This window comes from Panthera uncia, chromosome D1 (genome assembly GCF_023721935.1).
Source record: "Panthera uncia isolate 11264 chromosome D1, Puncia_PCG_1.0, whole genome shotgun sequence".
NCBI classification, from domain to species: Eukaryota; Metazoa; Chordata; class Mammalia; order Carnivora; family Felidae; genus Panthera; species Panthera uncia.
The window spans coordinates 90,738,705-90,882,883 of NC_064808.1; the positions used below are offsets into that span (position 1 = coordinate 90,738,705).

At 39.9% G+C, this 144,179-nt stretch overlaps 7 protein-coding genes across 11 annotated transcripts; 2 read left to right on the plus strand and 5 right to left on the minus strand.

Moving 5' to 3' along the window:
• Positions 1 to 12,604: 12,604 nt before the first annotated feature.
• Positions 12,605 to 13,527, minus strand: LOC125908685 (putative olfactory receptor 10D3). The gene is given in 2 exon segments (XM_049611399.1): positions 12,605 to 13,020; positions 13,023 to 13,527. Coding segments are annotated over 2 exon segments (921 nt in total).
• A 15,823-nt stretch (positions 13,528 to 29,350) lies between these two features.
• Positions 29,351 to 30,368, minus strand: LOC125908674 (olfactory receptor 149-like). The gene has a single exon (XM_049611373.1). The coding sequence runs from the start codon at positions 30,342 to 30,344 to the stop codon at positions 29,391 to 29,393; it is 954 nt and encodes a 317-aa protein (XP_049467330.1). The 5' UTR covers positions 30,345 to 30,368; the 3' UTR covers positions 29,351 to 29,390.
• Positions 30,369 to 40,044: 9,676 nt separating this feature from the next.
• Positions 40,045 to 75,441, minus strand: VWA5A (von Willebrand factor A domain containing 5A). 5 transcript variants are annotated; one of them, XM_049611446.1, is made up of 20 exons: positions 75,352 to 75,441; positions 74,318 to 74,362; positions 72,087 to 72,144; positions 71,765 to 71,967; positions 71,239 to 71,461; positions 70,941 to 71,116; positions 70,547 to 70,661; positions 66,810 to 66,979; positions 66,469 to 66,557; positions 66,120 to 66,264; positions 65,578 to 65,657; positions 60,161 to 60,275; positions 59,307 to 59,471; positions 58,928 to 59,028; positions 58,405 to 58,658; positions 55,507 to 55,647; positions 47,168 to 47,323; positions 45,724 to 45,854; positions 42,115 to 42,241; positions 40,045 to 41,573 (listed from the first exon to the last, which is right to left on the minus strand). In XM_049611446.1, exons 3-20 carry the CDS (start codon positions 72,127 to 72,129, stop codon positions 41,494 to 41,496), a joined length of 2,514 nt encoding a protein of 837 aa, XP_049467403.1. In that variant the 5' UTR covers positions 72,130 to 72,144; positions 74,318 to 74,362; positions 75,352 to 75,441; the 3' UTR covers positions 40,045 to 41,493. The 5 variants fall into 5 exon arrangements, with proteins under 5 accessions (XP_049467403.1, XP_049467413.1, XP_049467394.1 ...); XM_049611456.1 differs by lacking the exon at positions 75,352 to 75,441 and adding an exon at positions 74,522 to 75,029; XM_049611437.1 differs by lacking the exon at positions 75,352 to 75,441 and having other exon boundaries at positions 74,318 to 74,506.
• A 5,307-nt stretch (positions 75,442 to 80,748) lies between these two features.
• Positions 80,749 to 81,687, plus strand: LOC125928734 (putative olfactory receptor 10D4). Its single transcript, XM_049639412.1, has one exon. The coding sequence runs from the start codon at positions 80,752 to 80,754 to the stop codon at positions 81,685 to 81,687; it is 936 nt and encodes a 311-aa protein (XP_049495369.1). The 5' UTR covers positions 80,749 to 80,751.
• Positions 81,688 to 105,396: 23,709 nt separating this feature from the next.
• LOC125928745 (putative olfactory receptor 10D3) lies at positions 105,397 to 106,499 on the minus strand. Its single transcript, XM_049639421.1, has one exon. It carries the CDS (start codon positions 106,497 to 106,499, stop codon positions 105,558 to 105,560), a length of 942 nt encoding a protein of 313 aa, XP_049495378.1. The 3' UTR covers positions 105,397 to 105,557.
• A 13,414-nt stretch (positions 106,500 to 119,913) lies between these two features.
• Positions 119,914 to 121,982, plus strand: LOC125929607 (olfactory receptor 10G9-like). Its single transcript, XM_049640944.1, has 2 exons — positions 119,914 to 120,848; positions 121,934 to 121,982. The coding sequence occupies exons 1-2, from the start codon at positions 119,914 to 119,916 to the stop codon at positions 121,980 to 121,982; spliced, it is 984 nt and encodes a 327-aa protein (XP_049496901.1).
• A 12,592-nt stretch (positions 121,983 to 134,574) lies between these two features.
• LOC125928756 (olfactory receptor 10G9) lies at positions 134,575 to 135,662 on the minus strand. Its single transcript, XM_049639430.1, has one exon. The coding sequence runs from the start codon at positions 135,616 to 135,618 to the stop codon at positions 134,698 to 134,700; it is 921 nt and encodes a 306-aa protein (XP_049495387.1). The 5' UTR covers positions 135,619 to 135,662; the 3' UTR covers positions 134,575 to 134,697.
• Positions 135,663 to 144,179: the final 8,517 nt, after the last annotated feature.

A 144,179-nucleotide genomic window follows, 5' to 3' on the forward strand; every position in this document is an offset into this window, starting at 1 on the left:
CGTTTATTTATTTTTGAGACAGAGAGAGACAGAGCATGAACGGGGGAGGGGCAGAGAGAGAGGGAGACACAGAATCGGAAACAGGCTCCAGGCTCTGAGCCATCTGCCCAGAGCCTGACGCGGGGCTCGAACTCACGGACCACGAGATCGTGACCTGAGCTGAAGTCGGACGCTTAACCGACTGAGCCACCCAGGCGCCCCAGGAATTGCAATTTTGGACACACAAGCTATGACAAACCATAGGCAAGTCTGGAGATCAAAGGATAGGAAAGTTAGTTTATAGAGAAAAGGATGACGTTGGGAGGGGCTGCTTTGAATCAAAGTCCATTGGAGGAAAGCTAGAGATCAAGGGGGTGAGGGTTTCTCATGAAATGTGACAGTGGAGTTGTGGTATTTTCTGATTGGCTAAGCTTATTGCCAGGCGAGGAGAAATTCTCTCTTCCTCCTGCTGGAGTAGTATAGTAGGCTTCTTCCAGTTGGAATGCAAGGTCTGTTTCTTCCTGGGGGAGTCTGCAATTAATGAGGAGTGGTACAGAGTGAGAGCTCCCCTTTCTGGCCTCCCCCGACTCCATGCTAAATGAGATTTCCTTTATTTATTTCATAGAAGCACTGAAAGATGAACTGAAAATACACAAATGAAAGCATGATTGAATAATGTAAACAATTGCTAACTCTTTTCAGAAAAACACATTGGATAAAAGTGGCTTAAAAGTTAAAAATGTTGAAATTTCTTGATTGAAGAACAAAGTTGACTACCTTTAATCTGACTTAATTACTTAAGGGGGGAAAAATGGAATAGAATCCTGACTGGTAAGGCCCTTCTGTAATCTTGAATTATACTCAAAAGAGAACTTATCTCAGTGAATTAGGTATGTATAAAGACTTCTTCCTCTGAGAATGTCTATCTCTGTATACATAGAGAGGCATATATGTCATAAATATTTATGATAGTCATTATATACAGATACATATATGTGTATATGTGTATACAGTGGCTAAAAACTATACATATATGTTCATCTTTATCTTTAATAAAGTTATATCTTTAATTTACATATATATATTTTATTCAATTATCCAAAAAATATTGGTTTTCAGAAGAGTCATTAGATTGGAAGTTTTTAGATATTTCATCTCTCAAAAGGAATGGTAAATAATGTGATATAATCAAATCTTAAAGCTATATATTTTAATAACCTATGTTATGAAGAAAGTATCTTAGGATGGTGTGAGGCCAGCAGTAGCAAGCTTCCTTAGGAAATGAAATGTAATTCCTCCTTTTCAATTTTCTATAATTATAATCATGTCATCAAAAAAAAAAAAAAAAACGATGGATTTTGATTTTTCACCTAAGTACTTTCAAGAGTTGAGTTTTTGCTACCCTACTTGAATGGCATCCCAGTTTTCTTTAATAAGAGGATCATTCTCAAGATTATTTCTATAGTGATGGGGCTTCTGGGTGGCTCAGTCAGTTAAGCGTCAGACTTCGGTTCGGGTCATGATCTCGCGGTTCGTCAGTTCAAGCCCCGCGTCGGGCTCTGTGCTGATAGCTCGGAGCCTGGAGCCTGTTTCAGATTCTGTGTCTCCCTCTCTCTCTCTGACCCTCCCCCATTCGTGCTCTGTCTCTCTCTGTCTCAAAAATAAATAAACGTTAAAAATAAAAATAAAAATAAAAAAAAGATTATTTCTGTAGTGAATACTCAATGCCTAGGTCACAGCACATACATTTATAAGAAGTGCACTTAGAACCGATAGTGACACTTGCAACACAATCTGAGAGGTTAGAGGAGAATTTGTGATTTAAAGAAAGAACTTTCTATGTGCCTGTGTCTGAGAGGGACCAGTCTACCTGATACTGTGGTTTCCTGGGCCTTCATTTGTGTTCTCTATTCTCAATGCAACACTGAAGTTAATTTTTGCTACTATAGTTATTAATGGGTCTACAGTGGAAATGTGTTGGACTTCTTTCTTATTTGGAGTCATTTCCTCCATCTTGAATTTAATGAACAAAGGCAGTTTGAGACAGAAATGCATTCCAAGCGTTCCACAGACTTAAGTAAATTTTGTTCTCCAAAAATAGGAACAAAGTAATACAATTTTATTACTATGTTACATAGTTTTAAACAGTACCTACACCATTAAGGGGTCAAAACTCTCAATCACGGGGCGCCTGGGTGGCTCAGTCGGTTGGGCGTCTGACTTCAGCTGGGGTCACGATCTCCCGGTCTGTGAGTTCGAGCCCGCGTGGGGCTCTGGGCTGATGGCTCAGAGCCTGGAGCCTGCTTCCGATTCTGTGTCTCCCTCTGTCTCTGCCCCTCCCCCGTTCATGCTCTGTCTCTCTCTGTCTCAAAAATAAATAAAAAACGTTAAAAAGAAATTAAAAAAAAAAACTCTCAATCAGGAAAGCTCTCAGAATGGGTAAGTGGGGTGAGTGGGGTCAGCTGCTCTCTGCTATATTCATTAGTGGCCAGAAATAAAATAAAGTGGTTAGAAATTAAAATGTGTTGATGGAGTTCTTGGACCGCATTCTGAATATCTTTGTTAAAAGAAATTTGGAACTAAGCCTGAAGTATTCAAAACTTACCACAGAACAAAATTACTCTATTTTCCCCAAATAAAGGCAAGGCAGATGGTATTTTGTGTTATGTATTTATATAACTGTAAACTGTGTTAATCCTAGAGGTGGTACAAATTTCCAGTCATGGATATTTCCACAATGAAATGTGTAGGATATTTAAGTATTGGGAATGTTGATGGTTTGGGTGAATTTGGCAACACATGGTAATTGGTTCCTTTTTACAGTGGGTTTTTTGAAAGTTTCCTTTTCTTCTTTAACAGATGAGTAAAGATGTACAGATGAATTTTCTTCATCAGATTATGGGATTTTGTTTCCCTTTTACTGTTTAAGTCTTCCTCCATCTGATATTCATTTGGATACATATTGTAATTTTTTTAATGTTTCTTTATTTTTGAGAAAGAGAGAGTGGCAGAGAGAGAGGGACACACAGAATCTGAAACAGGCTGCAGGCTCTGATCTGTCTGCACAGAGTACGACGTGGGGCTCGAACTTGTGAACCGCAAGATCATGACCTGAGCCAAAGTCGGACGCTTAACTGACTGAGCCACCCAGGCGCACCCATTTGGGTACATATTGTGAGTTTAGATGTTTTCCTCCCAAAATCAATTTTCCACATTTTAAAAATAATAAGCCTTTCTTTTTCATTGTTTTTTGTTTGTTTTTTGAGAGAGAGAGAGAGAGAGAGAGCAGGGGAGGAGCAGGGAGAGGGGGAAGCAAGGATCTGAAGGGCACTTGCACTGACAGCAGAGAGCCCAATGTGGGGCTGATGTGGGGCTCGAACTCACTAACCCCGGAACCCTGAGATCATGACCTAAACTGAAGTCAGATGCTTAACCGACTGGGCCACCCAGTGCATTGTTTTAAGGCAAGCACTCCTTTAAATATTAAGTTCTAACACATGTTTGTTCTTTGTTTTTTGTTTTTCTTTTTAATCGCTCTGAATCCTTTTTAAGGGATTGGTGTGCTGATTTCCAATCAGTAAATAACTACCCCTGGTTTTAACGAATGATGCTGGAAATCTTCTGGGTCATGTGGAGGGTGCGATCATTCATTGTTAAATTTTTTTTCTTCATATTCTCTGAGAGCCAGGACCTCTAGCACTGAAACTACACTCGTCTTGTAAGGCTGAGGGACATCTGCTCAAGACCAACATACAATTGCAAGGCTTGGGTTTACCCAAGGTAAGGATTTACCCCAATGTCTTTCTAGGACCTGTCCCACTGAGTAGCTAGGGGTTTTGTCCTCCTGTGCGCTTCTAGTCTGACATGCCAATATTCTCTGCAAGGCAGACAGATTCACAAGAGCTTATCTGTCCGTACAGCCCTCGGAACAGCCTGTAAGAAATTACCACGAATGTAATGGCATAAAACCATGCCAATTTATTGTCTTAGAGCTTTGGAGGTTAAAGGTCCAAAATGAGTCTCCCTGTGCTAAAATCAAGGTGTTGACAGGGCTGGGCTCCTCCTCAGCCACCATTTCTCCATTTCCCTCTCCTACCTCCCTCTTGCACTCGTAAGAACATTTGTAATTACATTGCACTTACTGCCATCATCTAGGAGAATCTCCTAATCTAAACGTCAGCTAATTAGCGGGGTGCCTGGGTGGCTCAGTCAGATAAGCGTCTGACTTCGGCTCAGGTCGATCTCACGGTTCATGAGTCTGAGCCCCTGCGTCAGGCTCTCTGCTGACAGCTCGGAGCCTGGAGCCTGCTTCAGATTTTGTGTCTCCCTCTCTCTCTCTGACCCTCCCCTGCTCACATTCTGTCTCTCCTTCAAAAATAAATAATATTTAAAAAAAATTTTTTTAAAGTCAGCTAATTAGCAACCTTAACTCTATCTACATCCTTGATTCCCCTTTGCCACTAACCTAACATATGCACAGGATCTGGGGATTAGAACATGGATATCTTCGGGAAGCATTAATCTGCCTACCAGACCAGCTGATAGGTTTCTCCCCTGCTGAGCATTCTGATTCCATCATTAGTCAATTCTTCCTGGACAGGAATGTTAAACATGCTCCTAAGGATCATCAGGAACATTCAGTCTACCCAAGCAGGGTTTCTGGATTTCATAAGTAAATCCACCTGTCCTTCTATGTCCATCAAGAGTAGGTTGCCAAAAATGTCACCTTGAATGCTCATTCACAAATTGAGGGATCTGAAAGCCAATAAATTTCGTTAGCTGCTTAAAAATATTGGACAAGTCTTTCAGATTACTCCATTTTGTTTCAAAAATTGATAGTTGAGTTGTTGCCAGAGGTGAAGTAGAGAACCTGAGAGTTTAAGTCTGGCTCTCTTGCTTGTTTTGAATCAGACAAGCATTTGTGTTTTACAGGTAATTGAAATTGACGCCTGAGCCTGTTGCCATGACAATTTGTGCCTGTTGCTATAACAACAGACATCTTCCCAGAAAATGGATTTGGTAAAAGCAAAGAAACAAAACAAACAAAAATGTTCACTCAACTAATCAAAGTCTACAAATTATCTTGACTACCTAGTCTTTGGCCCTGCACAAGGCCGTGGGGTTAGACTGATTTTAGAAAGACAGCTAAATGGGGATAGACTGATTTTAGAAAGACAGCTAAATTGTTCCTGCTTTTATGCAGCTTTGAGCCTGGCAGAGAACCTGATGTACTTCTGCGTTAAGCATTTTGCTCAAGAGAGCAAAAAGCAATAGTCTCCAGTAAGACAAGTATGAGTTAAGTCTTTGGAGTGAGTCTAAAAGTCAGAGAGAGCAACAAGCAAAAAAAATTAATTCGAAGGGAATTTAAGTTTCGGTAAACAGAAAAACAGTCAAAAGGCTGGAGCCAGGCGATGGTAGGAACCGAATGGGAGCATTGGTATAGCAAGTAGAAATGGATCAAGGATGTGTGCCTGCTGTTTGACTACTTGTTGTTCTGAACCCAGTTTCCAAAAGGAGGTGGGGAGAGAATGATGTCCTCACACATCCAAGCAATTCTCTGACATTAGCCGGGTGTCCTACAAAATCTAGCTCAGTTCTGACACTATCTACCTGGAGATAACATCAGATCCCACAAGATAAGCTCTCCCACACACACATTTTGGAGGCCAATTGCAAGTCTGGGTTGTTACCTGGGCTTCTGACCAGCTGGCTACAGGTTGGAGGTTCCCATGGTCCCCCCCTTTTGGGGGTTCAATTCATTTATTAGAGCAGCTCACAGAACTCAGGGAAATATCTTACTTACTGGATGACCAGTTTGTTATAAAAGGACAGAACTCAGGAACATCCAGATGGAAAAGCTGCATAGGGCAAGGTGTGGGGATAGTGCACAGAGTGCCCATACCCTCTCCAGACATGCCACTTTCCTTGCAACTACAGGCGTTCAACAACCTGGAAGCTTTCCAAACCCCGTCCTTCTGGGGTTTTATGGAGGCTTCATCACTGAGCCACGATTGATGAAATCCTTGGCCAGTGCTGACTCACTCCACCTCTAAGTTCTCTTCTCTCTGTAGAAATCAGAGTGTAAGACTAAAAGTTGCAACCTTTTATTCATTGTTGGCTCCCTTGGCAACCAGCCCCCATCGTTAGGTGCTTTCCAAAAGTCAGCTCATTAACAGATATGGTGTGTGGAAAGGGGTTTGTTAGAAGTAACGAGACACCCATTTCACCTCTATGCTCTGAAGTGATCTCAGGAACTGTGGATGAGGGACCAAATATAACAAATGATGCCCCCATTGCTCTTATCTCTCAGGAAATTCCAAGAGTTTGGGGACCTGTGAGCCAGGAACTGGGGACAAAGTTCCTGATCATTCAGGAATATATTTGGTCATTCACATAAATTCACAGAAATCACATCAGAACTTGCTAAGTCATTTCGTAGGCAAGTCACAGGGCAAATGAGGGTATATTCAGATACATTTATTCAATGGAAATCTGTATAAACATTAAAAAGGCAAAAGTATTATTCAATAAGAAATTCGAAAACTGTGTCGAGATACAGAAAATGCATATAGTGTTACGTTAAGGGAAAAATAGGATTTCGTAGCTCATCGATTATGAAACAATTCACATTAAAAGGATATGGGGGAAAATTGGAACCCTCGTGCTCTGTTGGTGGTAATGAATGTAAAATGGTACAGCCGTTGTGGAAAATGGTATGGAGAGTTCTTGAAAAATTAAAACCAGGACTAACCTATGACCCAGCAATTCCACTTCTGGGTACATATCCAAAAGAATTGAAAGCAGGGTCTCAAAGAGATAGTTGTACACCCATGTCTATAGTAGCATTATTCACAATAGTTACAATGTGGAAACAGTGTGTGTCCATCCATAGATCAACGACTGGCATATGCATACAATTGGATATTACACAGCCTTAAAAAGAAAGTAAATTCTCAGTATGCTACAACACGGGCAGAAGGTCATGATGCTAAATGAATTAAGTTAGCCACAAAGAGACAAATACTACCTGATTCCACTTTACGTGAGGAAGTCAAAGTCATAAAGACAGAAAATGTAATAGTAGTTGCCAGGGTCTGAGGGGAGGAGTGAGTGGGGGTTATTTTTTAATAGGTGAGGAGTTTCATTTTACACGATAAAAAGAGTTGTGGGGTAGAGAGTGACAGCTGCACAATGTGAACGTATTTAATACTCCTGAACTGCACACTTAAAAAAAGAAAGGATACATGAAAGTTTTATTGGAGTGGGGGAGAGGAGGAAGAGGTTTTTCCTTCTCTTTTTCTTTCTTTCTTTCTTTTTTTTTTTTTTTTTTTAATGTTTATTTTTGAGAGAGGCAGACAGAGTGAGAGCCGGGGAGGGGCAGAGAGAGGGAGACACAGAATCTGAAACAGGCTCCAGGCTCTGAGCTGTCAGCACACAGTACAATGCGGGGCTTGAATCCACAAACTGCGCGATCACGACCTGAGCCAAAGTCAAGATGCTTAACCGACTGAGCCACTCAGGCAGCCCTTCTCTTCTTCTCTTTCTCCAGTAATAGAATTATAAGCATTTCCATTTTCTCCAAAACTGATTTTGTGTTTAAATAGCAACTTTTATTGTCTTCTTATGATTATGAAACTAATGCATGAAATAGGAAAATATAGAAAAATGCAAAGAAGAAAGCATTTTTTTCTGGTAATATCACATAAGCCATAATTAGTTTCAATAGTGTGTTTAGTGTTCTTTGTTTTGCAAATATGTGTATATATATCCTTTTTTTTTTTTTTCTTTTTTTTTTCATAACATTCAGAACTCATTCCAGGATATGAGCCAGAAAAACTTGCTCGGGACCAGTGGGTGAGAAGGGGATAGATCATGGGGAGTACGGTGCAGGACAAAACTTTTAACCATTTAAGTCCAGACTGGAGGTCCTGAATACTAGGTGAAGATAAGGAAGTGAGTAGGAGTATGCATGTAGAAAGAGAGAGAGAAAGAAAAGGAAAGAAGAAAAAGCGAATTTCTTTTAAAATGAACACATTTGGGGTGCCTGGGTGGCTCAGCTGGTTGAGCACCCAACTCTTGATTTTGGCTCAGGTCATGATCTCAGAGTCGTGGGATCGAGCCCTGCACTGGGCTCCATGCTGGGTGTGGAGCCTACTTGGGATTCTCTCTCTCCCTCTCCCTCTGCTCTCCCCTGCTCATGCTCACTCTCTCTTTCTCAAAAACTAAAATAATTAATTAATTAATTAATTAATTAAAATTAAAATAAATAAAGTGCACAGTGACCACATTGAGAGGAAGGTAGAGCCCTGCCTTTCAAACTGATGTGGACAAGGATTAATCCAAGGTGAGCTTGGGTTCTTGATGCAACAGAATTAATAGGGTTTATCTTTATGAAGTAGGAATGACTGGGAATTTTGAGGATGAAAAATAGAAATGATGTTACTATGGAAGAGAATAAAATATTCATTAATCAAACTTTTAAGTGAAATTAACATAAAATGGAAGCTTAGAAAATCTCTAAGATTAATGCAGATAATTTCAAGTTAACCATCTTCCCTCCTCATCCCATTCTACAGAATTTTTTCTTCCCACCCATTAGAATTGCTTCTATGTCTAAATGTCTAAACAGACATTTAACAAATACCGACTGAATTACTTCTCCAGGGTGTCTTGAGGGAGAGAGAGATTTGAGGGTATTGGGCTGATCTTCAGTCAAATCAAAATCTAGAGAACTGTTTCTATGTATCTTCTCATCTGCCTTTTTGTTTCTCTTTCCCTCAACCATAAACAGACACCTCTCATCTCCTTTCTGTTACTTCAGGGGGAAATTTGCATTTAAAAAGCGAATATAGAATTTGGGAAGAAATTCATTTTTTAATGGCAGAATTTCTGGCATGAAAAAGATGAAATACTTTGGAACAGGTGTTCTGACCAGCATGATTGAGACTATACTTTTACGGAGACTTTAAAGGTGGCTCAGTGTACACATTTTGTGTTCACCTTCCTTGTTTTATTATACTAGGAAGCATGTTAACGGGAGGGGGGAGCATGGGTGGCTCAGTTGGTTGAGTGTCAGACTCTTGATTTAGCTCCAGTCATGATCTCATGGTTTGTGAGTTCAAGCCCCACGACAGGGATCTGTGCTGACAGCACAGAGCCTGCTTAGGCTTCTCTGTCTCCCTCTCTCTGGCCCTCCCCTCACCGCCACACACCCTAGCTTTCTCTCTTTCAAAATAAATAAACATTAAAACAAATTTTTAATGAGTTCACAGGATCTGAATCCTCTTTAAGGAACATTAGTAGGCTGTATTTTATTGCTTCCATCATAGACTGGCAGGCGGCAGGTGTCCTGCCTCCCACTATCTCCTAATTGGGCATTCAGAGCTCAATACGTGAGTAGGCTCAATAAATGTATCTTGTAAATATTTTGTTAACATGAATTTCAGTATCCCTAAAGTAAAAGTTGTTTTTACTTTAAAACCTTTCAGTTTGCTCCAGGGTATTGCGGGAGGGAACGGAAAAGATCTCTGGGAGTTGTGAGGTCTGGCTCTTCTTCCTGAAACTAATTATTGAATAAAGGGAACAGCTCAACTGAAAAGAGAGCCAAAGTGCTGGTTGACTCAGAAAAATTTGCTTCTAATTAACAAATAAAGAGGAAGGAGGAGTTAAAGCCTAGAGTGCCACTCACTCTGCCTTTGCTCCAGCAAAAGGGAACAACCAGGAACACAGAGGAGCTTTTCTGTTGTGATGGTGAACAGTCTCAGACAGATTTGTACAGGAAGCCTAGCTTTAGGGAATGTTGCAAGAAATGCGTGAATTAAATGTTTAAACAATAGTACTACCAAGCTACGAATTCATAATTCGCTAATAAGAAACTTTTAAAATCCCAAAGGCTTCTCCCATTAAAAATGGGGTCAAAATTAATTTACATAAGCTGTGAGTAAAATCAGATTTGGTTAAGCAGTAACAGATAGCAAAAGAGAGGGGTGCCTGGGTGGCGCAGTTGGTCAAGCAGCAGACTCTTGATCTTGGCTCAGGGCATGATCTCACAGTCATGAGTTTGAGCCCCCAGTTGGATTCTGCATTGATGGCGCGAAGCCTCCTTGAGATTCTGTCCCTCCTTCTCTCTGCCCCTCCCCTGCACGTGCTCTCTCTCTCTCTCTCAAAATAAATAAATTTTTAAAATTAAAAAAAAAAAGAAGAAAAAAGCAAAAGAGTTATTGTGATGGGGCACCTGGGTGGTTCAGTCGGATAAGCTGCCGACTTCAGCTCAGGTCATGATCTCACAGTTTGTGGGTTGGAGCCCCACATCAGGCTCTGTGCTGACAGCTCAGTCAGTCATATGCGCTCTCTCTCTCCCTCTCTCTCTAAAAAATAAATGAAATGAAATGAAATGAAATGAAATGAAATAAGTAAAATAAAATAGATAAAATAAAAATAAATTAAATAAAAAAATTTTTAAAAAGGGATATTGTGATGATGGCTTAGCATGCCTTTAAAAATGGATGCAGCATTTGTCTTCACTTTTAAATCATATACATATACTTATACATATACATATACATATACATATGTATACATATGTGTACATATACACTCAAAGATTCCAGTTCTTTCATTTATAGTCCTGTACTCTTTTATTCTGGAAAAAGATATGGAGAAAGATGTGAGACTTCTTATTGCTGTGTGGCCCTTCTTTCTTGCTTTTCTGTTGCTGTGTCCCAGCTGGTTCCTAGATGGTATGTCCCATCATATCTCACTATGGGACCAGAGCCCTCTGCCATGTATGTTGGTGTGCTAAACACAGCACTGACGGCCCTGGTTACTATTTCTTTCATTAAGGGTGAGAAAAAATGTCCTTTTCCAGGATATTTTATTTTCATGGGTTGGCATTAATAAAAGTAAGTGCTCTTACTTAGTACCTGTCTGTTCTTAACTGGAAGATTCCTAAGCATCTGAAAAGCAGTTTCTTAATATTTAACAACAAAAGCCTCAGCCTCATAACCTGGCCCCATCATGTTCCAGTTGTGAAATCTTGAATGAGAAACATGTTTTTTCTTCTAAGCCTTAGGAATTCATCAATAAAATGGGAATGATAACACAAAAAGCACAAGATTGTTTTGAGTATTAAATGGGATCATTTTGTATAGCATTTAGCATAGTATCTGACAAATAGTAAGGGCTATATAAATAATAATCTTCATACTATTGACCCAAAGACGGAAACTGGAGGAACAATCGGTAAAGAGGCTATTTAAAGCAATTATATACTTGGTATTTCCAAGGATTCAGAAAATTCTGGAAGGAAACATTGCTATTAGGAGTTATGTCTAGGGTTTCTTGGGAGGGGATTGTGGAGGTTAACTTGTGTAATATACCAATGAATCAAGACATTTTCGAGTATAGTGTTTAAGTCAGAGGTGCAAAGGGTCGAGGTGAAATTATGTGTACTTTAGGCAGTTAATATGACAGATCCAGAAAAATCCACCTTCGCCTTCTATAACACTTCAGATACAATCACCATGCTTCCGTGCAGCCATCTGTGAACCAAAGTAGGTATCTTTGATGTATATCAAATAAGGAAGATATCACATAAGACCAAGTATAATAATAAATATTTCATTTATAATTGTTTTTATTGAAAAAGCAGAATTGTTTGGCAGACTACGGAATGAACCTTGGAATTTTAACAAGTGTAGTAAGTCCAAGGGAATGTTGAAGAGAATCCACATCACGGTTTTTAGCTTCAGAAGGAACCATGCAGCTCACATACTCCAAAGGCTGTCAGACTTTTTCCAATGGAATTTTGCCCAGATATCTAATAGATAAAGTACGTAAAAGGGAAGTCCTCACTTTACTTAACTTGGAAGACTTAAAATAAATTCGCTGGAGACCTGGGGCTCTTTGAGTCTTCCTTGGAAAACCACTGGTTCAGTCTAATAACTTGCCTTATAAACCCACTGTTTTATCACACTTTTAATCACACTATGAGCTATGAGGTCGTGAAATGGAAACGTCTACTCTGGGACACTAGTCGCAAAGCTTTCACTTTCCTTGCATAGGTGGGAGCTAATCACATTTGCCTAAGTAGCTACGAGTGGAGAAAATGGGAATGAGGACAATCATGGGATGGAGAGAAAAACATCTTTGTTGATAAATTCTAAGTTATTCCGCTTTTATACAGTTGAGAAAGAAAGAGAAAACATTTAGTCTGCTAACGCTGAAGGAGGCAAGATCCTATTATGGTCCCTCAATCAGTCACTTAAAATCCCGTTCTTCTATTTATTGTCTTTCCTCATAAGCTTCATCTGACACATAGTTTAGAGGGACATGACCTGGAAAAGGTAGACAAAATGCTGCAGTGGCAAAGACCAACTGTCTTCCTTGTAGTGGCAGAAGGTTCTCCACCGAAAAAAGGCAAAACCACAGCAACACAGACCAGGGAGACGGGACTTAGGTAATACAAGAAAATCAAATAGACAAAGCAATGAAGTATTGTGATAGAGTGAGCCATGCCATTCAGCATGTGCTGAAATTTCAGCAATCCATGTGAGGATTCCAGAAAAGTATTTCGCATGTTAGGCCAGGAAGAATTCCATATCGTCAACCCATCCATCCACTCTTACTATCTCTCAGAAACGTGGTTTGTCCTGTGCAAAATTGTTTTCAGGGCTGTTTTAACCTCCTTATTCCTCAAGGTATAGATTAAAAGGTTCAGCATTGGTCCTACGAGATTCATCAGAATTTGAACCTCAGTTCCCAGCATGGGGTTGGGTGTGGGCCGCAGGTAGACAGTGATGATGGGCCCATAGGCACAAAGGATGGCAATGAGGTGGGCACTGCAAGTGGAGAAGGCCCGGCGGCGGCCCTTGGTTGAACGAATATGCAAGATGGAGATGGTGACGCGGGATAGAAGGATTAGAAAAAAGCAGAGGAGAGATACCAAGCCAACATTGGTGAAACTCGCCCTCTGGGCTAAGGATGTATCAGCACAGGCCAATGGCAGGAGTGCTGGAATATCACAGAAGAAGTGGTCCACTTATTGGGACCACAGCATGGCAAAGTGAAGGTGAGCAAAGTCAAAATGCTGGAATGGATATACCCCAACACCCATGTGCCCACAGCCGGGGCCCCACAGAGTCTACGGTTCATGATGGCTGCGGACCACAGAGGGTAACAGACAGCAGCAAAGTGGCCATAGGCCATCACAGTATACAAGAAGCATTCGATGCTGCCAAGGAAATGGAAGAAGGAGACCTGGGAGACACAGTTCTTATACAAAATGAGGGGGCCAGTAAGGTACGGTGGCATTTTAGGACAGGTCACAGAAGAGAAACTCATGTCAAAAACAGACAAGTTCCCCAGGAAAAAATACATGGGTGCATGAAGGCGAGTGGAAGAAAGAACAGCCATGAGGATAGACACATTTCCCAGCAGGGTGCAGGCATAGAAGGGCAAGAACAAGACAAAAACTGTAGTCTCCAACCCCTCTGTGTGTGGAATTCCCAACAGGATGAATTCGGTCACCACCGAGCAATTCTTCTCCATGAGAGCCGGTTCTAGGGGAGTTTTTGAAAAGGAAGCAGAGGACATGATGTCAGCAAACATACTGGGGAAATGAAATAAGTAATTGAAATGATGGCATTTTGGTTCCAAATTAAGGGAAAATTGCTTATGGTCCATACTACAAGGCATTTTAACTAGAACATAGTTCCCATAGAAAACTTAATAGTTTCTGTACCAAAAATTTTTATTATGCTGATTCTAAATGTAAAGATCCCTTATTAAAACAATATATTTTTTTTTTTATTTTCAACGTTTTTTTATTTTTTATTTTTGGGACAGAGAGAGACAGAGCATGAACGGCGGAGGGGCAGAGAGAGAGGGAGACACAGAATCGGAAACAGGCTCCAGGCTCCGAGCCGTCAGCCCAGAGCCCGACGCGGGGCTCGAACTCACGGACCGCGAGATCGTGACCTGGCTGAAGTCGGACGCTTAACCGACTGCGCCACCCAGGCGCCCCAATTAAAACAATATTTAAAACACAAGCATCTTAGGAGTGCCTGGATGGCTCAGTTGGTTAAGCATCCAAACGTGGCTCAGGTCATGATTTCACAGTTTGTGGGTTCAAGCTCCATGTCGGGCTCTGTGTAGGCAGTGTGGAACCTGGAACCTGCTCAAATTCTGTGTGTTCCTCTCTCTCTGCCCCTCTCCCACTTGCTCTCTCTCTCTCTCTCTCTCTCTCTCAAAAATGAATAAAGATTAATTAAAAAAGCATCTTAGAGCAAAGATTTTCAAAGGGAAGGACAGGGCCCACACAGACGTGTGCTCCCTCAGAGATGTAAGAACCCTCAGAATCAACCAGGGGCATTTCGTATCTCGCGATATAAACTACAACTTGAGACTCGCTGTATTTATTGTCACTACTATAGGCAACATTATATTTTCACTCCCTCTCTCTTTTTTTTTTTTTTTTTTTTGAGAGCCGTAAGGGTGGAACAATCACGGCTTTACAGCTGGAAATGCTGACACACCATGATCTCAGTTCATTGAACCCTCACTTTAAGTTTTTGACATGAATCTATAGAAAAGAAAACATCTGACCATAAACACCTCTTCTAAATTGAGGTTGTTAGAAATGGCAGAACTCGGGATCTAAATGTGTTTTTTCTCCTGACACCATCAGTCTTTCCACCAGATGCATCTGTGGTGGACTGTGACATCACTGGTCTTGTCAAATTTTGTCCCAGGGTTATTCACAGTTTTCCTGTGGATGTCACCAGGCTCTGAAAAAATGTTCCTGATCCTCCTTAGAAAGCAATGGAAAGCCAACCTGTCTCCCCGTCTTGCAACACCAACACCACCACCTAGGCACTAAGATACAAAGTCTGGGGAGTAAACACTTCTTGATGTGCACTGCTGTATCCTCAGTGCAGAAAACCATGCCTAGCACAGAGTAGGTTCTTAATAAACGCTTGATGAATGAAGCAGTGAACTGACTCACTCAATGATTGGTAAAATTGGATAACATTCAGTTATTTTGTCTTGTCTAAGGACTTACATGAAACCATCAGATATCAGTGCCCATACAACCTTGTAAAGAAGCACAATCATAGGGGCATCTGGGTGGCTCAGTCGGTTGAGTGTCCGACTTCAGCTCAGGTCATGATCTCACGGTTCATGAGTTCAAGCCCCACATCAGGCTCCGTGCTGACAGCTCAGAGCCTGGATCCCACTTTGGATTCTGTGTCTCCCTCTCTCTGCCCCTTTCCCACTCACACTCCGTCTCTCTCTCAAAAATAAATAAACATTAAAAAAATTTCTTTTAATAAAAAAAAGAAGCATGCTCATATACTTGTTCCTGCTTGGCCCTATTCTTCTGAATATTTAGAATTTCTCTGTTGACCTTCATGGCATCTGTACCCAGGAAGAAGTTCTGCACTGTACTCTAATAGGTGACCAGACCCGAGATAAGAGCTGCACATAATCTATACTACCTCCCCCAAAGTCCTGGATGTTTTGTCAAGAGGAGTCATATATTACAGTGACTCCTCTTGACTGAAGGTGTCCAGGTCTAGGCTCATTTAGAATATCTAATCTTTTATAATCATTTTGAATCAAGTCCAAATCATTGGTTATAAAGGCAATAACAAGGGTGGAGTTTTTGAGTTGGTGGGCCAACATGATGAGTTGAAAGACAAACCAAGCAAATAATGTCCTATTTTTGTGCTTAATAGCTCCATGTTCCTATTCATCCTGAACTCTGAGACCATTTGTAAAGCAAGGACTCCAAGTTCTTCTCTCCCCTGGACATATGAGAAAGTAAAGAGGAGTAGAAAGAATAAGATGAAGATAGCACTTATTAACGTTACTGACAAGGAGGAGATTTGATCCTTTCACCATCTGTCTCTCCAGGATCTTCTGCCCAAATTTGCCTTTGATGTCACATGGTAAACCTGGGTCAGGGATCTCCTCCCATTATCTGAGAATCCCTTTCTTCTTAGTGAAATAAACTCAGGTTAAATGACATAAAGCTGAAATGTACCTCTGTCTTCTTCAAAGATTTATTCCAAGACACTAGTAGCTACATTGTTTTCTCTTACGTGGAAATATAAATGCCCTTGGAGGCCCTTGGGATCCTATTTCCTGAGTGAATTCTGATTCAAGGGGGTTGTTGAATAAAAGGAGTAATTAGAAGTAAATAAATGACCTAGTTGAAACAGAATATGCTCATGTTGCCCCTTGTGAGATTACTGCAAGGTGAACAAGATAGAATCTTATCTGTACTTTCTATTTCTGTGGTTGACCTAAGGAAGTGAGAGAAAAGCAGAGGGGTACAGCTCAATATTAGGACAAATGTAGAAAGCATTTTCCCAGTTTCAGGGTATAGTAGTAGAATTAGAAGTAACAACTATATTATAGCTCAGGCTTTTAAATATCCAGTTTCAAGTACTTTCTCTTGAATTGTTCTCCATAGCTCTTCTCCTAACTTTCAGGTGTTGTTTTCTAGTATTTTGATTTAGAAATATAATGTCCATGATCAGACTCTCCAACAAGCAGCTCTGTCAATTGGCAAAGCTGGCTTCCGTCAACTAGGACTTGTTCTCCACATGGGTTTTCTGGAATGGTATTAACATATTAAACAACAAATATTTATTAAGAATTTTTACCACTATGCCCAAGACACGTTTGCAGAATCTGGAATTTCTCTTCTAGGAGGGGTAATCAAGAAACTTGCCACTTGAGACCAGATGCTTGAAATGTGAGAATTGTTCACCTTTCATGTACAAGAGCGTTATAGTTTTCAAAGAACCAAAAAAAATAAAATAAAATAATAAAATCAAATAAGCATAAATTGTAGAAGGAGAGAAAGCAAAAGGAAAAGGGATCAACAATGCTAAAATCTGGCTCTCTGAAAAGACTAAGAGAAGAGATATACATCTGTAAAGATGATTACTGGAAAAAACAGAGAAGGCACATATAAACTTTATTTTGGGGGCACCTGGGTGGCTCAGTGGGTTGAACGGTCAACTTTGGCTCAGGTCATGATCTCACGGTTTGGGGGTTGAGCCCCGTGGCGGGCTCTGTGCTGACAGCTCCGAGCCTGGAGCTTGCTTTGGATTCTGTGTCTCCCTCTCTCCCTTTGCCCCTTCCCTGCTCATGTTCTGTGTGTGTCTCTCTCTCAAAAACAAATAAATATTTAAAAATAAAAAATACATTAAATTAACCTTTAAAATTATCAGTAGATTATGTTTACTAGTTAATTAATGAAATTTTAAAGTAACTATAATGATTAAATTTTGAAGAAAAGTCATCAATTCAAAGCAGTCTCTGTATTGGATGTCAATGTGGAAGCTGCTGAGGAACAAGATCAGAAAGCCCCCCACTGTCCCTTGCAAGATGACCAGCCACTGGGGGTCTGTGCTGGTACACTGCATCCCTGCCCCTAGAGGCACTGGCATTGTCTCAGCCCCTGTGCCCAAGAAGCTACTGATGATGGCCGGTATTGACGACTGCCACAGCTTGGCCAGGGGATGCACTGCCATCCTGGGCAGCTTCACCAAGGTCACTTCCGATTCCATTTTCAAGACATACAGCTGTCTCACCCCTCACCTCTGGAAAGAGACTGTATTCACCAAGTCTCCTTATCAGGAATTCACTGACCATCTTGTAAAGACCCACACCAGAGTCTCCGCATAGAGGACCCAGGCTCCAGCTGTGGCCACAACATAGTTTTATACAAGAAAAATAAAGTAAAGCCTGTTTAAAAAAAAAAAAAATCATAAGAAGAATGGATCAATCCTAGTAGTTGTGGAGACAGATATAGATGACAACCACAGGGCATTGTGCATATCAAAGGAGACCAAGAGAAGGGGTATCAAAGTGGAGGAGTGGACCTTCCTCCCCACCAATGCTATAGTGTTAAGTAAGTCCCTTCCCGCCCCACCAAAAAAAAAAAAAACAAAAAAAAAAAAAAAAAAAAAAGTCCCAAAGTTTAGAATCAATTCTGAGAAAATGAAGGATGAGGGCAGAAAGTTTAAAATAGACTGGGTTTGGGGCACCTGGGTGGCTCAGTCAGTTGAGCGTCTGACTCTTGGTCAGACTTCAGCTGGGGTCATGATCCTAGGGCGGTGGGATTGAGCCCCGCATTGGGATCTGGGCTGAGTGTGGAGCCTGTTTAAGATCCTCTCTCTCTCTCTCTCTCTCTCCCTCTGCCCATCTCTCCGCTCACACGCTCTCTCTCTCTCTAAAAAAATTAATTTAAATAATAAATAGACTGGGTTTGTAACTTGAATATAACAACTACGCAACTTGAATATAACAAATGCGACTTGAATGTCACTGGCTTGAATGTAACTAGAATATTTTTTCTAGCATTTGGTAGAAATGGAGGTTCAAGATAAAAATAAGCTTAGTTAAAGGAAAGTAAAGGAAGTGACATTTTGCACATTGTATACAGAATAGCAAAAAAGGAAGGAAGGAAGGAAGGAAGGGAGGGAGGGAGGAAGTTAGTTTGTAGCATAAACTACAGTTTATCCTCCATATAGCCTCTTAGTATGTTTGAAATCACCTTAAACTGTGGCTCCCCAAGAGAGAGTGACATCAGTTATATGTGTATACCTAGTGATTCAAAGACCTGAGAACACGATGGCTGGGAGTAGAATTACAAGGGAAGATAATAGATCTAATTAAGTTTAATAAACTTTGAAAATTGTCTGACCAGTGTGTTATTTTACTTGCAACATTTTCACTGACCTAAAAGCTTATACCTCATTTCACAGGCTTGGGCAAACCAGCTTGGGTCTGTTGCTGACTCACTGGGTCCTCTCTAGATGGTCTCCATGGAAACCAAGGGTAGAAAAGAGCACACAGAGAGATAGCCTAGCAATTAATTTTAAACCTGCTGTTTCTTTTTCCTTAGATTCTTACAACAGACCTAATGCTTTTAGCATATGGCTTCTGCCAAGTGAATATAAATATGTTACATAACACTATGCCATAAACATTTTAAATACTATAAAAATACCACACTATGTTTAGTATAAAATAAAAATAATGTATAATATTATTATATATGTATACATACATTGTATATACATACAATATGATATATAAGAATAATTCACATTATTTTGTAATAAGATACTTATTATAAATATATAATACAGTGTTAAATGTTATATATTACTGATTTTTTTAGCTAAAGAAAAAAAAGAATAGCATTTTTCTCATTTTCTTGACATTTCTATGCCTTACTTAGCCTCTCCTAAATTTTCCTCTAATGGTTACTCCATGCCCAAATTTTCAAATCCTATTAGCCAGTAAGACTCAGTTTATATGTTGTCCCCTCCTTCAGGCTCACCCTGATATTCCCACATCAAATTAACCTCTCTCATTTGAACCTACTTAATATTTAAACTTTATTTTTCTTGACAGGTAATATATAATTTGTTTTATAGTTAATATATAAAATACATAAAGACCTCTGTCACTTTCATTTTTTATTCTCCATCGCATCTGGTAAAGTACTTAACAGAGTCTCAAAGAATGTTTGCTAAATTAATACCTAATTGAATTAAAATAGGAGAAAATCTACTTAGGCTTCAGATCCCTGGATGGAGAACAAAATTCCCAATTTAGTACACTCATTTCCATGTACTCATTTATCTACCTAGGTCTCTTTCCTCATTTTTGGGAGAAGTATTTATATAAGGATGCCTGAGTTCCCTTCCAGCTCAAAAGTTCGATTTAATAATTATGATATACAACTAAGATATAATTGTGATGCATTTAGACCACCTTTTCTTGTGTGGTCCAGTCTAAATTTTTCCCCATTAATTCTATTTGCCATTGGTTTCCAAGTAGATACACTTAACTCTGTAGACAATGAAATTGGCAGAGGACTGAGGCCCAGGCTACATAGGGATATCATTAACATGGGGATATCCAATTCAATATTACCAATAGTGATCGTCTTTCCGCTGTGCTCAGGCCTGAGCTGAACCACTGCATGGGACCAGAGGTATAAGACATAGGAGGCATACAGAGCCTGTTCTCCGGTCATCAGCAATCTATGGGGTGGATGAGACAAATACAGAGATCATTGTAAAAAATCATTCTAAGGCAGACAAGATCAGTGGAAGATTTAAATCCTAAATCCATTAAATCCTATATCCCAATCCATTCCTTTGAGTGAAGCAACTCTAAATAGCAGAGCCCCTCACTTTGTTCTCACTGGTTGGTCCCGTGTTGTTTTATGTATGTCGTTTGGCCTCTCTGGGTCCTACTGTTTCATCATACATAAAATAACATAATTACCTTATGTGATACTTAAGGTCTCATCCATCTCTAGCCTCTTAAAGGGACGTTAAGACCATCGCTTTATCTTGCTAGTGATAGTTTGTTTATTGGATTTTTATGATACTTAGTTAAAACTAACAGATTTCAGGGGTGCCTGGGTGGCTCAGTCGGTAAAGCATCTGACTCTTGAATTCAGCTCAGGTCATGATCTCAAGGTTTGTGAGTTTGAGCCCTGAGTGGGGCTCTGTGCTGATAGCACACGGGGCCTGCTTGGGATTCTGTCTCTCACTCTCTGTCCCTCCCCCCGCCTCCTCTCTATCTCTCTCTTTCAAAATGAACAAAAATAAACTTAAAAAAAAAAGACAGATTTTGGGGTGCCTGGGTGGCTCAGTCAATTGAGTGCCCGACTCTTGGTTTCAGCTCAGGTCATGGTCTCAAGGTTCGGGAGATTGAGCCCCGCATCAGACTCTGTGCTGACCGCACGAAACCTGCTTGGGGTTCTCTCTCTCCCTTTCTCTCTGTTCCTCCCCAACTTGTGCACACGCTCTCTCTCAAAATAAATGCATAAACATTTAAAAACCACAGATTTCATTCAATCAGTATTTTATCAAAATTATCATTGTTCCCATTAATTATATGTGTGCGTGCAGATGTGTGTTTCTTTGTGTGTGTTTAAGGTAATGACATATTCCTTAGTGCCCTAAAAATAACTAAGAATGTAAAGTGCTCCTAAATCCGATTTCAAAATCGGCAGAGCAGAGACATGCGAGATGATGAACCTCACAGTGCACACTGATGGAAATAGTCAGCAAGGAGCCAGTTAATTCAAGCCGTGAGAACTGTCACAGTCGCTAAATTCAGCCTTCTGCATTCCCTCTTGAACTTCACTCAGAGTGTCAAATTGCTTACTCTGGCCCTGCTGTTCAGTCTAACTGCCTTGTTTTAATTCATGCTTTTCACCCTGCGCTGGGCAAAGCCAGCTCTGAGCACTGAAATGTGATTGACAGATTCCACTGACGCTTCTTTAAGTAAGAAGATTCTGCACTTAGGATAGGTAGGCATTTAAAGCCTTGACATTAAAGAGCCCATGTTTTCACTGTCCGTGAAGACTGTTTAACTCATCCTAACTGGCAAGTGGCATTTTATCACTAACTCTCACAAGGAAGATAATGTCATATGGTCTCTCTCTCTCTCAATCAATCATTTCAGTGATTTAGGAGGAATCAGCCTCATCTTGGAGATGCTAGAAAAACTGATGTGAATGAAGTTGTGCGTGAGTACATGTTTAGCAAGGAGGCTGTGAGTTCTCTGTGTGTGTATGCATGTTATGTGTGTGGTGCTCACACTTAGTTTTTCCTTGGAATAATAATTGCAGAGGGGACCCAAGGCCATAAACACTCTAATAAGGCTTCTGCAGTTCCTAAGCCAGTTTCCTGTCTCATTAATTCACATTTCCCTATTACATCACTCACAAGTGGGAAACAAAAATTAGAGGGGAAAAAAAAAAAAAAAAGCCGAAGTCATAATGAGCATGAGAAGCATCTCATAGGAATGACTTCCTTGGAGATTAATTAGCTAAAATGTTCTCGTCTCAATAATTCCCTTCGAGAAATCTTGTAGTTTGAGGTAAGCATAAGAAAAGTTTTGAAAATGTGTTTCTTTTCTGGAACTTTCCATTACCTACTTTGAGAAATAAGGACCATTTTCTGAGTTTCAAACAATGATGTTAATAGGCATGAACACAAAAAGGACGTGTTTTTGTCAGTCACAAAACGATACATTGTACAAAAGGGGCATTAGAGCTGAGCTGGGCTTGAACGTGTATTGGGTTGCCAGAGCTATGGGAACCAAGCACTACAGACTGGGTGGCTTAAACAGCAGAAAATTTATTTTCTCACAGTTCTGAAGGATAGAAATCTAAGATCAAAGGGCTGGAAAGTTTGATTTCCACTGAGGGGACACAGAGGGATCAGTTCCTGCCTCTCTCCTTGGCTTGTAGGTGGCCATCCCTCCACTGTCCCTTCCTGTGGTCACTCCTCTGCAGGTATATCCCTGGGTGTCTCTGTGTCTCCAGCTTTTCTTGTGTCCTAAAGACACCAGTCACATTGGATTAGGGCTGACCCTAACAGCCTCATTAAACTGAGTCATCTCTGTAGAGGTCCTAACTCCAAACACAGTCACATTTTGAGGTACTCGGGGGTTAGCGCTGCAACATATTGAATTTTGGGAGAAGACAATTGAGCCCATAACGGAGAAGAGACACAGTTAGCTAGCTGGAGTATGCATACACGACACATATGATTTTGACCGGGCTGCTCAAGCTCTCCATCTCATTTTTCTGAACCATAGAATAGGGATAATAACGAGCTGTCACTTCATAGGTTACTGTACAAATGAAATGAGTTGGGCATGCAGAGGACCCAGCCCGGTGCTTAGCTCACCACAAAGGCTCTATAAATCTCAGCTAATCACAGCAAGCTTTTACGTTTTCTTGGTATCTCAAACATTTCCTGATGGAAGTTTCAGTTCATCCTTTCCATTGTATGGTTATAATGTAGTAAGTCTATCAGCTTTCTTCTTTCATCTAAGTCCCATTTAATCCATTGGGGCACCTGGGTGGCTCAGCTGGTGGAGCGTCCGACTTCAGCTCAGGTCACGATCTCGTGGTTCGTGGGTTCGAGCCCCGTGTCGGGCTCTGTGTTGACAGCTCAGAGCCCAGATCCTGCTTTGGATTCTGTGTCTCCCTCTCTCTCTGCCCCTCCCCTGCTCACGCTTTGTCTCTCTCTGTCTCAAAAATAAATAAAAACATTAAAAAAAATTAAGCTAATATAACCTTTGACCCTATATTTTTGGTTCTTTTAAATTGCTTCCACAGATTCTCAATTTCTGGGTAGTATTTAGAAGCAGCAGCGGCATTGCTGATATTTCCTGAGTGCTTTGTGTCTTGTTTACTTTTTTGGCAAATTGGGAACAGGATGTTTTGTTTCGTTTTGTTTTGTCTCCCTTCCTAAGTCTTTTGTTTATATCTGCCTACAATTTGTTAGCTGTAGCCAAAGCCCAAATAGCTATTAGATTGAGATAAACTGTGTAATTCTGATATTAATTCCGTTATCTACAGCTTTTTTGAGATCATATACTCAAGGGTCAACAGTTCAGTGACTTCAAATGAACAAAAAATAATTGTGAGAACCAGAATTGGAAACAAAAACCTCATCAATTTTGCCTCAATCCAAAATATTACATAACTGAAAATTAATGTATGAAATGAGTGTATTACATTAAATTAAAATGCCATATTATACACAGTATTGGCTTTTACCATGAACTTATTATACGCTAAGCCCTACACTAAGCCCTTTGCATGGATGACACCATTGAATCTTTACAGTGACCTTCTGAGTTGGGTACTTATATCTTTCTCACATTACATTTGAAGAGGGCTTGCCTGACACCGCACCAATGACAAGTGGCCAGCAGGAAAATTAAACCCTGATCTGCCTGGCTGCAAAGACCAGCACACTCTCAAACACTGTTCTTAAACACTGCTCTCTGCCATTAATAGTCTTGAAGAATTGTTTCCAAAGAAAAACCGTACACTGAACCCTGCTCTTTTATTTTTTTTATTTTTTTCCTATTTTTATTTAAAGAAAAATTTTTTCAATATATGAAATTTTTTGTCAAATTGGTTTCCATACCACACCCAGTGCTCATCCCAAAAGGTGTGAACCCTGCTCTTTTAAAGAAATGCATTTTTTAAGAGACAAAAAGGAGAAGGTAACATATTTATCATGTTCCAGATACAGTGTGAGGTGATTTGAAGACACATTCAAGTCAATCTTTACAATTCAGTGAAGTAGGCTTAAGTATCTCCACTTACCAATTAGAATCTAACAATTTAAGTTAGTTAAGTAACTTAAAAGACATGAAGTGCCTACATGGTAAGATAAAATTTAAACCATATCTGATTCCCTTACTTCTGTTGGCATAAACTGTTGCCATTTTTCTCAAAGTAGAACGTGAGTCTGTTCCTAGCAGATGCTTAATAACATCTAACCACATACATAGACTGAGGTCCTAGCCAATGACAAAATGTCATCTAGACGTCACACTTTGATTTATTAATGCAACAAATGAGGGGTTGGATAATTCTGAACTGTAAGTAGCCATCTGTCTCCCTTTCTTCACCTCTCTACATGTCGTTAGCTGTTAACCCTTTAGGGTCACTTTGCCAATCTTTTTTTTTCTACATGATGAAGTGATACTTTATGTCATAATCTAAAATTGAAACACAGAGAAATAGGAACTTAATTGCGTCTAAGATAAAGAAATTTCACAAAGAAAGTGATTATTCAGCTTGGGCTATGAAGGATGAGTAGAAGTTTTTTTAGCAGAGGAATCAGGGAAGGGCATCCCAAGACGGGAGAATATATTTATGAAAGCACAAAATTATGAATGAGTATATTTGAAATGTTTTTTTTGGAAGCTTCTTCAACATCTGTACAAGATTAATCATTTCTGTTTTCATTTTAGTAGTCTAGTTTATATTTTTCATTAAATATCTATTATATATTTTTTCAATTTTTCATTTAAATTCGTTAGTTTACATACAGTGCAATATTGGTTTCAGGAGTAGAATTCAGTGGTTCACCACTTACATACAACACCCAGAGCTCATCATAACAAGTGCCCTCCTTAGTACCCATCACCCGTCTAACCCATACCCCACCTCCCCCCTTCCATCAACCCTCAGTTTGTTCTCTATAATTAAGAGTCTCTTTCGGTTCGTTTCCCTCTCCCTTTTTACTATATTTTATTTTAATCATGTGTATATCTACCTCCCATGTTTAGCTATGAGCTTCTTAAGAATATGACTTAGAGATATTCATAATTCCAGTGCTTAGCATAGTAATTACTCAATACATATGTGTTTAAATGAACAAGACAATAAATAGATAATGTAAAGAAGTACCCTTAGGGGGTGACAAGGAAAGTTTAGCTAGAAAAGAGTGTGTATGAGAGAGAGAGATGTATATGTTACTGGATGAATGTATGGCTTTGAGGAGACTAAAGAGTTGGGTTGGATCTGATCGTTAATTCTACAGATACTTTACTAAATTATTAAAACTTAACCTATAAGCAATAAACAATTGTTGGAGGTCCTAACAGAAGCATAGTAATATTGGGGCACCAGGGTGTTTCAGTCAGTTAATTGTCTGACCTGTTCAGGTCATGATCTCACGGTCCGTGAGTTTGAGCCCTGCATCAGGCTGTGGGCACAGCTGACACTTTGGACCCTCCGTCCCTTCCTTCCTCCCTTCTTTCTCCCTCTCTCACTCAAAAATAAACATTAATTTTTTTTTTTTTTTTGAAAAAAGCAGGGTAGTATTGTGTGGTTTCCATTTTGGAAAGATGCTAGTTTAGAAGTGAAATAATTATGACCATAACATTTCTAGCACCTTGGTCCACATTCCCTCACCCCACTCCAGAGGCCTCCTTCAGATAGTGCCCTTAGGTTTTGTGGACTCCCCATGCCTTCTCCCTGGGAATAGTCTCTGGCCAAGGAACTTTATTCAATCAACATACATGGGGCGGACCAGACACGTGCGATAATTAATCCACCAACAAAAGTGGGGCAGGAATTGGCATAAAAATACTCCAGATTCCTTTGCAACTCAGTAGGACAATTCAGAGGTTGCTAAACACCATTTTTGAGAGGATCCCTTGTGCTGTTGAGCCACAGTTCCTCACAGGGGTAACCCATTCATTGACACTTGCTTGATTGGCTGTCCTTTCCCTGTGTTACTTTCCCTCTCTTTTATCATGTTTTCTGGAATCATCTTCCAGATAAATTGTTTATCTTCAAACCTTTGTCTCAGGGTCTGCTATTGGGAAAATCCCAGCTAAATAAAATTTTCATTTTCTCTTTTCCCTGATAGAAGGAAATCATAAAGGGAGGCTGGTGATGGTATCTTTGTGTCATATCTATATGTACTGAAAGGTATAAAGAACCCACCAAACACTGTGGCTGTTTAAAAGAAAAGCTTTCTTATATTCTGGAAATTCACGTTTAAGTTATATGTAAAAAACAACAACAGAGAATAAATGTTGATATATTCATACAATGGAATTCTGCACCTTGGCGGTAATGAATTAACTTCCCATGCAAAGACATTAATGTCAAAAGAGTGACATTAAATGAAAAATAGCAAATTTCAGTAGAATTAAGTTAATATAAAGTTCAAATATTGCCATAGGCTGTTGAGAGACACAAATATAGGGGTGAAACCTAAAGAAAAACAAAGGAATAATAACCACAAAACTCAAGAGAGTGATGACTTCTAGAGGGAGTGAGGGTAAGGAATCAGGCTGGGGTCTACTGAGAACATTCAAGGCACTGACACTGCTCTCTGCCTTAAACTAGGTAGTAGGACCCAGGTGTTCATTGTATCAGAGTTCCTTATACTTTACATATTTTTAATTATTTTCTAAATTTTTACTATTTAATAAAAACATGTTAAAAATAGTTCCAACGAGATGATGATGTCTTTTTGATGTTGTCATTGATGATGATGTCATTTGATGTCAACAGGTTATTTCTCACCAATTTAGAAGTCCAATAACCACAGGCACTAATGTTCTTCTTACCCCAGATGAACTAGCAAAACATAAATACTCTTTTAGCTTGAATAATTATTTTTGTAAAGGTAAAGCCAGTGTTTTTGACATACCAAAAATTGCAAGTCAAGTATTGAAAGCATTAATTTCTGACTTTTTTTTTTTATTTCAATCAATTTGATTTACAACAAATCAGCAGGGGCCCAGGGAGAGCAAGGAACACACAGAACAGGACTACTCCTGTGAACATGCCCTTGAACACCTGTCTTCACATCCCCCCAGTGCTGGTAAGAGCCATCAGCTCAGCTCCACTGTTAATGTCCATATCATAGGTGTCCACTTGTGATGCCCACATCGTAGTTTCTCTCGCCAGGAACTGTAGGTAAAACAAAATACGTAAGTGAAATTCACGATGGGCATCGGTTATATGTAAAACAAATTTAGAAAGGAGCCAAAAGTGACTGGAGACTATAATGGTGTGTTGCAAAAAGGGTTGAGATGAACAGGGACACCTTTCAAGAATCTAGAATCCACCTGGAGTCAGGTCTTGGGTGCCACTCCTGGCCCATGCTTGGGTCCAGTGTTTCACATGATCTTGCTGCTGTAGCCCACTCTGCTCAAAACATTCTCTGGACCTCTGCTTTAAAATTCTTGTTCTTCTCTGGCCTCGCTGCTCTTGGATCTTGATTCTCTGTCTTTGCCCCTGTGGATTAAATATTTTGCTAAGTGGCCTACCTGATTCGGGGTTTCTCAAATTGATATTTTTTCTCAAGTTCTCCTTACATTGTCCCTTTAATCATAGAATACAGAAAAGTCTCATTCCACCATCAAACCTACCCTGGGCCTCCACACCCCAGGCTGGGCCCTGCTTAGGCGGAAAGATGTTAGACATTACCTACAGACACAAGAGCTGCCAGCATTATCAGGGGATGTTCTAATTAGTTGAAAATCTGTTTATTTTCTCTAGTGGACTCTAAATTCTTTCAGGTAGAATCGTGTCTTGTTCAGCTCTGCATTCCCCACCCCTGGCACAGAGTTAGTCCTCGAATGACATCTGAATGAGTGAAAATGAAACAGCATTGTGTCTCATCTTTTATTCTTACAAATTATTCTACTTTGATGATCTGAGCAGCTACAACCAGGAAACTGAGGAAAGGGAAGAGATCTTCAAATGGACTCAGAGAGGCTTGAAAAGGCTTTGGGATACACTAGATTTGGAATTACTTCAGATGTATTTCCGCCTTCCCTTTTAAGCTTTTGTTTGCTGAGAAACAAGGGAGAACACTGAGAGGGATTTTAGGAGCCTACGAGAAGAGAGTAGGCAAGAGTTTACTCTGCCATGGGAGCATGTACTGGCTCAGCCACAGGTAGAGGGCACACACACCCAGTGGCACTGATCTGGTCTGGCAAGTTCCGTGGCTGCTCTCTGATTCTGAGAAGTACAGATGGGAGAAGAGAACTGGTCTCTGCCTCTGTCCCTCCTCTTCCATTGCCCTCTGCCCAGTGGTCTTCTCTCTCTACATCACCGTTAGAATAAACATCAAAGCAACTGTGTTCCCCAAGTGGAATCCTGTTCTCATTGCATCCAGTCATACAAACAATAGTCTACTATATTGAAATAGCGCATTTTTCATTCTTAGCATATTTCAGCCACCAAATGAAGAATTGTAGGAATGGGGACCAAAGTCCAAACTTTTCGGTAAACAGAAAAGCCAAAGACACCACACAATGACAGTGTGGACCCAGCATGGCCCCCTGGTGGTGGTGAGCAATACAAAGCCAAGTTCAAAGGGAATCACAGCACAGTCACCCCTCCATGGATTCCCCGTCTTTCTTTTCCAAATCCTCATCCCATCAAAATGCTGCTCCGGGTCTAAGCCTGACAGATAGGGTTTGTAGGGGACGGTACACCAGTAAGTACCTCTGCTTCGCACAGAGACCTGCCTCAGCCCCCAGACGGAAGATTTTCTCTTTGCACAACGTGTTTATGTTTTCTTACGGTGTTACTTGAAGCCTTGGGCATGCACCCCTCCCATTTTGTTTCAACAACTCCTAGACCAATAAAGCGAGGGCTTAACCAATGTGGCATTTGAGGAGACAATCACCGCAGCCAGGAGGAAGAAGTGCCAGGGTGAGGGGGAAAGAAGAGGAGGAGGAAGTGTAGGAGGAGGCAGAAGATAAATAATGGGAAGCAGAAGGTCCAGGTTGTTCGGCCTCCTGGGGAGAGTTGCCTCCTTCCTCCATCAGCAGTATGAACTCCTCAAGACAGTAAAAGTCCCAGGGTCAGGAAACCAGCCCTAGAGTCTCATTCTGCCATTCAGTCTTTATGGGTCCTTCGAGAAGTCACTTTAAGGCCTCAGAATCTTAGTCCCCACACTGTAAAATGGAGACAATCCATTTTATATAAATGGTATAATGCCTGTCTTTTCAGATTCAAAAATATGTGTGTCAACTACATAAAATTGTTATATATGCTACAAAGTTCAGCTGAAGCCTTAACTAGTGTTCTCTCTGTACAATTGGTCAGCAAGGAAGCCCAAGTGATGTAGCACCTTCCCCAGAGAGGATTTTACTTCCTTGTTCCTGAGGCTGTAAATCAAGGGGTTCAGCATGGGGGTGACCAGGTTATTCAGGATCTGAACGGTTGCATCCAGCCAGGGGCTTGGGGTGGGCCTGAGGTAGATGAGGACCACCGGCATGTAGAAAAGCAGGATGGCGGTGAGGTGGGCACTGCAGGTGGAGAAGGCCCGGCGTCTGCCTTCACTAGAGCGGATCTGCAGGATGGAGCAGACAATGCGGCTGTAGGAGGTGAGGATGAGAAGGAAGCAGCTGAGGGGCATGAGGCCCACGCTGACGAACCCCACCCTCTCCAGGGCTGAGGTGTCAGCACAAGCCAGCTTCAGCATCACCGGGATATCACAGAAGAAGTAATCCACCTCATTGGGGCCACAGTAGGGCAACTGGAAGGTGAGAGTGGTTAGGAAGGTGGCCTGAATGCAGCCAAAAAAAGAGGTCCCCACGGCCAGGATGGCACACACCCTGTGGCTCATGATTACCGTGTAGCGGAGAGGGTAACAGATGGCGACAAAGCGGTCGTAGGCCATCACCGTGTACAGGAAGCACTCGGTACAGCCCAGGAAGTGGTAGAAGAAGAGCTGGGACACGCAGCCCGCATAGGAGATGGCCCGGCTGCTCCCCGAGAGGTAGAAGAGCATCTTGGGGGAGCTCACAGAAGGGAAAAATATGTCACACACAGACAGTTGACACAGGAAGAAGTACATGGGGGTGTGAAGCCGAGTGGAGGAGACAATCGCCAGTAGGATGAGCAGGTTCCCCATAAGAGTGAAGACGTAGCAGCCCAAAAACAGGACAAAGAGCATGGTCTCCAGGTCCTCCGTGTGTGGGATGCCCAGCAGGATGAACTCAGTCACTGCTGAGAGATTCTTCATAGCTGTGAGAAAGCCAGACCTCTGAACGGAACCCACAACACCGAAGTCTGAACACCAACATCAAATTATCAAGCTTTTCACTGATGAATGCTTTGATTGTGTTTTTAACAGGCAACACCAGCCTTCTTATGAATGGCAAGATGCATATCAAAATATCAGGTAGTAAGAAATGCCAATTTCAGCACCACACTCCATCCCACTCCTGGAAGGAGTGTGTTAGAGAGGCTGATGGTTGTTCTCTATGATGAGATCAGAGGTTTAGAGTATATACAAAATATTCTCCTGCTGAGAAACCTTTTTCAGTTTGTTCAGTTCTCTCGTTAGTATTTCCTCTCCTTAGGCGTCTTTGTATTTTTATAGTCTCATGATATCTTTGAGTAACAAACTTCCACTATTCATTATCCTTTAGAAAAATCAGCAGGTGGGGAGGGGGAGGGGGAAATGTGTTAGAAATCAGAGCATTTCATTTAAATCCTGGTTGTCTTAGTAAAGTTTATGAGATGTCTGTGAGGGCATCTGGCAAAAACATAAACCCTAATAATAAGTGCTCATTTTATGTATCTTTTTCATTTTTAATAAAATTTTTTAACATTTGTTTATTATTGAGAGACAGAGAGACACAGAATGTGAGCAGGGGAGGGGCAGAGAGAGGGGGAGACAGAGAATCCGAAGCAGGCTCCAGGGTCTGAGCTGCCGGCACAGAGCCCTACGTGGGACTCACACCCACAAACCACGAGATCATGACCTGAACTGAAGCTGAGCTGACGCCCAACCGACTGAGCCACCCAGGCGCCCCGTATGTATCTTAAACTTCCTTCTTTAAGTGCTTTCCTTTGGTGATGGCATTCTGTAACTATTTGTAAATAAATGTTTTATGAAACAAATTATCGAAAAGACTTAGACCATATCCTCTTCAGATTACATCCCTCCCGACTTGAAAGGTCTTATAGCCCCATATCTTTTGGGTGATACTTTTCTGGTTCTTCTGGTGCTTTAACTTTTCCTAAGGAGACTTGAGGCAACTCTGAAATACTAAGCAAAAGAAATAGTAACAGCAAGAAAGCATCAATTTCATGTTACCGTGATGAAGAAATACAGGACCCTTACAGTGGAAAGTCAAAGAACAGCTCAAACAATTCAAGAGCAGGGTATGGTGCCTGGAAGACACAGAGACTTCTTTCTGCCACTACTCATTTAATAACAACAACAATAATAATACACAGACACGTGCATATACATACATACCATTTAATGAATATTTACTGTGCTCCAAGGACTGTGCCCAACACTTTCCAAATGTGACTCATTTAAGTAAACCTATAAGAAGAAGCTATTACTACTATCCTCATCTACAAATCAAGGAACTGAAGCTTGGAAAAGTTCAGCGAGTTGCCGAAGGTTACTAAGCTAATATGTGACAGAGCTGAGACCCAGACGGGTTTCATTTCACTCAGGCTGCTTCGTACTCCTAATCACTAGGAAAACTGCCTTCTGCCTCTGCTTTTAAGACAGCCTGATCCACTGCAAGCAATGACACTCTTCTAGATGGGTTCACATCATTTTATGGTAAGATAGGACAAGCTTTCTTGTCTTACTTCTTCCTGGTTATTTCCAGTCTTGACTTTATAGCACACCTAGTTAAAATAGAATTCAGTTTTAGAGATCAGACAACAGACTTTTTCTATCCTTTTGACCCTAGAACTTAATATGAGCCCCACTACAAGAGCTTTCAACCTGAGAAACTTAACAGAAACCCATGGGGGAAGAGAAGGAAAAAAAAAAGAGGTTAGAGTGGGAGAGAGCCAAAGCATAAGAGACTCTTAAAAACTGAGAACAAACTGAGGGTTGATGGGGGTGGGAGGGAGGGGAGAGTGGGTGATGGGTATTGAGGAGGGCACCTGTTGGCATGAGCACTGGGTGTTGTATGGAAACCAATTTGACAATAAACTTCATATATTGAAAAAAAAAGAGCTTTCAAGTGATAGAGTCACATGCAATATGGGGATTCCAATCATAAACTGTGGCATGTGACACTGAAAAACACGCCAAAGAGAATGACCAAGCCAAAATGAGTCATTCATATACCACCCTGCAACTGAGACAAAATTGAAGATAGCAGAGAGGGAAACAGTGACATCCTGGGGGAGAGAGGCTATTGACAACCTGCTTCTTATTACACATTCTAGTCATACCTGAAGAGTGTCTCCTAGCAATGCCGAATTTTTATGAGTTCTGGATCACCTCTTCTTGGCCAAAAAAAGGCTCTCAGAGGTCTTTGGTCCTTACTTACAGTTGGATATTCTATAATTCTATAATCCTGTTTGATTTATAAGTCTATTTTAGGAAAAAGATGTTCCCAGAGACCAGAAAAGCTCCTGTGTGTGGACCTGCTCATGTGTGAGGGGCAGAGGTGAGCAGTCAGATACATTCTGGAGCAGTCTGGACATTCACATAGTCCACCTGAGAACACAGTCAAGTTTGCCAAAGTGTCATAACAAGACCTCACCTTTACTGTCTCTGAGCAGAACACAGAGTGCTCTAACCAAAGGAGCTTCAGTTCTCCTCCTTATAAAGAACCGAGTCTCATAGGGTTTGTACAATCAAGATCTACACTCACTCACTCTCCCTGGATTGCTTCCTTGGAAATTTTTTTAGATTCCCTTATGTCGTACTTGAGGTATAGAGATAGCTCTGAGGGAGCAATTAGTTTTTTAACCTTATTTATCATCCAGCTATGAAATAATAGCAATAAAATCATCAGAAAGAGATGCTGTAAAGTGGGAAATAACAATGTTCCTTCAAGATCACTTACATGGTAGAATGAGCTTCAATTCTATCATTTTTTTGGGTTGTCTTTTACACTCTCAAGGCTTTATTATATTACCTGTCAGTTGCTTTTGAGGTTATCTGTACATTCATGTGACTATACAGTTATCTCTAATAAACATTACTATTAAAGACAGAAACCTCATCAGTTAATGATTATTTATTATGCATCTCCTATCATGATGTGTCCTTCAGGTCAGTACTCCTAAAGAGAAATATTTACATACTAGATGCATCCATAGCAGAGGACCCGTATAAATAAAGGGGTTGGCTATAGGGCATCTGGGTGGCTCAGTTGGTCAAGCGTCTGACTTTGGCTCAGGTCATGATCTCACCATTCATGAGTTCAAGCCCCACATGGGGCTACGTGCTGACAGCTCAGAGCCTGTAGCCTGTGTTGAATTCTGTGTCTCCTTCTCTCTGTCTCTCTGCCCCTTGCTCAGTCATATTCTGTCTCTCTTTCTCTCAAAAATTAATAAACATTAAAAAAATTTTATATAAAGGAGCAGGCTATAAACCTTCTCAAAATGATTGAGAAAAATGATTGAATAGCTAATACTCAGTTAATCCATAGTAAACATTTACCTCAAGCTAAGTGCTATGCTAAATTTTACATTCATTATTACTTTTAATCTCCAATAGAAACCTTATAAAGTAGATGGCATTTGACAAAGAAACTGAAAAGTAGATGAAATATCTTGAAGATTACACAGCTAGAAAGAAACTGAATTGAGATTCTAATTGCAAAGCCAATGCTTTCAAGCATTATGCTTTGATGAATGCCAGAGATCTGAGTTTTGTACTGAAACAGAAACAGATATAATGTGGTCCTCAAGTGCTTGCATGGCTGGTGGTCTTTATACGCTGTTCCATGTGATGACTCAGGAATCATAGGCAGATATGGTAGAAAGATTTATTTTCAGGATAGAAAGTGTTTAATTATTAGAAAATGTACATAGGTGAAATACACAAGCTTATGAGATGATTAGCTCCTTGTCGCTAGAAATATCCAAGGTGTGGAGAGAATCATCTTGTAGGTGTGCCATTAAGAACATTGTCAATTTGGGGGCACCTGGGTGGCTCAGTCGGCTAAGTGTCCGACTTCGGCTCAGGTCGTGATCTCGCGGTCTGTGAGTTCGAGCCCCGCGTCGGGCTCTGTGCTGACGGCTCAGAGCCTGGAGCCTGTTTCAGGTTCTGTGTCTCCCTCTTTCTCTGACCCTCCCCTGTTCATGCTCTCTCTCTGTGTCAAAAATAAATAAATGTTAAAAAAAATTAAAAAAAAAAGAATATTGTCAATTTGGATGAATAACTTGAATCAATGTTCTTACTAATTATGAAATTATTTGGTTTTGTTTATACTGTAAAACTTTTCAATGATACTGACCTAACACAATAAAAGTGGAATGTTTATTTAATGATGGTAATTCTACTAACCCCTATACAAAAGAAATGACAAATATGCCCGTAGTGGTTACAAAAGTATTGTAATACCAAGACTGCTGTGAAAACATTTTTTTGAAAGGAGAAACATAGGTCATGGAGCGAGTTCAGATGCTACTCAGGCAGGGTCTCACAAGATGAGAGTGGCCTGTTGAGATGTCATAGTGAACAGACCACAGATTTTTTTATTTTTAGACTACAGTTTTAATAAAAGCTAACATTTATTGTGCGTATGTGCTAGAATTGTGTTGACTGGTCTACATGTATTATCTCTTTCAGTTCTCCCTAGAACTCTATTAGGCACGTAGTATTATTTCCCCCATTTCTAGTAGGAGATTTAGCCTCATAGGGTTTAAGCAATTTAATCAAGGTAATGAAGTTGGTCAGTGGTAGAGATGCATCTCAAATCCAAGATAACATGACTCTTTCCTTTCGGTTATCAAGAAAAATGTTCAGAACTAATTCTGACTTTCAAATACTTATTCATAACTAATATCACTTTCCTTGTGTGATTGTTTCAGTTTTCTGGTGCACTTTTATGTCATTTTAATTAATTCTCTCAAGAACTTTGTAAGGTGGCCCTTATGAGCCCTGTTTTACAAATGAGGAGGTTGGAACTCAGAGCATCTGTGACTTTCCAAAAGTTAGACCACAAAGGAATCCAGGCATTCCCAGGCTGAGCCGTCTTTCCACTACATCATTACTGCTTCCAAAATGACTCCATACAGACAGCAGCTGTCCCTGTGTAAGAGGAGAGTTAACAGTAGATTCATTCTCGAGATTTAGAGGAGGCTTATGTATACCCTCACAGTCATTACTGTTTTTATGTAGTGTTTTCTGACAAGATTATGGCCGTACACTATGGGAGAAAGTGAGAGAGTGACAGAGAGCAGCTTGTTCAGCTCATGTCCTATTTCATAGGGTAGGAGTCCCAGAAAGTTCAGTAGATATTCCACAAGAGAGATGTCTTGCTATGGTATATTTGCAGGGAAATTTCCCTTATATTGAAAGCATCCTTGTTTAAATCAGAGAAAACCTTGTTTAACTCCTTTTTTTCCTCTACTCCAGGAATTTAAGTAAGTCACTGGCATATTCCAGAAACAACTGGTTTCTCAACTAATCATTCAGCAGAACTTTCTGATTATAAATAGCAAGGCTAAGTCTAGGCATTCTTGGTCCAGTGACAGGTGCTTTATTGTTTGTTGGCAGGACTGGGGTCTGGGGGAAATGGCCAAGTGAAAATTTCTTCCCTTACTGCAAAAACTCTGAGGAAGAATTGAACTATGAGCCAAAAATGGAAAAGAGTAGGATGATGGCTAAAGGGTGATAAATTTCTTAAGGCTGATATTTTTTTCCTTTCCTTTCTTTCTTTCATTCTTTCTTTTCTTTCCTTCTCTTTTTTCTTCTAGTAGGAAAGTGCTCAGTTTCTTTGTTTGACCTCTTGACAATTTAATGGTTTCTATGAAAGAGATGTGATCCACCTAATAGAGGAGTTAAAGTAATAAATGTAGGAATAAAACTCATAGTTTCTACATCTTTGGTGGTGGAGAGATGGGAATGATAGAAATATCAGGGACTTGAATACATGGAACTTTCTTGAATGATTTGGTGTCCTCAGTCATTACCAATTCCTAAGTGATTTCACATGCTTGTATCTGGTCCCCACTCCCATTATCAAAGCCTATGAACTCCTGGGACATGGTTCAGGTAGCCACACCAGGCTAGAATACTGGAACAGCTTCTGGACCAGAGATAGCAGACAGATATTAGTGGAATTATCACTAATCTAGCAGGGTCTGAGATATAGCCCCATCTGCCAAGCAAACTACAGTATCCAATTTCCATGGGATAAGCATATAAGTAGGTCAAGGTTCAAGAAAAGTAAACTTTCTAGTAAACAACATGTATCCTAGAAGAGACAGTATAGCATCCTTACAAAAGGGGGAATAAATAAAATATATATATATTAAAATATATACATATGTATATGTATATACATATGTACATATGTACAAATAAATATATATTAAAATATATATTAAAAATAAATGATATATTAAAATTATATAATTATATATATATAATTAAAAAATTAAATAATATATTAAAAATAAAAATATATTAAAATATATACATATGTATATGTATATACATATGTACATATGTACAAATAAATATATATTATATATATAAAGAAAACCCAAAGACGAAGAAACAACTTGAAAGAAGCCTGAGTGGGGGAGAAACACCTTACCCATTAAAAAAAAGGAGAAGAATTATGGTAGATTTCTTATCAAAAACTACACAAGCAAGACAAGAGTGGGGTGAAATATTTAAAGTGTTAAAATGTTTGAAGAGCATAGGATATACTGAAACCAATATTGCACTGTAAACTAACTAAAATTTAAATTAAAAAAATAAGGTATAGGATATAAAATTCTTCCAGTAAACTTTCCCTTCAAAAGTGAAGAAATAAAAACTTTCCCAAACAAAAATTGAAGGAACCCATTTCCGGCACACCTGTTCTGCAAGGAATGTTACAAGGGATCCTTCAGGAAGAAGGAAAAGGATCTAGGTCAGAAATTCAGATCAACATAAAAAAAAAAAAAAGAGTGTTGGAGAATAAATAAATAAAAGTGGAATAAATGTTTTCTCTTAATTGATTTAGAAGATCAATTTAAAACAATAACAATAACAAAGCATTGGGTAATCATTAACATTTATTTATTTTTTGAGAGTCAGAGAGAGACAGAGCATGAGCAGGGGAGGGGCAGAGAGAGGGAGACACAGAATCAGAAGAAGGCTCTAGGCTCTGAGCTGTCAGCACAAAGCCCGATGCGGGGCTTGAACCCATGAACCGTGAGATCATGACCCGAGCCGAAGTCAGTCACCCAACCAACTGAGCCACCCAGGCGTCCCGGGTAATCATTATATATATATGGGTAAGAGAAATGAATAGCAGCTATACCATAGTGGTGGGAGTGGAGGTTAAGAAAATTCTGTTATAAGGTGCCTCCACTACACAGAAAGTGGTATAGTCCTATTCGAAGATGAACTTCAAGTTAGTTTCAAATGTATATTGCAAGTTCCAGGGCAACAATTTTAAAAAACAAGAAATATAATTGATGTTAAGAGTAGAGATAAAAGGAAGTCACATAAAATGCTTAATTCAAACCAGAGAAGGCAAAATAAAAAGGGGGAGGGGAGAATGCAACATATAGAAAACAGTTAAACACGATAGATATAAATCCAATTATATTAATAATTACTTTAAATATGGTAAGTATGTCAATTAAAAGATAAAGATTGTCAGAGCAAATTAAAAAAAAACGAGCTCCAAGTATATATGCTGTCTACAGGAAACCTACTTTGAACATAAAGATGTACATAGATTAAAGGGGTGAAGAAACACACACCATGCTAATGCTAATCAAAAGAAAGCTGGCACAGAGTGCCTGGGTGGCTCAGTTAAGCTTCCAACTCTTGGTTTCAGCTCAGGTCATGATCTCACGGGTTCATGAGATCAGTCAGTTAAGCATCTGACTCTTGGTTTCAGCTGAGGTCATGATCTCACGGCTTCGTGAGATCAAGCCCCACGTTGGGCTCTGTGCTGACAGCACAGAGCCTGCTTGGCATTATCTCTTTCCCTCTCTCTCTGCCCCTACCCAGCTCACTCTCTCTCTCTCTCTCTCTCTCTCAAAAATAAACACTACAAAAAATTTTTAAAAGAAAGAAAGAAACCTGATGCGGCTATACTCATTTCAAACAAAGCAGATTTCAGAACCAGGAAACCCATCAGGGATATAGGTGTTACATAATGACGAAAGGGTGAATTCTCCAAGAAGATGCAATAATCTTAAATGTGTACACAATCTAACAAGAGATCATCGAAATACCTGAGGCAAAAACTGATGAAACTGGTAGGAGAAACAGTACATGGGCTTAGCTCATTGCATGAGATTTTTCTTGGTTTTCTTCTAGTCAATCAGATGCTAGAAGCACATGGACTGTTTTTGAGGAAGCAACGGCTCAATTGGGAGAGGAACGGCACATGCTACATGATCCCAGCGTGACTATGCTGCAACTGGGGAAAAGAGGCACTGGGTTTCATTAAGTCTATGCGCAGTAGGGTACCCTGCTCTGGAAGGTACTGGGCTCAGTGTGAGTGGAGAATCTCGAGGTAGTCCTATCTGCCATCCTCCTGTGGCCAAGTCTCTGCAGCCCGGAAAGAGCTGCAGGGTGAGGACGCCCAATGGGAGTTGAGCTCAGTTTCTCTCCTGGGCTCCTTGCCCAGATCATCAGTTCCTGAAAGTACAGATGGTGCTTTATATTTTCCAAAAACATGAGGCACCAGCCTTGAAAGTGGGCTTCGATAAATGTGCCAAAACATACTTGTTGATTATGAAGACCGACACTTGTTTAAATTTGAGGAATTTACAGTTGGCACAACATGTTACTGCATGAGCTCGAATGGAAAAATAAAACCATACTACTTTAAAACTATAGTCAGTTCTGTATGTTAAAGAAGACACATGGAAGATTGCTTTTGTTGTTATTGTTTTGTTTTGTTTTTCGCTCTAGCCTAGTCCACAAGCTGAAGGGTAAGAAAAAGGGAAGGTAATAATACATGTAATTAAAAAAAAAAAAAATGATCTGTACAATAAATGTAAAGGGCCATGTTTTTATGAGCACAGGGTAGTTCTACAAGTTGCATGGTCTTTAGGAAGCTGTCTCTTGTCACAACATCAATAGGACCTATCTAGATGGCAGTCATGGATATAAACAAGCTATTTTATAAAGACTAAGCCCTCACTTCTGAAACTCTAATGTCCACGTGAATTACCTGGAGACCTTGTTAAAAGGCAGACTTTAATATGGTAGTTCTTGGGGTTGCCTAAAACTCTGCATTTCTAGCAAGCTTCCAGGTGATGCCACAGCCCTATTCCACAGGTGACATTCAGCCATAAGCAGACTTGTGAGAAAAGCCTGGGAGATCGGTCTCCACTATGCAAGTCAGGCTAATGTTCCTGAGGTTCACTCAACAGCTCAACAGAACTCCGGTCTAGGCCATTTTCTACATAAGTGAACAGATACTGAGGTCCTCCTCAGTGTTCTTGAATATTCAAGATGAAAGTGACAATGGAATTCGAGTGTCATCCCACTTTTGCATAGAGGGATACTGAGCTCCTGGGGGTTAAATCATTTGTCCATTATCACATAACTATTTAAGTGTATTGTCGGGATTCTACTAGTGGTTCTCTGATCAGTGTCCTTTCCTTGCCTCATGTGAGTCAGGAAATCAGCCTACAACGCAAGATGAGGGGACAGGACCCAGTGCAGGCATCAGCAACGTTGAGAGGGAAAATAAGGGATAATAAAACCAAGGCAGGTCCAAAAAATAAGTCCACAAAAGATCAGACCCAAGAAAGTGCAGTGTAGAGACAGCCATTTTAATACTGATACAATAGTATCGTAGGGGACACCACGTCAAATAGGGTCATTCCCACTAGGACAGAGTATGTGGGACATGAAGGTCAGAAACAAGCATGGGGAGCCCCTTTCTTCCTCATGGGCTGAGTGATCCAGTCTCAGGTCTCAGGCAAAGGTACCTTTAAACCCACTTTTTCCTTTATTATAGATTATAGAGCCTGACTTTAGGCCTCGTGGGTTCAGGCCAAGACGAAAGATTCCATTATTAGCTTCTTACTAAGATGTTTAACAATTAAGGGGTGCCTGGGTGGCTCAGTCAGTGAAGCATCCGACTCTTTATTTTGGCTCAGGATCTCATGGCTCATGAGATCAAGTCCTGTGTCAGGCCCCACAGTGACAGCACAGAGCCTGCGTGGGATCTCTCTCTCCCTCTCTCTCTCGCCCTCCCTAGCTCACCCTCTCACCCTCTCTCTTTCAAAATAAAGAAACTTAAAAAAAAAAAAGTTTAACAATTAAGGAGAAACATCTGTCCCCAAAAGGTATGATTCAGTCCCGTCTCTTAGGCAGTGGGAGGGAAGGCATGTGATACTGGTTAGCAAAATCCAAGTGGAATCAACCGGGAAGGCCACCAGCAGTGCCGCCTCTCACAGAGGACCCGTGGAGTCTCTCTCTTTGTGATCTTGAGGTTATACTGATCCCGATGCTGGCTTTCAACCTCCCTTCCAACTCTTTGTCCTATCTTAGAATAGAAAATTGGATAGCTCAGCAGTCTGGTCGTGATGAGTATGTAAGATCGAAGGGAATAGGGGTGCCTGGGTGGCTCGGTCATTAAGCATCTGACTTCGGCTCAGATCATGATCTCACAGTTCCCACACTGGGAGTGCCCAGTTCAGGTGAGCTCGAGCCCCAGTTCGGGTGAGCCCCACTTCTCTCTCTCTCTCCCCTGCCCTTTGCCCCTTGTGGGATTCTCTCTCTCTGCCCCTTGCTCAGTTGCACCATCTCTCTCTCTCTAAAAAAAAAAAAAAAAAAAAAAAAAAAAAAAGACCAAAGGGAACAGGCGAATATAATGCACTGAATTCTCTTATTTAGGGATCTCCTACATCAGTGCTGTACCCGTTAGTGGAATCTGTGTCACCTGTTGTTCATGTGGTCATGCTGGAAAACCCAGAAGGAATGTAAATATCTAAATATCTAAATGCTTTAAATTCCTCCAAAGAAAGGGAACAGGTTCTGGGACCATTGGCACTTGGCTGAGGGTACACGTTGGGGGGGCAGCGGATCGCCCTACCCAAAGGGAACAGGGAACAGAGAGGCAAGGTGGGATGGGCATCCTTCACTTGTATGTCAAGAAACTGACAGGCCAGGTGTAAAAGACAAAAACACACCACAGCAGGAGAGCGTAAAGGAAAGGGCAGCAGCAGGGGAGAGGCACTTGTTTCTCTGGACAGTCTCCTCAGATGCCAAAGACAGCAGGGTCCACGGAGGACTTGGTAAAAGCAATAGCAGCTTTCACAAGCTTTTTCTTGATGGAGCCTGTCAGGAGGAGAAAACAAGAATTAGGCTGAGGAATAACAATGAGTGAACGCTCTTCCCCGAGTCTCCCCTAAACTGGCCTGCTCATCTCCCCGGAGTCTGGCTCCTGTCTTTCTTTAACATCCCTGACTTTTCTCTTCCTACTGCCCAGATTCCCTTTCATCTTCTCAGACCCCGGAAATACTGAGCAGCAGTGAGCTAATAAACCCCCGAGGGGTGAGAGCTCCAGCCCAGCCTTATACTCGGTACAGTACCGAGATGGTGAGGAGAATAAACACCACGCCATCTCCTTCTCACAATTCACAGTCCCCATCCTTGTCCCTTTCCCTCTTTACTTACCTCCCCCTCCCCCATTTAAGACTGCACTCTCAGACCCCCCAAGGAAAGAACTATGGGGGAGTCCAGAAAAGGTCTGAACTGGGAGAGGACCACGGGGCCTCCCTCTCGGTCACCTTCTAGCAGGCTTGGAGGCTCAGCACCTGGCAAGATGGCCAGCTTCCGACGGAGGGAAGGAGATGGGGTCTTAGGACTGAACTCCTACCTGCATTACTGTTAATCCAGGTTCTGGCCTTCTTTTCCAGAAGTTCCCACTCACACTTCTGGTGCTTAGCCTTGGCATGTAGCCAAACCACCGCCAGGACTGTGGCCCAGCTTGAGGAATCTGCATCCTGTACAACACACGGAGACTTCCCTGAAACCTCCAAGTTGGAGCAGGAGGCCCCTCGAGGGGACGCAAACACCTCCTCACTCACTTTGCTCCAAACTGCTGTTAAATGTGACGACCTGTTCTCTCGGAACCTCATCTGCTACTTGCAAGGCGTAAAGCCAGGCCCTGAACCTCAGGGCAAATATTGTGAGTCTTAAGGGCGGTGCTGAAAACTCCTACAAAATCCCCAACAAGCATTCCCAAGCTATGATAAGAGAATACGTGCATAATTTCTTTATATTTTTATAAAGTATTGAATGTTTTATTTGAATATTTGCCAAACCAAAAAAAAAAAAAAAAGAGGAATTACCCATAATGACATTTTTCAATTAAAAAAAAAACAATTTTAAGTTTATTTATTTATTTTGAGAGACAGAGATAGCGTGAGTGGGGGAGGGGCAGAGAGCTAGAGAGAGAGACAAAAAGAGAGAGACGGAATCCCAAGCAGTCTCTGGGCTGCCAGTGCAGAGCCCCATGTGGGGCTTGAACTCACAAAACCGTGAGATTATGACCTGAGCCAACACCAAGAGTCAGCCACTTAACCACTGAGCCACCCAAGCATCCCACCAATAATGACATTTTTGAGACAGAAAACTGATTCATAAGAAAGTGAAATGATTTGCCCAAAGTTGGCCTTCTAGCAAATGACACAGCTGGGACTGGAGTCACACTGTTCACTCAAGAGAGAGTCTCAGGCAGAGAACAGAAAATGAGTTTTAGGGATGCCTGGGTTGGTCAGTCGGTTAAGGGTCCGACTTTGGCTCAGATCATGACCTCACCAACAGTGAGGTCAAGCCCCACGTCGGGCTCTGTGCTGACAGCTCAGATCCTGGAGCCTGCTTCAGATTCTTCCTCCCTCTCTCTCTCTTCCCCTCCCCTGCTCACACTCTGTGTCTCTCTCAAAAATAAATAAACATTAAAAAAATCTTTTTTTAAAAAAGAAAGAAAATGAGTTTTCACCCAGGGTCCCACCTTCAGTTTATAGATGCAACAGATCAAGAAAAATTGTTCTTTTAGATCATGAGCCTTAAAATTTGGAAACAGCTATCAGGTCCTCTGTGAGGAGTCCTGTCAATCAAAATTCTCAATTCCTTTCATTCTTCTTTAAAAGAACTGCTAATGTCAAAGCAATAAGAATCCCCATGCTTGATCTAGTCTAGAAACAAACATCACAGTGATGTTTAAAATATACCTCCTTAGGGGCACTTGGGTGGCTCAGTTGGTTAAGCATCCGACTCTTGATTTTGACTCAGGTCATGAAGTCACGGTTCATAGGTTCGAGGCCTGCATCAGGCGTTGTGCACTGACAGTGTAAAGCCTACTTGGGATTCTCCCTGTCTCCCTCTCTCTCTGCCCCTTCGCTGCTCTCTCTCTCAAAATAAATCAACTTAAAAAATAAAAATAAAAACTAAAATACACTTCCTTAAGTGGTCACATCTGGAGGTCGGTGAACTTATGAAATTCTATGACCACAGCCCCAAATACATAACACACACAGCTCTTCTGAAAATCCTGTGCCTTCCACTGATCACATATCACATGCGTTGGTTCACATGAAGTTTGCAGTCACCCCAAGTCTCCATGTTGTAACAGGTCTTAAGTCATTTTGCTTCTATTCTCTGCTTACAAAATTGAAGATTTAGAAGCAAAAAGAGTATTTTGATTCCTAGTAAGTTTTTTCTTCCCCCCCAGGAAAAGTTACAAGTCATTCATTTTTCAAGGTCTTTTGGGATCTCAATTTTGTTACTGTTCTATCTCCCAGTTTTGGCAAATTTACAAACAGGAAAGCACTGGATCTAAATTTTCATTGAAAATATAAACCTCCAGAGAATTCAGAGCCTGGTGGCTCCAAAAATCTGTTGTAAGTTTGAAAAAATTCATTATTCAGTGCAATGAATTTTCAGTGAGTTTGTTCTCAGTCCATATACTCATCGTTTAAAAAATTCAAATTCCTTAATGAAATTCAGATACTCCAGGGTTCCTGACTCCCTGGATTGGTTGGCCCAGTTACCATGTCAAAGAAGGAAATGTTAGTCTGACATGTCATTGGTTTCCCAATAAAACCGAGTTAGAACATCATGATTCTTATATCTTTTTCCAATGGTTTAAAAATTATCCTTTTAATTATTTGTTCTAGAACAATTTTTTTTAATAGAAATATAATGTCACATACACATATAGTCCTAAATGTCCTAGTAGCCATATGTAAAAATATAAAAATAAACAGGTACAATTATTTTACTAATATGTTTTATTTAACCTAACACATTAAAAATATCATTTTAACATCAATATAAAAATAATTATTAATGAATATTTGCATTTTTTACAGTAAGTCTTAAAATCAGCATGTGTTTCACAATTACATCCCATTTTAATTCAATTAAGAATTTGGTTCCTCATTTGCATTAGCCATATTTCAATTGCTCAATAGCCATTGGACAAGTGGATACTGTATTAGTTGATGCAGGTACAGGATTTTTGAGGGTTTTTTTTTAATCATTTAAAAAATTTCTTTTAAGCTTATTTATTTTGAGAGAGAGAGAGCACGAGTGGGGTATGGGCAGAAAGAGAGGGGAGAGAGAATCCCAAGCAGGCTCTACGCTGTTAGTGCAGAGACCCGTGTGGGGCTTGAACTCATGAACCATGAGATCATGACCTGAGCCAAAGTCAAGAGCCCAATGCTCAACCAACTGAGCCACCCAGGTGTCCCTGAGGTTTATTTAACCACCTTTCCCATTTTGAAAATTCAGAACAACACCTGTCCTTCAGGCTTTTGGTCTTTGTCCATATTTAACAATTTCTCAGAAGATTTGGTAAGTTGCCTTGAAATTCTGGAATGAAATTTGTCCTCATTGGCAGACTTAGACACATTTGAAATAACTAGGTTATTCCCTATTAATACCTGTCCTGACTTCAGTGAAATTTTGCTGATTTGTGGGCCACATGCACAAATTAGTAGCAATGTAGATTCTGAAGACAGTTCTAGAACTGAATCCAGCTCTGCCACTGACTGGCTGGGAAAACTCAGACACAGTATTATGGTTCTATATAAAATAGCAATAATGTGAATAGGATTTACTTTAATTATTATGATGAATAAGTCAGTGGATGTTAAGTGCTTAGCATGGTGCCTGGCAGAGAGTAATTGCTCAAAAAATGTTAGTTATTCTAACTAAGATGACTGACGGGGAATATGAAGTGAAAGAAGATGTTTGCTTTCCCTTTGTCATCTGTCAACTCCCACCAACTAGGCTCTTAGTTCCTTGTTCATTCTTCTCTAACATACCAAGAAAAATCTTCAACATCTATTTATTAGAAATCAATTTAGTCTATGGCCTCCTACAGTCTCCTTTCTCAGATGAGTCATGAATCACCCCAATCTCATGACCGACCCCAACCCCTCAAAAACATACATACTCCTTTTTCTTCTCTGAATCTTACCTTGACAGGGAGTGCAGACCATAGGTCTTTCAAACTTATACCTAGGATCCTGGCCAGATCTTCATCTAGATCCCAGGAACCATCTGCATTTTGGAGGGATATCAGCTGCACCAGGTAAGTCTCTCCAAAGACTTTGGGGAACAAAAAAAGAGCATGACAAATTATAGAGCTACGATCCCTTAGTATACCTGAGAAAGACAGGTCTTAGCATACCTGAGAAAGACAGGCTATAGTGACAGCGCAGAGCTAAGCAGATCCTACCAAGATACCTGTCATAGTCCTTCCCCTGGGAGGCAGGTATTTTCTCTGTGACAATGTAGGCCACCTGAATGATATACTACATCTAGGGGAGCTACACTTAAAAATTTAGCAACAAGGAAAAGATACGAGGAACTAAAGAACCCACATGATAATGCTGCTTAAACTTTTATCCAGTCCTATTTAAATGGGCCTTAAAACTTGATGTATATTAAAGAAAATTCTACACCAGTGTAGCCTGAATTTTAATTATAAAAATTTTCAAAAGAAAGCAGATATAAAGGAAGCACCTAGCAACGTACCTCAAAGTGTAGTCTAGTGTCTTATCTGGGTGCTACAACAGTTGCTTAAAGACCACACAGAAAGTATCTCACATCTGGCTACCTATCATATGTGATGGTGTACTTAGAGCAACTTGGAAATTAGCAGGCGAGAAAAACTATAACTAGAAAACAATTCTACTCTAATGGGGGAAAACATCTATAGCTCTGAATTTCAACAGTCTTAGTTTGAACCTCAGCTTTGCTAACACTCAAAATGTACAAAAAGTATGGAAGGCCCTTCCTTGGCTCCATACAAAAAGTAGTTGCTAAATAGCTCACAAAATAGCTATTTAGTAGTTGCTAAATAGCTCACCACTGCTAGGTAACATTTCTTTCATCTTTGCTAAGAAGATGGTCAGAGCTGGAATATTCTAAGTGAGGAAGGCCTAGGAAACCAACACAAAGTAAAGCTACTCTGTGGCTACCATGAAGAATTTTCTCAAAGTGGCCAAGATGGCAGAACAGCATGGAAGTTCTTTTGCATCTCTCATCCCTGAAATGGAGCCAGATCAACACTAAACCATCTTGCACACCTAGAAAACTGACTTAAGGACTAACACAATAATCTGCACAACCTGAACCACAGAACTTGGCAGGTACGCAGTGCAGAGAGGTGAACTGGTGGAGAGAGAAGCTATGGAGGGCAGAGAGCTGTTTTTGCTTGCAGAGAGAAGACGGAGATTGGGGGGTGGGGAGAGTATGGGAAAGCACCCCCCGCCAAAAGCGGCTGGAGAGAAAAGGAAGAGTATGCAAGGGACTGAACAAAAAAGGGAGAAAGGAGGAAGGAGAAAGGAGAGTGTTTAAATTCCATTAAGACACTATAAACAGGGAAGCATAGAGTCTGAAACTCTACAGCTCGATACCTGGCGGTGCTCTGGTGGGAAGGTCAAATCCCCAGGAGCCATATTCAAGGTCCTTCAAGTCCTCGGGCATTATGTCTTGGACAGGCAGTTCCCTTGCTTGGAAGATATTTGGTGGAGGCTGTGAACCATACCTACAGCCAAAGATCCTAGCAGACCCTGGAGAACAACCACATTCACTGCTGTTGGAACAAGGATGTTAAGAGGGAAGCCTGGTGCCAGATGTGTTTTGTGATTTGCCATAATCCCTGAAATGCTGCTGCTACACAACTGCATGAAATTTTTCATGGGTGGACTGGTGCCTAGTCACAGTCTCTGAGCATCAGCAGCGGCAGAGTCTCATGAACATTCCTTGAGGAGGGCTGGCACCAGGCCATTGCTCAGCCAGACCCTCCTCCAGAAGGCCAGAATGGGTCAAAGCCACAGTCTCTCAGAAGTGAGGGGCTGGGAAACACAGCCCCATCTGAAATAAAACTCAGGAGGGTGGTGCCACCTGGCAGCCTGACAGCTTCGTCACAGACAGTGTAAAAGCGAGAAGTGAACAGAAGCCGGAGACAAAGGAGGGGTGCTTGATTGCTAGTCGGGGAGAGCACAGAGCTCCAATACTAGAGACTAGGTAGCTGGGCAACGCCATTTTCATCCCTCCCGCACATGGGCATAAACGCCTCTATGTGCCACAACAATCCGCCCCTGTGAGGTAAGCAGCGCCATCTACTGGAGAATGGAGCTGTTATACTAAGCCCCGCCCAACTGGGCCAACAGAGCTCTTGAGGAACACCAAGAGCTAACACAATGTGCTTAGTCTATAGACTATAAAGTGATTCACAGTTCGACTTCTAGGGGAGACTGATGTAATTTCAATCGTATTCAGTCTGTTTGCTGGTCAATCTATTCAATTTTTTTTCTTTTTCTTTTCTTTTCTTGAATACAGAAAGAGAAAAAAATTATTTTTATTTTCCATTTTTATTAAAAATATATCTTTAATTTTTTTCTAAATTTTTAACTTTTTTGTAAATTCTTAAAATTATTACTTCCATCGTCTCGTTTTATTCTATTTTATTGTATTCATTTTCTCAAATTTTCAAACATTTTCCTTTTTTCTTTTTTTTTCTTATATTTCCCTTTTTTCTCTAATTTATCAAGCTCCTTTCAACAACCAGACCAAAACACACCTAATTTCTAGCATCCTTTATTTGATTTCTTTGTGTTGTTTTTAATTGTACTTTTTTTTTAGTTTATTAATTCCTTTTCTTCCTTCAAAATGACAAAACGAAGTAATTCACCTCAAAAGGAACAACAGGAAGAAATGACAGCCATGGGTTTAATCAACACAGATACAAGCAAGATGTCTAGACAAGAATTTAGAATCACAATAATAATATTAGCTGGGGTTGAAAATAGATTAGAATCCCTTTCTGTGGAGATAAAAGAAGTAAAAGCTAGTCAGGATGAAATAAAAAATGCTATAACTGAGCTGCAATCTCGAATGGTTGCCACGGCAGCAAGAATGGAAGAGTAGATAAAGCAGAACAGTGAATCGGCGATATAGAGGACAAACTTATGGAGAACAATGAAGCAGAAAGACGGAGACTAAGGCAAAAGACCACGATTTAAGAATTAGAGAACTCAGTGACTCATTAAAAAGGAGTAACATCAGAATCATAGGAGTCCCAGAAGATAAAGAGAGAGAAAAAGGGGTAGAAGGTTTATGTGAGCAAATCACAGCAGAAAACTTTCCTAACCTTGGGAAGGACACAGACATCAAAATCCAGGAAGCACAGAGGACTCCCGTTAGATTCAACAAAAACCAACCCTCAACAAGACATATCATTGTCAAATTCACAAAATACTTAGGCAAGGAAAGAATCATGAAAGCAGCAAGGGGAAAAAAAGTCTTTAACGTACAAGGGAAGACACAGCAGGTTCGCAACAGACCTATCCACAAGAAACTTGGCAGGTCAGAAAGGAGTGGCAGGATATATTCAATGTGCTGAATCAGAAAAATATGCAGCAAAGAATTATTTATCCAGAAAGGCTGCCATTCAAAAACAGAAGCAGAAATAAAGAGTTTCCAAGACAAACAAAAATTAGTTTGTGACCACTAAACCAGCCCTGCAAGAAATTTTAAGGGGGACTCTCTGAGGGGAGAAAAGATGAAAACAAATAAATAAACAACCAAAAAAAAAAAAAAAAAAAAGACCAAAAGTGACAAAGACTAGAAAGGACCAGGGAACACCACCAGAAATTCCAACTCTACAGGCAACATAAGGCAATAAATTCATACCTTTCAGTACTCACTCTAAATATCAGTGGACTAAATGCTGCAATCAAAAGACATAGGGTAACAGAATGGATAAGAAAACTATATCCATCTATATGCTGTTTACAAGAGACCCATTTTAGACCTAAAGACACCTTCTGATAGAAAGTAAAGGTATGGAGAACCATCTATCATGCTAATGGTCACCAAAAGAAAGCCAGAGTAGCCATACTTATATCAGACAATCTAGATTTTAAAATAAAGACTGTAGTAAGAGATGAAGAAGGGCATTATATCATAAGTAAGGGGTCCATCCACCAAGAATATCTACCAATTGTAAACATGTATACTCCAAACATGAGGCACCCAAATATATAAATCAATTAACACAAACATAAAGAAACTCTTTGATAATAATACCATAGTAGGGGACTTCAACACCCCACTTACAGCAATGGACAGATCATCTAAACAGAAGATCAACAAGGAAACAATGGCGTTGAATGACACTGGACCAGATGGACTTAACAGATATATTAAGAACATTTTATCCTAAAGCAGCGGAATACACATTCTTCTCCAGTGCACATGGAACATTCTCCAGAATAGATCACATACGGGGACACAAATCAGCCCTCAACAATTTCAACAAAGATCAAGATCACACTGTGCATATTTTCAGACCACAATGCTATGAAACTCAAAATCAACCACAAGAAAAAAAATATGGAAAGATAACAGATACTTGGAGACTAAAGACCATCCAACTAAAACATGAATGGGCTAACCAAGAAGTTAAAGAATAAATTAAAAAGTACATGGAAGTCAATGAAAATGGTAACACCACAGCCCCAAACCTCTGGGACACAGCAAAGGCAGTCATAGGAGGGAAGTATATAGCAATACTTCAGGCCTTCCTGAAGTAGGAAGATGGTCTCAGATACATAACCTAACCTTACACCTTAAAGAGCTGGAAAAAGAACACCAAATAAAACCCAAAACCAGCAGAAGACAGGAAATAATGAAGATTGTAGCAGAAACCAATGCTATCAAAACCAAAAAAAAAAAACAAAAAAAGAAAACAGTAGAACAGATCAATGAAACCATAAGCTGGTTTTTTGAAAGGATTAACAAAATTGATAAACCCCTAGCCAGTTTGATCAAAAATAAAAAGGAAAGGACCCAAATAAATAAAATCAAGAATGAAAGAGGAGAGATTACAACCAACACAGCAGAAATACAAAAATAATAAGAGAATATTATGAGCAATTATAAGCCAATAAGATGGGCAATATGAAGAAATGAACAAATTCCTGGAGACATATAAACTACCAAAACTGAAACAGGAAGAAATAGAAAATTTGAACAGACCCATAACCAGTAAAGAAATCAAATCAGTAATCAAAAATCTCCCAAAAACAAGAGTCCAGGGCCGGATGGCTTTCCAGGGGAATTCTACCAAACATTTAAGGAAGAGTTACACCTATTCTCTTGAAGCTGTTCCAAAAAATAGAAATGGAAGGAAAACTTCCACTCTTTCTATGAAGCCAGAATTACCTTGATTCTAAAACCAAAGACCTCCCTAAAAAGGAGAACTACAGACTAATTTCCCTGATGAACATGGATGCAAAAATCCTCAACAAGATACTAGCCAACTGGATCCAACAATACATTAGAAGAATTATTCACCACGACCAAGCTGGATTTATACCTGTGATGCAGGGCTGGTTCAATATTCACAAAACAATCAATGTGATACATCACATCAATCAAAGAAAGGACAGAAACCACATGATCCTCTCAATAGATGCAGAGAAAGCATCTGACAAAATACAGCATCCTTTCTTGATAAAAACCCTCAAAAAAGTAGGGATAGAAGGATCCTACCTCAAGATCATTAAAACCACATATGAAAGAACCACTGCTAATATCATTGTCAATGGGGAAAAACTTAGAGCTTTCCCCCTAAGGTCAGGAACAAGACAGGGATGTCCACTCTCACCACTGTTATTCAACATACTATTGGAAGTCTTAGCCCCAGCAATCACACAATACAAAGGATTAAAGGCATCCAAATCAGCCAAGAGGAAGTCAAACCTTCACTCTTCGCAGATGACATGATACTCTATATGGAAAACCCAAAAGATTCCACCAAAAAACTGCTAGAACCGATCCATGAATTCAGCAGTCACTGGGTGTAAAATCAATGCACAGAAATCGGTCGCATTCCTATACACCAATGAAGCAACAGAAAATCAAGGAACCAATCCCATTTACAATTGCATCAAAAACCATAAAATACCTCGGAATAAATCTAACCAAAGAGGTGAAAAATCTATACACCAAAAACTACAGAAAGCTTATGAAAGAAAGTGAAGACACAAAATAATGGAAAAAATATTCCATGCTCCTGAATAGGAAGAACAAATATTGTTAAAATGTCAATACTATCCAAAGCAGTCTACATATTCAATGCATTACCTATCAAAATAACACCAGCATTCTTCACAGAGTGAGAACAAACAATCCTAAAATTTGAATGGAACCAGAAAAGACCCCAAATAGCCAAAGCAATCTTGAAAAAGAAAACCAAAGCTGGAGGCATCATAATCCGAGACTTCAAGCTATATTACAAAGCTGTAACCATAAAGACAGTATGGTACCAGCCCCAAAACAGAAACTCAGATCAATGGAACAGAATAGAGAATCCAGAAAGGGAACCACAAATGTATGGCCAACTAATCTTTGACAAGGCAGGAAAGGATATCCAATGGAATAAAGACAGTCCACATCCGGATGGCCAACAGGCACATGAAAAGATGCTCAATGTCGCTCCTCATCAGGGAAATACAAATCAAAACCACAATCAGATATCACCTCATGCTAGCAAGAGTGGCCAAAATGAACAAATCAGGAGACTACAGATGCTGGAGAGGATATGGAGAAACGGGAACCCTCTTGCACTGTTGGTGGGAATGCAAATTGGTACAGCAGCTCTGGAAAACAGTGTGGAGGTTCTTCAAAAAATCAAAAATAGAACTACCCTATGACCCAGCAATAGCACTGCTAGGAATTTACCCAAGGGATACAGGAGTACTGATGCATAGGGACACTTGTACCCCAATGTTTATAGCAGCACTTTCAACAATAGCCAAATTATGGAAAGAGCCTAAATGTCCATCGACTGATGAATGGATAAAGAAATTGTGGTTTATATACACAATGGAGTACTACGTGGCAATGAGAAAGGATGAAATATGGCCTTTTGTAACAATGTGGATGGAACTGGAGAGTGTTATGCTAAGTGAAATAAGCCATACAGAGAAAGACAGATACCATATGTTTTCTTTTTGTTTTTTAATTTTTTTTTAACGTTTATTTATTTTTGAGACAGAGAGAGACAGAGCATGAACGGGGGAGGGTCAGAGAGAGGGAAGACACAGAATCTGAAACAGGCTCCAGGCTCTGAGCTGTCAGCACAGAGCCCGACGCGGGGCTCGAACTCACGGACCGCGAGATCATGACCTGAGACAAGTTGGCCGCTTAACCGACTGAGCCACCCAGGCGCCCCAGATACCGTATGTTTTCACTCTTATGTGGATCCTGAGAAACGTAACAGAAACCCATTGGGGGGGGGGGGGAAGAGGTTAGAGTGGGAGAGAGCCAAAGCATAAGAGACTCTTAAAAACTGAGAACAAACTGAGGGTTGATGGGGGTGGGAGGGAGGGGAGGGTGGGTGATGGGTATTGAGGAGGGCACCTTTTGGGATGAGCACTGGGTGTTTTATGGAAACCAATCTGACAATAAATTTCATATATTGAAAAAAAAAAGACAGTCTCTTCAGCAAGTGGTGCTGGGAAAACTGGACAGCAACATGCAGAAAAATGAACCTGGACCACTTTCTTATACCGTACACAAAAATAAACTCAAAATGGATGAAAGACCTAAGTGTAAGACAGGAATCTATCAAAATCCTAGAGCAGAAAGCAAGCAAAAACCTCTTTGATCTCAGCTGCAGCAACTTCTTATTCAACATGTCTCTGGAGGCAAGGGAAACCAAAGCAGAAGTGAACTATTGGGACCTCATCAAAATAAAAAGTTTCTGCACAGTGAAGGAAACAATCTGCAAAACTAAAAGGCAACCGATGGAATGGGAGTAGATATTTGCAAACGACATATCAGATAAAGGGTTAGTATCCAAAATCTATAAAGAACTTATCAAAAGCCAGTGAAGAAATGGGCAAAAGACATGAATAGACACTTCTCCAAAGAAGACATCCAGATGGCCAACCGACACATGAACAAATGCTCCACATCAATCATCCTCAGGGAAATACAAACCAAAACCACAATGAGATACCTACCACCTCACACCTGTCAGAATGGCTAATATTGACAAGTCAGGCAACAATTGATGTTGGCGAGGATGCGGAGAAAGAGGATCTCTTTTGCGCTGCTGGTGGGAATGCAAACTGATGCAGCCACTCTGGAAAACAGTATGGAGGTTCCTCAAAAAATTAAAAATAGAACTACCCTACAACCCAGAAATTGAACTACTAGGTATTTATCCAAGGGACACAGGTGTGTTATTTCGAAGGGGCACATGCATCCCAATGTTTATAGCAGCGCTATTGACAATAGCCAAAGTACAGAAAGAGCCCAAATGTCCATTGATGGATGAATGGATAAAGATGTGGTGTATATATACAATGGAGTATTACTTGGCAATCAAAAAGAATGAAATCATGCCATTTGCAACTACTTGGATGGAACTGGAGGGTATTATGCGAAGCGAAATTAGTCAGATAAAGACAGATATCATATGACTCCACTCATATGAGAGATTTAAGATACAAAACAGATGAACATACATGAAGAGAAACAAAAATAATATAAAAACGGAGGGGGACAAAACATAAGAGACATACAGAGAACATATGGAGAACAAACTGAGGGTTGCTTAGAGGGGTTGTGGGAGGGGAATGGGCTAAATGGGTAAGGGGCATTAAGGAATCTACTCTTGAAATCATTGTTGCACTATCTGCTAACTAACTTGGATGTAAATAAATAAATAAACAAACAAACAAACAAATAAATAAAAGAATTTTCTCATGACAACCCTGTGAGGTCAGTAGTTGCGCAGCTAAAGGAACTAAGGCTCTGGGAAGTGAATTTAATTTGCCTACAACCCCACAGTAGTTGGGAGGACAGGGATCTGACTCCACCTGAGACCATAAAGTCCTCTCTTTAACTAGCAGCCTAAAGGGAATGAATAAGTAGAGGGTAAATGGCAATGAAGATGTTTCAACAATTAAACAACTGTATACCACAAATTCTTGCTACAAGAATCAGAGACTAGAAAGAAGTTGCCTTTAAGCCTATTTTAGTAGAAAAGACACGTCTTAGTGGCAAAATGTACTTTGACTCAGTTTGTCCTGTACGTGAGAAGTCCGGCTGCTTGGAACACAGCTGGTGTTCCGAGGAACACCTTTTGGTGACAGAAAGAAAGTGAGTGGCCAGCATCAGGAAGATCTACTCTCAAATCCAACTTGCAAAAGACTGACCAGTACAGCGGGGACCCAAACAGGGTGGCAGCAGAGTTCTGCAGCGGGAGGGTGGGAGAGTTCTGCAGGCAAGCTGGATGAGCTGAGATGGCAAAGGGGGTGCGTTCAGCCAGGCCTTAACCCACACTCTGCTGGGTAGTTTCAGGGTCCTGTATTGTAGAGTAGTGAAGGTGGGCTGACCCTAGCAAGCATAGGGACCGGACAAATCTCATCCTCTGCCTGCCACTTTTCAAACAGATTACCTCCCGGCTAGAGAAAGCCAGGGAAGCAGAAGCGTTGAAGATTAGTTCTTTGGTCCCCATAGATCAGAGCAGAGCAATGAGTCCCATCTCACCTGTAGGGTGAGTCTCCTAGTTGGTCCTATTGGTGGGACAATGAGCTCTTTCCATCTCAGGAGAAGTCTCTTTGAGAAACATGCATTTCTTCTCTGATCTATGACCCAGAGCGCTGAGTGTGTCTAGTCTTATACATGTGATAGACAAACATGGGTGAGGAAAAGTCCCTGGAAACATGCTCACCTGGAGAGCACAGGCCCTCGTGAACCATGGGCTTACGGAGGCTTTTGTAAACATTCAGCTCACATGACATGCTCAAGTACTGATTGGTCCGTGTGGGCCGAGATGCACGAGGCGGGTAGGAGGACGAGGCCTTTAAACGAGCTGAAAACCACCAGTATAGACATTGAGACTGAGGCACCGTCTGCTCTCTGCTATATAGGCAAAGGGCACTGAGAAAGTGGGACACATGTCCTCCTATGCATGCCTGCCTCAGCCACCATCTTTTTTCCTTCTCCTGTGAGCCCACCTCCTGCACATACCCTTACCTCCTGAGCCCTTCCTGCTGTGTCCTCTGAACACTCGATACCCGACAATGATCTTTCCTGCATCTTTCATTTCATTACAGGAGGCTTCTTCCAACTACTTATCTTAACTTAAAAGTAATCTTCTTCTTCCCAGAACTGTTCTCTCTCTGTCCCTCTCACATGGCGCTCTCCTGAGGTACCATAGTCTAAGTACCCAGGTTGGGGAGGCGGGACTGGCCACCTCGTTAGTCACAAAGGTGGCTTCCAGCTCATTACTCCTCCACCCTCACCTGGATTACCTTCCTCATACTCTTCCTGCTGTCAACCTCCAACCTTCTCTGTCACTTCCCATTATTCACAAAAGCATCTGAATGCTAGTTTCTAGACTCCCACTTCACTGCACAGCCTGCCATCATCTTGAGATTTCAGTACCCTTGTAGATAACCTATCCAGCAGCCTCATTCAAAGCGTCTTAACTTTCTCAAATCAAATGGCTTCAACCTCAGCCACTCCCTCCCAAGCCAGAATCTTGTTATCCGGCAGAATCGTTCCACCTGTACAAAAAAAAAAAGCAAATTGAAAAAAAAAAATCCCACTTTTTAAATACAGTATCCAATCTTTGGAGCCTTCTAACTCAGAGATCTCTATTTTGCCTGGTCTTTGACTTCATCTGGACCTCTAAATCTGTGTCTCCTCTGCTCTTTCCCTTTTATCTTCAGTCTCTCTCCTATTTAGCTTCGGTTCCAGGTCCAACACCTAACCACTCTCTTCAACGCCATGTCCCTGATTTCCTTTTCATGACACCCATCTGGTAATACCCCAACCTTGAAAGTACATCAACACTCTGCTGCCTCTGTTCTTACACCAAAGCTGCTGAGTCCTGCCAAAATGAATCACATGGACTGTGCTCCTCTCTGCTAGTTTGGTGCCACTAAAAAAGGCAAAGAATCAAAACTAAACTGGACCCTCAACACTCCTGGGCAAAGGCTTTATTTTTCCCTGGGAATTGCACTAATTGTCCACAGAGCTACTTGAAACCCTTTCCTCAAACTCTCTCTTCTACCTCTTTTTGTCTCAGACTCAGTAGCTAGTCTTGCTGTCTCTTTCACTAAAACTATAGAAAACCTATCAGACGGAAACTCTAAGCACTTGCCTCTCAGTTTGTGAACTGGAATCAAATTCCACCACCTTTCCTCTCCTTCCTGGCAACAGTGGGCGAGTGTCCTAATACTTGTCCTTCCTGGATTTCACTGCTGCTCTAGAAGTCATCGTCTCCCACTTCCTCAGACACCCGTCTCAGTTAGCTACCCCATTCCCCCCGCCTCAAAAGTGTCAGCCGTCCCTGCTGACACTCTGACTTGGGCATTACAGCATCCTCAAATCTCCCCCACTCTGAAACTTTAAAGAGATAATAACACACAAAATTCCACCTCAACTCTACAACTTCTGTAGACACCACTCTCTATTCCATTCCCTTTCCAGCTTCATGTTTATCAAAAGTGTCTATACATTCATTTCCTACCTCTCTCTACTCTTTAACGTCCTGTAATATGGATTCTTTCCTGACCGAAGCCAGTGAAATCGCCCTTGATTACAGCAGCAAGAACTTCTCTGATAGTAACCCAATAGTCCCCCTTCAGTTTCTACTTTGACTTGTCTGCAGTATCTTACACTTTGATAATTCCACTTTTTAAAATCATATTTCATTTGTTTTGGATGTGCACTCACTTCTTCTCATCCTACTTCATTCCTTTTCATTCTGGTGTGGGGAATCCTCTTACTACCCATCCCTAGATACTGGGTTTTCTTCGGTGTTTCCATTTCGTCCCCCTTTCGTCTCACTCTGTACATGCCTTCTGATAATCTCATCTCTTCTCATGACTTTAGTTATTACTTACATGTTAAATATTGCCAAATGTGTATCTTCATCCCTGAGCTTTCCTCTGAATGGCAGAACCATCTATCTATCTTTCTACTGGACATCTTCATATGAATATGCCATAGGGATCTCAAGTTCAAAGTACTCAAAAACAATTCAACATACCACCCTCTACACTGGCTCCTGTTTTTTTAGTTACTCTATTTAAATAAATGGTACCACTAAAACAAAAATCTGGGCGCAACTTGAAGCCTGCCTCCACAACCAACATCACACATTCCCCTCTGGCCACAGAATCCTGCCCAGGGAATTTCTCTACCTGACCCTAACCCTCAAGCCCCTAATATCTGTACTCAAGCCCACCTGACTGATGCTTGAGACACCCATTCCCTAACACTACCAAATCACTACCATCAGCCACCTGTATAATCATTACCCATCGAATTCTCCATAGGCTACATCAGCCTCAGATTTAGACTGTGTGAATACTCAATGTGTATGTGTACTTTCTGTTTTCATTTTTCTTGTTTTTTTTCCCCCTTGGATTATTTAAAATCTCCTTGCCGGTGGGATATTTTCTAGTCCCCTAGAAAGGGACCACAGCAGCCAGAAATCCTAGATGTGGAGAGGCAAGGAAAAAAAATCCAAGTTCACAAGCTTTTACTTCAAATGACATGTTTACGTATCTAGGGCCCCTTGTGTCACATGAGTTCAAATGGGGTAAAACCCACTCACCAACTCTTTTGCATTGTGGCATCTGCGCAGCAGCACCCAGCAGAACCGGCCTTGGAATGTCCCTACAAGCCAGGGGCCCCTGAACTGGCTTGTTGACATCCTTGTTGATGGCAATGAAAGCTGTGTGGGAGCTTATGACTCCACAGTCAATGCTGACTTTCAGCACATCTTTTTTAGTTTTTGCTGGAGTCTCCCCGAAGCCTATGTCCATGCTCTGGAGAAAGGCCTTGGCAGCAAGGCGGTGAATAGTGAAGCTAGAAGAAAAGAACCCCTGTGACTTAGGGAAGAGCACACACATACCAGTTCCTCAGGGCCCTCAAAAGTTAGCCTTGGCAAAGGGACGAAAAAGCCAGATAAAGGGAGAGAGAAGACTTGAATGGGTCGGAAAGGAGAAGTGTTTGTAGGGACACAATTGAGGCCCAAATTAAGAGAGAGAAGTCAACCCTCAAGGATGGTAGAGACCCCCCCCAAAAAAAAAAAAAAAAAAACAAAATAAAACAATGAAGGAAAACTGGATTCTCACTTGTCATCAAGCTTGGGTTGTAGGGAAAATGTCACCTTATTCTCACAACTCTTGCCCTGGAGTGTGTAGTTGAGGCAAACTTCTCCTGTTCCCTCTTCTGGCTGCAAAGTAGAGAAGAGTAGATGTGATGGAAGGGAGAGGTCACCAAGAGAAAGGTCACAACTGGGGCCGCTCCCAACCCAACACATTAAAATTTCTGACTAGGACCCAGGTAGCTCAGGAAATCAGAAACTGAAATCATGGAGAAGGGGGTAGGTGGGCTCCACCCGACAAGTGTGATCATTTGATGAGACTCCACCAGTTTTAAGAAAACTGTCTAGAGCAGAGGTCGGGGCCGTAACTACCCTGACTAGAGGAACAAACAAGAATTGGAACTCACCGGCATGGTCCCAGTCAACTGGGCATAGACAATTAACCTCTGACCCTTATAGAGGACAGTCTGTTCTGGTGAAAGCGTTTTAGCAGACAGACCACGAGGCAAATCCCAGTTCACAGAAACGTCCTCTACTGCGGGCTGTAGAGCATGTTTCAGGGCCCTAAGTGCCTGGTGGAAGACAGAGAACAGACTAAGCAAAAAAATAATAACGGCAATAATAACTACTATCAGCTGAATACTTATTATGCACCAGGTGCTATGCAACACTGTATCTGTTATGCCTATTCCGTAATATTGTCCTAGGAGGCGGTAGGGGTAAGGGAGGATAAAGTAAAGGATGGCAGCACCCCGGAAAGAGGAACTTACAAACATAAGCAGAGGAAGAAGATGCCTTCCCTTGTGTGCACTGATCAAATGGGAATATGAATTGACTGCCTCTGCCAATCTACCAGACACACTACGTTTCGTCCTTGTTCTCTTCGTCTCATTTGCATGGAGGATAGGATAGAGCACCAAAGTGTTCCTTGAGCACACATCTAGAATCCGGACCATGACGGTCACAATCCTTAGTTTCTTTCTGGTCTTAAACACAAAGCCCTGAACTCCTCTGGCATCTTGTCTCTGGGCTTCCAACTACTAGGACCAGATGCCATTTCTCCAGAAACTGCAGTAGGCCCCATTTACATCAGGTCAAAAGGAGCCCCACTATGTATTATAGCCCAAGGCGTTACGGATATAAGAAAATGAATTCTGGCGTCAAGATGTCGCCTCTGCCCTTGCGGCAGTGTCTCCCCCCGACCCCTGCTCCACACTCCCTCTGGATCACAAGGCCCTCTGAACAGAAGGCCTGTCCTCACCTTGGCCTGCATCCTGTCCTTGCCTGTGATAAATTCTGAAGTGCCACCTCCTACCCGGGCAATGCCTTTTATGAGGCTGGTGGAGGCTCCTTCTCCAATCCCAAAGGAGAAACATCTGCAATTGTACAAGGATGAGAGGTTAGAGACAGACACTACAGAGGGAAATTATAAATTAACACATAATAGTCAAAAATACATAAAGAGATAAATAGCCAGTCTAGTTCCTTGACCCAAATCAGGAGACCAAATGCCTTAAATTAATGATGCAATTTAATCATCACAAGACGCCTAAGAGGCAGACTTATGCTTCATTTTGCAGATAAGAAACTGAGGGCCAACAAATTGAAGAAATATGCCCAAGATCACACGCATACCAAATGGGAGAGATGACATTTCATCACTGGTCTATGTGACCATAAGATCCCCCTGGCAAAACAATATATATTACGCTGATTCTAGAAGCAGAAAAAAAAAAATCTTCGGACCATATCCTCATCAATTATTTTAATAATAAATCCAAAGAACGGTGGGAGAAAGTGGGAGAGGTAAGATCAAAGAGACACTATCATCAGCGCCTTGCTAACATTGTACTAGAGCCATATCTGCCCTGGAAAGACCAGTCCTAGGGTGGGAAAGGGTACCTCCTGCTCTTCTAGCTGGAGAGTTCTCTCCCTGCCATAATCCATGTGCACTAAATAGCTTTTTACTTACAATTTGGCTTCCCAACTAAACTGCCTATTAGTGGCAACACTAATATAAGCATTTTTAGAAGGCATGACAAGGAGACGTCTCATTGTAAACTAATGCACTGAAATTTTGGCTTATGCATCAGTCTCTTTTGAATTGGGTTAGTGTGAGTCATCAACCCCAATTCTAGTGACATCATAACATTCTGAACTTGTAGGGCTAAGAACCAGACTTCTAATTAGAGTGACCGACCTGTGACAATGCCCCTAGAGACCACAGCCTGCCAGCATCTTGATATTATCATCTTTAAATTTCCAATGTGGCATTGCAACAGTAGCCTACATTCCCTATGGCTTATGAAGGGCTTTTATGTGCATGTTTAAGTGTTGTATGTGTAAAACTAAAGCTAAACACTAGTTATGGATGGCTAACAACATGCCTAGGACTTAAGTGCTTCCTATGGGTGACAATAATAAGGATAGTAATTACAATAATGGCAACAATTTATCTAGCACATGTTGTATGTGAAGCACAGTTCCTAATGCTTTACTTAGGTATACCCTTTTAACCCTCACAGCAAACCCATAAGAAAAATACTGCTATTGTCTTTATTTTCAAATGAGGAAACTGAGATAGGGAGTTTAGCTGATTTATCCAAACAGCTAGCAAGCAGGTGAAATGGAACTTAAATATATGATATGGACCTAAAGGAGAACACCATAGGACAGTACTGCTCGCAGCAAAGCCAAAGTTGTTTCAGCCAGTAGAGAACTGGAAAAGCTGTATACAATATTCTTAACCATCTTTTTGAAAACATCAAATGGCTTCAAAGACAATAGGAATGTATGGGCCATGACCTGGGAGAGGAGAGAGGCCAAGAGAGGTGGGACTGGTATCTGGTTACCTGTTACCCTTGAAGATAGTGCCAAGTACAAAATAGATGGCTCAAAAGACTGAAGAACTAAGCGGTTTCAGACTTGGACTTTCCAAAGAGAAGTTGCCCTTACAGACACCTCAGGGCTTTTTTTTAAACACAACCCTGCAGAACTACTCCCCAGAGGTAGAGATGACTCTGAAAGGAACCAGCCGTCAAATGTCTGAAGCTCATTTGGCTCTAATTGGACTAGGATGCTCTGCTTCTAGTCTCCCAACCTGTCAGAAGGAAAGAGTCAATCCTCGCAGAGGGAAGAGAACATCATCTAGAGGCTCAGAGGAGTTCTAGAACTTTTCATATAGAATATCTGACACCTAACAAAGGAATAGAAAATCCCCAAATATTGGGGAATTACACATGATACTTCTGAATAATCTAGGCTTTAAAAAATTGCAATGATACTACTCTTACATGGATGCCAATGGAAAATGACAGATCCCTTGGGGCGCCTGGTGGCTCAGTCGGTTAAGTGTTCAACTCTGGATTTCGGCTTAGGTCATGATCTCACAGATTGTGGGATCAAGGCCCATGTCTGGATCTTTGCTGGCCGTGTGGGGCCTGCTTGGAATTCTCTCTCCCCTTCTCTCTCTCTGCCCCTCCCCTCCCCTCAAAATAAATAAATAAACATTTAAAAATCAAAAGAGTATCAAACACTTAGGGAAAAATCTAATAACAAACGTATGAAGACCTCTACACAGAGAATTATAAAACATTACAGAGAGATTTTGTATGTATTGTTGGATTAAGGAAATGAGTACATTTACTAATTTTATGGGAAACCAGGTTTGTTACCATAGAGGAAAAAAGGCACAAATATGGAATAGAAGAAAAAAGAGAAAGAATGTTATGTTACTACCTTGGAAGTAGGGGTATCAGTTAAAACAAATTCTTTTAATAGTTGCTAGTTCTGCTGCCAAAAATGGCTACAATCAAGAACAGCCCCGTAACAGAGTTATGCCTGATACTCAAATATTGACCTCTATTTGTCATTTTCACTGAAAGAAACTAGGCTTCTTGTAGAAATAACTGGCGATAGGGATGGAAAAGTATAGATGAGTCTGTACTCTTTTATAAGAAAGAAAGGAAATATTCAAACACCAAAGAGACACATGAAAAAGACATAGGAATAAGTGAAACGCAGCTCCCACTGGCCAAAACTGGAATTTTTGAAAATCTAAATGAAAACTGAAAATAATGAACCTTAAAAAATTGAAAAACAATCCAAAATTTTGGAAGAATCCCAAAGTATATATTCGCACAACAAAAGGAAGGGAGGGAGGGAAGGGGAAGGAAAATCTTTTTTTTTTTTTTTAATGTTTATTTATTTTTGAGAGAGCACAAGAAGGGGAGGGGCAGAGAGAGGGCAACAGAGGATCCAAAGCAGCCTCTGCACTGAGAGCAGTGAGTCTGATGTGGGGCTCAAACTCATGAACCGCAAGATCATGACCTGAGCTGAAGTCAGATGCTCAACCGATTGAGCCACCCAGGCACCCCAAGAAACGCTTCTTTACAGTAAGATGCCAACTAATCTGGAAAAGTTGACAGGACTTAAAAATCACCATTTGTAACCATTGACAATAATAACGTTTGGGTAATAATCATCAATGAATGCTGGATCTACAGAGTAAACATCTGTTGAGAACAAGATGTTTAACAAAATTTCCAAGTTTTCTGTCAGACACCACCTTTTAACAAAGTGGTCAAACCTATCAGCAGACTCAATGTTACTTTTGGAATATTTCTTCCCAAAATATTTAATATTAACCTAAGCGTGAATTTAAGTAATCAAACACAAACATAAATTGAGTCTCTACAAAAATAACTAGATAGTCCTCTTTAAAAATATCAGTGTCATGAAAAACAATGAAAGGCTGAGGATCTCTCCCGGAGTAAAGAAGATTAAGGAAACATAACAATGAAATAAGATGTTTGGTCTTAGATTTCCTCTGGGAACAAAAGCAAAGACAAACAAAGAAAAATCTGTAAAGGACAGTATTAGAAAGCTTGGCAAATATGGCCTGTATTTAGATAGTATCATCTCAACATTAGATATCCTGAGTTTAATAGTTTCATTGTGGTTATTCATCAGGATGTCCCTGTTCTTAGAAGATAAGGTGTGTTATTATTTGCATATGAAGAATTACAGTATCTGTGGTTTGCTCTCAAATATTTCAGACAAAAAATAGGTGAGGCAAATGTGCTAAAACACGGACCTCTGGTAGAAGGGTATATGAGTGTCTATTGTTCTATTCCTCCAACTTCTCTACAGGTTTCAATTTTTAAATACAATATTGGAAACACACATTCAGAAGAATCAAGAAAGACCTAAATAAATGGATGGACACACCATCTAAATAGATTAGACTACTCAATATAACAAACACTAACTTGTCCCAAAACTGATCTATAAAATCAATGCAATTCTCTCTCCTTTTTTTAAGTAATCTCTATGCCCAAGATGGGGCTTGAACTCATAGCCCCAAGATCAAGAGTCACATGCTCTACTGACTGAGCCAGCCAGGCACCCCTAAAGTCAATGTAATTCTAATCAGTATCTCAACAGTCTCCTTTTTTTGGTAAAAACTGACAAACGAATTCTAAAGTACAAATATAAAGAGTCATGAACAGCTGAGACAATCTTGAAAAAAAAAAAAACAAAGTTGAAGACTTACTCTATTGGAAATCAATTATTTATCAGAGAGCTACGTAAATTTATCTGGTATAGTACTGGCACATGTCTAGATAAATAGACTAATGGGATGGAACAAAGGATCCAAGAACAATTACTACATGTGTAGATGCTTATCTGTGACAAAAATGACACTGTACATCAGTGAGAACTTTTCAATAAATGGTACAGGGTCAATATGATATCAACATGAGAAGATAATGAAAATTGGCCCCTACTTCACACAACACACACATACAAAATCCATGTGAACTACAGATCTAACTCTCTCTCTCTCTCTCTCTCTCTCTCTATATATATATATATATATACATACATACACATATAACTATCTATTATTCTATGGAATACTACACACCAATGAAAATTAACCACGGCTCCATGCAAAATAGGTGCGAATATCAACATACTACTGAGGGCAAGAAGTAAAATACACAGAAACAAAAACATATTGTATAACCCACTTATTTTTACTTGAAAACAAGCAAAAATAATCCATGGTGTTACAGGTCAGGAAAGCTATTTCCTCTGGAGAGGTAAAAGTTGGTAGTGATCAACTCTGTGATTCACCCAGCTGTATACTTAGGATTTGTGTAGTTTTGTGTATGTTTTACTTTGATAAAAATGGTTATAGTTTAAAAAAAAAAAAAACTGTCTTGGGGCACCTGGGTGGCTCAGTTGGTTAAGTGTCCAACTTCGGCTCAGGTCATGATCTCACTGCTCGTGAGTTCGAGCCCTACATCGGGCTCTGTGCTAACAGCTCAGAGCCTGGAGCCTGCTTCAGATTCTGTCTCCGTCTCTCTGCCCCTTCCCCACTCCCTCTCTGTCTCTTTCTCTCTCAAATATGAATAAAACATTAAAAAAATTTTTTAAACTGTCTTACTATTCAATTTTTGTTTCCATATGGTTTAGACATTATTTAGAAAATGACTTTTATCTTTTACTAGAGAGGGGAAAATGATATAGAAAAAGCTTGTTAGCTAGTAAAACTAAAATTCTTGAATCACTCTCTCCTCTGAAAGGAATGTCAACCCTGGTAGCAATTGGCAGTAAACCACATGTGCCACTACCCGGGTCAGTCACCCAGAACTCACATTCTCTTCCTACCTGTGCCTCAGTCTGTGGTTCCGAACTTCTTTAATTATACTGAACGTGTCAGTAACTTCTCCATCTGTGAAGACAAAAAGCTGTAGATAGAAAGAAGACATTCGTCAAATCTCTGTGAAGATGATTTTTTAAGACGCCAGAATTTGCCCTTGGGAAAAATCAACTGTTTCATTCCAGAGACTACAGCCCCTTCAGACGGGTGTGAGGTCCCTAACGTTCCATGGTCACTTGCACCATATTCTCACACGGCTTGTTCGGGACCTGGGATTTTCATCACCTCCCCCTTCTCGTCTCATCTAAAACTTTTGTGGGACTCCACAAAATAACTTCCACCACCCACCGCCCACAGCACGGAGCTAAGGAAAGGAATTCTATTAAACGCTTCTTGTCTCTTGTCTTATTCTCTTCACTGCATGATAGAAGACTCTGAATTTTATGTCCTATTTTAACAAACCTACAACCAAGCTCAGGGGGATGGATTCTTGAACAGAGATTTCATTCTCTCTGTTGCCTTCTGCTGGCTCTGTTGCAGTTGTTCCTACCTGTAGGGGGTGGCCCGGGATGGAAGGTTCTCTGTAAATGACCTGGAGTGGTGTCAAGATTTCCGTGCCCCCTAGGTCCGCCCGCATAAGTTTAACTCTCCTCAGTGCCTCTTCCATGGTATCCTGAGTGTATTTCACACTATTCCTGAGAAAAACAAACACGCCCAGTGATACGATAGCTGCTCAACACCACCCAGTATCAAGTCCCTGAACTGACATACCCCCACTATAAACAACCTCACCTGAAACACCCGACGCCAAAGTCAACTGTGCAAGGAACCCCTCTAACAATCTACTTCTGTCTTTGAAGTTTCCTTTTGGACTCTCTGTAGGCTTTCTAGAAACTTACGGAAAGAATGCCTCGAAGGAAGATCCAAATGCATAGATATTGAAATAACAGTTTACAGGCAAACTCTTCAGCAGCAAAATCAGTGTTTCCTGAAGGAAGAGAGTACAAGGAGACAGTGAGACAGGCTCCTCCCAGACACACAGACCCTCCCAGTGTAATTCTTACAGGGGTGGGCCTTCCCACATTTCATGACTCCAGGCCCTTATATCCCAAGGCTATTCTCAGAGTGGTCATGTTAGATGTAGCTCAGAAGGGGAAAGTTCCAGATGGACCCCAATTTAACTCTTGCGATTCATCCTCCTTTGTGCCCGTGACCAGAAAAAGAAAGTAACTAGCTTTACCTTGGCTGCCTCTATGCGCAACTGTGATTTATCCTGTTTACTTATGGGGCACTGCATACTCCCTGAGCAGTCCATGAGGAAGACGAATTCTCCACAGATAGCTGATGGCTCAACTTCTGGGATATTTGGGTAGAAACACACCATCGCAGATGGATCTTTCATCAAACCATCTAATTTGAAAAGATAAGGACACCAGAACATGAAAAGGAACCCAAGAATACCGAAGACCCCAAGAATCGGTGTAGTCAGTTACATAGGGAGCTGAGAAAATCCAAATCTAAAATGCTATTTGCTCTTCATACTGTATATCCTGGCAGAGGGTTTGGGGTGAGTTATAAACATATAAAAGATAGAGAAGCAGAAAAGATATGGAAGAAAAAAAGAAGGTAGAGGTCACAGGTACAACCAATAATTAAAATATGTAATTGGATGCCAGTTTCCTAGCAGGGAGGTAATTGAGTGAAATGCCTGAAGTTAAAATGTTCTGGAATTTGCCAGAAGAATTGAGCTAATTTATTGGCAGGGACACCTTCTCTTCAGATCAAATCAATAGGAAATTTATTATGTGGGTCCTTGTTTAAGTCTTTAATTATACTTTTGAAATAATGAAGGCTCATGGGCAACTCCTATGTTGGCAGTTTGCAAGAGCTGAAAGTGTCATACACACCAAGGAAAGTCCTCTGCTTTGGGGATGAAACATTTAATGATACTCTCCGGAAGTGGGATGTGTGTTAGACTCTAACAGCATCATCCAAGCAACACTGTGAAGGAAACCATGGGAGTCTGACCCATGTTACCAGGCTGTCACAGCTTTGGTTTTATTTTGAGGAACAAGTGAACACTGATGCAAGAACTGAAATGTTAGTATTGAGACAGAGATGAAATGAGAATGGCTGGGTGATTAGATCCACTCCAGTTTTACAGTTCAGAGAATATAAGAGGACAAAGAATTAAATTCCCGTATCTTGCTGTTATAAAGTGATTCCAGGATTTATAGGTTTAAATACTCAGTAGCCTTGGGATTCGATACGACTACAGGATGTGGCTCGTTTTAATCTCTTACCCTTGGGATACCCCAATGACCAAACTGGCTTCCAAATGAAATGGGCGCAGCTCATCAAATATTTGCTTGAATGCTAGTTCAAGAATAACTTCTAAAAAATCCAAATCGCTGCATACAGAATGGAAGGGTAGCTTTTTTTTTTTTTTTAATGGGCAAGGTAAATTCCATTCTATTTAAAGAGGCAACTTATTGTAGTGGGATTGGCACTGGACTGGTAAATCAGACAATCTGCCATGACAATGAAACAGGTGCGTATGTTTAATGTGTTTAGAACAGTGCCAGATATACAGTATGCACTATCTAGGTATTTCTGCTATAATTCCTTTGGCTTGGCTCAAATTATTTTCACCTTTATGAGTCTCTGCTTCCTCATTTTTAAATAAGACATTGCAAGCCCTAGCTCTTCTGCTTGCTGGCCTCAGTTTCTTCATCTGAACAATCCAAGTAATAATACCTGACTCAAGATTATGTTAAGGGTTCAGTGATACACCTTTAAGGAACTGAATCAAGGCCTTAACTCAGGTTAAGCTCTTAATAACAATTTTGGAAAATTATTTACCAACTTTTTATGCTATTTTTATTAAATTATACATATAACTTTTTAAAAATCATGTTCTTAATGTGGTCAAGTATATTCTAAGTTTAAATATATATATATATATATATATATATATATATATATATATATATATTGGGGGGTGCCTGGGTGGCTCAGTCAGTTGAGCGTCCGACCGACTCGTGATTTCAGTTCAGGTCATAAACTCACAGTTCCTGGGTTCGAGCCCCACACTGGACTTAGCACTGACAGTGCAGCTGGGGGTTCTCTCTCTCCCTCTCTCTCTGCCTGTCCCCAGATCATGCGTCTCTCTTTCTCAAAATAAATACACTTTAAAATATGTGTGTACATATGTACATATGTATGTAAGGTACTTTCATCATGTAGTAGTATGCTTCATTTTGTAGAACTGTCAGTGGGTTTAGTGAGCCAAGCTGCCAGTTGTCATTTTCTTCCTTGGATGAATGGGAACAGAAAGTCATCTTGACCAGATATATGATCTAGAAAGTGAGATTTGAGCGGCCCTGCTAGAAGGGGATTCACAAGATCATAAAGGCTTCCCCTGATATCCCGCTCTGGCCCACAGAGCCCGTCATAGAGAACAGATGAGGAATTCTGCCTAGGGGCCAAGGGAACTTCTTGGAAGGAAAGGAACTGAGATCCCAATCCATACCTTTTAAGATTCAGCACTATAAAACTTTCTCTGGTGGACTAGAATAATCCTGACTGAAGACCAGGTCACTACTGTGGGCGTATTTCATGGGCACCCAAGGGGGAGCCACCAAAGGGAAAGGACAAAAACAGTACAAAAGGACAAAACTAAAGTACAAAGACAGGGCATGGAGCTTAGTGGAAGAAGAGCTGGAGCAAATCTGGTTGAGGCTGGGAGCCCCTCTACCGGCTTTAGCATGGACAACTGGCCCAGAGAAAAAATGGTTGAACAAGTGAGGGCAAACTAAGGAGCTCTAAATCGACCTTGGCCAAACATTAACAATGGGAGAGAAGGATGGCCTCTGGAGGACCAACTACAGGAAACTGTCTTCATAGCAGTGTAGTTACAGAAGTAAGAACCTAACCCAAGCTATAGCATCGTGACTATGACTGTCCCCAAACATCCTTCCATTCCACCAATGTGAAAAAAGCTTCAGAGGTGGCAGTACTTCCAGTTAGACTTTGGTCCCTGCAATCCAGGGACATGGCCGCCCAGGAAGGCCCAAGATAGCGATAGACTCCTATGGGTTATACCAGTTATAGTTATAAGGAACAGTACACACATGGTAAGGAAAATTTAGAAAATAAGGGAAATTAAAGAAATTAAAAAACTATTAAGAGACTCTACCCAGTTTTCAACATACTTAGAAATTAAGATACTAGGGTGAGATGAAAAATCTCTGGAGATGAATGATCAGGCATTATCGGATTTGGAAATCTTTGATAATTTGAAAAGTGAAAATGTCACATCATTATTTTCATTTTATTTTTTCCCCACAAATGAATATTTACTTTTTCATTGAAGTACAATTAACATGCCATGTTATATTAGTTTCAGGTACCCGACATAATGATTCAACAATTCTATACATTACTCAGTGCTCACTACAATAAGTCTCTTTGCCATCTGCCACCAAACGTTATTACAATCTTATTGACTATATTTCCTGTGCTCTACTTTTCATCACTGTGACTTACTTATTTGGAAACTGAAAGTTTGTACCTCTTAGTACCGTAGATAATAGATAAGGGGATATATAAAAGAAATAAAATAGACTAGAAATAGATAAAAGGGATTCGGAGGCACACGTTTCCAGTTATTTTTATTTTATTTTATTTTTATTTGCACTTGTAGAGACTGATCATTGTCATCTATGTTTGTAAACTAGTTGTGTTTCCTCTCGTGAATTATTTGTCCATGTCCTTGATCCCGTTATCTACTGATTCACTTAAATTTGCCTCTAAGACACAACCACATGATACTCATTGTATCTAACCGTAATGTAAGCTCTTTGAATGTTTTACCTACTACTGGACAGAAGAAAAGTAAAGTGAGGGTAATTTGAGGGAAACTCCAAGACAAGAGTTACCCTTTAGGAGGTAACTACCAAGGGAGAAAGAACATACCTGGGTTGTTTTTAGGATTCCCCAACTCCACAGCTACACTGGGGGTATGCACCTCCCTGTAGTAAATCAGGAGTTCCACATCTCGATCAAATTTGTGTCCATCAGCCAAGGAAATCTGAGTTGGGAACAAGCAAAAGAGCCATGTTAGAACTATCACTGCTTGCCGCCTGGGGCTGAGGTCAGAGCTTCGGGCTACAGGCTTCTTCCTTGAGTAAGCATGATCAGCGGCAAGGGCAAGAATGTAGAGAAGGCTCTGGATAAAGAAGGAACAAAGTAGGATTCCCTCTACTTAGTAGGGAAAAGTAAGGAACATTTTGGAAAGACTGAGTGAGGAACAAGGTCAGAACCCAAAGAACAGGGGTGCTGGCAACAACATTACTTTCTTATGAATTACCTGGGCAGAAGTCTTCTTATCTCCAAGGTACTCAGTAGGACTCAAGGGGCAGTTGGACTGGATCGTCTCAATGCCATGCTGGGAACTGACAGTGGCAGTCATGCCGAACGAATAGGGCAAGTCATCCAAAGGGACTATGGGAGTCTTCAAATCAAGGCAACTGTCCTCAGGCGATCCTACAAGAAGTTACCTTAGTTCCGTTTTCCCTTCTCATATTTCTTAGCACCCCTACGACACTTGAGGGGGTTTCCCAAATTATATAACCCACCACCAGTATTCAAAAGGAAAGGATACTCACCAGAGCAACGGTATCGAGGATTCAAGACAGCTGGGAGCACATAGCGCAGGGCCCCATCCGCTTCCAGGGGCAGCTCCTGCACGTACTTCAGGGTGAGTGCCACCTTTGACCCAGGTTTCAAGTTCCCCACATTGCAACAGAAGACGTCCCTGGAGCATTTGTCCTCTTCCAGGAGGAAAGCTTGGTGGCGGTGGCTGATGGCACTCTCATAGATGATGTGGGCCTACGGATAACAGGGAAAGGAAGGTGATACCAAAGGTAGCACGGCTAAATGAAGAGACGAGCGGTACGGAAAACAGAGACTGATGGAGAAGCCCTGTGATTGGTCTTGCCAAGGTCACAGCTCTACTGTGAATGCCTGATGGACTATTCCCCCCAGATGATTTTAGGAAAATAGCAGCTAGAGGGGAATAGCAGAAAGAGCATTCAACATCAGCATTTTTTGTGAAGTTGCATATGCTAGAGATCCTAAGAGTATGCATTAAGGAAATAAGAAGGGAGGAGATAATCTACTCATCCCTACTACCTTCTTCTTATCCTTTAATTCTGCTTTAATTGTCTTCCCATCCACCATGGCCTCAAAGCTGTAGACAGCTGAATCTTCATCCATGGGGAACACAAAGAAGGTCTCCAAAGGAAATTTCTCTTCATTTTCATAGTTTAAGGTAGCAGCCACACCAGCCACAAACTCACGAATGGACAAGTTCACACAGATGCTCTTCAATGGCACTAGAGATAGACCAGAGTTCAAGTGGTGAACAAACTTTACCAGAAGGCCTCCTGCATGCCAGGCATTGGGCTAGATGCCAAAGATACAATGGCAGGTTAGGGTCATGAATCATGCCTACCTGGTTCCTCTTGGCGGGTTAGTAGGCCAGAAGGGCGCACCATGGTGATGCAGGGTTACTGTGGAAAAGACACATCAGAAATACAGTGATATGTTGGGGATTATCTATTCAAAGACCAGACCTCATGTGCTCCTGTCTGGCACGAGAATACATTCAGAGGATTAATGGGAGGGAGAAAGAAGCTGTGAAAAAGGGGACACAGATGCCAATAGTAATACTCCTTCTAAATGCCAGGCCCAAGTGGTAAACTGTAAGATTCACTAAGTACCCAATAAACAGGAAGTCTCTGAAACACCCTGAAGCTGGTTCAAATACCAGTTGCACTTTTTCAAATATACCATTCCTTAGATACTGTATGTGGAATAACTAAAATTATCTTAACCCCTTTGAACCTCAGTATTCTCTTTCCACAATGAAAACCATATACTATTTGTCATATATGCATATATGGATTTATATATATGAAGTCCTTAGAATAGTGCCTGGCCTACAGGAAGCGTTTAATCGATGATAATAGACTTGTATTGCTCCTGCTGTAATTGTTACAGTTGTTAAATAGACCTTGCCTGTTACTTTGGATCATGCTAAACAGAGACCTGCACTGAAGAAGCGTCTTGATCCATAATGGTCCCCTGCAACTAAGATCACTTACCTTGTGACTTTTCTTTTGGGACTCACAATTGAAACCACTGTTTCCTCCATCCAAAGTATTCTAAGATATACATATAAATATCACATATGCAACATGACCTCCATTTTATTTTATTTTTTATTTTTTTTAATGTTTATTTATTTTTGAAAGAGACAGAGACAGAATGCAAGTGAGTTTGGGGCAGAGACAGAGGGAGACACAGAATCCGAAGCAGGCTCCAGGCTCCCGGCTGTCAGCACAGAGCCTGACGCAGGGCTCGAACTCACCAGCTGTGAGATCATGACCTGAGCCAAAGTCGGATGCTCAACCGACTGAACCACCCAGGTGCCCCAACATGACCTCTATTTGAAATCATGCCATCCTAACCACATATTCCAAATTTTATTATAATCTTAGACACCTATTTCATGTGATATGGTAACAAGAAGATAAATTTACATATCTAGATTATGATTTACACGATGATTCTTTTATCCAGAGAATCAGTGGGTGGGTCTGGTCCTAGTCATTGGCCCCAGTACCCCTGGAAGCTGCCCTCTGACCATTCTGAACAGAATCACTGGTCACCTTGCCTCTCCCTGCTCTGTCAAAGGGTGACATGAGCTACAATCTCCAGCACCAGTTAGGGGGCCTTTCACTGAAAACACAACTTAAGGAGCTAAAATGGAAGTGTCTGGTGTACAGAGAATGCCGAAAAAAACAGAAACTTGTGTACTTATCCAGAGTCCCAGAAGCAGACGAGGCTCTGGGAAGCCCAACCTTCATTGAGGAACCCACAGGCCAGAAAAACATGCAGGCTCATGAGAAAGGCAACTTTCCTTCCTAGAACAACATCCTCCTCAAGGATTCTGAAGCTTCTGGAGGACTACTTCTAGGCCCTCTATGCCCATCCCAAAAATCCATTTAAAACCTCACCCTACTCCCATCCAGAGCAATGTCCACGTCGCTCATCCATCTAATGGCAATGGTGCATCTTGTACACCATGCCCCATGTCCACAGATCAGCACCAATAAATCAGGCTCTTCATTCTGTGTTTGGTATTTTGAAGAACTGGATAAAAACTGAGTGTGGCGGGGTGCCTGGGGGGCTCAGTCGGTTAAGTATCCAACCTCAGCTCAGGTCATGATCTCACCATTCGTGGGTTCAAGCCCCACGTCAGGCTCTGTGCTGACAGCTCAGAGCCTGGAGCCTGCTTAGGAGTCTGTCTCCCTTTCCTTCTGCCCCTGCCCCACTCATGATCTCCCTCTCTCTCTCTCTCTCTCTCTCTCTCTGTCTCTCTCTCTCAAAAATAAATAAACATTAAAAAATTTAAAAAAACTGAGTGTGGCAAAATGGCTCCCATTTGATAGAAACACAGAGGGCAGTAGCAGCTGTGGGGAGAGGAAAGAATGGTCAGGAAAAGGACTTCCATGCAGATGCTTGACTGAGGTAAGATCTGGTAGGACAGGCTGGGGTTAGGGGAGGGAAAAATTTCTAAAAATATCAGTAGGAAGCTTACAACAGGAGAAAGACCCAGGACCCTCGACAACTGAAGAAATGTGTCAAGTAACCCAATCTCTGAGGCTTGGCAATACTCACCAAGGATGGCTTCCAGGTGAAGGGACAGAAGCAGAGGGGTATCTCCTACAAAGAAACAGTCTTATTTCCCAATTCTAACCCCAGAACAAATCCTTCATTGAGGGGAATTTGCTTTTCTGCACCTTCTCCCCCACCTTCTCCGTACAAACTATGGTGGTTCAGAACTAGTTCTCTGCCCCCCAGGATGCCATTTCAGAAATGCACCTGGCAACGGTAGGCAAAGACTGACCACAGCAGCTGACCAAGGTCAAAGCGTTGAATCTGAGGCGGCTGGGAGAATAGAGGGGGGGGCCCAGTGAGCCGGAGGGCTGCGTGTTAAGGTGGGCCCTCAGGAATCCAAGAGTCCAGGCACCTAGCGGTTCAGCCACCCACCTAAGAGAGGGAGGAGCCAGCGCGCTCGTGGCGCAGCGGGCCACACCCCTGCAGCCTGTTGCAGGGGACAAGAGGGGAGTGGAGCTCAGATAGAAACAGAAAGTGATTTAATCTTTAAAATTTCAGTCCTAGATTTGCAGCCTCCAAGTATTAACAGAAGGGACCAGAGTCGCTTCCTTAAATTTCTATAGGGAAGGGTTTAGAGGCTGCAGTCCTACTAGGGTCGGGGGTGGGGGGAGGTTTGAAACTCCATTTCCACAGCAGAAAATTCGATAAAATTGAGAAAACATCAATCTTCTACAAGAAAGAAAGAGAGAGAGAGAGAGAGGGAGAGAGAGAGAGAGAGAGAGAGAGAGAGAAATAAGTTAAAGAGAAGGAAAGTAAAAAGAAGAGGGACCTTGAGAAAATCAGCAGATGCCTAAATCCCCTTTCCAGCCCTCACCCCCACCCCCACCCCCCACAAGATTCCCCTAAACTGCCAAACCTGCAGAAAACCCCCGGGGAGCGAACACCAGGATTAAATTCCCCCACCCCTTGGGTTTGCAGTTAAAACAAGCCCCAGCGGGTTTGGAGATGGGGAAAGGGAGCTGGAAAGGGCGCGTCTTGGCCGTCACGGTTAAGGGGTGTGATCCAGCCCCAGCGCGGGCTGCGGGATCCCCTACCTTCTCCCGCAGTCTGGGCGCTCTGAGTCACAGCCGGGGGGAAAACAGCTGCAGTCAAAATTTCCAGGAAGGCCCGCCCCTTCTAGGGACCGGTTACAAAGTGGCGACTACTTGATTAAGGGATCAATGGAAAATTCTTCAACCCTCGAACGTTTGCTGTTTTTCCAACGCCTAGTCTCTGCTAAGGACCAATCAGAAGACAGGCAAAGGGAAGAGACTGTTTTACCAGTGAAGTGCTTTCACAGTAACATCAACAATCACATCAAATCATATCATATTCCTGTAACAGATTGAATTACCCAGGACTTACTGTGCACTAGGCCCTACTAATAATGCTGTATGGTAGGCCCTGAACTTTATGGGCATTATCATGGACTTCTAATCTCTAGTTTGAGTTATTTGTCCCAAGACTGCATCCTTCCTAACAGCACAGGGGGGAGGGCCCGGAGACAGGACAATGCTCACAGGGACCAAGTCTTCCAGTCATGGATCACTTATGGATTTTTCATCAGGATCATAAAATTAAGGTGTTTGGTTTTTGTTTTTTGGGTTATTGTGGGTTTTGTTTTGTTTTTTTTGTTTGTTTGGTTTTTTTTTTGTTTTTTTTTTTTGGTGCTGGGGCTAACAACATAAGTTAGAATATCTATGCTCATTTTGCTGGCTAAGGGACACTAGAAGCGATGAAGTTTCCTATGTCTTCTTTATTTCAAAATGATCTGTTAAATCTGAGGCTTAAAAAAAGAATTGTATTGCTATTGAGAATATGTAGAGGGTAAAGAAACATAATACATATGAAAACTCAGGTTCATTTTGGTCTCTGCAATGTATTCATATTTACTTTCTCTGAGTTTGTTGTCTTATCTGTAAAATGGAAATAATGGCACACTTCCCTCCCTGGGTTGTTTTTAAAGATTCGGTGGATCTTGACGTGATGTGATGTGTGTATATACACATGTAGGGTAAAGCACAGTATAAGCACAAATTCTATTTAATCAGTTTTAGGCTCTAGGACTATGTTCTTTACATGTATCAAACTAATTGTGAGAGGGAATGATCCTTTTCTCTTGGTAGAAATCACATCTGGTATTGTTTCTCCTGACTATAACTTCTGTTGGCCGAAGTGTCTGGTCAACAAAAGGAAGAGGCTGGAAGAATGGGCAGAGTTCATCTTCTGACCCGGTTGGACTAGAGAGGTTAAAAAAAAAACAGTTTGCTACAGACGGTATATGGCAGCTGGGTTGAAGGAACTGAATCAGGAAACATATAGATGATGCTGGTTATTGGAAGGACACTTATATGAAAAGCCTCTGAATCTGGCACAACGTACATAATTAAGTAGACCTTAATAGCTGTTAAAAATATGAATGTATTTTATTGATCTGTTTTATAAAAACCAAACCATTTGCTTAACAATGCAGATAAAAATAACTTGCAATTGTACCTTTGTTGCTTATGATAATTCTGGAACATCTTTGCAGTTTCTGGAGGAAAGTGTAAACAAAAATAAGAAAACTTTCAGAGTTATTTTATTAAAGTCTACCCTACTGAGATCTCATCACTGTCCTGTAATAAGTATCATAGCTGAAAACGGCTGACTTTTTGGGAATGTAGACCATTTGTATTTTCACTGTGACCATGATATTAATGTAGCACATGTCACCTTAATTCTCAATCAGGTTGGATATCAAAGATGGTCCGTGACACGTATCTTCCCTGAATAAATTGTTACCAGACCAAGGTAAATGTAACGGTATTTCACTTTCTACTCAAAAGTGTATTTACCACCTTTTTTATTTGTACAGACTATTTTGTCTTCAAAACATTAAAGACAAGAACAAATAAAATGGTAGAATTATGAACTTTTACATCCTTTTATCATGTGCATCAAAAACATTAAGTTTACTTTTTATATCAAAATTCCAGAAGTATAGTAGATCTACCTAAACACTCCTAAAACACTGAAATCTCTATGGCCAAAAGTCCTAGAGAATAGGCCAAATCCCAGTTCCTTTCAAAATTTGTGTATTTATTTTGAGAGACAGAGAGAGCAGAGGAGAGGCAGAGAGAGACAGAGAGAGAATTCCAAGCAGGCTCTGCACTGTCAGCGCAGACAGAGCCTGACGTGGGGCTTAATCTCATGAACCATGAAGGGCTAGTATCCAAAATCTATAAAGAGCTCACCAAACTCCGCACCCAAAAAACAAATAATCCAGTGAAGAAATGGGCAGAAAACATGAACAGACACTTCTCTAAAGAAGATATCCGGATGGCCAACAGGCACATGAAAAGATGCTCAACGTCGCTCCTCATCAGGGAAATACAGATCAAAACCACACTCAGATATCACCTCACGCTAGTCAGAGTGGCCAAAATGAACAAATCAGGAGACTACAGATGCTGGAGAGGATGTGGAGAAACGGGAACCCTCTTGCACTGTTGGTGGGAATGCAAATTGGTGCAGCCGCTCTGGAAAACAGTGTGGAGGTTCCTCAGAAAATTGAAAATAGACCTACCCTATGACCCAGCAATAGCACTGCTAGGAATTTACCCAAGGGATACAGGAGTACTGATGCATAGGGGCACTTGTACCCCAATGTTTATAGCGGCACTCTCAACAATAGCCAAATTATGGAAAGAGCCTAAATGTCCATCAACTGATGAATGGATAAAGAAATTGTGGTTTATATACACAATGGAGTACTACGTGGCAATGAGAAAGAATGAAATATGGCCTTTTGTAGCAACGTGGATGGAACTGGAGAGTGTGATGCTAAGTGAAATAAGTCATACAGACAGAGACAGATACCATATGTTTTCACTCTTAAGTGGATCCTGAGAAACTTAACAGAAACCCATGGGGGAGGGGAAGGGAAAAAAAAAAGAAAGAGGTTAGAATGGGAGAGAGCCAAAACATAAGAGACTCTTAAAAACTGAGAACAAACTGAGGGTTGATGGGGGGTGGGAGGGAGGGGAGGGTGGGTGATGGGTATTGAGGAGGGCACCTTTTGGGATGAGCACTGGGTGTTGTATGGAAACCAATTTGACAATAAATTTCAATAAATAAATAAATTAATTAATTAAAAAAAAAAATCTCATGAACCATGAGATTGTGACTTGAGCTGAAACCAAGAGTCGGACACTTAACTGACTGAGCCACCCAGGTGCCCCCCAGTTCCTTTCAGAGTAAGCTCCATGAGTTGTTCTTGGATCTTCATTTTCTTCATGAAGATCCAAGACTTCATCAGAGTTTTATGAGGTTAAAATAAGACTCTTTGCCTCTCAGACTCTTAAGTATTTTGAGCAGAGGGGCTATGTCTAGCCACCCCTTCCCTGACCTTTCTGGATCTTCTGGCAAATAATTGACGCCCTTCCTGTCATAATTGGTATTTGTTGGAACAAATGAATCCATGTATGCACAAATAAGCAAATGAATGAGTGCATTTAACAAAGAATTTGATAAGCCATCCCCTGCCCCCCCCCCCCAAAAAAATACTCTTAAGTACACAAGGAATTTAACTTGGAAGCTTAAACAGATGCCAAGTGATATAAGACAGATGCTTCCAGTAATAGCTGAACTTTTCTTGGCCTCTTACATTCTTCTTCCCCCTTTTTCCTGGCAATAAGCTTTTCCACTACCCTTTGGAGAACTGCCCAATTCCACTGTACCCTGTACCGTGACCACAGAGCTAGGCGTGTGACCCAACCAAGAAAATCAGACTTGAATCTGGAGCTGAGGCACATGGAAGCAAAAGGCAGCTGAGGCTGAGTCATCTGGTGGCGGTGCCCCGTGACTGCTCCAAAATTCTTATTGCTGTGGGCCCCGGAGCTGCCCTAGTTCCCAACCTTCCGTGAGCTACATTTTTTACTCATTTGTTTAATTCTCTGGGCTACCCCAGTTCATGTTGCATTCAATAAGTCAATCCTATCAGGCAGTGCAGTAAAATAACAGAATTTGTGTATTAAAATAACACATACATATAAAAGAATGGTAAATACATAAATATGCATACAAAATATGTGATACTGGCACCAAATGAATTTAATTATTATTCCACTGAAGTATATTTTACAACAGAAATCATAAAAGATTTCCTCTTTAATCAGTTTTCTTCCCTCCCCACGCCCTCTCTCTCATTTCTAAGGTCCAATTAGACCAAGTAATTAACTGCTCTCTTACTCAATAGGATCCCTGACTTGGGGGGCTAATACCCAAAGGAAGACAAAGGTATTTAAAATCTCCTGCATTTGGGAATGATCGCAGTTTCTGGAGTCAGAGAGGAAATTTCTGTGAGGGAGTTAAAGTGCATTTAGATTTGTGACATTCTTTTAAAAAGTGACTGAAAAGAGAAGAATTCAGGATAGCCACCTGCAGACTACAGAAAGATGGAAATTTAGCAGGGGAGGGCTCTTTCCTTCTGCTGGAGAAGGAAAGGGAAACAGCATTCAATAGAACCAGCCAGTTTTGTTCCCTGTTTGCCATGTAAGTGCCCAAAGTTTGCTCTTCACTTCTCTTATTTTAGACCTCACTGTCTCCTTCCCTTCACAATCATCAAAAAAAAAATTTTTTTTAAGTGATTGATAGATAGATAAAGATCTTAGGGAATAGCATTCATGAGTCGATCTATAATTTAAGGATATCACTGTATTGGAAAAGTTAAAACAAGTTGAAAAGATATAAGTTGTTTTTTTTTTAAACATGGAAGTTGGAGAGGAACCTCTACTACCCCTGTGTCTTCTACTGCCATGAAACCAGGCTATTGCTTAGCTTGGGTCTGGTTAGATGAGATAGACTTTGGAGACTGAAATGGAGGCAACCAGTTGCTCGATTGCTCTAAAATCCAGAGGATGTGAACCCTGTTAAATATAATCTTTTGTTCATTAAGAGCTATCTCAGACCCTTCTTTTGGAGAGTTTCCCATTGTTGACCTTATACCTAGGGAGACCATGTAAGAAAGACTCTGTATCTTTTGTATGTATGGCTTATAAATGATTTTGGGGAGAGTTAATGTAACCAGATTGTCTTAGATCAATGTAAGAACCTTGAATTGAACCTTGTTTGTCATAAAGACATTGAGCCTTCATATTTGTCCTTTTAGAATCGCAAAGTAGCACCGGTATCAATGCAATTTAGTAGTGTGCATAAAGAATGGAAGATAGGAGACCGGTCATGTAAGGCTTCTTGATGATATAATAAGGGGCACCTTTAAATAGAAACTGCACTGCAGAGAGATGCCCAGTTTGGAGAGAAGCGAGCAGATGAAGACAATTCTAGCACTACTCTTCTAGACCATTGGGCTCCTTTTCCAGTTCACTGACTTAAACACAGCTCATTTATATACATATTAAATTTAACCACAGGTTTCTTTCCACAGACACCCAAGAGTTGATTCTTCCATAAAAATGAGAAATCACACAACGGTAACTGAATTCATCCTGCTTGGAATCCCGGAGAAAGAGGGCCTAGAGACTGTCCTTTTTTTCCTGTTCTTGTCATTATATTTGTGTACTCTCTTGGGAAATGTGCTCATCCTCACAGCTACCATCTCCTCCTCTCGGCTGCACACTCGTATGTATTTTTTCTTGGGAAATCTCTCCATGTTTGACCTGGGCTTCTCTTCAACCACGGTTCCCAAGATGCTGTTATACCTTTCAGGGCAGAGTCAGGGTATCTCTTTTCAGGGCTGTGTGTCCCAGGTCTTCTTCTACCACTTCCTGGGCTGCACCGAGTGTTTCCTGTACACAGTGATGGCCTGTGACCGCTTTGTTGCCATATGTTATCCTTTGAGATACATGGTCATCATGAACCGCAGGGTGTGCTCCATCTTGGCCACAGGGACCTGGACGGGTGGCTGTGTTCACGCCATTATTCTAACCTCCCTCACCTTCCAGTTGCCCTACTGTGACTCTAACCAGGTGGGCTACTACTCCTGTGATATACCTGCCGTCTTACCTCTGGCCTGTGGTGATATAGCTCTAGCCCAGAGGGTTGGTTTTACAAATGTTGGTCTTTTGTCTCTCGTTTGCTTTTTTCTCATCCTTGTTTCCTACACTCGCATTGGGATCTCCGTATCAAAAATTCGCTCAGCAGAGGGCAGGCAAAGAGCCTTCTCCACCTGCAGTGCCCACCTCACTGCAATTCTTTGTGCTTATGGACCAGTAATCATCATCTACCTACAGCCCAATCCCAGCGCCTTGCTTGGCGCAATAATTCAGATAGTGAACAATCTTGTTACCCCCACGCTGAACCCACTAATCTACAGCCTGAGGAATAAGGATGTAAAATCAGCCCTTTGGAATATATTTCACAAGAGAGGCTTCTCTGTGAAGAATAAATGAGAAAATCTAAAGCTTTGCTGGGCAAAGTTTGATTCTCCATTTCTTAGAACAGATTCTCATTTGCAGCTTCCAAGATATTGAAATTAAATGTACTCTGAATTGACCTACCACTTAACCTCACTAGATTTTTAAATACATTGTATGTCTGTTTTCATGTTTCCTCTGTTTTATAATGAAAGATAATAAATAGAGCCACTTAGCAGACATTGAACTGATTCTTATGCTGCATGAATTCTCTCCCAACCACCATCCTTCCTAAAGCATTTCTTAGTTGTTTAAATCTCCAAAAGTTTCTTTCTCATAATATCAGTTAAAATCATGTTCATAAAAATCTAGGGGCACCTGGGTGGCTCAGTCAGTTGAGCTTCGGACTTCGGCTCAGGTCATGATCTCACGGTGTGTGGGTTCGAGCCCCGAGTCAGGCTCTGTGCTGACAGCTCCGAGCCTGGGAGCCTGCTTCTGATTCTGTGTCCCCCTCCCTCCCTGCCCCTCCCCCACTCACGCTCTCTCTTTCTCTCTCTCTCTCTCAAAAATAAACATTAAAAAAAATTTTAATTATATTCATAAAAATCTAGAGAGAAGGGAGAATGGAAAAAATTCAAGAAAGTCCAGATTAATGTAGAATATCAGAACTCAATACCCTTTCTTTTTGTAGAGTATAGCCTCCAATTTTCTGGCAATCAACGCCAAAACTCACACTAAATTGGGTAATGTTTAAAGTATTATCTTTCTCATGTGTAGTCAAGTGTAGTTATAAGGTTTCTCTAGTGTACACATTCCTTCAGGATCTGGCCATTCTTCTTGCATTATTAGCTGTCTGGAAGACTATGAACTTGAATCATTTATTAGCTCCTGAAAGAATCAACTTCAGTTTTGTAAAAGATAGTATAAAACAAGCAACCCAATCAAGTTTAAATAGTTACTTCGTGTTTTCTCCAAAACAAGGAATACTGATTTATCTTTGTCTCTTATAGAAAGCCCATGTTAGAATTTTCACTCAGATTCAGGTGGCAGTAATAAGTTTTCCTCTCTGTTGAAAAGAACATATTTCTTCTTTGCTCATAATAAGATCAATGTAACTTGTTTTGACACCTTTAATCTCTATGTTTTATCATGTTAAGGAAAAAACAGGTAAATTTTACTTATAGAATACGTTACTTAAGAATACGTTACTTATAGAATACGTTACTTAAAGAATACGGTAGTTACAAAATTGAACACTGTTATAGAAACAGTGTTCAATTTTGTAACTACCGTATTCTTTTCTTGATTTTGTTTTTTCTTTGTGTATTTTACATACCAGTTGTTTATGGCTTTTCTTGTAAGTCACCTTAAATCCTTTTTGGAAGGAAGCAGAGAATAAATAATGCACTGAAACAGAAAGAGAGAAAGAAAGAAAGAAAGAAAGAAAGAAAGAAAGAAAGAAAGAAGCAGGGAGGGAAGGAGGGAGAGAGGAAGGGAGGTAAGGGAGGGAGGGAGGGAGGGAGGAGGGAAGGGACAGAGGGAGGAAAGGGATGGAAGAAGAAAAAGAAAGCAAGCAGTATTTTAGGAGTAAAACAATATTTTTCATAATGCAATGATTCTTTTCTTCCTTTTCTTACCTACAGTTCCTGTCTATCAGCAGGTAATTGAAAATAAGTTCCCCAGATAGAAACTATAACCATCACACTGGGTGTGGAATGAGCTATTAGAAAATATTAAACGGGCTCCAGTGACAGATGCCAATCACCAATGCTTTGTGGTTTGCTGTATAGAAACCTCTAATGTGAGGTTGAAATTATACCTTACAAGCAATGAAGTAGTCACTCTGGCTAAAAATCCAAAGGACACTAATCCAGTTTCAAGCAAGCTTTGTTACACTGAAGGCATTTCCAGATGAGCAACAATTGATCTGAAATAATAAGCATGTCAAATGTTAAAGGATAAAATGTAAACAACTGCTCGATTTTCCCTTATCTTTTTAATATAAATGTCTCCAAACTTAATAACTTCTATTATAGCAAGGTTGCTATCATCTTAAATATTCTGCTAACTGGGAAACACGAGAGCTACCCCCAACTCTTTAAGCCCTGCCCATGATGTCGTCAGCCTTCTTCATACCCATTCGCCTCTTTCTTTCTCCAGGCTTCAAGGATTCATACTCATTGCTTCCCATCTTCCCAAATGTAAACACCCTCACTTTCTTGGGTGAAATCCCCCTTTGGCAGGCAAGGGCTCAAATAGGCATATGTTTTACAATTTCCACCCTTATGCTCTTATTTTATTTTATTTTTTAAATGTTTATTTTTGAGAGAGAGAGAGACAGAGAGAGAGACAGAGAGAGAGCGGGAAAGGGTCAGAGAGAGAGGGAGACACAAAATCCGAAGCAGGCTCCAGGCTCTGAGCTGTCTGCACAGAGCCCCATGCAGAGCTCGAACTCATGGACCATGAGATCATGACTTGAGCCCAACTTGAACACTTAACCGACTGAGCCACTCAGGAGCCCCAATCCACTCTTATGCTCTTTAAACTCACACACACACACACGCACACACACACACACACACATTGTTTTAAGCACTTTATCACTTTTACTGGGAAGAAACATGTGACAATACTAAAAGATAATAAACACTTGTTTCTTTATAATGGCTGAGTTTTCCCATAATGTGTATTAACATTTAATTCCAGCCAGTCCTGAATCTCTTCTCTCTTCCAATTTGTTCACCTTGAAGGGCCAGGTTTATAGGCTAAGGGCCTGGTTTCAGAAGTTTCTTTGTCAGGACCAAAAGTAGAATCCAGCCCTTCTGATTTGCAGGTCAGCTTCTTTCTGTGTCACAAATGTATAAATGCTAACCGAGAAATCTATAGGTGACCTTGATGCTTCAGAACCTTGGTTCATTTCCAGACAAGAAGTCGTCACCACAATAAAAATACTAAATAAAAATAATCTATCATTTTGTTGCAAGAGGACATCTCTATTGAATCTGAAATTTTATTTCTAACACAAAGCGTAGAAAAGCTTTGGAACATGAAACAAATTATACTACAGGGGTGCCTGGGTGGCTCAGTTGGTTAAGCGTCTGAGTTGGGCTCTGGTCGCAATCTCACAGTTCATGGGTTTGAGCCCCACATCGGGCTCTGGGCTGACAGCTCAGAGCCTGGAGCCTGCTTCAGATTCTGTGTCCCCCTCTCTCTGCCCCTCCCCACTTGTACTCTCTCTCTCTCTCTCTCAAAAATAAGTTTTTTTTTCTATTAAAAAAATAGAAAGATCTATCGGTGAATCCTTCCCCAGGATATGGCAACCTAATATTATAATAAACCTTCCAGTAAGATATTTCTCACAATTGAATATTAAGTCCACATTCACAGTGTGTGGGTTCCAGGCAACCCCCACAGGCTGACTGGCATTCTGACAGAGCTAACATGAAGATTTACTCCCTTTGCTTGTATTTCTCTGTCTACCCTCCTACTCCCTAGAACCACGAGCTTTTGTTTCAAGTAGCAACTGGGTTGAAGTTATATCATGTACTAGGTCCTGGGAATATTATTTTGCTTGGCATGTTACTATATGGCTAGGAATGTGCTTTTGTTTTTAATATTTCAAATACTGGGCTGGTCTTGTGAAAATGACAGATTTCCATGTGGGAAAATAGAAATTAATTGAGAACCTCAGGGTAGGCCGATTCAAATTGGGAAGTATTAAAGGAGCCTCACCCCATTCCATCAGAACAGAGCCCGGAAATAAGCCACAGGAGGAGGAACCACGACCCCAAACCTTCGAATAAGATGGATATGAAACTGTGGAGGAAAGAATTTTGTACGCTTAATTCTTTGCATTTTAACACACAACAAAAGGGCGTTTCATATTTATATTTTCATTTCTTTCTGAAATTTTAATAAGAAGATTCATATTCAGAACCGATACTCGTATGCAGGTTAATTTTGTTGGCATTATATTATTTGGCACAGCGTGAACACTGTTATCAGTGCTCACTTTACAGCTTCTTCTGCTGAGCTATATTGAAAAACGTGGCTAGACATAATTTATGACGAGAGATAAATTAGAGAATGCATTGTTGGCCGACGGTGTAGCGTGTCCTTGATGTTAAATAAATTTATGTTCTGTTCTGAAGAGGCCAGCAGGAGAGTCCGCAGGAGGATCCAGGCAGATCCCTATAGGTTGCCAGGCAACGTAGGTGTCCTGCCTGCCCCCAGCAGAAGAGGGAGGGCGAACCAAGATGCCGTTTTTGCTAAGGTTTTAGAGGGAGAAAGACAGACTATTCTCTTGCGTTCACAATCTAGCTTTATTATTAATAAGACCAACATTTTGTTTTGACCCTCAAACGTATCCTTAGATTTACTCATCAATTGTAGCACTCAGACATGAGGAAGTAGACAGATGCTTGATTAGGCTCCCTCAATATATATATTATTAGATCATTCTCTCCTCAGGTTGTTGCAATACTTCATACAGCCCAAGCTGCTTATAGATGAATTCATGAATTTATGAAATATGGTTCAATAACTGTCTAAAATTCTAACCTCAGCCTCATATGTATAAAGAAGCATCATGCTTTCCAAGCGCCTGCCAAGCTAAGCTTTATACTGAGCGCAAGACAAAGAAAGTAATTCTTTATCAGGCATAGAGTCTTTTTTTAATATAATTTTTCTTAAGCTTGTTTCTTTTGAGAAAGAGAGAGAGACAGAGTGTGAGCAGGGGAGGGGCAGAGAGATAGGGGGACAGAGAATCTGAAACGGGCTCAGCAGAGATCCTGATGTGGGGCTTGAACTCACAAACCGTGAGATCATGACCTGCACTTAAGTTGGATGCTTAACCGACTGAGCCACCCAGGTGCCCTGATCATCAGAACCTCTTTAAGTGATTAGATAGTACACAAGAGAAATTAGCAGCTCCCCTGCCTCCCTTCCATCTTTTTTTTTTTAATTTTTTTTTTTAACGTTTATTTATTTTTGAGACAGAGAGAGACAGAGCGTGAACAGGGGAGGGGCAGAGAGAGAGGGAGACACAGAATCTGAAACAGGCTCCAGGCTCCGAGCTGTCAGCACAGAGCCCGACTCGGGGCTCGAACTCACAGACCATGAGATCATGACCTGAGCTGAAGTCAGACGCTCAACCGACTGAGCCACCCAGGCGCCCCCTCCCTTCCATCTTTTGAGTGATGACCTTACCACATATACCCAATTCCCCAAGTCACAGAGAGCACACCTTTACTTTTTCATACTCTCACTAGGAATCGCCCACAAAGTTCCACTACTCAATTTCTTAACTATTTTCCCCCTAGTTATCATCCTCTCTCCTTCCTAATTACCACCACCTCTTTTCACACCCCCATCGCAGCCTGATGACCTCCCACATGGAATCCTGACCACCACGCTAACCTGAGTCCAGCCTCCTGTCCATGCTGATCCATATTCCCCTTTTAGAACTCTATCAGATCACATCATTCACAGACAGCGCTCCAGAGCCTGCCGTATGAAGTATAGACTTTATAGCACATCATGTGAGGCCCGTCCCAGCCTGACTGTCCCACAGAACTTTCTATTTGCATGACCATGTGTGGAACGGAGTTGTGGTTTTCTCGAACACATCATACTGTGGGTCCAGGAATGTTTGATGAACCACCACTAACCTCTTCAACCTAGACTTCTCTCAGATGGTTATCTCTTCCATGATGCCAACTTGGAGAAGCAGATTCCTCCTCTGTTCGTGTAGATTGTATGCACTTTCACTGACAGGCTTCCTTCAGCAGCGTGCTTTAGCGATAGCGAGAAATACAGGCTTGGGTTGAATTCCCACACTTCCTGTGGGACACTAGGCTTATTACGTTTTCTGGGCTTTAGTTTCTTCCCGTTAGGCTGTGAATAATGACACCCCCCTCGTGTGGACATTGGCAAGATTAGATAACATTCTCAGCACCTATCATAATCCTGGCTCGTAGAACTAGCACAGTAATTTTTAATTAGTTTTTTGCCTTCCTTCTCCTTCTCACCTAAGTTGTAAGGTTCCTTGATGCAACTGTAAATCTGAGGCACCTAGCACAATGCTTTCACATATGGATACTCAGTAAATGTTCAGTAATGAAATATGTCATTAATAAATACACTTATAAACCAGAGTCAATTAACATTTATTAACTATGATATTCAAGGAATTAATTTGTGTGCTTCCAAAGATCCAAAGCAACTTAAAATTAGCCTCAGACAAACAAGAAAGAATACGACAAATGATCCATCCGTGTCATATTATGCCACGCACAAACTAAATGGCTCTGACAGCCGCAGTCATCTTTAATTAAAACTGGTTTTACAAGCAATTTGTTATCTTTTTTCACCCCAGAATTAAGTGTTTTATTATTACCAAAGTCTATAATAAAGAACTACTTAATCAATCTTTTCATAGTAAGACTAAGAAAAACATCTCAAAGGAAGATCAAAACCGAGTATATTTAAATTTTCATAGATTAGGAGAGATTGGTTTCTTTCCCATCAAAATAAGTAGAAACCGGGATATCTATCAAAATCTGGATCAGATGTTCTGTGAGAGACCTTCTGCTTTGTGGGTCTTAAAAGTGACACTTCCCACCACCCCATGTTTTATTGGAGACAGTGTTCTTGTCTCTTCCATCAGCTTTGATACTCCCATGTAATAAATGAGATGACTTTAGAGGTAGGATTTAAGAAAAGCATCTTGTCCTTATGTGAAGATTTTTTAATTATTCTTAGAGAAGGGTCCAAAGTTTTAATGAAACCAGATAAGCACAGAGATGAGATCAGTGCTGGAGTGGAGGCAGGAGCTAATAGACTGGGGTGACCTGGGACGGCAAAAGGAGGGAGAACGGGGAAGAATGCTATTTGTCGGTTCTATGAAGATTTATAAGATGAAAATGGATGGAAAAATGAATCCAAGACTATTCAGAGCTTCCCTTTTAGAAAAGTGCTAGTAAAGATTTCCTGAAATTATATTATATTATATTATTATTATATTATATTATATTATATTATATTATGTATTAAGCAAAACTTTTTTCATTGATATTCTTCTGTTGACTCTTCTCTAAAATGCAAACTCACTGGGTGCCTGGGTGGCTTAGTTCAGTGTCCCATCCTTGGTTTCAGCTCAGGTCTTGATTTCATGGGTTCGTGGGTTTGAGCCCCATATGGAGCTCCATGCTAACAGCAGAGAGCCTGTTTGGGATTCCCTCTCTCTCTGTCTCTCTCTGCCCCTCCTCTGCTCACTCTCTCTCTCTCAAAAGAAAATGAACTTAGAATATATATATATATAAAAACATATAAATAAATGAATAAATGAATAAATGAATAAATGAATAAATAAATAAATAAATAAAATGCAAACTCTCACAGTGAAGTTTGAGTTTATCCTAGTGGGCATCGCTAAGTGCTGGCAAGTGTATTTTATTATCCTGCTCCTATCATTTTAATTATGTATCCCCTCGGAAAATGTTATATTCTGAGTTATTGTTCGCTCCTTTCCACTTCACATCGCCCTCTTTCCTTGGCCTTGAAAAATGTCGCTAGTGTTTGACATAAGTTTGTTTTCTTTTTTTTTTTTTAACGTTTATTCATTTTTGAGAGACAGAACATGAGCGGGGAAGGGATAGAGAGAGGGAGACACAGAATCCCAAGCAGGCTTCAGGCTCCGAGCTGTCGGCACAGAGCCTGGCCTGGGGCTTGAACTCAGAAACTGCGAGATCCTGACCTGAACCGAAGACGGACACTCAACCGACTGAGCCACCCAGGCACCCCGACATGAGTTTGTTTTCAAACGATTGGCTTGCCTTTTGAGCAGAGACAGGTCATCCGTTTCAGAGGTTCTGTGGCCTAATCTTTCTCTTCTTGGGTACGGAGACTTTCCTGTCCCCAGTGATGCAGTGCCATCAACTACAATGTATAATCACCATGCGGCACGAGCTGTATATACTACCTGTCACAGGGACCTGGGTGGAAGGCTGGTTACGTGTAAATCTCCTCACTCTTCACCCTACAGTTAACCTAATCCAGTGCCAAACAGGTGGGCTACCATTGCCAGAACATTCCGAAAGTTAAACTGGGACCCGTGCAAACAAGCCTAGAGGGTAGGCTTTCCTAATGTTGGTCTTTTTCCCCCTCTCTCTCTCTCCTGTTTCCATTATTCTTATATTTGCAGTGGAATTGTAATACCAAAAATTATCTCAGCAGAGAAGCCTTCTCAACCCGCATCGCCCACCAAACCGCAATTCTTTGTGGCCGTGGACAAAAGCCCAGAACCAGAGCCCTCCTTTATTCCGTGATTTGGCCTGAATTTGTGTGACCATCCTGTTGAGCTCCCTGATCTCTAGCCTGAGAAACAAAAGTGTGAAACAAGTTCCGAATAAAACAGTTAAAAGACAAACTTTATTCATAAAAAAAAAAAAAGAACAATGATTTCAGGAGTAGATTCCTTAATGCCCCTTACCCATTTAGCCCATGCCCCCCCCCAACACAACCACTACAGCAACCCTCTGTTTGTTCCCTATATTTAAGAAAGAGTCTTTATGTTTTGTTCCCCTCCCTGTTTTTATATTATTTTTGCTTCCCTTACCTTAGGTTCATCTGTTTTGTATCTTAAATTTCTCATATGAGTGAAGTCATATGATATTTGTCTTTCTGATTAATTTCGCTCAGCATAATACCCTCTAGTTCTATCCACATAGTTGCAAATGGAAAAAAAGAACTTCTAGAGGAATCTTTATTCTTTTCTTAGCCACTTTCAAGGAACTGTGGTTTAACCAGTGCTATGTCTTTCTAAATCCTATTCTTCTAAATCCTTCCTAAATCCTATTTTGCAGTGTGGATAGTTACTGGAACTCGTGCTTTAAACGTAATGCAGCTCATTATGAGAATCTCAGATATTCAATTGCTATCCATTATTTGATGTCCTCAAACTAAACAAATTTCTATTCTTTTCTCATTTCTGTGGAGAAAGCAGGAAAGGAGACAATGTCACTGCAAACCATTCACTAAATTGCGTATCTCCCTTATTTCAGAACATTGGTTTTTAAACTTTTTTTAGAAGACACCACTAAAAATTAAATATTTTCCAATTCCTATATACAAAACAAAAATAGATGATTCTTTTTTCTATATAAAGCCACACTTATCTAGAAAATAGCTTACCTCAATTGGCACAAAAGGGTAGTATCTCAATATGTTCAGGTGGGTGAGAATTATACTATCTCCTATCTAGTTCTTTATCTATTAAAAAGAGCAAAATTCAATGACTCTTGATTGTTGAAAGCAAATTATATTTTCTCACATACTAACTCTATTACTGAAATAATTTAGCCACTGATGCCTGAGAATTTAATCATGTACTTTCCAAGCAGGCAGTATGAGGCAATTGAAAATTGTATGACTCACTCTTAAGCCTGTTGCTGATTTTTATGAAAACAGGGAGGCAGAACTGAAATGGGAAATGTAGGGAAAAAACTGCTGGTGTTCCGCCTAATAAAGCAAAATGTTAAGATCATTCTGAAAGAGACAATCTTGCAAGTTGTCACAGTTTGAAAATATATATTCCTTCTCTCTCATCACAATAGAATACGTTGAGCCCGAAAATTAATGTTTTCACACGGGAGGTTTGTCAGGCTTGAATTCAACAGTTCGTTTATAGACATCAAGATAAGCAAAGAGAAATATTTGAAACAAGTGCGAGATAGTAATGCTGGAGGTGGGGTGATGGAGGTTAGGTAAGAATTAGGCTTGTAGACATTTGGTTACTAGTTAGATGACAGAGTTAGCAGAAAAATTTTCAGAAGGATGGGGATCTGAAGGGTCTGAAGCAAGATTGCAAAGTAGGAGCATCCAAAAGGAGGTGACCCCTCTGCAAAGGGTTTACCTTCTTTGGTGAATGTCCCTTGTCCTATGAAAACACTAATCTTGAAGTGTAGGTTTCTATGCTGTAAATCTTTTAAATGTCTGGCATAGCTTCACAACTCGGTGGGGGAGGGGGGGGGAGGAATACCATAAAGAATAAGGAGAAGAAACAAGAAGTGTGGCCTGCCCCACTGGAAGGAGGGTGCTTCCCGGCTGGACTCTCCAACTCGCCTCCAGACCCAGAGGTGAAAATGGGTCACACTCACGAAAAGAACAACATTGACTGATCATACATGAGGCACATTTCTAAAGCTGCCTGCTTCTTTGCAGTGCGTCTCACAGCGACCAGAAGCTGGCTATTGAGATTCTCCATTGCAGAATATAATTCATGTGATCCAGCTGCAGGAAAACTGAGACCAGGGGTCCACGTGACTAACAAGAGATGCTAAGTAAGGAATGCTCATACATGTTGCCTCACCTCTTATATACACGCACAGCCCACGCAGTGGTGGGGCCCGGAAGCCGTGCCTGGGGTATTTTGTGAATTCTCACTAAGAATGCTGTGCTTCCTCTCCCGCATCAGTGTCGAAAGCCAGATGAGCTCGGTCCTGTTAGTTTATCAGATTATAAAGTCCTTGAAGCTCTACGGGTGGCAGCTCATTCGCATTCTCTCCTCTGCGGATACCCAAGTTGGAAGAGAAACAGTCTCTCTAGGGACTCTGTCCAAGAGTGGCAAGTGTTGAAATGATCAGACGCCATCACAGAGCTCAGAAGCTGCAGAAAGGACACATAGTCCTGGGGGAACAACTTCCAGGGGGACGACTGAGACGAGATACTAGGAAGAGTCTCCCCTTGCTAGTATGTCCTGATGATCCAACAAGAGAGAGGGGAAGTTGATGCACAGGCTGAGCGGTGGGCTAAAGAACTCAGAGCTACAACACAATGAAAGAACTTCAAGATTACACTTTCTGTGCCCTTACCCCTCCCTTATTTCTCTTCTTAGCCCCCCAGTCAAAAGACTCAGTGGAGTTCCTCAGTGGAAACAAGGTTGCTTCCACTGAAGGAAGAGTAAAAGACCAGATGTCATCAAGGACAGCTATTGTGTCGACACCAGCAATTCACCAAAGAACTCTTAACTAGTATAGCAAAGTCTATATAGGAACAAGATAACCAGAGAGATGGTCAGAAGTGAATATTTACCTAATCATAAACGACAAAAGTCCTCAGAGATAAATGATAATCTGATGGGAAGTGAGATAATCATGTCAAATGGTGCAGGCTGATTTGACATGCAGGTCCCTTTCCTCTTATCTCTTGGGGACACACACCAGATTATCTCACAGTGGTGTGATGGAGCACAGTTGTGACGTCTTCCAGCACACGCCCTCGGAGGCCCACACTGGCCTCCTGCTCATTAGTACTGTCTTGTACCCACTTCTTTATACTGATATTACTCACTATACATCTCCTTTAAATCAGTTAAAAGCCCTATAGAATCAGCCTGCTGTCCACTTTTATTCCCAACTTTCACTCTTCACTTTTTCCCATCTGGGTTTTATTCCCGTTAGGCAGAGAATGTGAAAAGACACAAATTTCCCCAGTGTAGTTATGTTCCAGTGAGTTATGGGCACTACCTCCTTTTAATTCCAGGGTCATTGCAGGGCGTTGAAAAAGCAGACGTATCAAAAGCTTATGAAGTTATAATGTAAAAAAAAAAAAGAAAAGAAAATTAAATCTTGGGCATCTGACTCCAGAAGAAAGAGTTAGCATATACTGAAACTTTGATCTCTTTCTCTAAACACAAAGAAATTATAGAAAAATACAATAAAGAATTGCAGATGAAGGGGCACCTGGGTGGCTCAGTCAGTTAAGCATCTGACTTCAGCTCAGGTCATGACCTCATTGTTCATGAGTTGGAATCCCACATCAAGCTCTTTGCTCTCAACACAGAGCATGCTTTGGATCCTCTCTCTCTCTCCCTCTCTCTCTCTCTCTCTCTCTCTCTCTCTGCCTCTGCCCACTCATGCTACACTCCCCCCAAAATTAAAAAAAAAAAAAACCTGCAGGTGAAAACAAGTAAAAAGAATTCTCTAGGAACGAAAAATTGAAAATGTTCAGCCAGGACACCCATAGCACCCATCTGAGGCTGGGGGCCAGAGCTCCTCGGCCCAAATTAGGCTCAGACCAGAGCTGTACGACCCAAGCCAGCTCCAGGCCAGAGCCACACCCACAAAATAATCGCCACCCAGTGGGGACTCACAGCCGTGAACTGTTTTATAAGAGTTTACATCAACTACTCAAGGAAACCAGTACGCTGAAAAAACATACAAAAAAACTTAAAACTCAGAATAAGTTATAGGTTAGGACATTTTAAAATGAGACATTTAAAATAATTTAAAATATAAGTATAAAAGAGACAATTAAAGTGATACTATTTATTATAGGGGCGCCTGGGTGGCTTAGTCGGTTGAGCGTCTGACTTCGGCTCAGTCATGATCTCCCAGTTCGTGGGTTCGAGCCCCACGTCCGGCTCTGTGCTGACAGCTCAGAGCCTGGAGGCTGCTTCGGATTCTGTGTCTCCCTCTCTCTCTGCCCCTCCCTGGCTCACGCTCCATCTCTCTCTGTCTCTCAAAAATAAATAAATGTTAAAATAAATAAATAAATAAATAGATAAGTAAATAAATAAAGTGATAGTATTATAATGACATAAGAACAAGAAATTGAGATAAGGCCAAGAAAAGTTATGAAAAGAAACCAGTAGAAATCTTATGTAAATAATATTATTGAATTAAAAAATTCAATACGGTCTATGTCTGAATAGCAGACAAAAGAGAATAAATTGCTGAACCAGAAGATTTAACTCTGAAAATTACCCAGAACGCAGCACACACACAAAAATTCTTTTAACAGAAGACACAAAATTGATCATTTTTAGGATTTTTCTCTCAGAGGTTATTTTCTGGCTTTTTCTGAAAGTCTAGAATTAGTTATATTATTGTTCCCCATCCTTTGATTCCTACTTTACATCCTTCCCTGGAAGTCTTTTTTTTTGGTTTTAATCATTTTTTCACTTTTGAGTATATACTTAGAGTTCATTGAACTTCCTTCCCTTTAATCTAGCTTTATCTAGTGGGCTCAGTAGATTCCAGTCACATTAGGTGAGAACAATTACTAGAAGATTCATTCAAGAGGACTTTTAAAAAAAAAAAACTACATAATTTTTATTAGTAATATGCTAATGATGCTTTAGTAAAGAAACCCCCCTCCATATTTTTTATCCATTAAAAATCTCATTACCCATTAAGAACCACTGATAATAATTTGGTGGACAACTTTCCACCAAACACACATATATAAGCCCACATAGATACAAATTTACACAAGTGACATAATATTGTAGTTATTACTTTGTACTCTAATTTTCCTATTGCCTGAACATTTTCCACATCAATAAATATAGATAACAAGCAGCACTCTCAACAATAGCCAAATTGTGGAAAGAGCCTAAATGTCCATCAACTGATGAATGGATAAAGAAATTGTGGTTTATATACACAATGGAATACTACGTGGCAATGAGAAAAAATGAAATATGGCCTTTTGTAGCAACGTGGATGGAACTGGAGAGTGTGATGCTAAGTGAAATAAGCCATACAGAGAAAGACAGATACCATATGTTTTCACTCTTATGTGGATCCTGAGAAACGTAACAGAAGACCATGGGGGAGGGGAAGGGAAAAAAAAAAAAAAAGAGGTTAGAGTGGGAGAGAGCCAAAGCATAAGAGACTCTTAAAAACTGAGAACAAAGTGAGGGTTGATGGGGGGTGGGAGGGAGGGGAGGGTGGGTGATGGGTATTGAGGAGGGCACCTTTTGGGATGAGCACTGGGTGTTGTATGGAAACCAATTTGACAATAAATTTCATGTATTGAAAAAAAAATAAATAAATAAATATAGATAACCATCTCAATTAAAGTAGTGACCAAAAAAATCCATGTTACAGCCTCAGAATGCACTTAACCTACAGGTGGAAATACTGTTTCTTAAGTGTTCACTATCATAACTATCATGTTTTATTTATTTATTTATTTATTTATTTATTTTGAGAGAGAGAGTGGTGGCAGGCGGAAGGACAGAGAAAGAGGAGGAGAGAGAGACAGAGAGAGAGAGAGAGAGAATCCCAAGCAGGCTCCACACTGTCAGTGCAGAGCCTGATGCAACGCTCAAAGCCACAAACCACGTGGCCGTGACCCAAGACGAAATCAAGGGTTGGACACTTAACTGACTGAGCCACCCAGATGCCCCTAAACTGTCATGTTTAATCCTTTCACTTACTTCATAAGGCCATTTCATCCATACCTATATAACTACATGGGTGGTACCAGTCACCGAACCCAGTTAAGGCCTCTGTACAAACATTTCAGATGTAGGGAGCAGGCATGGAGATGTACTGGCCTTGCTATCACCTAGGACAAGCCTTGTATGTTAAGTTCCCTTGCAATCTGGAGTGGGCAGGGTCTTCCTTCTCTCTCCCAGTTTCAGATTATACCAGGAAGTTTCTGAGGTTTTGAACTAAGAAGAGGAAAACAATTCTGCCCAAAAATAAAATTTTCAAATAGTGATACTTTCAAAAAAATACAAATTTATGTTTAAGTACTATAACTCATGCCACCAATTCTCAACCAAAGTAACCAGGTAGGAAACCATTTTAGGCAGCAAAGGTTACATTTCAGAGGACATAGAACAATTTCCCCAGTACAAGTGGGTGTCCTAAAAGTTCCCATTATTAAAGGAACATTTACCGGGGTAAATTTATTTTTTAAAAAAATCAAAGACAGAGAAATATGACACTACACATTCTCTCAAGACTCAGAATTTTGTGAATGTTTTCATTTATCGTTTTATCAGAAGGGACTTTGCAATACCCAACAGTATCTATTGCTATATGTTGATCAAAGAATGGTGATAATATCCTGTAGCTAAGAAATTCCCTGGATTGTTTCCTTTTGCTGAAACTAAAACTTGGTAACATGTTACCACCACACAATTTCTAGGCTAAAATTAGTCCCTGGGGCTTCTTGATAAAGGAGATGTAGACTCTTTCTATGATAAAGGAAATGTCCAATTCCCTTCCTTCTTTGGTGGCTAATGGGGGGAATAACGAAGTTATGGGCTAAGGCAGGTGTGTGCATTAGCATCACAGTATTTCTTTTGCGTTCTGTAAATGCACTGTGGGGTCTTGTAACCTTTGCCAGCCATATTCCCGTTAAGGGTTTCTCTCTTCTTACCTAAATTACTTCTGTGGCACACAGAACAATGCACATAGTGGCACCAACATGTAAAAATAATAGTGATTTGAAGCTGCTTCTCTAGAAAGAGAATACATGGTGGTATTATCAGAAAACCATTTTGCTTCCCAGGCCTCTCTCACATGGTACTAATCATCATTTCAACCATTCTTCATCCTCTCAGTTCAGTTCCAGGATCTTTATTGCTGCCTGTCAGTGCAAAATGAACCTAGCTTATCGATGTCCCAATGGTGCCATCTGCCGACCGATCAGGGCATTTCACCTGGATTCAGAGGTCAATCTCCAAGGCAGGATTCAAAAAATCAAGTGCCTTCATTTAATTTTTCTGCATGATGCATCATCTACTCTGAATAGAACTTAAATCAGTTTATTAAGTGGAAATGCAGAACATGAGGAATGAGTATTATGTAGGAATCTACAATCGGTAGAAAGAAATGGTACTAGAATTATTTTATACCCTGAAATATTTGATAACATTTTTACAGGCTTTTTGTTAGTATAATAATCAGTTCCTCCTTTCTTCTTATGCAAAATCATGAATATATATCATCTTGGCACACTGTGGAACTATTCCATCCTTTTTACCTCTTCTCTAGACTTATCACATGTAACTATCTCTGATAGGTGATTCTTCTTTTTTTTTTTTTTTTTTTTAATATTTATCTTTTTGAGACAGATAGAGACAGAGCATGAGCGGGGAAGAGGCAGAGAGAGAGGGAGACACAGAATCCGAAGCAGGCTCCAGGCTCTGAGCTGTCAGCCAGAGCCCAACGTGGGGCTCGAACTTGTCAACTGCGAGATCATGACGTGAGCTGAAGTCGGATGCTCAACTGACTGATCCACCCAGGCGCCCCTGATAGGTGATTCTTCTTTGTGTTGATTGTCAAGACAGCTCTGTGATTTTAAATAATATCCAGATAGCAGTCTCTGGATTAGCCTTTACTAATTTCTTATAAAGTATTTATGAAAAATCAGAAATCAAAAAAATTCCTAAGAAGACCGAAAAGGTTTTGCAGAACAGGAGTAATTAACTAAAGAAGTTCAAACCTGACTTTGTGGGTAGGTTTTTGATAATAAATTTATTGGGCTTTTTTTTCTATCACTTTAGCTGCAACATTTAAAAATTGGTCAGCTTCACATACATACCTGCATTTCTGGGTTACTTAAACAATCAGAGGCAACTAACAATTAACTTAATTACCAACATGTCAACTAACACAGCTGGTTTTTGGTTTCCTGTGGAATTTTAAGATGAAACAAATACAAATTCCCCTGAAAGAAAGAATCTCCTTTCAGTTAGTACAGGAAATGTAAGTAACATTCTAAAGAAGGTTTTTGCAGAAGACAATAGGAAGAGTTAAGGAAGAGGTCAGTAGTGCATGGAGAATCACTGTGGAGGAAGCATAGCGCAGTTTGACTACATGAACAAGGTACGGAACTTATGGGTGGAGTTAGGGGAGAGCTTGCCTGTATGATGATTCGGAATAACTAGGATGAGAGTCACGGTAGGATTGAAGGGACCCAAGGCTTTATGCAGATGCAAACTAGTGGTACTGGAGGCTTGGTACAACTAGGAGAAAATAGCCCATCTGTGAAGGACTGAAGTTAAGAGAAGCTAATACTATGTATTATACTGTATACTAAGTAGTAAGTAGTATACTATTTAGTATACTAAATACTATGAGTTTTCAAATACCATTGCCTTAAGAAAACACATTTGCTTTTATATACAGTATCTGGTTTTGTTTATGATTATTTTTTAAAGGAAGCAAATAAGACATTTTTATGGAGTTGCTAAAGAGCGAGAAATGGTTGAGATTCCAATTTATCTCATAAGTGAAATTTACAAATTGAGAGAGGGTAGCTAACTCAGCTTACAACATGTGACTCCTCCAATGTCATTTCAATCAAAATGGATCAACCATTTATAGCGAGTTTGGTTTGTTTATTGTGTTTAATTCATTGGTAAGTAGATGCAATCAAAACACAAATAATGCAAAAATATTATTTTATTAAAGAAACAGATTAAGGAGGGTTTCTTTCATTTTATTCGAGTGAACATACATATATGTATATATACATATATAAAATCTAGTAATGTGCTCAGGAAGGCTACTTTCTAAATATTAATAAGAAGCTTTCTATACTCTGCCATAGAAATTCACAAGTTCCCCCACCAAAACCAATATGGAATAAGTCCAAAATTGTTAAGACAGGCAGTATAAGTAACAACTATAAGTCCAAAACCAGTATGGAAGGGGTGTCTGGGTGGCTCAGTCAGCTGAGTGTCGGACTTCAGCTCAGGTCATGATCTCACAGTTCACAAGTTCAAGCCCCAGGCTCTGTACTTACAGCTTCAGATTCTGTGTCTCCCTCTCTACCTGCCCCTCCCCGACTCATGCTCTGTCTCTCTCTGTCTCAAAAATAAATAAATGTTAAATATATATATGTATACATATGGAATAAGTCCAGGAAGATGAAGTACATTTTATAATAACATGTTTCCACTTGGGGGGGTTATAAGATGAAGTACATTTTATAATAACATGTTTCCATTTGGGGAGGTTATGAGTTGACATGGTGCCATTACCCACATCTTATACAATATCTCCTAAATAAAATCCACAGAAGGATATTCAAAACTTGAAATCATGCCAGAAATCAATAACATAAAATAATTTTGGGAAAAAAAATCTCAGAATCTGGGGAAATTGCCCAATAGTAGGAATACAGATAGGTATTATTTGGAACAGCAAAAAAAGAAAATTAGAGAGAGATTGGAAATCATGACTGAATCCATGAACTGACCTCTAATAAAAACAAAAAAAAATCAGGTTAAGGAATAAGAAAGAATGAAGAAGAGTAAGTCTGGAGTCTGGTCCCAAATCCATCACTTTCTGACTCTGACTATGCCATCTTCCCATATATGCTCTCCTCCATCAATTCTCCTTTCTACAGCCCTTGGCAAGTAGCAATTTTTCCATGCAACATAGCCGGAGAACTGCAGTTAGAGGGAGAAAGGAGGCAGTTCCTTGGGCATGTGGACAAATAAGGAGAAAACTCTGTAATGCGCTGTAGGTGACAAAAGTGAGAGACACGTGGTCTCTAGTAAGAGGAGTCAAGGGAGTGCCAAGTTTAGATGAAGAGAAACTTGATTAAGATTTTTTGTAAAAGTAAGAAAAATCCCCACTCACAAATCCAATGGTAAAATTTAAAGGCTTTTCCCCTGTTCAATTACAATCTGAGTATTAATTTCTATGCCCCAAGTTACATATTATCATAACTTTGTGTGCTATAGCCCTTAAAGAGTACAGTATCAGAAAATATTAAAACAAAAACGAATTGTGAAGTTTAAGAAAATCTAATGCTTAAATTGGTTTTAAAATTTCGGTACAGTGCCAGCCTGTTTTTGATGCTGGTGTATATGGACAATGACACAACTTGATCATGTTAGAATACAAAAATATCTTTAATCAAGTCCAAAATGTAAAAAATGTATCACTCATTTTTTTTCTAACAACTAAGGTATAAAACAATAATTTAAAAAGCAAAGTTTTAAAAATTCTACAGCTCTTAGAGCATCTGGGTGGCTCAGCTGGTTAAGCGTCTGACTTTTGGTTTTGGCTCAGGTCAGGATCTCACAGTTCATGAGTTCACGAGCCCTGCATCGGACTCAGTGCTGAGAACGTGGGGCCTGCTTAGGATTCTCTCTCTCCCTCTCTTTGCCCCTCCCTGGCTCACGTGTGTGCTCTCTCTCTCTCTCTCTCTCTCTCTTCTCTCTCAAAACAAATAAACTTAAAAAAAATCTACGGCTCTTTATAGTTAACCATGTGGGTAAAAACATCATACATATACTTACAATTTTATACAAAACAAGAGAAAAGACCCAAATTTTTTAAAAAGACAGATATTAACGATATTGGAATCAATGAGTAACCAAGATACAGCATAGCATCTTCCACCTCAAAACCACATGTCAAGATAGCTAATAAATGGATTTAAAAGTTTTTCTTTCAGGAAGTAACTGAATAAAAGACAAACTTTTGGCAAATCTAATTATGTAGACAGTGAGAAAGTGCAAAATAAATAACAGTAGATTGAGCATGAGAATATAATAACAGATACAAAGAAAAAAGTCGAGGTAGTTATTCTGATGAATTAATCCCAAATTAATCCCTGGAGTGTGCTTGTTAAAAATAGGGATTTCTGGTCCTCTCTTCAGACTTTATGAATCACAATCTCTAGAGGATGAAACAGAGGAACTGTATTTTAAAATTGCAATCTCCAATCCCAGACTCAAGGTGATTTAAACTAGCTAAAGTGTGAAAGTCACTGACTTAAATAAAATAAAAATTTTCAGTAGGAAAGTATTCATCAAAAGAACAACTCAAGGGAAAAATCGAAAATCAGAATAAATTGATGGTTATGAAAAAAAGAAAAGCATTTTTTAAGAATTGCTTATAAAAATCACCTTACAGCTAGAAGACATTATAGACTATTTGAAGAAACAGATAATCCTCCTGTGTTCTCTTTTCCAGAGCACAAAAATTTAATCAGTATGTTTATCTGATTTATTTTATAAAGGTAACAGATGGAACTAAAAATTGATTTTAAAAACATGCCACCAAATCCATAATTCAAATAGATGTGAATCTCTGAATAAAGTTCAAATGAGTGAATTTTAAGCAAATACTAAAACACACAATATCAATGACTAGTTTATTCTAAAAGTCCACAGACAGATTAATATTGGGAATGCATTAAATATTAAATAACAAGACAACAGGTTAGGTATCATAAAGTTAAACAGAAATTAAATTCCCAACTTTTAATCAAGTAAGTTCCAGGTAGAATAATGAGTTTATTGTTTAAAGTGGATGAAAGACCTAAATGGAAGACAAAAAAAAATCAAAATCTGAAAGGAGAAACAGGCTGCAACCTCTTTTGCCACAGCAACTTCTTTTTTTTTTTTAAGTTTTTTTAATGTTTTTTTTAAATTTATTTCTGACAGAGAGAGAAAGAGAGAGAGAGAGCATGAGCAGGGAAGGGGCAGAGAGAGACAGAAACACAGAATTCGAAGCAGGCTCCAGGCTCTGAGCTGTTGGCACAGAGCCTGCTTGGGATGCTCTCTCTCTCTCTGTCTCTCTCTCTCTCTCTCTCCCTCCCCCCCACCCCACTCACGCTTTCTCTCTCAAAATAAATAAATAAACATTTTAAAATAATGTGTTTATTATAGTGAAGGTCCTTGTCAATGGAGAGCCTTCTTTTTCCTAAAAAATAGGAATACCAAGTTACTGGTCACCATGGTGTGTAAAGCATTTTTAAAGTATTTTCAACAATATTCATCAAAATCCATTTTTTAAAGTGCTGTTCCATTCATTTCAAGGGTGCCATTTCAATTTATTTCACAGTGCCAGCTAGGAGGAGTGATAGTGTTCAAGTTAGCCAAGTTCAGGAACAGAAATTGAATAATATATAATAATATATTTGATGCGTCTTGTCTCCGGGTAAGTGCTATGGGTTTCCATTTTTGCTGATTTTTCTGTTTTTCTTTCTTCCTTCGTCTTGATACTTTCATCTAGAACTAGTTTTCACAGTCTGTTCTATTTTCATTCAAAGTCTTTGTCCCAATCATGTATTGGGTATTTGTTCCCTGTCTGTCTTCTCCAATATGTTTTGTACTCCATAAAGACAGAGACAGTATCTATCTTTCTCACTACTCCATCCCCTTTGGATAGCACTATATAAATACATAAATAGTAAACTGAAAATACATATTTGATGTTACCCTAAAAGCTGTCCTTCTGACTTAATTGTATTCTAGGTTAGTCACTGATTAAAATGTTAAATAGTAACCTACAAATCATGTAACTATCTGAAATGATGACGTAAGAACACTTATAATTTGTATTTCTTAATGACAAGTGAATAATTTAAGCAATAAGAGCTATCTGCTGGTAGAAGAAAGGGATCACTGTGGAATGGGGTGTTTGGAGAAAGTATTATGGAAATGGTTGAGGATGAACAAAAACCCAAAAGACACACGGTTCTCATAAAGGTAGAAAGGATTATAGCGGATGCTCTAAATCAAGAAGACCATGCAAAGAAGTATGTAGTGCAAGATATGTCTTTAGCATATGAAGTAATTCTAAATGAAGAATTACAAGAAAAAAAAAATTAAATAAGGTGGACATATACCTGCGATGGAGTAGTTAGAAATACAATGATAAATTTTTTGACATTCTCTTCAAAAGGTGGAGCCTAATTACTGTCCCACTGAGTGTGGGCTAAATGTAGTGATTCACTTTTAACAGAAAGGAAATAAAAGTAGGAATGATGCTACATGACTTTGGAGACTTGGTCATAAAAGGCATTTGCCTCTTCCTGTTTAGACTCTCTCTTGGATCACTCACTTTGGTAGAAGCCAGTTGCCATTTTGTGAAAACATGTAGGGAATATATGTAGCAGAAGCCCAGGTAGTGATTGAGGACTGAGGCCTCCTGCCAACAGCAATGTAATGAGCCATCTTGGAAGCATATCCCCCAGCCCCAATCGTGCCTTCAAGTGACTGCTGCCCTGGCCAACAGTGTGACTACAAACTCATGATAGATCCCAAGACAAGACTGTACACCTAAGCTACCCCAGGATTCTTGCCCCTCAGAAACTGTGTGAGACAATAAGTGTTTTAAACTGCTAAATTTCAGAGTGATCTGTGGTGTCATAATACAAACAAATGCAATAGCACAGGTTGTGCCGGAGATTCAAGAACATTCAAATGAGGTAAATAAGGTGACCCTTGAATGATAAAGTAGTGATATTAGCAACCATTATACGAAATCAACTAGTTGTACGTAAATGCTTGACTTATATCATAGGCAGGTAGATGTTCCCACAAACAGTTTTTCCTTCTACTCTTTTTATAGGTAATTTAGTGGATACTCTGTTCTGATCCCATCTGACACCAGTCAGGTATACAGTTTTAAGTTAATCAGTCAGGGACTGACTGACTGACTGAATGGATATTACTGTAGAGTGAAAAGAGTCGAGGTATTTATCTTCCCATCATTTCTCATTTCTACTTATGTCATTCAGAGTGCTTCCCTTATTATGGCCAATGTCTCACTATTTTACTATTCTGCAGTTACTTAATACCTTCGTGCCTCAGTTTTCTCATATATAATTTAGGAGAGTAATTATATCTGCCAAATAGAGATGCTGTTCATATTATATTAGTTAATATGTGCAAAATATTAGAACAGTAAGTGGTATATAAAAAACAAGATATAAGGATAACTGTGACTGTACAGAAATTTATGGTTTTTCACTTCTTCTTATAAGGCAGTAAAAGTCTAGTTCTAGATCCAAATTCCCTTGTGTGAATACTTCTCTGACCATAGTTTCTTTGTCTATAAAAGAAGGATATCACAGTATCCACCCATTAGGATTTTGTGAATTAACTTAGCCAACACATGGAAAGTACTTATAACACCATCATACAAATAGTAAGATTTTAAATGTTAGCTATTGTTTTAGGTGTTTGAGTGGATGACTCTGAACAGAATTGATAATTTCCCTGAAATTCATTTGATTAAATGTTAAAATTTAAATGTTGAAAGATAAATAATAAATTTTGTTACTGGTTCAATTTTAATTAATTGCAGATATATTCTATTTTTTTAGATACATTATATTTTTAAGAAACAGAAAATATATACAGTGTATAGAGAATTCTGGCTCAAAACTGCTCTCCTCCACAAATTTAAAGGACTCCATTCTCTTATCTTGTAAGAATAGATTCATGACCAGCTTCTGGCTTGAGATATAATGAGTCAAGTCCAATGCCAGCCTTCTCTGAGGGCCAAAGGAATAAAGCTCCACATGGAATTATTTTCCAATGGGAAGATATGCTAAAAGCCCATGTTGTAAACTAAGTTTACACTTAAATTTAGCCAATTGTGCAATCTTACGTTTTAATTTATAACGTGTCGACCATAAAACCTAGTTTTGTTGAATGGCCAGGGAGAGACTGTAATAGAATAGAGTGAGGCATACATTTTGGAAGGAAGGGAGGGAGCAGAGAAGGAAAGGAGGAAGCGAGAAAGGGAGGAAGGGGTGAGGATGCAGGGATGGAAGACAGTCCATAGCCTCTAAAACCTTGAAGCTTTATGGTAACTGGTCAAACCAGAGTTCCAACAAGGACAGATTGTGCCCGGTGGAGAAGATACATTGTTTTGGCAAATTAAAAAAAGAAAAGGCAGGGGCACCTGGGTGGCTCAGTTGGTTAAGCTGCAACCCTTAACTTTGGATCAGGTCATGATCCTTTGGTTTGTGAGTTCAAGCCCCACGTCGGGCTTGCACTGACAGTGCAGAGCCTGCTTGGGATTCTCTCTCTCTGCCCCTTCCCCATTCTCTTTATTTCTCTGTCTCAAAATAAATACATAAACTTTTTTTTAAGTGTTTTTTTTGGTTTTTGTCTTGTTTTGTTTTGTTTTGTTTTGTTTTTTTAAGAGAAAAGCCTGGGTTAATCTGGAAAGTTTCCATGTGGGACTGAAGTAGAGGCTCAGCTGACCCCTACCGTGTTGGCTGTCAGGACTCCTGAGAAACGACTGGTAGTAACTTTGCCCAGCTCGCTATTTGGCAACAGTCTGGTTCTTGGAGTAGTGGATCCGAAGCAACTCCCCAAAGAATTTCAGAGAGGAGTTTCCCCTCTACCTTCTTTCTATCCCAGAAATATGGACCACTTGAGTGAATACTTGCCTCAAGGCCAATTTCACATCCTTGTTTCTCAAGGTGTAAATCAAAGGGTTAAGAGAAGGAGTGACAATGTTATTTAACGCCTGAATAACAGAATCTAGCCAGGGGCTGGAAGCGGGCCTGAGATAGATGAGCATCACTGGACCGTAAAACAAGAAGATTGATATCAGGTGGGCACTGCAGGTTGAAAAAGCTCGGCGCCTGCCTGCAGAGGTGCCGATTTTCAGTATGGAAATGACGATGTGGCCATGGGAAGTAAGGATAAGGAAAAAGCATGTCAGAGTCACAACATCCACGTTAGTAAAACTCACGGTCTGGGCTAGAGAGGTGTCTGCACAGGCCAGCGGCAGCAGCCCTGGGATATCACAGAAGAAATTATCCACCTCACTGGGGCCACAGAAGGGTAACTTAAAGACCAGAAACGTGAGGATACTTCCATGTAGACAGCCGCCCAGCCAAGTGCCCAACATCAAGCCGGTACACACCCTGTGGCTCATGATGACTGTGTATCGCAAAGGGTGACAAATAGCCACGAAGCGGTCATAGGCCATCACCGTGTACAGGAAGCACTCAGTGCCACCCAGGAAGTGGTAGAAGAAGAGCTGACAGGCACAGCCCTGGTAAGAGATGGTCTGGCTTGGGCCCATTAGGTAGAGCATCATTTTGGGGGAACTCACTGAAGGGAAAAATATGTCAAACACAGACAGGTTTCCCAGGAAGAAATACATGGGGGTGTGCAGGTTAGAGGAAACCAGAATGGTGAGGAAGATGAGCAGGTTCCCCAGCAAGGTGAAGAGGTAGAAGGCCAGAAAGAGGACAAACAGCATATTCTCCAGCCCTTCAGTATTTGGAATTCCCAACAGGGTGAACTCCGTCACAGAAGTGTAGTTCTGCATGTTTGTGCCTCGGGGGGTCCTGGAAAAGTACAGTGATAATCGTGATGTGAGACCACAAATAACTGTGAAAATCTCTTCCTAATAGAATTCTTTCTGAAGCGGTGGCTACAAGCAAAGGGAGGTCAAAAAGGGAAAAGAGACCCACACTAAATCTGGCCTTGGAGCTAAGTCATATGTCACATTTGGCCTCAGTTTTTTCATATATTAGATTAAGTAGCAGAATAATTTATCTTTATAGTTGGCAACCTCTCGCAGGAATCAACTCTTTGTAAATTTATTTATTTATACTGAGAGAGAGAGAGAGAGAGAGAGAGAGAGAAAGAGAGAGAATGAGAATCCCAAGCAGGCTCTTCACTGTAAGCCTGGAGTCTGACATGGGGCTCAAACCCATGAACCATGAGATCATGACCTGAGCCAAAATCAAGAGTCAGACACTCAATGGACTGAGCCACCCAGGAATCAGCTCTTACTACCATTTTTATATAGTTTCTCCCAATCTGATTTGTTGTCATACAAACTGGCATGTTTCAGAATCCTCTTCTCCATGGAAAATTTGTCATCAGATGACAATCTTATTTTAATATCAGGATGTCATAATTAGTTGGTGGTAAATAGGCCAAACTGTGCATAATTGTGGTAAATAGGCCAAACATATGCACATAAAAATGTGAATCTACATAGAAATGATACACACTTGCCTATTATTACTTTCCACAACACTCTTTCCATTCTCCACTGTTTATATTCAAGGAAAAAGTATACAATTCATATTTATTACTTACCCACACACATACAAAAATTGGACTGAATCTAGAAGAAGGCATTAGGTAACAGAAGATAATAGAAATGGGGCGCCTGGGTGGCGCAGTCGGTTAAGCGTCCGACTTCAGCCAGGTCACGATCTCGCGGTCTGTGAGTTCGAGCCCCGCGTCAGGCTCTGGGCTGATGGCTCGGAGCCTGGAGCCTGTTTCCGATTCTGTGTCTCCCTCTCTCTCTGCCCCTCCCCCGTTCATGCTCTCTCTCTGTCCCAAAAATAAATAAAAAACGTTGAAAAAAAAAATTAAAAAAAAAAAAAGATAATAGAAATAACTACTTCATCTCACTAGAAATGTATCTCTCTACAGCTAGACTTTATTTCTATACTACAGATCTCACAAATCTAAATTTCAATGACATTAATATCATTTAGCTTTATTAATTAATGTCAGTAGATAAACCTTTAAAAAAAACCCAAAGTTATATTTTCAAAAGGACAGTATCTCCTGTTCACTTGTGTCCCATTTTATGTTAGGCTTCCATATCTGTCATTGGATATAACTGATTTCCCTCTGTGACCAATACTTGTTCATAGAAGATAATCTGATAAGTCCATTCATACCAGTTTATAAATTGCTGATCTGTTACTGTTTCCTACATTATTTCCATTTCACAAGGATCAAGTCTTATGTTATGGATAAAAATCTCAGTAAGTAGAATTTCTGGAAAGATTAGAGAAATAGAGGAAACAGGACCTCTTCAGACCATTCTTGAAATCAATCTTTGTAGCCAGGACCCTGTAGAAAGCTTGTCCTGCTCCAAATGCTTGAATGGGTTTTTATTCCAGCAAAAATAGAGAGACAAAAAGACTCTTTTGCAGCCCAGAGTGCAATTTAAACATTGAGCTTGGGCCATGGCAATCAATCTAATCTCACAAACATTCATTTTTTATCAACATGCTAGAAATATACAGATAAATAAAATAAAGTATTCTCCCTGTGAAAGTTCATCTAGAGTTATATAAAATTGGTTTATAACCCTCACTCTATCTCTACCACTTGCTAATGCTGGGGTCATAAGCAATTTACTTAACATCTCTGGGCCTCATCTCCTGCAAAAGAGTAATGAATCATAATATTGTCTGCCTTATAAGGTCTTTGTGAGGATTGAATGAGATAATGAGCATGAAATGTTTAGCTCAGTGCTTGGCACTTAGTGGTAAATGTTCAATATTAGTTTAACAACTAATTTCATCCATATAAGACGGTGATAGTGTAGGTGATACTATGGTTATAACAAAAGCAGATGTGATGAATATATAAAGTGGGCTTAAAAAAGGATCTGTGAGAGGGGCGCCTGGGTGGCTCAGTCGTTGAGTGTCTGACTTCAGCTCAGGTCATGATCTCGCGGTTTGTGAGGTTGAGCCCCACGTCGGGCTCTGTGCTGACAGCTCAGAGTCTGGAGCCTGCTTCGGATTCTGTGTCTTGCTCTCTCTCTGCCCCTCCCCTGCTCATGCTCTGTCTCTCTCTGTCTCAAAAGTAAATAAAACATTAAAAAAATTTTTAAAAAAAAGGATCTGTGAGATTTCAAAAAGCAGAGAAAACATAAATATAGTCAACTGATCTTTGAAAAAGGAGCAAAGGCAATACAATGGAGAAAAGGTGGTCTTTTAAACGAATGTATCTGGAACAAGAGGGCATCCATATGCAAACAAATAAATCTAGACACAGACTTTATATCCTTGACAAAAATTAACTCAAAATGAACCATGGACATGAATGTGAAATGCAAAACTATTAAATTCTAGAAGATAACATAGAAGAAAATCTGGATGACCTTGGGTGTGTACCTTTTAGATACAAAACCAAAGGTACCACCCATGAAAGAAAACGAGGATAAGCTGAACTTTCATTATCATTTTTTTAAAGTCTGTTTTGCAAAAGGGCACTGTCAAGATAATGAGAAGAGTAGCCACAGACTGGGAGAAAATATTTTACAAAAGACACATCTGATAAAGGGTCAACATCCGAATTATATGAAGGACTGTTAAAAATCAAAAATAAGGGGCACCTGGGTGGCTCAGTCGGTTAAGCGGCCGACTTCGGCTCAGGTCATGATCTCACGGTCAGTGACTTCGAGCCCCGAGTCAGGCTCTGTGCTGACAGCTCAGAGCCTGGAGCCTGTTTCCGATTCTGTGTCTCCCTCTCTCTCTCTCTCTGACCCTCCCCCGTTCATGCTCTGTCTCTCTCTGTCTCAAAAATAAATAAACATTAAAAAAAAAAAATCAAAAAAAAAAAATCAAAAATAAGAAAACCAACAACCCAATTATTAATTGGGCCAAAGACCTTAATAGATGCCTCATCAAAGAAGAGGTACAGATGTCAAATAAGCATATGAAAAGGTGTTTTGCATCATATGCCATCAGGAGAATGCAGATTAAAACAACAATGAGATATTACTACAAACCTATTAGAATTGGCCAGAATCCAAAATACTGGCAACACCCAATACTGGTAAGAATGTGAAGCAACAGGAACTTTCCCTCATTTCTGATAGACATGTAAATTGGTGCAGCCACTTTAGAAGACGGTTTGGCAGTTTTTTACAAAACGAAATGTACTCAGGGCTCCTGGGTAGCTCAGTCAGTTGAGCGTCCAACTTCGGCTCAGGTCATGATCTCATGGCTCGTGGGTTCGAGTCCCATGTTGGGCTCTGTGCTGACCGCTCAGAGCCTGGAGGCTGCTTTGGATTCTGTGTCTCCTTCTCTCTCTCTGTTCCTCCCCCACTTGCATTCTGTCTCTCTTTCTCTCTCAAATATTAATAAAAGATCTTTAAAAATTAAAAAAAAAACCCTAAATGTACTCTTACCATATGATCCAGCAGTCATTCTCATTGGTATTTATTCAAAGGAGTTGAAAATGTATGTCTACACAAAACCCGGCACATGGTTGTTTATAGAAGCTTTAGTCATAAGTGCCAAAACTTGGAAACAGCTAAGATGTCCTTCAGTAGGTGAATGAGTAAATAAATAATGCTATATCCAGAATTGGAATATTATTCACCACTAAAAAGAAATGAGCTATCAAGCCATGTAAAGATATGGAGGAATCTGGGGCGCCTGGTTGGCTCAGTGAGTTAAGCACCCCACTCTTGATTTAGGCTCAGGGCATGGTCTCACAGTTCATGAGATGGATCCCCGCATCGGGCTCCATGCTGACAGTGCAGAGCCTGCTGGAGATCCTCTCTCCTTCTCTCTCTTCCCTTCCCCTGCTTATTTGCATGCAAGCTCTCTCTCTCTCTCTCCCTCTCTCAAAATAAATAAGATAAGCTTCAAAAGAAGATATGGAGGAATCTTAAATGCATACTACTAAGTGGAAGAATCCAAGCTGAAAAGGCTACATACTGTATAATTCCAATTACGTGACATTCTGGAGACAGTAAAAAAAAAAGTCAGTGGTCACTAGGGTTTGAGAACAGGGAAGGGATGAACAGGTAGAGCACAGATTTTTAGGGCAGTGAAAATACTCTGTGTGATACTATAATGGTGGATAGATGTCATTATATATTTTCAAAACCCATGGGATGTACAGAACTGAGTGTGGACCCCAGCGTAAACTAGGGGCTTTGAGTAATCAAGATGTGTCACTATAAAGGTTTATCACTTCACAAATGTACCACCTGGTGGGGAATGTTTGATAATCGAGCAGGCTGTACATGTGCAGGGGACTGTGGTAGATGGAAAATCTCTGTATTTTCTATGCAGCTGTGCTGTGAACCTAAATTTCCTCTAAAAAAAATAAAGTCTTTCTAGGGGCGCCTAGGTGGCTCAGTCGGTTGAGCATCCGACTTGAGCTCAGGTCATGATCTCACAGCTCGTGAGTTCGAGCCCCATGTCGGGCTCCGCGCTGACAGCTCGGAGCCTGGAGCCTGCTTCAGATTCTGTGTCTCCCTCTCTGTCTGCCCCTAACCCACTCGCATTCTGTCTCTGTCTCTCTCAAAAAAAAAAAAAAAAAAAATTAAAAAAAAATTTTTAAATAGTGTCTTTCTTTAAAAAAGAAAAGAGAGAGACACCCAGATCAGGAAAATGCTATTTTCATTAGATCCACAACAGAGTATTATGTAAATATACTGGCAAAATTAAAAGATCTCTCTATAGGCTGGAAGTGCATAAATTCTCCCTTTAATTTGAACCCTTCTGTTTCTAGATCAGCAACCAAATTCACAAAGATATCTGGTCCAAGCTTTGCCCTAGGCAAAAGTGTAAATTTCACAAATTACCTTATATCCACTTTCAAAATGCTTCTCAGTCCTCCCCTGCAATCCGCACTCAATGCCTCCTCTCCATCCAAACCTATTCTCAAGAAAGAATGTGACATCAGTCCAAAAAAAAATTTCTAAGGATAGATGTTGCATAATCATAAAGTCATTTGGAAAAGTACTGAATTCCCATCACAGAAGATTTTTAAGCAGAATCTATAGGCTCATCTCTTGGGGAAATGAACAGAGGAATTATTCTCCTGCTGCAAAGGAAAGCAGACAACATGTTTTCTTCCAACTTGAATTTCTACAATTTTATATTATTAACTTTTTATAAATTTTGTGTTGCACTATCACCACATTTGCATTTTAAGCCTTCGTCTTAAATGAAGGAATGAAAATATGCCTGTTGAAGGAAGTTCTCTTACCGATAAAAGAGTGGGCTGATATTGATAAGCTGTTGCAAGTGGAGATAATTTCTAATTTTTATACTCTCTGTAAAGCAGAATTCACAAAGATTCTATCCCCTTCAATATCCCACCGTCCCTGCACACACCATTCTCTGCCTTCTCCCCTTCATTTCTTTCAGTGCAGACTTACTAATGGGTCATTGAACTCAGCCACATATAAGAATTTTCTTAAGTTCTGTGATTCTCCTTCTTCAGTTGAGCAGGGGAAATGACCGGGACAAGTACAAAGTAGAAATAAGACACAGAGAATGGAAAGAGTCATAAAAGAAGAACATATGTTAAATAGAAGCAGGTAAAGTTTTAGACACATGCCAGCTGATGGAAAACCCATCTAACATGATAGAGACGTTTTTCTGGCCTCTAGGCAAGAAGAATGTGTTCCTAAAGCTAACATTCTATTTTAGCGTAAGATGCCTTGAACCCAAGACACATAGATTCCACGCTCAGCCCTGCTATGCAGTCTGGTCCTGAAATTCTGGATTTATATTTGCAAACGGGAGAGTTCCTTTTGAGACAGTATCTCCAGTGGCCTACTACTCAGACGTACTGAGCATGAATGAGCAAAGGGAATAATTAAGGCCTTCCTCTCTTTCCTCATGCCTCTTCCCTATCACAAATCTCATTATTTCATAATAACATACTCATTGTAAAAGTAGCATTGCAATCTTATATGCCACTTGGTCAATATTCAAAAAAGCAAAACAATACACCATACTTCCTCTACCTTAACATTAGCAATGTTAACAGTTTAGTGTTTTCTTTCCAATCACTGAACCACGCGGTTATGGTATAGTTTTCTTAAGTTTATTCATTGATTATTTCTGAGAGAGAGAGAGTGAGTGTGTACACAAGCGGGGGAAGGTCAGAGAGTGAGAAAGAGACACAGAATCCGAAGCAGGCTCCAGGCTCTGAGCTGCCAGCACAGAGCTCGACACGGGGCTCAAGCCTGTGAACCCCAAGATCATGACCTGAGCTGAAGTTGGATGCTTAACTGCCTGAGCCACCCAGGCACCCTGGTTATGGTATATTTTTAACTGCTTCCAATCATACCACATATGCAGTGTTGCAAGTCTACCTTTTAATTTCTATTTTTAAATTAACAGTCTTCCTTATACTTCCCAAAACAAGTAAAGCAGGTAGGCAGGTAGATAGGTATACATACAAGGTACACTGTGATGAAACTCTGAGTTCATACGGTTATCTATACTTGAGACCTTATTAAAACTAAGCTCACCTAGGGCACCTGGGTGGCTCAGTCAGTTCAATGTCTGACTCTTGACTTCAGCTCAGGTCATAATCTCAGGGTTCGTGAGCTCATGTTGGGCTCTGGGCTGACAACAGGAAGCCTGCTTGGGATTCTCTCTCTCTCCCTCTCTCTCTCTCTGCCCCTCCCCCGCTCATGCTCTGTCTGTCAAATAAATAAACTTTTTACAAAAATAAGCTTACCTAAATAGAAATGCTATAAAAATTATGAATATTGCGTTTTTTTAAGATTATTGTCAAATTATGTACCTTGTTGGCAGTAGTGTTTAGGACAGCCAACTTTACCAGCATTACATAATAACGTTTTCAAAAGTTGTAAAGATTATTTCATAAGCAACTGACAACCAACTATTTTTTAATATTCATTTCCAGTAACTCTTAAGGCTTAACATGTTTACAAGCTATTTATGATTTTTCCTTAAAGCAACTGAAACAGTGTGTTGATGTAAGGTTAGACAAATAGACAAATGGAATAAAAGAGAGAACATGAAAACATACTTCCTGGATATATGGATAACTGACGTTAAGTCAAAGGTGATACAGAAGATCATGCAGAAATTTTTTTTTCAATAAATTATGCAACTCGATCAATAAGGAAAAGATAAATTTAATCTCTTACCACATACCGTATACCAAATCAATTCCAGGGTTTCGTAAATTCAAATTTGTAAGGCACACAGTGCAACTTGTCAAGTTAAATTGGGGAAAGTATTTCTGACCCAGATATAGAAACCAGTAACAACAAAGTAAACATTGACAATTTTTGTTGCTTTCAAATTGAAAATAACATTAAAAGACTAACAAAGAAAACCAAAAAGAAAAAGTGAAAGTCAGTGATGTTATTTATAGCACATATTACTAATAAGGACTCAGATTCAAAAATATGTAAAGAACTCCTAGAATACATATTTTATTATTTTATTTTATTTTACTTTATTTCACTTTATTTTTAGTAAGTATATTGTAAAAGTAAGCAATCCAATATTAAAGCAGGCAAATGACTTGACCGGTTTTCACCAAAGAAATGCAAATAGCCAATAAACAACAGCAAAAAATCTGCTCCATCCCTTGAAGAAATAGGGAAATGAAATTTTAAATTGCAATGAAATTTGCTTAAAGTAAATGTCAAAATCATCAATTACTGGAACTTTCACATTGCACGAAGGGAGTATAAATTTATAGAACCAAAAAAATTTATAGAACCACTTTAGAAAATAGTTTATCGTTTTCATGTAAGGTGAGAGATATTTTCCTCATAAGACAGAGAGTTCTCTATAGAAATCCATACACATGTGGATCAAAATAATGTATGAGTATTCAAGGCAGAATTTTTTCAATAGCTAAAATGCGAACACACAAATGTCTACCAAAAGTATGCTTTACAATGGAATAATACACATCAATATAAGGAATGAATTTACAGTGATGTATATCTATATATACATGTCACTGGAACACAATTTTAAATAATAGAAAATGGACATTAAATAGTAGTACATGGTTCCACAAATATAAATTTTAAAAAGGCAAAGTTATTGTCTAGTTAACTTCAAAATTAATAAGAAATCAGAATTACTATAGATGTCATAATAGTTGAGTGGGAGAGGGCTGGCTTCAAGGAAAGGCCTGTGAAGGCTTCAAGGTTGCTGGCAACATTTAACTTCTTAACTTGGACGGTGGTAACATACGTGTTTGCTTGACAATAAACTTTAACTGTACATTTATGCTTATGCACTTTTATCTATATAAGTTATATTTCACAGCACAAGCAAATGACTAAATTAGAAATTAAATACAATTTTAAAATTTTATGCGATTTTAAGTAAATTAAAAATAAAAAGTTTAATTAGAGGTTTTTCATTCTGGCCTGTGATATGATAACAGGAACTGGGTTTATTCTCCCACCATAAATATAGAACTTGACCAAAAAATATATAAATGGGTATTTTCATCTATTGGACAACAGGCAGCACAAGACTGTAATCTCTGACAGAGGAAAAATAAACGTGAGCACTTATTCTGGGAGGCACGTTCTGGACCATGATATATGAAAAGAGATACTCTTGCTGAATACCAATTTGTCTTTCAGAAAATTAAAGAACTAAGAAGATTTCCTATACATTCTATGATTCCAGCATTAACTTTGATACAAAAACTAGTTAAAGACATTGCAAGAACAGAGCTACTGATTAATATCCTTTAGAAACAGATGCAAAACTTCTTAACAAAATTTTATCAAATCAGGTCCTTTATATATGAAAAATAACTATACCTCATGATCAGGTGGGGTTGATCCCAGGAATGTAGGTTTGGTTTAACATTAAAATTCAAGCAATATATTTCACCATATTAACAAACTGAAAAAGGAAAACTATAGTATCATCACAATAGATGCAGAAAATGCATTTGACAAATCCCCAAATGCGTCCCAGATAAAAACTGCAGCAAATTAGGAATGGAAGGGTCAACTTATTAAAGAGAAAAACAAAAACAAAAAATTACAAAAAACCTTACACCTACCATCATACTTAATTTTTAAAAAGCAACATCTTCTGCCTAAGATCAGGACCAATACAAGGAAGTCCACACTCACCATTTCTCTTCAACATTATATTAGTTTCTAGAGGACAATTAGGTAAGAAAAAGAAATAAAAGTCATCCAGATTATAAAGAAGAAGTAAACTATATGTGTAGACAACATGATCATCTATCTATATAAAAAATCTGATGGAATATCTAAAAAAGCTATCAGATCAAATGAATGAGTTTAGCCAAGTTGTAGGATATAACTATTATAAAAAATCAGTTGTATTTCTATTTATTCACAATGAATAATTACCATTTAAATTAACATCAAGAAGGGGCGCCTGGGTGACTTTCGACTTTGACTCAGGTCAAGATCTCATGGTCCATGAATTCAAGCCCCGCATCAGGCTCTGTGCTGACAGCTCAGAGCCTGGAGCCTGCTTTGGATTCTGTGTCTCCCTCTCTCTCTGCCTCTCTGCCACTCGTGCTCTGTCTCTCTCTGTCTCTCAAAAATGAATAAACATTTTTTAAAAATGTTAAATAGTGTCAAAATAAAAAATAGTGATAAATCTGACAAAAGATGTGCTAGAACCTGAACATGGAAATTATACAACGTTATTGAGAAAAAAGAGATACCCAGTATTCGTGGTCCGATATTGTTAAGATGCCAGTTCCCCCAAATTGATGTATAGATTCAATGCAATTCTAATGAAACTGTCAGTGGGCCTTTTTGGTATGATTCTAAAATTTACACAGGCATATAAAAGACCTTGAATAGCAAAAACAATTTTTTAGGAACAATGACGTTGGAGAAGTGGTCCATTGGTAGCACAAGTTCAGGCCCAATGATGAACTTGTGTTTGTCACAAGTGCATGGGGCTCCGCCCTTCTCTAGTCTTTGTTAAAATATTACCAGAAGTCCCAAGAATGTGGGACCAAGAATGGGTGGCCTTAGCTTGCCTTTACCCGTGTGCAAACAACAATCAGCACAGAATTCTTGATGGTTTCAAGTTCTGGCTCATTCATCACCTAGAACGCCACTGGGTTTTAGTGAAATAAAAGGCTAAAAAGCTGAATCACTCCTTTCTTGTTCCTGAAGAGGATGAAAGTTAGCAAATGTCCTTATCTCCTAAAGGAAAAAGGGAGAGAGCAAGTTGTGCAGTATTCTTAACACACTTTGCTAAGTAATCCCTGAACACTAGCTGGGCAACAATAGGGGTTTGGGCCAAAGTGCTAATATAGGAGAGAAAATTAATGGGTGTCTACTTTTGGAAAGGAAAAGAAAATTCCTATGTTATGAAGATGACATGAGTCTATATAGTCAAAGAGAACAAAATGGAAGTTAATAGCTTTCGTAAGAGTATATAAAAGAAATTGGGTAAGAGTTTAAATTACCAAAATTGTTATCATGTATTTTATAGCAGCATTTTGAAATATATGAACTGGAGTTAAATTGCAAGTAATTCTTGAAGTAGCCATTCAAGACAGCATTATGATTTTACCTTGATTATACATATATGCCTCATTCTAAATGGATAGCCCACGTGAGAAAATTGTGTACTATGATAGGCTAATTGATAGAAATATTAATGTGGAAAGCTTCAATTCCTCAAAATCCATCCTATAGAGTCATACAGGTGAACACTTCTCTCAGCAAAAGGCTAGTAAGGCTAGCATTTTCTTTCCCCCAAACCAACAGTGCTGTGGGCTTCTGCTGGTGTTAGATCAGGTTTTCTTGGTTTCACAAAGCCCTTTTCCTGATAACTAAGACATACATGAATTCTAGAAGAAAAGTGTATTTTCCCTCTCTTGAGTTATATTAATTCAAGATTTTAAAAAACCCACTTTCACAGAAAATGTGAATATATTCTAAGAAGATACAAAGGCAGGAGACCCTGAAAAGAGAGAAAATCTCTGAATCAGACAAGGTGAGGTAGCATCATCCATTCTGGACTAGAAACCTGCACAGCCTGCCAAGCCATGGAGGGAGAAAGTTTAATTAGTAAGATATTTATCTAGTGTGAGTAGTACTCAGATCATCCCTGGAGCAAACTCCAGAGCTCCTGTTCATACTGGTCATAATGACTAGAAAGTAAAAAATTCATCAAGGAGACTACGAGCCTCACCAGAGAATTGTCCCTTTGGGGACTAAAGCCCATATTTTCTACCTTTGAATTTAAGGAAGAAATCAGAGAAAAGAACAAAACAAAACATTCCCAGGGCAAAGAATTCTCACACCCAGAGTGTCATTGTTATTTATTTTGGAAATTAATTTTGAGCAAAATAAAATGCTTTCTGGAATGGTGGCCCGTCATATATAAAACCAACTTCAAGGAATTTGGAAAAGAATTCTGAGTGTTTATCATAATGGGGAAGCATTATCTTCATCCATGAGGGCTCAAGGGTGAAGGCAGTATCTCCTGAGATATCAAATCAATTTTAAGCTCTGTTGTTTAAAATGTTTGTTTCTCTGGCTTGTTTTTTGTGGTTTCACATATGCAAGAAGAAGAAACATCCTACTCATTAAAGACTGAGAGTTTCTTTTAATGTTGAATTTTGCCTCATGATCCAAACCTTAGCTGTAAATTGGTAAGCAGCAAAAATTGGCAAAACTTAGTGCTTTCCATCATTGGGAATTGTGGGGTGATTATGACGTATTTATGTTTATCATTTTGTTTTTCTTCTTCTTCAGCTTTGGCTTATATTGATTAGTCATGGCTGCCAGGCCAACTTTGTACAGTTTTATAAAACACTCAAAATTTTATAAAATCACAGTCAATAAAGGGCTTTCTCTGTAAACCTTAGCATTACAACTCTGAGTTGAAACAATAGAAAATTCTGTTTTTATCATATACACCAAAATAGAAACACATTGCTGACATGACTGTATATACCAGAAGCACCTTAGAAATCAGTAAAGATTTCTATCTTTTCTACCAGAGAGGCCCAGGTGTCCAACCAGATTTCTCTTCCTTTCTTCATGACTATTTGTTTTCTCTTTGAATATATAATTTGGAAGACCTTCAGATCATGAAAGAAAGAAAGAAAGAAAGAAAGAAAGAAAGAAAGAGGAAGGAAGGAAGGGAGGGAAGAATAAAGGGGAAGAAAGGAAGGAAAGAAGGAAGGAAGGAAGGAAGGAAGGAAGGAAGGAAGGAAGGAAGGAACTTACAGTCTGAGCCCTGGAATAATAGAAATCCTAGAAATAATAAAAATGATTTCAGACTACATATTTTCCTTTATTTTTCAAAGAGCATTGGTGTATGTTTTATAGTGAGTATCTACATTCAGTTCTGGAACTCAAACCTCAAACATGCCATTTGGTCCTTCTAAGTAAGCAGATCTAATTCTTCATGGAAGCTCAAAATATATTCTGAGATGACTTGATTACAATTCAGAAGGAGGATGATTGATTGCCTAGAGGGAGATATAATAAAAATTTATAAATAGAAATAAATATAGGATAAGAGGAGGTGAGGAAAGTGATAGTACTCTGACCATTACTGACTGCATTAGTTCGGTGTCAGATTTCACATAGGATGAGGAGAGTATGATCATGGTTTACTGTAGGACAGATGAACTGGTTCACTGAGATGCTAAATCCTAGGAGTTCTTCCCTAACACATCAGCTGGCTGCTGACCAGGGAATTTTAGGAAGGCAGCTTTCTCAGCCATTATGGATGAAGCTTTCTTTATAAATGTATATTTATAGTGGAAATTCTCTGATGATCAAAGAGACTGAATCTGTATATATGGCAGTGTGTGGTTGTGTGTGTGTGTCTTTTGTGGGGGGTGTGGGGTAGGGGGATGGTTGGAGAGAAAAAAAGAAAGAGAGATGCTTGGATAAAGGCTCATCCATGGGAGAGCGTGCCAAAGGTGCTGGTTTGGGTATAACTTTTCTAATTCTACAGAAAACAATACCCAATTTACCCCTCTTCTCTATTTGGTTGATTTGGGTAAAGCAATAAGGAAGTGGATAACCCCCCTCAAAGCCCCACGTAAAGCAAAAATGTCATGTAACATTTACATGACAATTTACATCTTGTGTTTCCATTCAGTGAAAACAAAGTTGCCACAATATGATCTCAGTAAATGTTGAACTTTCTTTGCTTTTGGTAGGGACAGAGCTCCATATATGAGAAGAAATGAGAAACATGAGCGTAGTGACAACGTTCATCCTCACGGGTCTTCCCCATGCACCAGCACTGGACATCCCCCTCTTCGGAATCTTCTTGGTGATTTATGTACTCACTGTGGTGGGGAACCTCCTCATCCTGCTGGTGATCACGGTGGATTCCCACCTCCACACTCCCATGTACTATTTCCTGGCCAACTTGTCCTTCATCGACATGTGGTTCTCCACCGTCACGGTGCCCAAAATGCTGATGCCCTTGGTCTCCCCGGGAGGCGGGGCCATCTCCTTTCACAGCTGTGTGGCCCAGCTCTACTCCTTTCACTTCCTGGGGAGCACCGAGTGTTTCCTCTACACAGTCATGTCCTACGACCGCTACCTGGCCATCAGTCGGCCGCTCAGGTATGCCAGCCTGATGGGTGGGAGAGCGTGTGCCCTCCTGGCCACCGCCACGTGGCTCAGCGGCTCTCTGCACTCTGCCGTCCAGACCACACTGACCTTCCGCTTGCCCTACTGTGGGCCCAGCCAGATCCAGCATTATTTCTGTGACGGACCACCCATCCTCAGACTGGCCTGTGCAGACACGTCCATGAACGAGATGGTGATCTTTGTCAACATCGGAGTAGTGGCCTTGAGCTGCTTTCTCTTGATAGTGCTGTCCTATGTGTCCATCGTCTGTTCCATCCTGAAGATCCGCACCTCCGAGGGGAGATGCAGAGCCTTTCAGACCTGTACCTCCCACTGCATTGTGGTTCTTTGTTTCTTTGTTCCCTGTGTTTTTGTTTACCTGAGGCCAGGCTCCAAGGATGCTGTGGACGGGATTGTGGCAGTTTTCTACACTGTGCTGACTCCCCTTCTAAACCCTGTGGTGTACACCCTGAGGAACAAGGAAGTGAAGAAAGCTCTGTTCAAGGTGAGAAGTCAGTATTCACCGAATAATGAAGAAAGGCCACATATGACTGGCTCCTTTTTTATTTATTTTTTAATATTTATGTATTTATTTTGAAAGAGAGAGAGAGAGAGCATGCACGCAGGTGAGGAGCAGAGAGGGAGAGAGAGAATCCCAAGCAAGCTACATACTGTCAGTGCAGAGCCCGAACAGTGAGATCGTGACCTGAGCCCAATGAAGAGTCCGTCGCTTAACTGGTGCCCCAGGTGCCCCCTTTTTTATTTATTTAGAATTAAATTAAACCACCAACATGAACATTACACTTGTAAGGACTATTTCAATTATTCGATCTTAATTTTTTAATTAAAATTTAATGCAGTTTAATATTTCTTTCTACATTATTTGCCAGAATCCCAGTATAAACAGCCATTTAATGATGATAATCTGGCAGGAAGGATGATTGCCTATTCTTCTCTTTTATATTCTACAAAGTAGATTGTCAGAAAAGTAGTTTACTTCCATCCCCTGTACAAATATTTTCCAGAATTGCTCTCCAGGATAATTCACTTACATTTTATTTTGTGCAATTTAAATCAAAGCTTACTAAAGATCCCTTTTTTCCATTTTTAAACCTTTATATTGAAAAATAATCACATATAATATTTCCAATTCATTAATATAGTACATATATGATGAAATTTTTACATTACAAAAGATCACACCAAAAATACTTAATTCTTAATAATGGCTTTATTTATATTTATAAGTTAACTAAAACTGTATAACTCTTTAATTTCTTCACTTTGAGTGATTTTTTAAAGTAAATATTTGTCTACTTATGCAATCCATGCACTATTTGTACTGAATCGGTCATGGATACAACTACCTAGATTTTTGTTCTGTATTTACGGAGTTACTGTCTTTTCTCTTAAATGCAAAGCTTCTATTTTTAGCAATCTTAAAATTATTTCTGTGAGTAAACAAGGGACAGATAACAAATATGTGAAAAATAAGAAAATAATCTTAGAGACACAAGGATGCTACCAAAGAATATTGAGAGTACCTCACAATTTTAAAAGCAGACCCTAGGTGGTACTTCCCATGTAATTATATTGTCTTTAGTTCACATTTGTTTGACTTAAAGTGTAAAATGGACTTTGGATGCCATCCGGGAGCTAAGACTTGAGCCATGAAGCTTGAAAGCAGTCATTCAAATATACACCTCAATTGATAGCATAAATCAATTTTTCAGAAAATAAATCCTTCATTTAAATGCCACATGAATCCTGTTAATGCCAACACTGCCTGGCATACCGAAAGGGAAGAAGAGAAAACTGATAGGCAGCTGTTAGAACTAGGGATCACTTCTGAGACTCCTCAGACTTGGGGCACCTGTCTTCCAGAGACGCTTTAGCAAGACAACCCATCTGTGCTCGTTTGTATATCTGGTTCTAAATAAGCTCCACATCTATGATGAGAAGAAAACCATACTATCTATAAAGGCATGACCTATATAAACCAATGCAAGAGGTTAATTACTAGTGTTCATTCCAATAAACCAGACTGATATGGCCTATTCTACAGCCCTACTAAATTTGCAAAGGAGAAAACTGACGACGAGTTAGATCAAAATTCCTTAGCCACTGGGTTCACTTGGATGCTTTCCAGTTTCTTATAATGTCTTACTATTTTACTTAACTCACAATAGCACAAATGTTATAGGACATTTACTGAGCATTATGTGTGTCTGTATTGATGAAGGTCATCATCCAGTGAGAGAGAAAAACAAGTGTAGTATCATCCAGGGAACAGTGTACTAAATATAATGGGTGTTTAAGGAAAGACCCATTAATAGTTTTCACTTGGAAATATGACGAAAGATTTAAAATTCCTTTTTTTTATTTAAAAAAAATTTTTTTTAATGTTTATTTATTTTTGAGACAGAGAGAGACAGAGCATGAACAGGGGAGGGGCAGAGAGAGAGGGAGACACAGAATCTGAAACAGGCTCCAGGCTCTGAGCTATCAGCACAGAGCCCGACGCAGGGCTTGAACTCACGGACCGTGAGATCATGACCTGAGCCGAAGTCGGCCACTTAACCGACTGAGCCACCCAGGCGCCCCGAAAGATTTAAAATTCTATAATGTGTAGTAAACACAAGCATGTTGAAAGTGATTTAAATTTTTAATGATTTATAAGATAAATATCAGCATCATTTTTTAGCTGAAATTGTTATTGAAATAATTGTAGAATCACATAAGTTGTATGAAATAATATGAAGAGATCTGTTGTATAACTTTGCTCAGTTTCCCCCAATGGTAACAATTTGTAAAACTACAGCATAGTATCACAACCAGGATACTGACATTGATTTAATCCACAGATCTCATTCGCATTTTCCCAGTTTCATTTGTACGTGTGTCTGTGTGTGTGAGTAGATGTGTGCTAATAGCATACAATTATAACACCTGAGTAGTTTTGAGTGTCTACGACCACAGTAAAGATACTGAACAGTTCCAAGACTGTAAGGATGTCTCATGTGAGGAATTTTAGCTAATAAAAAATTGACCACTGAATAAAGTTACCAAATGTTAGTAGTTTAATGGTTAGAGGGTTGGATAAAACAAATTTAAAAAAAAACTTTTTTATGTTCTTTTTTCTCTTTCCTGCTTGAATCTACCTACTTATCCATTCAATGTATAAATATGTGTTAAGTGGCAATTGTGTGCTATGTTCCACGAGCACCAAGATTAGACAGACACAGACCTCCTTCTCAAGGAGCTTATAGTCCCAATATAAGAGAATCATGGGTGGGGGGCGGGAGGTGTCTGGGTGGGTCAGTTGGTTAAGCGTCCAACTCTTGGTTTCGACTGAGGTAATGATCTCACAGTTTGTGAGTTCAAGCCTCCCATTGGGCCCTGTGCTGATGGTGTGGAGCGTGCTTAGGATTCTCTCTCTCTCCCTCTCTCTCTATGCCCCTCCCTTGCTCTCTCTCAAAATAAATAAATAAATCAACTTAAAAAAATAATAAACTAAAAGAAGCATAGGGGCATAAGAAGATGAGTCAGAAAATTTAGACAAAGTCATTTAGAGGAACTCATACACAACCTAGGAAAAAGGAATTTTCATTTTGCAAATTTTGGAAAGGTATTGAAATACAACAGATGTAACAGTAATGTGATAGCATTTACACTTAGAGATTATAATTAGTAGCAACATGGAAGATAGTTTGCAGGAAGGCAGGCTTTAGGGGAGAAGGATCAACTAAAGAGGCTTTTCAACTGTATCTCAGAAAAGAAAGAAAAACACATTCATGACAACCCAGGTCAGGCAGAAGCAGCAGGAATCGAGAGTGGTGCGGTGGATGGCAAATGGTAACTAATTGCGTGAGGAGGTCAAGTCGATGGAGAAGTTAGGATGCTTTGGAAGTTGTGACATAACACAGTAGAGGAAGTAATAAAAGTGCGTTCTGAGGGTAGAATGAAAAAGTCTAATTTTGGAAGTATTTGGGTTAAGTACCTGACGAACTTTCAGGTAAAAGTATCTGGTTGACAGTGTAGTTGAAGGTAAAGCCTACAAGGTTAAGTAAGTAGAAGGGTTGTTCACTACATTCTGTGGTTTGTGCTGGCCTTAAACATCCATTCCCTATACGTGGAGAAGGAACCGCCTCCCATTCAACGGGCAACATAAGGAGGGGCCAGATCAGGAAAGGGTAACCGCCACCTTTCTTACTTTTCCAAAGCAAACCCAAGAAAGATAGCCTGGGAGATCTGTACAAATCTGTTGTTGAAGCTTACAGAGTTATCTCACACAATAATACCCAAAGACCTTTATAGAGATTGTAAATTTAAAGAGAACTGGAGATAGTACTTATAAGAGCAGCTGCTTCTTGATGGCATGGTCCTGGGAGATACCAGAGGATAAAGGGCCAAACTGTGTTCTTCCAGTTCCCAAATGCTATTGAACTATTCCGCTATGGAAATTACATTTACATCGCATCAAGAGCATATTTGAAGGAGATTAGAAAGAAATGAAGTCAAAAGCTGTAATTTGAATCATGAAGGGGGAGCTGGAAGGTTTGCGGGATGAAGGTGCACATAGTAGGCACATAGTGCACATAGTAGCCACAGAAACATACAACCTGTGTGTTTAAAGGTATAGTGATAAGCATTGTAAATCATAGTAATCTAGAGTGTGCACAATTGGCATAAGTATTGACATGCAAATCAATGGAGAAGAAAAGGACTCCAGACCCATACATATCACTCAGTTGATTTTTTTAAACACTTTTTAATTTAAATTCTAGGTAGTTAATATACAATGCAATATTGATTTCAGGAGTAGAATTCAGTGATTCATCACTTACGTACAGCACCCAGCGCTCATCACATCAAGTGCCCTCCTTAATACCCATCATTCATCTAGCCCATCTCCCACCCACCTCCCTCCACCAACCCCCAGTTTGTTCTCTATCATTAAGAGTCTCTTGTGGTTTATTTCCCTCTTTTCTTTTCCCCCCACCTTTCCCACATGTTCATCTGTTTTGTTTCTTAAATTTCACATATGAGCAAAATCATATAGTATCTATCTTTCTCTGATTGATTTATTTTGCTTATTATGATACATTCCAGATCCATCCACATTGTTGCAAATGGCAAGATTCCATTCATTCTTTTTTGATGGCTGAGTAATAGTCCAGTAATATTCCATTGTGTGTGTGTGTGTGTGTGTGTGTGTGTGTATATATATATATATATGTATGTATATACACCACATCTCCTTTTCCATTCATCATTTGATGGACATTTAGGCTCTTTCCATAGTTTGGCTATTGTTGATAATGCTGCTATAAACATTGGAGTGCATGTGCCCCTTCAAATCTGTATTTTTGTATCCTTCAGATAAATTCCTAGTAGTGCAATTGCTGGGTCATAGGGTAGTTCTAATTTTAGTTTTTTTGAGGAACCTCCATACTGTTCTTCAGAGTGGCTGCACCAGTTTGCATTCCCACCAACAGTGCAAGACATTCTCCTTTCTCTGCATCCTCACCAACACCTGTAGTTTCTTGTGATACTCAACATCACTCACTATAAGGGAAATCAAAATCAAAATCAAAATCATGATGAGATACAACCTTACATCTGTCAGAATGGCTAAATTAACATCACTCAGATGATCTCAAATCAAATCTGCCAAAACACTTAAAAAGGGATAAAGTAGTGCTTTCAACAAATGATGCTATCTACCCATCAATAAATACTGACCTTTGACTACTACTTTCCTGTATATACAACAGTTATCTTAAATTGGATTATTAGCTTTAATGTAAATGCTACAACTATTACATTTGTAGGGTAAAAATCATGAGAAAACCTTTGTAAATATGAAGCACTTATAAATTACTTAGAAAAGACATAAAAGCATGCACCATAAAAGTAAATAAAAATTAGATTTATTAAAATTAAATAAAAACTGTGTTCTCCAGATGATATTAAAAGGGCATGAGTAGGCAAGATACACACTGATATGCATATTAGTAATGCATATGTCAAAGAAAAAATTTATATCCAAAATGTGTAAAGATATCTCACAAATCAATTAGCAAAAACAAATAACCCAATGAGAAACAGGCATAAGATTCAGCCACACACTTTGCAAATGAAATACGTGAGTGGCCAATAGAAAGATGAAAAAGTACTCAACATTATTAATCAGCAGTGATATCTAAATTAAACCATAATAAGATACTACCACACTTAATCAAATGGATAAATTTTTTAAAAACCTGACAATGTCAAATATCAGAAATGCTAGTGGATATATAAAATGATATAATCAGTTTGCAGAACAATCAGTTTCTTAAGGTATTAAATATCCACTTGTAATTTGACTTGCCTTTTTACTTAGCAATTCCACAATCTGATGTTTACTCAAGAGAATTGAAAACTTATGTCCACACAAATACTTGAAAATGAATCTATATAGCATTTTTATAAATAATATGCCCAAACTGGAAGCAATACAAATGTTAAACAATAGGTGATAAATTGTGACATATTTACACAATAGACTACCATTCAGCAAGGAATGAATTATTAATAGGCACAAACACACCAATGAGTGAGGAAAAGAAGGATGAGCGGAAGAAGCCGGTCACAAAAGTGTATGAACTGCATAAAATATAACTGTGCACTATAAAAATTACTAAAGAAAGATCCAAAATTGAATAAAATGATCCCAGATCGGGGCGCCTGGGTGGCTCAGTCGGTTGAGCGTCCGACTTTGGCCCAGGTCATGATCTCACGTCCGTGGGTTCAAGCCCCGCGTCGGGCTCTGTGCTGACAGTGCAGAGCCTGGAGCCTGTTTCAGATTCTGTGTCTCCCTCTCTCTTTCTGACCCTCCCACATTCATGCTCTGTCTCTCTCTGTCTCAAAAATAAATAAACGTTAAAAAAAATTAAAAAAAAAAAATGATCCCAGATCAAAGTATAAGAAGGAATAAAAAACACTGGAAAGGGAAAATATAAGTAAATATAAAACACTGTTGACTATTTAAAGCACCATAATAATACAAATCAATTAATTAATAAAGCACCAATAATAATGTCATGTAAGGCCTATAATATATTTAGAAATAAAATATAGGACAAAATATAAAGATGCTACATGGAATCAAATGACTGTAAGGGACTTGGGTTATATAGGATGTGGTAAAAGTGCTAATTTAAGTAAATTATAAAATTAAATATTATATTAAATATCATAAAAAGATAATAGAAAAAGAAAATACTTAAATAACAAAAAAGCAAATAAAATAATGAAAAAACTTGATTAATACATTAAATACTTTGATTTATACAAAGGAAGACAGAAAAAGTACAGGAATAAAGAAAAAAGAATTTAAGGTATGAACTGAAAACAAGTAGCAAAATGTTCGACTTAAACCTAACTATATCAGTAATTACAGAAACAGTAACCACGGCAAATAAAATAAAAATGTCACAGACAGCCTTAAAATTCTTAATCATATCTAGTTCATAAGAAACTGCATTAAATACAAAAAATGGAAATTAAAAAATGGAAAGCAACAGAGTAGGAAAAAAAGGATATTTTTTAAAATTTTTATTAAATGTAGTTGACATACAATATTAGTTATAAGTGATTTGACAATGATCTGCAATAGGAAATGCTCACCAGGGTAAGGTGAGTCACCATCTGTCACTATACAAAATTATGCATATGCTCTACTTCTAATCCCCATGACTTACTATTTTATAACTGGAAGTTTTTACTTCTTTATCCCCTTCACCTACTTTGCTCATCCCCGCACTCTCCAGCTGCCCGCCCCCCACTCTGACACCACCAGCTTGTTCTCTATTTGAGCCTGTTTGCTATTGGTAGAGCCTGTTTCTGTTTTACTGTTTGCTTGTTGGTTTGTGCTGTTTGCTTTGTTTTTTAGATTTCACACATAAGTGAAATCGCATGTTATTTGTCTTTCTCTGTCTGACCTGTATCACTTAGCATAATACCCTCTAGGTCCATCCATGTTGTCACGAATACAAGATTTCATTCATTTTGTGGCTGAGTATGAAAGGCATTTTATAAAGATAAAAGAGTCAATTTAACAGGAAAATATTAAAAATCCCAAATTCTTATGAACTTGGCAAAAGAGCTTCAAAATATATTTCTTGTGAAAATTGCTATTAGTAAGTTATTCTTCAATGAAATAATATTTTAACAGCTGACTGAGCCTCAGCAATGATACAAATCAACAAATATTGAAATAAAGTGCCAAGATTGCAAGGAAGTGTCTGTGAAGAGCGTGAGGAGGTAACAATCAAGAATTATATGCTAATAAATACAGAGAACAAACTGATAGTTGCCAGAGGGGCTGGGGGGTGGGTAAAGTTGATGAAGGGGAATGGGAGGTGAGGGCTTCCAGGGATGGAATGAGGAAGTCAGGGGATGAAAGGTGCAACATAGGAAATATAGTGAGTGTGATATTGTAATAGCCTGTGTGATGGTAGATGGTAGCTACACTTATGGTGAGCAGACAATAATGTGTAAACATACAGAATCACTAGGTTGTACACCTGAAACCAATACAACATTGTGTATCAACTGTATTTCAATAAAAAATAAACATAATTGAATGCTAAGCAATTATCAAGAATGAGTGTGAAATACTAGACTCCACACCCGAAAAACAAATAACCCAGTGAAGAAATGGGCAGAAAACATGAATAGACACTTCTCTAAAGAAGACATCCAGATGGCCAACAGGCACACGAAAAGATGCTCAACGTTGCTCCTCATCAGGGAAATACAAATCAAAACCACACTCAGATATCACCTCACGCTAGTCAGAGTGGCCAAAATGAACAAATCAGGAGACTACGGATGCTGGAGAGGATGTGGAGAAACGGGAACCCTTTTGCACTGTTGGTGGGAATGCAAATTGGTGCAGCCACTCTGGAAAATAGTGTGGAGGTTCCTCAAAAAATTAAAAACAGACCTACCCTATGACCCAGCAATAGCACTGCTAGGAATTTACCCAAGGGATACAGGAGTGCTGACGCATAGGGGCACTTGTACCCCAATGTTTATAGCGGCACTCTCAACAATAGCCAAATTATGGAAAGAGCCTAAATGTCCATCAACTGATGAATGGATAAAGAAATTGTGGTTTATATACACAATGGAGTACTACGTGGCAATGAGAAAGAATGAAATATGGCCTTTTGTAGCAACGTGGATGGAACTGGAGAGTGTGATGCTAAGTGAAATAAGTCATACAGACAGAGACATATCGATACCATATGTTTTCACTCTTATGTGGATCCTGAGAAACTTAAGAGAAACTCATGGGGGAGGGGAAGGGAAAAAAAGAGGTTAGAGTGGGAGAGAGCCAAAGCATAAAACTGAGAACAAACTGAGGGTTGATGGGGGGTGGGAGGGAGGGAAGGGTGGGTGATGGGTATTGAGGAGGGCACCTTTTGGGATGAGCACTGGGTGTTGTATGGAAACCAATCTGACAATAAATTTCATATATTGAAAAAAAAGAATGAGTGTGAAATAATGATATTTGGAGACATTAAGAAATGGAAAGTTTTTACCACTACTAGAACCATAAGTAACTTAAAAATATACAACACAATAATAACTTATCCTGAAAGGACTATTTGAGAGATAGGAAGGAATAGAAAGCTTGTATTATTCATACATTGTATGTAGTAATTATTATGAGTTGTGTGGTTGAAGCAAGCTTTTGTTACCTGTACACGTAATTTTCTTTATTTTCACCTGGTAATTCAATCTACTACCTAATTTGTGTTAGATGCATGTAGTTTACTGTAGCACCTCATATATACTTTAGGACACTAAGATTCATTTGTTTACTTATGTGTTTCCCATTGGACTCTGGAGTTCTGGAGCACAGATTCTGTCTTAACACTGTATTCCCTGTGCCTTAAATATAGAAATCACTTAAATTGTCGAAGGACTTATGGCATTGATTAATTATTTGAAAAAGCATGACTGAATGAACAAGTATCAGCATTGGAATAATTTTAAAAAGTCACCTGGGGCACCCGGCTGGCTCAGTTGGTTAAGCATCTGACTTCTGCTCAGGTCAAAATCTTGTGTTTCATGAGTTCGAGCCCCACATCGGGTTCCACACTGACAGTGTGGAGCCTCTCTCTCTCTGCCCCTCCCCCACTCGTGCTTTTCTCCCTCTCTCTCTCTCAAAATTAATTGATTGATTGATTGATTAAAAAGTCACCCTGTTTATTCCAGATTTGAGCAAGATTCTTTCTGTATTAGTTATTTACTTCTTCCAACTGAGCTATTACTTCTATAATAGAGACCATGTTCAACTACCAGTAAACTCAGAAAATATAGCTTCAAGGAATCAACCAGACACATCATGCTATTACCAAACAATATTTTAAAAATTCAGGTTAGCAGTGCAATGGCATCACTAAGAACGAGCCTCAATACACAAGTTCAATACTGCAGAGCTGCTATTTTGAAGAAAAACCTAAGAGGATACATCAGAATGTGGCTCAATGTGATGAGAAATTTGCTCAGATTTCATCATTCGTTATGTGGAACACAAACACCAATTTTCCAGTATTTTATTCTTTTTTTCATTTCCCCCCTTTTAAAAACAGTCCTAATAGCTCTTGGGGCATAATCACAAAACAATGAAATATTTACAAAATAAGGTTGTCCCAATTATTATTTGATAATGTAAAGGATTCATTATTGAATATTAAAATTATCCAACATTTTTTATTTTTCAGAGCTTTCTCTTGCCCTCTTTCCTCCATCATCTTTCTCCATTTCTTCTCTTACCCCTTTTTCAATTTCATGAATAAATATACGAGTAGAGACTATGGGAAAACCTTCGAGTTTCGGGGTAGCTTTTATGTTGCCAATCATACCACAGAGAGACAAATGTTGAAGAAGAGGCAAAAAAAAAAGTTTTGGTTTGGACATGCGAAGTTTGATGTAGTAGCTTTAACTCCAAATGGAAAGATCAAATGAACTAAAGTTATCAGGGACTTGAACAAAGAAGGTAGAACTGCATGGAGGGAAAGAACGCATCTGTTTAGGGATGATGTCTAATATTATGAGTGTAGATCAGAAGCTGGGTCCCTCAAAAAGTAAATATTTGGAAATAGAACAGGTCTGTAGCAGGGAGAACATGCTAAAGAAAACAGACCAAGATTTATGTCAACAGATTAGTACAGAGCTATGACAGTATTTTTCCTAGAGGAATCCACAGCTTAATGAGGAATATGTAAATAAACAGATGGAATGATACCAAGCGATGAAGCACTTACAACCTCAGTTAGGTGGAGGTAGGGTAGATAATACACTTTTCATAGTCTATGAGGGAAAATGTAGCTTCTTAAAAAATCCTACATTGGATACAGAAAAGGTACATAACTATTCAAAAATCTGTTTTGTTATTCCAGTAATCATTGATGTTCATTGACATTGCTCTGCTCCTCACAAAATGGAAAGTTCCTGAAATTAGCGATCATAATGTATAGTAGAATTTAACACCAATGGGCTTTAGTGCCAGATAGTCTGAAATTAAACCATATGCCTTCACCATATTCCTTACTAGTGTGTGAATTTTACCAAGTAATTTAACCTTCTTCATTTTCTCAATGTATATAATAATGGAACCTATCTCATAGATGCTGAGAATATTTTGGGGTGACAGTGGGGTTCGTGGGGTCTGGAGCCAATTGCCAAGAAGGAATTCTTGAAGATGTCTTTGGTGCAAAAAGGTGATTTTATTAAAGCACAGGGACAGGACCCGTGGTCAGAAAGAGCTGCCCAGGGACCATCAGGAGACACTGGTTATATACTATGGAGTTGGGGGAAGTAAAGTCCAGGGGAAGTTTCCAGTGAGATTTGCATACGCTAAAGAAGGCTCACAGGATCCTGGAGGCCCAGATATTGTCAAGCTAAGGCTGTTTGTCCCTCTAGCAAAGAATTAGCATCAAGACAGTAGGGAGTTCTGGAGAAATGTTTTACTGTGTCTGCCTCAAGTATTTGTCAATGGGCTGCAGGTTATACAGAAATTTAATTTTATCTGCAATTTCTGCCTTTGTTTCCCACGTCAATAGAGTTCACTTAATAAATTAAATGATTAATTTATGAAGTATCTAGTATATCCCAAGCTCAATATTGTTTACTATTTCTGCCTCTGAATTATTCTAGAATAATTTCATTTATTATATATATTTTTTCATTTTTTATAATTTTAACCCTTTAAGTATTTTCCTACAGTTAAATTCCTTGAAAATAGTAAACATAGGAGTACCACATTTATCAAAATAGTTAATTAATCAGAATGATTATGTATCATTCTGTATGTATGTATGTATTATGCGTCTTCAAAAATACTATTTCAGTGGCTGGGAATCATGAAAACAATTTGTGTAGAGAATAATTCTGAGAATCAGGCTATCTGACTGGTGGCCCCGGGATTGAATTTGAGGACTTTAGTTAAGATTTTTTAATGAATCAGGAGTACCTGGGTGGCTCAGCTGGCTAAGTGTCCCACTCTTGATTTTGGCTCAGATCATGATCTCACGGTTCATGAGATTGAGACCACATCAGCCTCTGTGCTGACAGCATGGAGCCTGCTTGGGATTCCCTCTCTCTCTCTCTCTCTCTCTCTCTCTCTCTCTTTCTCTCTCTCAATTCCCTTCCCCCACCCTCTTTCAAAATAAATAAATAAACACTTAAAAAAAGAATTTATTATGAATCAGTGTCACTCAAGCCACTTCTATTTAATCTCATTTAATCCTCATAACAGTATTTTGAAGTCTTTATTATTATTATGTTAATTTTATTTTTGAGAGAGAGAGAGAGAGAGAGAGAGAGAGCACCCATGGGAAGGCTCAGAGAGAGAGGGAGAGAGAATCCCAAACAGGCTCCATGTTATCAGCACAGAGCTCAACTCTGTGCTCATGCTCAACTCATGAACCATGAGATTATGACCTGAGCTGAAATCAAGAGTCAGACGCTTAACCAACTGAGCCACCCAGGTTCCCCGAGAGAGAGTCTTTTTTTTTTTGAGATAGAAAATTGAGGTACACAGCATAAAATTATTTCCAAACTCATGTGAGCCAATATTTGTTTTTGTTTGGATGCAAATACAGCATTTCATCCATTATATGTGGAAGCCCACAGGTATGAACTATGTAGCTCGACATTAAGTATTTTTACAGTGTTTTGTCCTCACTAGACTTTTTTCCTGATTTGGAAAAGAAATATGTTGAAACCCCATGATGACACGTTCCTTAAATATATTTTCACTTTTCTACCTTTTACACGGGAGACATCACTGGCCCCAGCCTGCAGTGTGGGGTGCTCCTGTCCTAAAGCAGTTTGTAGTTTGGTGCAGCTAACTTTCCAAGACCCTGGGATGGTAGGAGAGGCAGCTACCTGGGCAGATGAGCAGCAGCCACCAGCTGTAGCAAAAGAATCCAGCATCAAATGGTTCGATCTATCTGCTATCCAATACTATCTGGTCAGCTAGCACGGGAATTCAAGGTCAGAGTATGTGACGGAGACGAGTGGTTTCTGCCCTCAACTTCATCCTCATCTGCCTCACCCAACCAGGGAAACTGCAGGGCTCTCACAAGGTGAAGACTGTTCGCAGTCACTGAGAAGAGCACGTCAGCACCACAGCCTGTCCTGGCAGACCCGCCTAGGGAGATAATGAGCTGCTCTGAGCTTAGAACTCTTGTAGTATGGGCATGGTTAGCACGGTTGTGATGTACCAGGAAGAGGGGTGGTCACACTGGGACACCCTCACACCACACACACACACACACACACACACACAGCCACTAACAAGACTGAGAAAGCAGTCCGTTGCGCCCTTGCAACCATGAGTAAGTGATGCTGATATTTGTTGCTGTCCTTGAATGGTATGCCCAGGATTGTAAATTGTTGTGTACATAAGACTTCAGCAAAAAAAAAAAAAAAAAAAAAAAAAAGCATATTATAGACTTAGGCATGTGACCTAACGCAACCCTGTGTGTCCAACATCCAACCAGAATACTTAACTTTTTTTAAGAAGGCAAAAACAATGGTATATGGATTGTATCTCAATGAAATGGAAAAAAAAAGATAAACCTTTTACAGAGACATGCATTGATAGATCAAAATTTAAGCAAGTTCATCACAAACAAAAATTTAATTGTGATTTTTGAAAATTCCTCAGACAAATCTATGAAACAAATATTGCTGAGTAGATGGTTTTGGACAACATTTAACACTGAGCTACACATGTAATAAATTTCATGGTGATGACTAAATTATGCCACTGCTTTTTTCAACAGGCATATCTACTTTCCAGTGTTTATTTTCTCTGAGACTACGTTACTTTGTCTTTAAGCTTCAATAGAGCTTTCTTCACTTCCTTGTTCCTCAGGGTGTACACCACAGGGTTTAGAAGGGGAGTCAGCACAGTGTAGAAAACTGCCACAATCCTGTCCACAGCATCCTTGGAGCCTGGCCTCAGGTAAACAAAAACACAGGGAACAAAGAAACAAAGGACCACAATGCAGTGGGAGGTACAGGTCTGAAAGGCTCTGCATCTCCCCTCGGAGGTGCGGATCTTCAGGATGGAACAGACGATGGACACATAGGACAGCACTATCAGGAGAAAGCAGCCTGAAGCCACTACCCCGATGTTGACAAAGATCACCATCTCATTCATGGACGTGTCTGCACAGGCCAGTCTGAGGATGGGTGGTCCGTCACAGAAATAATGCTGGATCTGGCTGGGCCCACAGTAGGGCAAGCGGAAGGTCAGTGTGGTCTGGACGGCAGAGTGCAGAGAGCCGCTGAGCCACGTGGCGGTGGCCAGGAGGGCACACGCTCTCCCACCCATCAGGCTGGCATACCTGAGCGGCCGACTGATGGCCAGGTAGCGGTCGTAGGACATGACTGTGTAGAGGAAACACTCAGTGCTCCCCAGGAAGTGAAAGGAGTAGAGCTGGGCCACACAGCTGTGAAAGGAGATGGCCCCGCCTCCCGGGGAGACCAAGGGCATCAGCATTTTGGGCACCGTGACGGTGGAGAACCACATGTCGATGAAGGACAAGTTGGCCAGGAAATAGTACATGGGAGTGTGGAGGTGGGAATCCACCGTGATCACCAGCAGGATGAGGAAGTTCCCCACCACAGTGAGTACATAAATCACCAAGAAGATTCCGAAGAGGGGGATGTCCAGTGCTGGTGCATGGGGAAGACCCGTGAGGATGAACGTTGTCACTACGCTCATGTTTCTCATTTTCCACGCCTTTGGCACCTCTCCCTAGAGAAGAGAGAGAGAGCACCCAGCATTTCACTGAAAACTGAAAACCCATTTTCATGTGGCAACTGCATCATCCATAGTAGATCATCCTAAAGTTAACCTCAACTTTGCCTGTTACAAAACTTATTTGGTAAAAATGATAGAATGATCCATCATCATCCTCTCTCCCCCCCACACGCACACAAAGGAAGGTGCACACAGATGTATGCAGTAGAAAGTCAGAGAAACCCATTGTATCAATCTCTATTTATGTATCATAAATGACCACACATTTAGTAGCACAAAACAATGCAAATGTCCATTCTTACAGTGTTTTAGTCAGGTGAGTGGGGTGTTCTGCTCAAGGTTGAAATCGAGATGTCAGCTGAGTCTGGAATCTCATGAGAGGCTTGGGATCCGCTTCCAAGCTTATGGAAGTTGTTGGCAGAATTCTGTTCCTTGCACATTTAGGACTGAGGTCTCTGTCTTTCCTGCTGCCCATTAGCAGGGATCATTACTCTCAGCCTTAGAGTCCAACCTCAAGTCCTAACCACCTGGCCATCTGATAACCCCCTGGCAGCCTACTTCTTCAAAGCCAGGAGAAGTTCTCTTGAGTTTGCTGTGACAAAAGTGTGAGGTAACAGAATGCATCAAGAGTGATATGGCATCACAGCCTTGGGTCTCACCCACACTCAAAGGGAGGCAATTTAGCAGGGAATGTACACAGGGGACAGCAATCTGGGCAGCCTTTCGGAATTCTGTTTTCTCTCCAGAGTCCATGGGGAAACTTAAAGAACCAAGAATTTAACATTGATAGCAGGCACGCTTCAAAATCTACGTTCGGTACGGCCGAACAAATCTCTGGGATCCTTATAGGTAATCTGGCAATAGTAATCCCAGCTGAGAAATTACAAGTATTAAATAAGACAATAGACGCGAAGTCATTAATAAAGTGTCTGACACTTGATACCTGCTCAAAAAATGATAATGAATCATACAAAATTGTTGCCTTGTAAGGCAGAATTACCTATCTCTATCTATCTATCATCTATCTATCTGTGGAGAGGGAGGAATAGGAGGGAGAATAAATTCTCTTTCTACTGTAGAGATTTCTCAATTTCAAAACTAGGTCTTTGAGGAATATTTCATGGCTAGTATTGGGACTGGTGTCTCACTACCACCATCACCTGCTTGTAAAGGGACTTTCCTCAGAAGAGGCTGAGAAACTCAACTCCATGACATGGACATCCCTACAATCTTCCATACGATCCAGAAGGTACCAAGCCTTGTACACTGCTGGCTCAACACTTCTCTTACACTAGACGATCCTTTATGAGGCTCTAAGAAGATAAAATTCATATGTGTTCTCCCAAACAGAATCCACTGGCAGTTTTCTTTTTCTTTTTCTTTTTCTTTTTCTTTTTTTTTAATTTAAATCCAAGTTAGTTAACATGTAGTGCAATAATGGTTTCAGGAGTAGAATTTAGTGATTCATCACTTACATATAACTCCCAGTGCTCATCCCAACAAGTGTCCTCCTTAATGCTCATCACCCATTTAGTCCATCCTCCACCCCACTTCTCTCCATCAACCCTCAGTTTCTTCTCTGTATTTAAACGTTTCTTATGGTTTGCCTCCCTCTCTATTTTTATCTTATTTTTCCTTCCTTTCCCCTATGTTCATCTGTTTTGTTTCTTAAATTCCACATATGAGTGAAATCATAGGATATTTGTCTTTCTCTGACCAACTTATTTCTCTTAGCATAATACACTCTAGTTCCATCCACGTTGTTGCAAATGGCCAGATTTCATTCTTTTTGATCACTGAGTAATATTCCACTGTATGTATATACCACATCTTCTTAATTCATTCATCAGTCGATGGACATGTGGGCTTTTCCCATAATTTGGTTATTGTCGATGGTACTGCTTTAAACTTTGGCATACACAATCGCTTCTCAGCCTTTTGGCTAAGATCAAGTGTAAACTTTGGGATACACATCCTCCTTCAAATCAGCATTTTTGTATCTTTTGGATAAATACCTGGTAGTGCAATTGTTGGGTCATAGGGTAGCTCTATTTTCAATTTTTTGAGGAACCTCCAGACTGTCCTCCAGAGTGGCTGTACTAGTTTGCATTCCCACAAACAGTGCAAAAATGTTCCCCTCTTTCCGTATCCTCGCCAACATCTGTTGTTTCCTGAGTTTTCATTTTAGCCATTCTGACAAGTGTGAGGTGGTATCTCACTGTGGTTTTGATTTGTATTTCCCTGATGATGAGTGATGTTGAGCATTTTTTCATGTGTCTCTTAGCCATCTGGATGTCTTCTTTGGAAAAGTGTCTGTTCATGTCTTTTGCCACTGGCAGTTTTCTAACATATATCCTTTCATCCTAAATATCCAGATATTTTCTAATTTGGTTTTGTTAGAGATAATATCCCTCCCTCCATCTTCCACTCCTCATACCCATAAATTCAGGCAACACGCTTATAAGAGAAGACATCTCCATCAAGTATATGATTCTTACTTAAGAACTACTACCTGAAAGAGGAAGAACAGAACAAACACCAGAGGAAATGATATGTCAGCTTGATGTCAAGAAAAGTTGGGATTCTGTACAATGAAAAGTGAGGCATAAATGATGTTTTTTATTTAGCCCAAATTAGTGTCGAGTTCAGGATTATTTTCAATCATTCTTAAGAAAAGACTAGGAGGGACACCTGGGTGGCTCAGTAAGCTATGCGTCTGACTTCAGCTCAGGTCATGATCTCATGGTTGGTGAGTTTGAGCCTCACATTAGGCTCTGTGCTGATGGCCTGGAACCTGACTCAGATTCTCTGTCTCCTTCTCTCTCTCTCTGCCCATCCCCTGCTCACTCGCTCGCTCTCTTGCTTTCTCTCCCTCTCCCAAAAATAAATAAATAGGGGCACCTGGGTGGCTCAGTTGGCTAAGCATCCAACTTTGGCTGAGATCATGATCTCACAGTTGTGGGTTCAAGCCCCATGTTGGGCTCTGTGCTGATAGCTCAAAGTCTGGAGCCTGCTTCGAATTCTGTGTCTCCCTCTCTCCCTGCCCCTCTCCCACTCGCACTCTGCTTCTCTCTCTTTCTCTCTCTCTCAAAAATAAATAAACATTTAAAAATAAAAATAAATAAATAAACATTTTTTAAAAGACTATGAAACTGGCTCTACTATATGAAAGAAGCCAGGATCTCTGTTCTCAGCAAAGCTTAGACAAAACGTATCCTGTGTCTAGACAACGTGGCTTAAGCTACATCAAAGCTATAATTTTCGTGGATGAACGGGAGTGGGAGTGGGAGGGAGGTTCAAGCTTCCAGGTATGGAATGAATAAGTCATGGGAATAAAATAAAATACAGTCGATGGTATTGTAATAGTGTTGTATGGTGACAGGTGGTAGCCACACTTGTGAACATAGCACAAAGTATAGAGAAGCTGAATCCTGATGTTGTCCACCTGAAAACACTGTGACACTGTGTGTCAACCATACACACAAAACAAACTTGGAAACATATTTTTCAAATAAAAGAATAAATAACAGGGCGCCTGAGTGGCTCAGTCGGTGAAGTGTCCGACTTCGGCTCAGGTCATGATCTCACGGCTCGTGAGTTCGAGCCCCGCGTCGGGCTCTGTGCTGACAGCTCAGAGCCTGGAGCCCACTTCAGATTCTGTGTCTCCCTCTGTCTGCCCCTCCGCTGCTTGCACTCTGTCTCTCGCATTGTCTCAAGAATAAATAAACATTAAAAAAAAAAGAATAAATAACAGTGACAGAATTATCATAATCATCTATATGGATATCAGAATTTAAAAATGGTACTAATAGATCTGACACTTCTACTTTACCAGTGGGATCCCGTAACCTGGGTAACTCCACATTCAGATTAGATGAAATATGAACCTTTTCATCAGGTGAATTGCAGAGTAGCCTGAGATTTAAGGCATGACTATCGATTAGAGGTGTCAATATTGACTTTTCGTCCATGCTGCAGCAATTTGGTTCCTATTTGTAGGCCTTTAATTAGTAATTGTTTGTGTGTGTAGAGAGAGACAGACAGGGAAAGGGGAAACAGAGAGACAGAGAGACATAGAGAGAGATTGTGACAAAGTGAGACTTGATAATCCAATGTAGAAGGTTGTCTAACCATCCCCAAGCATCTTATCTCTCAGCAGAAGTTCACGAGGGAAGGCAGGGAGACTAAGAGAAATCTGCTTTTTTAAGAACTCACCTTACAGTATGTGATTCATTTCAGTACAAAACTCACCTGTGTTTTTTCTTCAAGTTTTTCACTATCTGTGTCAAGGAAGTAGTTTGCAAGCCATTACTCAAAGAACAGAGGTACCTGTGATTCCTTGGTGAGAAAGAGTGGCTCGTTTCTATTCAAGGACCCAACTGGTTCAAGCACAGGGAATGGAAACTAACAAAGCTAGATGGGTAGGGACTTAACTGGATTCAAGATCTCCGGGGCGGGGACTCCTCTTGGGTCTTCAGGTTCCCTTGATGAGCAGAAAAACAAGAAACTAATCAAAGGTTTTTAACAATTGTTTTTAATATATTTCCCACTGTGTTTGCTTTTTGAACCCTCCTGAGATGAGTTCATGTCTCTCTGAAACTAGTATTTATAATTAAGAGGAAGGGAAGAGGACCCAGTTACCTTTTTCCCTCAATAGTGATGCAGATAAACACACAATTGCTGACTCTCAACTTAAAATTGTCCAGAACCCATAAATGGTCACCACCTGTCCCTACACTCTCCATCTGAATGCAACTCTCTCTTCCACTATCTTTTTGAGGTGTGTTTAAAATATATCAATTTCTAAACTTGTTTTATTGTTTCAAGTTTTAGAGTGACTTTGCCAAGGAAATACCTAAGGATACGTAACTATTTCCCACTTGTGTAACTAATAGATTGCATTGCTATCATAACTTTTATTGTCTCTATAAGCATGTGTAAACACACGGTATATTGAAGTGTATCTTCTTTTGTAAATTAGCTTTTCTTGAACTTTACTGATTTCTTTCTTTTAAGGTAATAGTCTTTTTCTTATTGGTTTGTCTGAACTTTTACAAATTAAGATAGCGAATTCAAGTTACTAATATCAACATCTACTGCTGGCTCAGACAAAAGAAAAAGCTTCATTACACATAGAGTTGGCACAAATCTGTATAATTATAGTACCTTCTTTAGGAAAGCAATACGACAATAGTTATTGAATTTAAGATTATATATACTCTTAATTCTAGTAATTCCACTCCAGGAGTCTATTCATGATTATAAAAGCACCAGTATATAAGGGTCTTTATTCAAACACGTGTGTTGATACATGGTTTGTAGTGGTGACACAATTGAAAACCAAAATATCCCTAAAGAGAATAAATCATGACAATGCTGCATCATGAAACATTAAGCAGCTACTAAAAGACTGAATTTCAACCACACCAGTTAACTCTGAGGAACTTGCAAGGGACATTTTGAATGGGGAGGGGGAACACGAGGCACAGAGTACGGTTAGCATCATGCAGCTTTGGTAAAGCAAATAATCACATTGTATAATACGGGGACATGCAGAAGGGAGTGGAAGGATATAAGTGAGGTTATTAATCTGGAGTTGAGAAGTTGAGAGTTTGTTGAAAAACACACAAAAAAATTAAAAATAAGAATAATAATATGGCATATTGATGTAATCTAATTACTTTAAAGTTATATTCATTATTATCTTCATAAAAAACAGAAAATAGGGGCACCTGGGCAGCTCAGTCAGTTGAGCGTCCGACTTCTGCTCCAGTCATGATGTCCCAGTTCAAAGGTTCAAGCCCCACATTGGGCTCTCTGCTGTCAGCACAGAGACTACTTTGGATCCTCTGTCTCCGTCTCTCTCTGCCCCTCCCCCACTTGTGTGTGTGCCCGCTCTCTCTCTCTCTCTCTCAAAAATAAATAAACATTAAAAAAAACAGAAAATAAAAGAATTGGATTTTAATCTACTGACCTGTAGGGATGTCAACATTATATATTTTAAGTAAAAAAGGCAAGCTAAACAAAAATTTATATTTCTATAAATTTATGAATTTATAATAATATTTTACATTAAAACACATTCTCCTCCCCACCCACACTCATGTAACTAATGCCTAGAAAGCCAAAGAATCAAACTTGAAAGTGGAACAAGAGACAGGAAGGCCAGGCAGAATTATTTCAAATTCATGCCTAATAAACATGTGGTGACAGTCCACTGACATTTCCATGGGGGGGGTTCGTCCACAGGACCTTACCATCACCATAGACGTAAACCCCTTGACACACTGTGGGATGCTGTCACCCTGCCTTTCAAAATTCTACGTTGCTAATCCTGTCATGCCCATCATCTGAATCATCCTCTCTTGTATGTGCCTTTTGTTGCCCTTGCTTCTGACCCAACTCTAGGTTGATATATCTCATTGGTCAAGTCTACATCCCATGTCCATGTTCCATATCTGCTAGAAGGAATGGGAAAGCCTCTGGTAATTTCTGTTTCTATAGCAAAATGCAGGCCCACTTCCAGGAAGAGAGTTTAAATGATACACAGCCAAAATATATGAACAAGTAAGTATTCCAAAAAAGATCCATGACTGTCCACCACACTGACCGCACGCCATTTGTGTACCTCCTTCCCTTCCTATTTTACACACACACAATGTCAGCACTTAATACAGTGCAACTGTATTCCTAAGGTCACTCCCTTCACAGAGGGAGCCATTTTGATATATCGCCATTTATTTCATCCAGATCCAAATCTGAAATCTCTGAGTGATGTCAGTTCCAACTCTGGTCTGAGGCAATCCTAACTCAACGTGGTGTGCCCTATGGGCAAAATGGTAAAATCGCCATGAATACGTCTTAAATATAATAATGGAGTAATAATATAATATAAAAATAGAGGGGAGGAAAGTAAAACATGGAAATAAACACACACAAAAGCATTGTAGAAATACATGTAGAAGGTACCAGACTTACTTTGCAACTGACTGTGAGGTAGTAGCTAACATTAGAACTTCTGTCTTCTTCGACACATTTTCTTATCAGGAAACTCAGCATGTCAATGCTGCCAATGGGGTGAATCACACCGTTATTTCTGCAAGACACGAACAGGTATTGATCTTGCCAATTAATGCTGCAGTCGTTTATGATTAATTTTTACCTCTGACTGTTGTTATATGCAGAGGCATTCCTTAGAATTATCGAGATTCACTGTCTGAGTGAGGAAGAAGGCAAAGTAGAAAATTACCGCCCTATGCGTTAGTGCAAATATTTTTTCAGCGGGGGGGAAAAGCCAGTAATTCCACAATTTTGTATTGTATGACACGCCAAATATTATTCATCATGCAATGTGTCAAGAAAATGAAACCCTCCATGTGGAAATAAGAAGACCAGGGAACTCATATCCTTCATCCTATGTCAGTACTTCATACAGAGGCTTTGAACTACCTATTTGGTACTTCCGGAGTAACATGAAATAAAAAACGTGAGCACAGTACAAGCTGACTTTCCTGAACGTTGTCAAAACTGGAACAGATTTTGTAGACTAGCCTAACTCACCCCAAGGCAACTAGATGGCCAGAAATGTCACTGACGTGGCAGTTTGTTTCCATAGGTTTTCCTCTCACGGCGTGGTACACATACAAATTTGCAGGGCATCTGGATTTTATCTTCTATTTCCCACTCACCAGCTCCTATTGGCACGATGTTACCGACATAGTAGCCTCTGAGTCTGTGAGCGCACAGCCACTAAAGTTAAATTGTTACCCAATAACCGTGATCCAAAACAGTACCTGTCCCCTGATAAAAGTTAACTTGGAATAAATAAATTCATGGTGTAGAAAAAATTCTTTTTAAAAGACACAAAAATATCATTCTTTTTTATGGCTGAATATATTTATTTATTGATTGATTTATAAATTTATTTATAAATTTATATAAATATAAATTTTGTATATATTTATTCCACCTCTTCTTTTCTCCACTCACCAGTCGACGGACATTAGGGCTCTTTCCATAAGTTAGCTATTATAGATAATGCTACCATAAACATCAACGTGCATGTTTCCCCTCGGATTAGCATTTTTTTGTATTCTTTGGGTAAATACCTAGTAATGAAACTGCTGGATAGTAAGGTGATGGGGAATAAGAAGGGCACTTGTGATAAGTGCCGTGTGTTGTACGTAAGTAATGAATCACTAAATTGTACATCTGAAACCAACATTACACTGTTTAGTAACCAACATTACACTGTTTATTAACTAACTGGAATTTAGATAAACACTTAAAAAAGACACAACAAGAACGAAGTAAAAATTCTTAATTTTGTTATGGTTGAATTATCGAAAACATCCTAAAGACAGAGAAGGGGTAAATTACATCTTAAGAGAAAATACTACACATCAACTAAAGAGAAAATAAAAAGTATTAGTAGTTGTAATACAGAAAAATATATACAGCAAGAAGTAAAAATAAATACAATAGACAAAAGGCACATAGGCTTTCCAGAAAAATGGAAAATTAGAAAGGTT

Excerpts from the sequence above, each read along its gene's own strand:
- LOC125908674 (XM_049611373.1), bottom strand. The coding sequence starts at position 30,344 with ATGAAGAATCTCTCAGCAGTGACTGAGTTCATCCTGCTGGGCATCCCA.
- VWA5A (XM_049611446.1), bottom strand. The coding sequence starts at position 72,129 with ATGGTGCGCCCTTCTGGCCTACTAACCCGCCAAGAGGAACCAG. Across the intron at positions 60,276-65,577 it reads AACCACAGACTGAGGCACAG|ATGTTTCTCCTTTGGGATTG; the intron begins GTAGGAAGAGAA and ends GTACAATTGCAG. Across the intron at positions 45,855-47,167 it reads TCCCACCAGAGCACCGCCAG|TCTTTGGAGAGACTTACCTG; the intron begins GTATCGAGCTGT and ends TGTTCCCCAAAG.
- LOC125928734 (XM_049639412.1), top strand. The coding sequence starts at position 80,752 with ATGAGAAATCACACAACGGTAACTGAATTCATCCTGCTTGGAATCCCG.
- LOC125928745 (XM_049639421.1), bottom strand. The coding sequence starts at position 106,499 with ATGCAGAACTACACTTCTGTGACGGAGTTCACCCTGTTGGGAATTCCA.
- LOC125929607 (XM_049640944.1), top strand. The coding sequence starts at position 119,914 with ATGAGAAACATGAGCGTAGTGACAACGTTCATCCTCACGGGTCTTCCC. Across the intron at positions 120,849-121,933 it reads TCACCGAATAATGAAGAAAG|TGTAAAATGGACTTTGGATG; the intron begins GCCACATATGAC and ends TTTGACTTAAAG.
- LOC125928756 (XM_049639430.1), bottom strand. The coding sequence starts at position 135,618 with ATGAGAAACATGAGCGTAGTGACAACGTTCATCCTCACGGGTCTTCCC.